General features: G+C 42.6%; 1 protein-coding gene and 1 pseudogene across 2 annotated transcripts; one reads left to right on the top strand and one right to left on the bottom strand.

Annotated features, from left to right (window-relative positions):
• Nucleotides 1–71,180: 71,180 nt before the first annotated feature.
• LOC308509206 (programmed cell death protein 4-like) lies at nt 71,181–72,629 on the bottom strand (annotated as a pseudogene). The gene has a single exon. The product of its transcript is annotated as a programmed cell death protein 4-like (transcript).
• A 20,328-nt stretch (nt 72,630–92,957) lies between these two features.
• Nucleotides 92,958–129,319, top strand: QRFPR (pyroglutamylated RFamide peptide receptor). Its single transcript, XM_081076649.1, has 6 exons — nt 92,958–93,355; nt 118,151–118,309; nt 120,878–120,939; nt 124,642–124,877; nt 126,571–126,668; nt 127,414–129,319. Exons 1-6 carry the CDS (start codon nt 93,016–93,018, stop codon nt 127,752–127,754), a joined length of 1,236 nt encoding a protein of 411 aa, XP_080932775.1. The 5' UTR covers nt 92,958–93,015; the 3' UTR covers nt 127,755–129,319.
• Nucleotides 129,320–144,179: the final 14,860 nt, after the last annotated feature.

Here is a 144,179-nt window from a genome sequence, read left to right as displayed (position 1 = left end):
TTCTCTGGCTTTCCTTGGTCACAGCCACCCACCACGCCCACGCAGGCGGGTGCCGCTCTTCCCGCCTCGCCGCCAGCCATGGGTGCCCCCACCTGCCGCGTGCGCACATCATGCAGCTCTGTGTCTTCATCCTCTCAGGCCTCGTTTTGAGCCACTGGTTACTCAGCGCAATTTGTTTTTTTTCCCTGGAAGCTCCTGCGATGAGTGTGCTTCAGATGTGGCCGGTAGGAGGGGAGGGCACAGAGAGAGAAAGAGCGACAGAGACAGCTTCCAGGTCCAACTTCAGGGCGACATACAGGAAACAAGCTGCCCCCTGCTAAGGCAAACTCTCTTCCAGCGCAAGCTGGTGCCTCATTATGTTGATAGTCTTTGTCTTCCTTCTTTGATTTACCAAGGTCTGCTAAGATTGCTCAATTATTAGCATAATGCATTATAATATTAGAAAAATCCTGTCAGCAGGGTAGCTTTGAGATACGCTGTTAAAATGAGTCTCTTAGTTTCCTCTGCCTTACATCTGTTCACCATTCTAGCAAGACAGGCTTTTGTAGGAGAGAAGACAGCTACAGCCATTGTGTGCTGTGGGACGCGCGGCCAGAGGCCCGTGTGCTCACAGTGTGTCTCGGTTCCTGTACTGCCTGTTATTTTTCCGTTAAGTCTTTTGCCTGGATGTCGTGTTAAGGGAGACATGCGTTTAGGCGACCAAGGACTGACTCACAGGATCACTCCACTGTCAGAGGGAGAGTCTTCTCGGTGCGAGACACGGGAGCGTGAGAGGATGGAGGGAAAGTTCAAGGGCCCCCGGAGCAGTGCCCAGAAAGCCGTGCCCAGGTGGCATGCCACGGTTCGCTCTGTGGCATCTCGGGCGCCACTTCAGGCTGGGTACAAGGCAAGGGGGGGCCAGTCCTGCTTATCGTTGGACTGACACGGTCCAGGAGGTTGACAGTTCTTTGCAAACAATGCTCTTCCTTACTAAAACTGTTATTTTTAACTTTTTATTTGGAAATAATTTCAAACTTAGAAATCGAGAAAAAAAGGAGCGAAGGCCTCGGGGGAACAGGAAGTTGCGGAGTCATTAAGACGACTTCCGGTCTCCTGACTTCCGGTTGGCCGACTTCCGGTTTCCTTTACTGCAGATGATGAGAGGGTGCAGAGCCAGGGTCGCCTTGAGTCCTGAGAACTGGCCTGCTTTCCCTCCTGCCTTTCTCTGTGTTTCCCGGATTTGTCTTTGCTTCCTGTGATCTCTCCCCCTTTCCTTTTCCTGCCCTCCCTTATCATCTCTTGCCTTTCCTTCCTTCATTCCCTTTCTTGTTCCTATGCTTCCCTTGCCTGGTCACATCATAGTGAAAATTTGCTTAAGCATATGAACCTTAGTTTCCCAAACTAGAAAACAAGAATAAAACATTCCCTTAACATTGTTTAAGGAGGGTTAATGTATGTGAAGTGAGATAATGTGTAGAGTTTCTAGTTTAGTGCCTGGAATAGAATAAGGGCTTAATTATTGTTTCTCTTTCCTTTCTGATTCTCATTGTTCTTATTCATAAAAGGCTGATTAATAATAACTATCTCTTTCTGTCATGGTTATATACCTAGTAGAAACACACAGATATTACACATAAAAAGTGTAGCAAAACACGAGCAATTAGCACTTAGAAATAAAGAGGAAGTAAACAGTGATTTACAATAGCAACAAAAATATATGGGATATCTAGGAAAAAAATCTAACATAAAATGTGCATGGCTTCCATAGAAAAAACGGTAAACTTTTATTGACAGGAAAGAGAACCCAAGAACTCAAAACAATGGAGAGGTATACACATTTGTAGTTAAGAAGACTCAACATTTATAATTTGAAGATTGGATATTGCCTTTAATAATCTTTTTTAAAAGACTACTTTGAAAAGCAATATAGTAAGTTTTACCATAAAAGATATTTAAGTACAGTTCAAGCAAAACAAAACAACCCCCCATCCCCACTATTCCAAAGTTATATGAATGAGTAATTTGGGGCTGTACAAAGTCTCTGGAGATACTTAAAGAGATACAAAGAAAATGCTATACATTAAATTACCTGGAAGCAAATAAACATGAAACTGGAAATATATATGGAAACCGTGTTTCAAGATGACTTGAAATGTTCCAGTGGTGATAAAGACAGAGATGTTAAGATCAAATTAATCTTTAAAGTCAATACAATTCTAAGCCTAATCTCAACGGGAATTCTAAAATTTATGTAGCTAGCAAAGGTCCAGGAATAGCAAAACATCTCTGAAGAACCAGGGCAGGGCTATTTGCCCTACCAGGCAACATGTCTTATATAAGAGTGTGGCCATTAAGAGAGTGTGGGATAGGTACAAGGACAAACAGAGCAGTGAGTGAGGGAAGGGGAAAGATGGCAGGGGTAATAGAGGCAAGAGCAGACCTGTACATATATGGATATTTGCTATTTGTAGAACACTGGGAAAATTATCCATAATTTTTGGAAAATTGGTTATCTTAAGGAAATTGTTGGTTTTCTGAATCTCAGTATATAGAGTAATGACTTCCAGGTGGAGCACAATTAATATATGCAAGGCAAAACAGTAACTGTTATAAGGAAATATAAAGAGACTGTCTTTATGACTTTAGGGTAAAGAGGAATTGCTTAACAAAGCATTCAAAAGTGCAGACCAAAAAGGAAACAATAGATAAATTTAGTTACATGAAAATCAGGAATATCTATATATTAAAATATGCCATAAACAGAATATGTGCAACACATAAAACCATGAAAGGGTATTCAGACTATATATTTGCTAAAAAAACAAACAAACAAAAAACCTTGCCAGACACATGTACAGACATTTCATAGAGGAGGAAACACAAATGATAATTATATGAAAAGATGTTTTGTTAATAACCAAGGATGTGCAAAATGATGAAATTGATATACTATTTCATCCTTATCAAATTACCTAAAGAGTCTAACAGTTCCAAGCATGGGTGAGTAGTGGAAGCAACAGAAACACTTATACTCTGCTGATAGCACTGTAAATGGATGCTTTAGAAAATATTGTCATTGTCTAATAAAGTGGAACATGTGTGTGGTCTATGACACAAATACTTAGCTTTTAGGTGTATACTCTATATGAGCGACATAATATGGAGACATAAACAAGAGTGTTCATAGTAGCATTGTATACAATAGTGAAAAACTGGAAACAACCCATATGCCCATCAGCAGAATGGATAAATAAATTGTGGTATCTCACACGTGGAATACTATAAGGTAGTGAAAATGAGTGAATCACAGCCACACTGCAACATGGATGAATCTCAAAGATGATGTTGATGGAAGCAAGCGACAAAAATTATACAGTAATTGATTAATAGCTGAACATGTCATGTATACAGAAAAGCAAGGCAATGGTTAACACACATAACTTATCTCCAGCCGGGAAGGTGGGGATATGATCTGGAGGGGCACATGGAAGGTTTTCTGGGATACTTGTAATGGCTTCCTTATTTTGGGTAGTGTGTCCATGAGTGCTATTTAATTATTCTTTATTCTGTGTATATAGTTGCTATGCTTATATATTTATATACAAGCACATGTATATAATTCACAGACACAAAGACAGTGCTTAGTACAGAGAATTACTTCATAAGCATTAGTTTTCTTTCTCTCTCTCTCTCCCTTCTGTTACAGAACTGTGGCCTGATGAAAGCCTTTCAAATTAGGCCGGTGATGGTAAAATATCAAGGCTAGGACACTGCCAGTCACACAGGAGCCTGTTCAGAGGAGGCAGCGTCTCAAAGCCATTAGTCGGGCAAACATAACAGGTAGAACTAGTCCCGCTGAGTCCAGGACTACTCATGAGAGACAGAGCTTGGCAAAGCCCGTGTGCTAATGGCTGCAGCCTGTGTGCTAATAGCTACAACCAGCTGCTGCTTCCTTTTCTGGTCTCGGAGCCAGGAACAGGAGCAGGTGCCTCTGTGAAAGGACTGCCCAGTATGTGCGTGCAGATTGTGTTATCTCAGTGGATTGCAATTGCAAAGCAGTGAGCAAACTTAAAATTCGGACTTCAATCCATGCTCCAGATTTTATGGCGCTACTGATATCGTCATTTAATGGTATTTTGATGGGTGAACCTACTTTTTTGACTTCCTGAAACCCTTTTCTTTGCCTCAGAGATGATCTCTCTATTTGTCACCAATGTTTGAATTTATCAAGCAAGTCACTGTAACGCAGCTTTGAAAACAGAGGTGTTCCATTACTTAATCAAACAAATCTTGCCCTTTAACACTTTTTTTCCCCCCAAAATGGGTGACTCAATCCAATTTGCTTTTCACCTTTATATGCTAAGTGTTGGTGCCTTCTCCTTTCATCTTGGGGACCTCTGCTTTTGTGTGTCATTAAAGAGGCTGTTGTTTTGAGCAGGTGACCAGTATCACATGTCTAGATAGTTCTTAGTGATTTTTCAACTTTCCAATATAGTACATACGATAATAGATAACATTCTGTCATTCTCTTACTTGACATCTCAAAAGTGAACAGAGCCCAGGGGAATGAATTATGGGCTTGGCTCCTGTGACACTGGGCCCAGACTCTTGCAGCTGAAACAATCTGTAACAGTTATCCATTGATCTGAGCTGGTATGGCTGCCCTGCTTTGGAAACAGTGAAGGTCGCCCCTCCTTCCCTTGTTGCTCCCACTGTGTGCAGGGTGTGGGCCAGGGCAGTTTCTCATCTCCATTTCCACCAGAGGGATGAGGAAAAGAAAAGCGGGAAAGAGATCATACCTCTCTTTTAAGGGCAACCACAGAAGTTGCACTCATTACCTATACTCGTATACCATGGGCCAAAACTTAATCACATCGTCACATCTAGTGGCCAGGGTGGCTGGGATATGTGGCCATGTGTCCAGCTAAATAACAGAATTTTATGACTATTGGAGGAGGACGAAACGGCCACTGCGGGGAATTTGATCTGTCTGCCAAAAGCAAGTATGGCAGTGCTTGTGTTCAAGTCACCCTCATTTTACTTAATAACGGCCCCAATGTGCAAGAGGAGTGATGCTGGCGATCAGGTATGCCAAAGAGAAGCCACAAGGTGCTTCCTTTGAGGGAAAAGGTGTGATGTATATAAAGAAACAGTTTATATAGGGCTTGGGATTATCTGTGGTTTCAGGCATCCACTGGGGGGTCTTGGAATGTATCCTCCACAAATAAGGGGTGACTACTGTACTTTATTGTAGATAAGCGTTCGCTTTTGATGTATGTTCTATGGATTTTGGCAAACATATGATGACATGTATCCACCATTATAAAACCGTACTATAAGAGTTACACTGCCCTAAAAATTTGTTCTCTGACTGTTCATCTCTCCCTCCCTTAACCTCTGGCAACCACTGATCTTTCTACTGTTTCCATAGTTTTGCTTTTCCCGTAATGTCGTATAGTTGGAATCATACAATGTATAGCTTTTTCATTATTGGCTTTTTTCAGTTAGTATAATGCATTTGAGTTTTCTCTGTCTTTTCATGGCTTGGTAGCTCATTTCCTGTTAGCACTAAATGATAATCCATTGTCTGGATGGATAACCACAGTTTATCCATTCACCTACTGAAGGACATATGTTCGCTGTGGACTTTCTATAAGCAGTCTTTATTGTGTTATGTTTCTTCTATACCTCAGTGGCTGAGAGTTTTTATCATGAAAGAGTGTCAGATTATGTTAAATGCTATTTCTGCATCTATTGAGATGATCATGTGATTTCCATCCTTTTTTCTATTAATGTGATGTATTCACTGTTGATTTGCATATGTTGAGCCATCCTTAGTCATGGTGTATAATTCTTTTAAGGAGCTGTTGTTGTATTTGGTTTGCTAGTCTTTCATTGAGGCTTTTTACATCTATGTTCATTGGGGGGATATTGTCCTGTAGTTTTCTTCCTTGGAAATGCTAGCCTCATAGAGTAAGTTGGCAAGTGTTCCCTTTTCTATTTTTTGGAAGACTTTAAGGAGAATTGTATTATTTATTCTTCAACTATCTGTTAGAATTCACTTGGAAAGCCATCTGGTCCTGGGCTTTTCTTTGTTGGGAGATTTTGATGACTCCTTCGATCTCCTTATTTGTTATTGGTCTGATCAAGCTTTCTATTTTTTTCTTGATTGGGTCTTGGTAGGTTGTGTGTTTTGGTAAGCATTACTTGTGTCTGGTTTAAGAAATACGTTTTCAGTAAGGTGAAAAAAATAGTCATCTGTGTTTTCTTCTAACACCTTTACATTTTGCTTTTTAAAATAATTTCATTTGATTATTGTATTTAATGTGTAAGGAATCCAATTTTATCTTTTTGCATGTGGATAATCAGTTCTTCAAGCACCATTTATTGAATGTCCATCTGCCCTCTTCCAGTGATTTGCAATGTCGACATAGCTTGAGTTTCTTTCCACTTATGTGTGGGTTTGTTTCTAGACTTTCTCTTCTAGTTGGGTGTCTTTATCCCCAATACAAGCCTACGCTGTCTTAATTACTATAACTTTAAAATAGGTTTTGGTATTTGAGGAAATAAATTATTACTGTCCTTAACTTATTCTTTGAGAGTCTCTTGTCTAATCCAGACATCCTGTATCTCCAGTATAAACTTAGTAATCAATTTGCTGCATTCCGTGAAAAACCCTTGTGCAATTTTGATTGGAATTTTATTTAGTTTACATCAATTTAGGGAGAATTAAAATTTTTACAATACTGAGTTACCTATCAATTAACATCATATCTCTTTCCAACCATTTAGGCCTTCTTTAATATTTTCAAAAAAGGTTTATAATTTTCTTATAAATTTCTTGTATGTGTGTTAAAATATATTCTTCCATTACTATTCTAAACAGTATTTCTTTGTGGATTAGAAGGCTATCTCTTTGTTGTTAGAATATAGAAATGCAGTTGATTTTTGAAATCAATCTCATTGCTAAGCTCTTTTATTTGTTCTAATAACTTATGTGTATATTTTTAAATCCCACATGGTTGAATTAATCACATCGCTCAATCTGTGACACTTCATTCTTCTCTTGCTTTATTATTTTAAATCCCCACATCCTATTACTTTAAATGTCCATATCCTATTCTCATTCTTCAGTTCTCCTCAGTTGACAACCATTTAATGTCTACATAAATTTTCTATGCAGACAACCATCTTTACAAATAATAACAGTTTAGTTTACTCTTTTCCAATTCTAATATCTTTTATTTCTTTTTATTGTCATTTATTGCCGGCTAGTATCTCTAAAGCAATATTGAATATAAAAGACATTGGAGTGCCTCTCACATTTCTTTTTGAATTTTAGACAATAAATTCTAATGTGTCATCACTGAGTGTGAGGTTTATCATCTGTTTTTGTTAGATATACTTACCAAGTTGAAGCAATTCTCTGGCTAGATGCTAAGAGTTTTAACAGGAATAAAATGTTGAATTCATTGAATGCTTTTTTGTGTCTATAGAGATTTATATGATTTATAGATTTATATATAGATAGATAGATAGATTTATAGAGATTTATATGATTTGTCTCCTTAGTTTTGCTAATGTGGTTAAAAAATACTAAAGTTAAGCTTCCTTCACAATCCTAGGACAATCCTCACTTGATCATATTTTATAGGCTATTGATTGGGTTTGGCTTTCTAATGTTTTGTTTAGATTTCTACACCTATATTCATGATTTGATGAGTTTTTATTTCCTCCATTTCCTCTATTATTCCTGCCTTGCTTTTGGTGTAAAGTTTTAGACCAACCTGACAGAAGTCAAGAGTTGGTACCAAATTAGAATTATGTGTTCATTGACTGTCTATAAAATCCTTTGGGCTGATTATTTTCATTGTGGAAAGTCCCAATTCCTTTAATGGCTCTATGTCTATTCATATATTTCATTTCTTATTGAGTCAATTTTGGTAAATTATATTTTTCTAAGAATTGTTCATTTCATTTAAGTTTTCAGATTTCTTGATGACATTTCACAAGTTTTATTAAGAATCAAAATACTGAGTTGAACCGCTGTTAATGATGCTAAACAGACTGTAAATTTCTCTAAGATCACAATTTAAAGTGTAACATCTTGCTAAAATTAAATAAAGTACAATATTTAAAAAAATTAAAGTTTTTTTTCTGTTCCATTTGGAGGCTTGCAAAGTTATTTCTCAGGAAACAAAATACTGAGTCATAGCTTTTACCAGGACACATGGCTTTTTTTCTCATTTCTTTTTTAAGCCATAATATATGGAGACTCATAATATATTACAAAATTATAATTTAGTTTTTAAAATTACTTGTTCACTTTCTAGCATAGGGCAGATACTGTGTTATATATACCAAGAACTGTATTCAATTATGATAATGTGTTATATTTCCTTTCTCCTACATTATCTCATTTGCTTCTTTAACAGATTTGTTTTGTTTTTCTGCTTAAAATTCACAAAGATTAGTTGTGAAACGTAAAGTCATTTTGAGAAAGGATTCTGGAGAATCCCCTGAGAATAGTTTGCTTAAAAATACATGAGTTCAAATAATGAATGTCAACTATAATTTTATATATATATATTTATTTATTTCCAAGAATTGGAGTACAGCATTAGCAATAGAGACAGTGGAAATGTAACGGCTGTGTGTGATGTCAGAGGGGTAGTGGATGGGGGAGGGGGGATGTCACTGTGTGAGGGATATAAATGATAAATGTCTAACTATTACATTGTTTTGTACACCTGATACTAATAAAAAACACATGAGTTCATTCTATTTATTTATTTTATTTATTTTCAATTGCATTCAATATTATTGTATATTAGTTTTACTTGTACAGTATAGTGGTTATACATTTAATGATATAGATGATATAATTTGTATAAATTATATAATTCATATAATTTATAATTATATAATTTACAAGTTATATAAATTCATAAATTATATAAATTTATATAATTTATGAAGTGATCCCCCCAATTAGTCTAGTACCCACCTGGCCCTATACTTCATTATTATCATGTTATTGACATATTCTCTATGCTGTCCTTGACATCCCCGTGACTATTTTGCACATGAGTTTATTGCTAATAGAACCAAACCTGTAAGTGACTGCCTGACTTTTAAAGTCTAATCCATTAGATCCTGGAATGGCTTGTGCCCAGACCTCGCGATGCTTGGCTGTGTCAGTGGTCCGGGGTTATTCAAGGAGGAAGGTGGGTATGAAACACTTGTGTGCCCTGCTCAGATTTATTTGTGTGATCTTGAGAAAAGAAATATGTTCCTCTGTTTCCTCTTCCACAAACCATAGAGGGTAAACTGATTTTTAAAGGCTTTTTCCATCTGTTCTTATGAAAGCACTGCCATCTTTAAGTCTGTGTTTCTAAGCACATGTTTGGAAACTCCCTCCCTTAGCTCTGTGCCCACAGTGGTGTTGTTATTCAGCTCTACTTATTCATTTATTCTCCACTTATTTTTTAAAATCTCATTATATGTTAGGCATGAGGGAAAGAACTGGGGTTATAGAAGTAGATAGATTTTAATCCTTGCCTCAGGTATGGTTTACTATGGAAGTCTGAAAAATAAATTGGGGCAATTATGGGTCTGTGAAGTGAGTGTTACAGGCCAACATGCACAGGACATTGTAGGATGTCAGCTGGGTAGACGTCTAGTCAGAGGATACGTGCTAGGAAACTTGGGGAACAAGGGATAATATGGAAGCTAATTTGAAGAACTAGTATGAATTAGGTAGGGAAATCAGACAGAGAAAGACATTCCAAGCAAAGGGAATAGAATACACAAAGATTGGGAGACCCGGAACTACATAACGACTTTACTGTATGAGAGAGGAGTATACATGAAGTAAAGAGATGAGGCTAGAGGCCTGTGTAGGGCTCGGATCGTGAAAGGCCTATGAACCATGTTGAGGAGTTTCCATGTTGAATGTGTTTAGAATTCCAAAAGGATTTTATGTAAGAATGTAAAAATATTAGGGTTTCATTTTAAAGATAATTCTGGAGTCAGTGGAAGCATGAGAAAATTGTTATGAGATATACTATGGATTAAGCTTGATCAATCCTTCTTTCAACTCCCTTCTATCGTATCTTTTTGTAATGCAGGGGCTGGAAAACCAAAACCAATGTTTTCCAGACTCCCCTGCAGGTAGAGAATTGTGTATGAATTGGGGCCCGTCCCCTGTCAGATGCATTCACACAAAACTGATAAGAGACTGAGTTTCACGAGACAGAGGTAGACCATGGAGATCCCTTTTGCTGGGGTAGAAAAGTGGCAGAGGTGACATAATTTTTGAGCTGGAACCATCGTTAATATATGAGTGAAGTGTTGGATCGTTACTGATTCAAACATGAATCCACAGAGTGGAGGAGAGTAGAGGTTGGAAACTCCTTGGGAGGCTCAGTCCTGTGTTGTGGTTATGAAGCCATCAAAAAGTCTGTTTCCTCAGCTCTCCCAACAATTCTGTGAGCGATTCATATCACTTAGTAAATCCTTTCCGCTTTAACTAGGTAAAGAAGTTCTGCTGTCTGGGACCATGAACCTTGACCAAACTGGTGGGCAGGTAAACGAAGGGAGTGGCAGTGGAATTTGATAGGTGGAGAAAGATACAAGCATATTATGGGATGATTATTTACATAGAATTATTTTTTTGTAGTTCTAATGCTTGTCATGTCCTTTTTATGCTAAATCACATTGTCAGAGAAAAACGATCACTACTGCCATCTTTGCCCCGGCTTGGAAATATGGATATTGTACGGGAGACTGACCTTTCTCTATATTTCATTCCTTCCACTCAAATTGTAATTAGTTTCAGATACCACATAAACCTTCCAAATATTTGTAGTTCAAGAAGCCAACAAACCCCATAGCAAGATAACCAGTGGCTGTTAGCTCTTTGGCAGTGTACATAACTCACAAAGATGGTTAGCAGTAAGTAAGTTTTAGTTCCATGTAATTTGCACAAATAAACAAAAATATGATGCCGAGTGTTGTAAAATATCTTCTGCAAAGCTGATGCAGTGCCACAGTTACTGAGTAAGATTTATTGAACAGTAATTACCAGTACAATACATCACAGAGAACACATAATTTTGTTTGTATGATTCAGTTCAAGACTGAACAATGGTGCTACTTTCTCTGCCTTGAAGATAATGTGAAGAGCGTTCAGTGAGATGTGCTTTTTACAAAAACTTCTCGCAGTCTATGATTTGAAAGAGTATTTCATATCACAATAGATTTCTTTATTTTACAAGGAAATAAAAGCAATTTATTATATAAGCAGATTTCCTGCTGTCTCTTATTTAGGATTCTCCATTTCCCAAAAGGACCTGCTTTAACTAGTTTAAACAGAATATACATTTATTAACAGGGGTTATGTGGCTATGGAAATCTCTGGAAGGTTTGGAGGCTGAACAGGAAGGAATATTGCTGAAATTGGGCCTGGTGTGGATAGGCTGTGGTGGCAGTGACATCACCAAAACTGGCTTCTGATGCACTTCTCAGCCCTCCCCAGACACATAACTGTCTGTCATATCCTCTTTCCCTTGGACGAATGTGTTCCATCCAGCTCCTCCCTCTTCCTATTAGCCTGAGCAGTTGATGGGCAGAACCCCTCAGGCACTAACCAAGTGAGTTTACCTGGGGAAGGCGGGGTTTTTATGGTGGGAAATTCCAGTACATTGCAAGGACTTGCACAGGCTGTGCAGCCCCAGCGTCTGACCGAGTGTGCTCTGCTGTGTCCTCTGACAAAGCAAGCAGTCAGTCACAGAGGACAGACCTTCTGACTCTCCTGCATTGTTGTGCCCACTCTTCTTCAATCTGAAGCATTTTTCAAAGCAGCTCAGGGTGAGAAACTAAGGCAGTAGTGGTGACAGCTCTTGGGTATTGCAATATGAATTGATTTTACCTTCACAATTATGAATTTGTGTGTGAAGTACAGACGTGCCTAATACACAACAGTCAAGATATGGAATACTTGATAAAACAGTGGAATGTGGAAGCAAGATCTTAAAAAATTATTTCCAGTTACTAATAAGTGTGTAAACTTTACTTTTTTATAAAATCCCAGGGCAGTCTAAAAAACAGAGATTGACTTTTGCTCTTTAAATGGATTTTGTAAAGCGAGTGAGGGACCCCCCAGGGGGCAGCGTCATCTAAGTAGACTTATTGTGTGTGGACTCTGTCTGGGAATGATGGATATCAGGTACCCCAGGGAGGTGGTGGCTGGTGTGGGGAGATGGAAGTGACTGGAATTTGCTTCCTTCAGTGACACAGGTTTAAGGAAAGGTAATTGAGTTTTCTTCAGGTTCCACCTGGGGAGAAAAGGTAAAAAGTGGGAGGGGAATTATGGTTCCCAGTTGCACACAACAGAGACCAAATCGGGATAGTTTTGAGAGAAAAGACATTTACTGGAAATATGTTGGGTGGTTTACAGAAGAATCAGTCTTGGAAAATAGTTACAAGCCATGGAAGTCTGTGTATCTGAGAACATGGCCAAATTCACATCTCAGAAAAGTCTGGAAGAAAGGTACTGGTTCTGCCACTGGGCAGCCCTTGCCACCACCCACATACACACACCTCTGTGGTCACTCTTATGACATCACCCCGGCAGAGTTCCAAGTCTTGTATGGATGCTTCTAATGGCAGAGTTGGAGTTGGGACTATAGGCTCGGCCGGAAGCTGCCAAGGACTTCTTTGGTTTTCATGTGGAAGGTGAGACTTAGTCTCCTGCCAAGATCTGCAAAGGCAGATTTCTTTCCCTGGTTGGGAAAGATACCAGATACCCATACTACAAGTCATAGTACCAGCTTTGGCAAATATCCACCACGTGGGGTCAGGCGCCCTCTGTTGTGGGGAAAAGATCATGTACTCAGGCCGCCCACCGTCATCCTGGGCTCAGCTCGGCCTGGGCTGGAGAAAGGACATGTGTCTTAGGAGCTGTCTTGCAGGGAGAAACATCCCGTCCAGAACAATGTGTGTGGCCAAAGGGCCTGGGCACGTCAGTTGGAATCACGGCTTCTGAGAGGTGACTGGGAGCTGTGAGGTGGCAGCTAGGGGACCAGCAGCCCAGGGATGTCTGCAGTGGCTAGGGGCCGCTGAGCAGGTGCTCTTCGGAGATGAGCAGTAGAGCAGCTCCGTGCGTCCTCAGCTGGTAAAGGCGATGCAGTTGCTGGACAGGAAGGGACAAAAAGGACGCAAGGATTTCAGAATGATGGTGGCTACGGGTTCTATTGCCAGTATTCCATTACTCAAGCTCCATTGATTATCCTTCCCAGGGCCAGTGGCCAAGCATGTTACTGATATCGCTTTATTTATTCATTTTTGTTAAAGAATAATGGCCCTGTGAGTTTTGTTTCAATGATATATCCCATTATAAAACACTTAAACAATATAGAAAATTCCATTCTCTGGGAAAAATTAACATTTGGTGAATATTTTGTGAATCTTACCTAGATGTTTCTTTATGTACACACACACACACACACACATTGCTAAAACTATAGCTATATAAGTAGAAATAGTTTTAGAAAAATGGAATCATACTAAACATGTGATTTAAAAATAAAAAATATTAAATTTAACTTTATTTAAATGAAACCAAAGCAATAATATTTGAAAGAATTACTGAACTTCAGATATATTCTTCTTTACTCAAAATTTTTGGGGGTACTTTTTTTGACATATCACATAGTACAGTAAAATGATAAATTTTTACAAATCTTTTTATTGACAAGAGACATAGTAAAGCTTCATGCATTTTTATAAATGAATACACACATATACCGACAACCCAGATAAAAATTTAGAACATTCCCAGCTCAGTATTCTGTGCCCAAAGGTGACCAGTATTCTGATTTCTATTATCAAGGATTACTTTTGCTTGTTTTTGAACTTCACATAACTGAAATGGTACAGCACATGCTCTTTCTTGTCTGGCTCCTTCTGTGCACCGTTAATGTCTCTGCATTTATCCAAATTGAATGTAGCAATAACTCAGTGTTTTCATGACTGTACATGTTCCACTGTATAACATACAATTAATTTATTATTCTGCTGATGGACATTGAGGTTGTTTCCAGCCCTGGCCCAGTGTGAATAAAGCTTCTTATATGACTGTTGCTTTATGTTTGTGGCATATACCTACGAGTGGAATTGCTGGATCATACATAGATTCAGCTTTAGCAGATTGTGCCAAACAGTTTTACCAGGTGGCTGTGCCACCTTGCATTCCCCTGAGCTGTCGTTCCAGTTGCTCCACATCTTTGCCAGGACTTGATAATTAAAAAAATTCACCTAGTGCATTGTGGCATTAGCAAATTGTAGTGTCATCCGGCATTTCTTATGGCCAAAGATGAGCATCTTTTCATATGCTTATTGGTTATCTGAATGGCCTGTTTTTTGTGTTTTGTTTTTTTATGAAGTGCCTTTTCAAGTCTTTTGTCTATTATTATAAAATTGGACTGTTAATCCTTTTTAATTGCTTTTTAGGAGATTTATATATTCTGAATATGTCTTTTGACAGTTGAATTCAAACGTCTTTTTTGTATAACTTTTAAACGTGTCATCTTCATAGAATTTTACAGGAACTTGGGGTTTGACAATCTCATTTTAGTTAAAGAAATAGAGCTCGCAAGTTTGAATGATTTGCCTAAGGTGTCCTAGTGGCCTAGAGATAAGAGGATTATCTTGTCTCATGCTATTTCTCCACTCTGACACTCTGCCAATCCTAAAAGTTAGAAGTAATTTAATCAACATATGAACTTTTTGCAACCGTCTTAAGTCTACAGATACTGGATTTGTTTACTTTTCGTTTATTAGTCCTATTCTTGAGGATCTCATCAAATTCACTTTTAATCCTTTTAAAATGAAAGCAGAGAGATCTCATGTTTTCTCAAGGCAGAAAAATATAATCCACGAAATAGTTCTGGAATTTCATTTACTCGCTAAGCTGCGTGAAATGAAGGTTTTCTTAAACAGGGAAGTTTGCTCTGAGCAGTGACTTTGTGGTTTGGGGCTGCCTCTGGTAGGTCCTCGTAACAGAACCTTTCCAGGCCAAAAAAAAAAGAACTGAGGCTCACCTCAGTTACTATTCGGAACACACAAGTGTGTGCAACTGGATCTTTAGTGGGACCACCAGGAAATGAAGATCTGAAAACCTGGAAAGTGAAGACAAACTCAAATGGAGACGACCAAATGCAGAGAGGGTCAGTTGTGAACCGCCTGTTCCTTCCTGGATGTGCAGCCAGGCTCCGAAGCATTGAAACAGCCTTGAACCACTAATGTCTGAGAGCAGACCAACCACCTTGTGCAGGTCCGGTCTCAGGCCTCAGGCCTCAGGCCTCGGCACGCCCCGGTTGTTCTGGCCCCTGCGGCATCTCAGGGCTGTTGTTTGCGTGAATGGACAGCAGGTGCCCATGTCGCCTTCGTGCTTGGTGGTGTTATTGGTGTTTTGTGGGTCAGCACCTTTGCAAAACCACCTCCTCAGGGGGTTGGACTTCATTTTGGAGGCTCCTTGTTGCATGGTAAAGGGCACAGATACCCTGCTCTGCAGCCAGAGAACGTAGGGCTGTATTGACCCTGAGTGTCAGCATTCTACCTGGCATTGGTGGCACTGCTTCCTTCTCAGTGTCCAGCGGAGACTGAGTTATTTAACACCTATGTCCGGAGCTGACGTGGGACCCCTCCCAGAGTGGATTAAAAGGAGAAATGATCTGCATGGAGTTAGTAATTGTTCCTGGGTAGGGGATCTAATCTCATAATTTCAAGTCTGGATATTACCTACCTGTCTTTCAAAGATCACTTAAAAAAAAAAAAGCCACAGTAAAATTTTTCATCAAAAATATTCAACTACAGTGCAAATTAACAAAACAAAAATTGCTATCCAAAAGGTTATGAAAATGACTAATTCTGTTTTGTACAAAATTTCTGGAAATAGCATCCTACCGGGTTTCAAAGAAAATGGGGTCATTTGAAGGAAATAAAGCTGCTGTGCTCCAGAAATGATGGCTGGTGGTTCTGGTGGTGACGAAGGCATGATGACAAGATTGCATGTGTAGCCTCTCTCGAGATTGATATCAAAAGCTTGAATAAAAAAAAAAAAAGCTTGAATAAATAGTTTCAGGCAATGTAAGGGGAAAAATGAATCAATGTTTTAAAATTGCCATATTAATTTTCATCTTATGTGATTTTTACATAATATGACATTTTAAATGTGTATGTAACAAAGTGAACAAATTCTGTGTTTATCGAGTGGTTTTAACTGTTTCATCTACATCTTGAAAAGATTATATCATTAAAGGGGCCAAAACCTTTCATTTGGAAATTCCTCTCATTGGGGAATGTAGATTATTTTATATTTGGTATCATTTTCTGCTGGGGCATACTTGCTTCTTTCGTGCCTTTTGTGCTTTTCGGAGCCCAGAGAAGAGTCCTCCACCCCTAACACGGTTTCGAATTCACCTCAGGTGCAGGCAATAAGATGGTGTGTCTTCTTGAATTGAAAAATAATAAAACGTACAAAAACATGGTCTTGTTTCTGTTACTACTACAAGCTGATAATTCTAAACAACATCCGTGGTGAATACTCTTTTTCACCAGCTCACCTCTGTCACTGAGCCCCCCTCTCTCTGTCCCTATCCCCTCCGCCCATGTCACTGGTCCCTTTTTAACTTATAAAGGATCAGCATAAGACATTTCTGGGAACAAAAAGGAGAAGATGGAGACAATAACCATGTTTTTCATACAATCAAATTTTGCCAAACTGAAACGGAGAGTAGGGAAGTGTTCAGTTGCAGAAAAAATGTCAGAAGACCTGAGCGGTAGATTTCTGTCACTTGTCAGGCCTTGGCATAGTCATTTCATCTGTGTACCTTACTGATTTATATTGAGAGAGAGAGAGAGAGAGAGAGAGAGAGAGAGAGAGAGATGACAATTTCTGAAATGCCTTCCTGTTCCCTGCATCCGGACTCTGCACTACACTTAATGTAGGAAGACAGGTCCTGCCTGCTCTGTTCCTGACCAACTTGACCTTAGCAAAGTCACCTCCTGGCTTTACTTTTGTAAGTCAGAGTCCCAGCTGCCAGGCTTACCTTAGAAGGCACTCTCAGTTCTGTGTCTCATGACACACGTTTTGTCCTCAACACTCCAGGAAAATCTAATTTTAAAAACAGTTTCTGTAGCTCTGCTCCTTTAGCTTAGCTCCCGCCACTTGTGTTCTTTTGGAGAAGAGAAAATTAAATGGTTTTGCCTAGAGAATTTTAGAGTGTTTTTTGATGTAAAGATATTTGCTGATACCATTGAAGTTGATACATTTAGATGGATGGTTATATAAGTTTTTTAAAAACAGCCCCTTCTACATTTTATCATTTTACTGTTCCCTCAAAAGTAAGCCTCCTTTCATCACCATAACAACCCACAATCCATGATAAATATCAGATCATTATCAGGAAAGATAGGGCAAGCCTGCTAGTCTGTATATACATTTTGTATTTATTTTTTATTTAGATCATCTTTTTATATCACTTGGCATGTGCTGCATAGAGAACCTCCTCATGAACCCTGAAAATTTCCCGTTATGGCCAGAAGTCTGGCCATAAGATATGGCACAAAGGCTATCTCTTGGGTCTGTTTCCATATTGACATCATCTGATGAACAAATACCCAAATTACAGAAGTCCTACAAGGGTGAAAGTGACGGCAGAGTCTTTTAAGCCAAAAGGGAGGCAGTACAGAGCATAGACTCCTAACTAGAGAGCTTGGGTTTGCATCTCAGCTCTGCTGTTACCTGTGTCCCAGGCCAGTTACTGAACCTCACTGGGCCTATTTCTTCAACTATACAGTGAGGATAATAATAGAGGGGTAGAAACCAAAAGTACATGAAGACGTGCGTTTCATAGATATACTCCAAATAGTTCTATTCTGGATTCCGAACAGCGAGACAATGCATACCTGCTAGTCTACTTGTTGAAATGGAAATGCCTTTCCTGGAGCTAATGAACAAAATCAAAACAAGGTTAGATGGCTGGATGTGGCTGCCGGTGCGGCCACAAAGCGCTGGCTCCAGAGGACAAATGACTTCTTTGGAACAGACTGGAAAGTGGACTGTGGTGGGATCTTCCCTGGGACAAACAGGCTTCACTGGCTGTGTGGGAGGGACCACTTCCAGCAGGGATAGTTGGAAATTCATTCTGCAGGAAGGGGATTCCCTCTGCTCCTTTTCTTTCGGTGTCACCTCAAGCCGTTCAAAACTTGGAAATCTTACTTCCATCTCAAAATCATGCCAAGCCCTACGAGAGGCGCGTAAACGTGCAGGGGTGTGTTCTCACGCCCTGGTCTCCTCCTGCTCACCTCCTCCTCCAGGTGGCTGACAGGATTGGTCGTTAGGCTACACTTCCTGATTGGCAGGGTGATTGTGCACAGTACTTCCACATTCAGGACCCGCCGGGTTTTCTCTTCTCTCTCTGGAATTGAGTGGGTCAGTAAGCCAGGGTTCATTGTTCAGAAGCCACCATCTTCCCCTGGATGCGGAGAGAGCAGTAAACCTTACTCAGGCCTCTGGGACTAAGCTGTGTCCTTCCACTCAGGTTTTACCAGCGAGCTTGGTCTTAGTCTATTGGGGGCAGAGGGACAGTGGCATTTTGTCTCCCATTTGGCTCCTGTTTCTGGGAAATGTGTGGAGTAGGGCTAGTTGTTATTTGGTCTGATGAGAACAGTGGGAAGTGAGAATGGCCTTGTTCTGAGGTCGGGAGCTGTCAGAACAGCGCCTTCCAGAGACCCACATTAGGTCAGAGGGAAGCGGAACCCAGGGATGGAGAGATGGATCTTTCAGGTTATTGTTTGGACGTCCGCTCCTGTTGTGCTTGCATGCAGACCGCCTCCTGGGCTTTCCAGTACCCAAGCGGCCATGTTCCTGTTTGTTTCTTGCAGTAACTTAGGTGGGTTTTCTATCACTTGCCTAGACAGAGGCCTGAATACACGGCGAGCGGTGATTGGCCAGGCTGACTGTGGGCTGCACTGCCACTAAGATCAGGGCATCTCGCGCCTCTGAGCACAGCCTTTCTTCTTTGCACACACAGACGTCAACTTGAAAACAAGATGGCGCTTTCTAAAAAGGAGGGCTATGGGGCATGGGGTGGGTACCTGAAGAACAGATGACGTCTTTTCCCTTGAGCCTTAAGGCTCCGTGTGGACGTTTGGAGGGAGGTTTCAGTGCCATCCTGGAGAAGCAGGAGCTGGGAGCGCGAGGTCACTGTGTCCCAGCCTGCCAGCCGGTTCTCTGCTTTGTCAGAGCAAATAGTGCTCTCTGAGGCCACGCTGATGGGCACTAGCTGCTGACCACCTGCTGACCACAGCCAAGGCTCCCATCTTGCTTCCCCGCTGGCTTTTACATCAGGACTTCAGGCGCCTCTGAAGTGGCTTATGACACATCAGCGCTTGCATCCAACCCGTGCTCTCATTTAAATTCAGGTAAAACAAAAGGCCAAACCCAGATGTTTACTGAGAGCTTTTTACACGCCACATACTTACCATGCGTCCTTTCACACCTCATCATCTCCGTTTTAAACAGGAAGAAACAGGCCTCCTCACGTGAACTCACTTGTTCAAGGTCACTTGAACAAGGCAGACTGGTATTCAGACTTGACTCTCTCCACAATTACTGTTCTCAGCTGTCACAGCTTCCATTATGAGCCGAGGCACAGGAAAAACCAAGGGAGCCCTGCGTATCCCTGTTCTCCCCGTCTTCCAGTTAGCTAACCTTTGCTTCGATGTCCAGATAAAATAGCTGAGCCTGTATTGCTCACTTCTGCAATAAATCTAGTGTTTCTGACAACTGTGTGGAATCTTGTCATTAGCTTGGCTGTCACTTGTTACCTCAGACAGCTTTCTCGTCACAGTCACAGTACTGCCGGGGACAACGCGAGGCCCCTCTCTATTCCCAGAAGCATAAATGACCCTGAGTTTCAAAATTTAGAATTCTGTAAGGGTATGAGAAAGGAGGTATAGCCTGGGACAGGGAGTGTTAGGCTCAGTGTCAGATGTACCTGCGCCCTGTGGACGATCCTGTCTGTGGGACCCACACTGCCTGCCGCCCTCCCTGAGCCGTGATCACCTGGGCTCTCTTCTTCCCACGCACCCTCACCCCTCACCATCATGTCTGCTCTACAACCCATCTCCAGGCTTCTCAGGAAAACCAGAAATCCCCTAAATTAATTGAAGTGGTGCTGCATTCTCCCCATGGGGCAGCCTTTTACTGCCCCACGGTTAGTGTTTTAGCCTGGAGGTTCTACTTTCCGATTGCCTCACCAAAATCCAAACTGAGTCAAGGACGAGGAAGAAACACCGCAGATGGCTTACCTCCCAGCCAGAGCTCACCAACCAGTCCTTGTCCCATTCAAAACAGGGTCTGTCCTGAAGGGAATCTTCCGTGCACCCCTTAGAGCATAGGACATGTAATGAGAAAAATGCAGAATCATTGTATTGTTCTTGCTTCTGGCCAGCAGGTATTCAGAAGTCCTGGGGCCGCACCTCTGATGGTCCTGCCCTCAGGGAGCCTGTGGTCTTGCTGGATATCTTATATTTGAATCTTGTGATGTTTTCCTGCTATCACATCTGCTGTTTTGTTTTTGAACTTGATTCTTCACTATTACAGGCATGGCTCTGTCCTTCACTTGAAGGTAGGCTGTTTCCCCAATTTCCAGAAGCCATAGAGGCTGCCTCGGGGGAGAGAGTCTCTCTGGAAAGATTCCATCTTGATTCTGAGCCCCCAGTTCATGGGGCTTCATAACACTGGTGTGACCCTTGCACTCCTAGTGCAATGGTTCTTAACCCGAAGGGCACGTCAGAAACTCCTGTTTACTTTTATAAGACCTCCATGCTCTGGTCATGTTCTCCAGAAGCTCTGACTCAGCAGGTCTGGAGATAGAACCTGGCATTGGCATGTATCTGAAGAGACACAGTGGGTATCGAGTTGGCCCTTGGATGCCAGAAGCACGTGTTTGGGTCCAAGAGAGATATTGCCACATCTTAGAATTAGCATGGATTTCAGAGTTTGTCTACACCAATGTTTTTCATTTAAAGAGAAAAGTGAAGTGCAGAAGAATTAATGGGTTAACCTGATGTGGTTATAGTTAATAAAGGACAATACCCGGATTCAAACCTAGGCTTTCTGACCGCAAATTCATGGACTTCTATGTGGTGATAGAACTGGTGGAAGAAATTAGATTTCAATCGGTTATTGATGTGGTGTGTAAAATATAAAGTGAAATGGGAGGATATGGCCATCTTCACAAACAATTCTAAAAGCCCTTGGCAATGTAACTTCTTAAAACTAAGTCTGGTACTCAGAACGGCAATGCCTGAAGCTCAGACACTTCTCAGCATGAACCATCAGAAATGTGCATTCTGACATTTGGACTAGAAAGGGCAAGATGTGTTCTAAATCACTTCTTTGATTTGCTAGGAAGCAGAGTCTTACGTATATATCCCCTCTTTAATAATCACATAATAAAAAAGCTTATGTTTGTCTGTGAAATCATATAGCTTTCTTTGTTTCCATCTGAGAATTTCTTTAAGGCGTGAAATAGAAGGATGAAACAGGAAATTCAATATTGAGACATTTGAAGATGCAGCCAGATGGGTAGCTTAACCATCTCAGATAAGGCAAGGGGCTGTCAACAAGCAAGTGAAACTCCAGAGATTCTTTTTAAAATTATTGTGCATGTTCCTATGTAAATCCAAGTTGTCTGTCCCTCAGCACATAAGAACCGCTCAACTATACAGGGGCAATTTGCATCTGAAAAATGAGAGGACAGACGCCAGATGCTATCTTCTGGTTCTCCCTTCTCATTTTTCAGACGAGGAGATTTGAAGTGCAGGGAGGTGTTCCTTTCTCAAAGTCACAGTGGCTGTCGAGTGGCAGAGCCATGAGCTCTGACTCTGAGGTTTTTTTGTCTCCCAGCTGTATCTCCTAGCCATTTCTCTGGACCCCATGTGAACTGTTTGTTCTCAAGCAGTGGCTGAGTGACTTCCATTCTTCCACTCCTTGATTTTTGCTCTTCGGAGCTTCAAACACATGAAACAACCCCCTGCCTCAGATTCTGGCCGCTGTGAAAGATAGGGTACTTATCTGTGAATACTATACTTACTTTATGAATAATTATTCCTGACTCTCACGTTCCAGGCACCGAGCTATGTCCATACCATGCTGAATAAGGCATAAGTCCTGCCCTCCCATAGTTTATAATCCACATGTTAAACACTCTGAGTACAAGTCATGGTATGTTCTAGAAAGTAAAAATATAAGTTATTTTGAGAGAGAGGACAGGGAAACCTGAATTAGTTGGGGATGAAGGAAAAGGCTTTGGGGACTAGCACTGAAAGGGAGAACAAATGGGGGGGGTGTGGCAGTGGGAGGGAGCCACGTGTGTGAGAAGCTCCCGAGTGGGAGAGGAGCTTGGAAGGTTGACAGACAGTGGAGTGGCCATGTCCTCGGCTTCACGTGGGCCTACTAAAAACTGCGTGATGTGGGGTGGAGGAGGTGGGTGGAATTCAGAGGGTGGGTGTTTTGTTTTTCATGATGACCCATTTGCCACTTGACTTTTTGGATTAGATTTATTGTTTATTTAAACCCTACTTTGTTCTCAGAAAGATATCAGGTACTTCTTTGTTAGCACACCAGTCTTCAGTGCATTTTTAATCTGTCTGTGGTGACGGTTACGTGGAGGGGAGATACGGCGGCTTTACTGACTTTTTGTGCTTTGGGGTCTGTGCACTGGATGAGCCTGACTTCTTAATTTTCTTCCAGATGATTTATTTTACTTCGTTCTGCCTTCAGCTCAAAATTCTACTCAATAGTTACGAATTTTTGGATTTATATGAAAAGTCACAGAATGGAAAATGAAGTCAGAAAGTCATAGAAATTCAGATGAAAGAACCAAGCAATTTTTTGATTTGTGGGCATCTTGCCTCAAGATTCTCTAAGAAACATTTTTGATTCTGTCTGATGTTAAGTAACTAGAACAGGGCAAATCGATGATGTATTTTTGTGCTTACTGTTATAACTTTAACTTCTGTCTCTTGGGTTGTGCTTTGCCTTTCTTGGAATGTTATGCGTTTAATGAGGACAACAGAGAAACCCTGTCCTGGGAGTCAGGGGACAGGTGCAGCCTGGGATTCCCTTTGTCGTGTCTGAGAATCTCCAGGGATGAACCTACCGGTTGGGGGAGTTTAGTTAGACACGGGGGCTTGTTTCTTAAATTGTGTAGGAGTCAGACAGAATGAAAATGGCTGGAGATAAACAACTAAGCGGATAGGTCTCACTTTAGTCATTAATTTCAAGTAGATCTTAGAGGGTTCAGATATCTTACTGCATTTCTATCACCAATGCACCCTCCTCTCCCCACGACAAATATTCTACACCATTTGTTCTTTCCTCAAGGCATCACTATTTCCTGTTCCCTCTTCATTCTCTTCTAAAGACCTGGCTTTTTGTTCTACTGAGAAAATTGTAACAATTGGGAGAGAACTGGTCTTTCCTCCAACAACTCTGTCCATGTCTCCCGTGCAGTGAAAATGGACGATGTGTTTGTGCTTCTGTTGAAAACTAACCCTTCGTGTACACACTGCTTCCCACCCCCTTTTGCTACACAAGGACATTGCTCCTGTAAATACCTCCTTTTCTATCATCCCCTTACTCTCCTCTTCAGGACCACTACACTTACACTTCAGGACCAGTGTAATTTTTCCCACTTTAAAAAAATCCTCCCTCGACCGTAAATGTCTCCTGTAACTCCCACTCCGGTTCTTTGCAATTTGCCAAAGCAGGAAGGCAGTCCTCACTTTGCGGGGTTCCAGCAGGCATGGATCTCGGTTACCACAGTTTAGTTCAATAGTCTCAGCCTCTCCATAACACTGGTCAAGTTTCGGTCACCCAGTAAGTGAACTGAGTAATCGCATCAAGGACCACCTTGGCTGCCAGTTCTTCAGCTCACAAATCACTGTGTAAAGGACAGAATGCATCACGATCTGTGACCAATCATGTCACTTCTTTGAAAGTCTGTTGGAGACTGGCCACTGTGTGCCTGATATCCAGTTCACAGACAGCAAATGTGGTTACGTGGCCTTCTGGGAATAAACCCATGTGGCGTTTTATAAAAATGGACAATCTAAAATGGAAATTGGCCAATGAAGATGAAATTGCTCAAAGACAGAAAACGCGGTAATGCTGGAAGTGTAACTCAAATCGGATGTATGTGGAATTCTGCAGGCAGGTGAACTCAACAACGTAAATGAGGAAAGTGGCTGTGAATGAACATATCCCCGAGGAAGAGATGCTGGCAAACACACCACATGAATGGAACTCTGGGAGATGCTTTGATGAAAGCACAAAGGATGAAATACTGGAAGGTGATCCAAATTTAGACAGGAGTAGGGTGATTTGCATAGAAAATACGCTCCAAATAGGAGGTGATACCATGAGGAGAAGACAAGCTCTGTTCAGTCTACTCTTGGTAAGTTTTTAAAAAATAAAACAATAAAACACTTGAGCCCTCAATGTTTCTAATGTTTTAAAATACAGTGTACTAAAGAAATACTAGTTACTACTTTTTCATTTCTCTACATGTTTATGACCATCAGTACGAGAGTTTTCAATGTTTTGACAAAGGTATAAAGGTCGTCGAACAACCATCAGTTTCCCATGACTATTCAGATTGCTCTGGTGTCAGCTTGCACGCTCGTTTTTATGGTCCTGCCTGTGGTGGCTTTGGCCGTAGCTGCTGGAGCCCTTGTCTATCACAGAGTCCTGCCCTGGCCCTTCACCGTGCTCATCCCCCACCCATACTTGGGGTACTCAGGACCCCAAAGTTCCCCGCCCCAAAGGCTTTGATCCTGCTTCTGCGAGCCTCCTCCCTGCTCAGCCCTCTTGACACAAACAACGTGTGTGTTCCTAAGGCCTGAGGGATGGTCAGAAGGCAGCTGAGCAAGATGGCTAGGCAAGTCTTCGGTGAGCTGCCTGCCATGTCCACGTGCATGTGTGTGGTGTGGCGAGGGCAGTATGGGACGGGTGGCAGAAGGGCGAGGGTACAGAGGCCTGGGACCTCCATCGGAACTGTCCTGCTCAGCTTGCCAAGCTGTGGTCAGGCCCGCCCGTGGGAGAGAGCCTTAGGGGCAAACCCCGTCTCTGCCTCTACTTTTACTTCTCCTGTTTTGCAAAGACTCGTTCCCTTCAGGCTCTCTCCCCACCAGTGAAACTGTTCTGATGGGGTCCGTGACCTCCATGCTGTCAGATGGGCTGTTCTCAGTTCTCCACTCCTGGTCTCGGAGGAGAAATGGACACTGGTGATTGTTTCCTCCCCTTTGACATTCTTTCTCCGCTGGAATGCAGTGACTCCAGCCTCTCTTGGTTATCTTCTTCCCTTTGTTGATCCTCTGCTGGTTCTTTTGGATTTTCTGTGTGCTTAACATTGGTGTGTCCCAAGGCTCATCCTTGGACTCATTTTCTCTCCTTATTTCCTCGGTTGTCTCGTCTAATCGCATAGCTAATGTGTCTGCTGCATAGTATTATCTATCTATCTGCTGACTGCTTCAGAATTTATAGTTCTTTGTCTTGGGAACAACCGACTCATCAACCTAGTTGTCTATTCCATATTTCCAGGTGAATATTTAGGATAAAAATGTTAACAGTGCTCTATTAGCAATCTTGGCTCTATATTCAAAATGTGTCTAAAATATGACTTTATAAAAAATACCTTCACTGCTACTGCCTTAGTCCAACCCAACACTCCTCAGTCGCTTCTAGTAACAACCTCTTAACTGTTCCACCCTTGTCCTCCTGCAGCCTACTTTCAACATGGTAGACAAAGTAACACTTTCAAAATCTGAACGAGATTGTGTCACTCTCCTCAAAACCTTCAGTGGCCTCCTCACCTCAGAATAAAGCCCAGGGCCTCCCCAGGGCTTCGGTAGGAGGCTCACCTATCAGGCTCTGAGGACCTTTGTGACATCATCTCCTACCACACTCCCCTCTTTGGGAACTGACCAACCGTCATGCCTGTTCTGTGAATAAGCCGAGTATCTGAGATCTCGAGGTCTGTGTTCACAACAGCTCCCAAATGCCAGCACCAATGGCATGTAGACACAATGGAAGCTGTTTCTCACGCAGTTCCCAGTCGGATATGGTGGTGATGGTGGGGAGCTGGGAGCACTGCCTTTGTTCCACCATCATTTGGGACACAGGCTCCTTCCATACTATTGCTTTCTCCCTGCCTTCAGCCCGAGGTCTTCTCTTTTCAGCTGGTGGCTAGAGGAAGGAAAGGAGCACAAAAGATTGTCAGAGAGATTTATGGTGGACATTCTGTGGGTTAGAACTTGACACCATGGTCCCGCCTAACTGCAGGGGAGGCTGGAAATGGAAGTCAAATTTGTGCTGAGAGGAAATGTTGATTTCAATCACTGCTGTATCCAGAGTGCTTAGAACAGCGTGTGTTTGGCACATAGCAGGCCCCAGACAAATAGTTATTGGATGGATAAGGGAAGGAGTGAGTGAATTTGGGAAAATGGAGGACTGAACCTTTAATAATTAGAGACTGAATGAGCCCTGATGCTCGGAGTCAATTGCATTGGAGGCCAGTATTGGGAACGCATTGTTGCTGTCAGCTCTCTTCTATAATATGAGGATGTTGTTTTTACTTTACATTACATGGTAGATGAAATTGATGTTCTCAATTTAAAGGACCTTCTGTTTTCACAAAATAAAGATCTCATGCTATGAAGCATTTTTTCACTCTTACATCCCTACAGCCTGTGTCCTCAGTCTGATGGTGAGAATTTGACTATGGAGAACCTTGTATTTCTTCTCCACCCTAATCTTTGTACCTATACCACTTCTCCTTATATTTTTTTTGGCATCAGATGAAAAGAAAACAGATGTAATTTTTATTCATGCACAACCTGAGGGAGGTGAGGTAAAAAGTATCATAATGAATTGCAGTGTTTACACACCTACGATCACTTACTAATCCACACACCACCTCGCCCACACCGAGCTCAGAACTCCCGCAGGCCACTCAGAGAAGTTTGTTCTGGTAATAAAACAACGCAGTGCAAGTAAACCTGGAATACAGCCAAGGATGTGTCAAGTCTCCTTAATAAATTCCAAGATTTTTCACAAAGTTTTCTGCCTACTTATTGCTGAATAATCAATCCATTTAAGTAGGTGGCTTCCTGACAGTGCCACAGAGTTTTATGTTGATAGGGCTACTCCTATTGGGCCTCATATATTCTTTCTTCAGTTTGATTGAAAAATGTAGGTTCTCAGCGTCTTGTAGATCTTTGTTCCTTTTACGTTTTTCCACATTGTCTTCCTACTATCCCTGCCTTGGTTTACAACTTTATCCTCTCTCAGATTTCTGCAAAGCCTTGTGACTTACAGGTCTCCATGCCTCCAGTCGGTTCCCCTTCCCGTTCGTGCTTCCTCCAGCTACCAGAGTTATTTTTCTAAAGTGCAAATAAAGATTGAATGGAGTACAAGAATTAAAATGTTGATGACACGAGACTATCCAGTCTGTTCTTTGTCCCTGGTAACAGAATCCCAGGTTTTAGTTGGGCGATTGTTATGTCCAGAGCGGTCACCTGTCTCATCTTCCTCTGTAGCTAGGAGTGGCTGGTGGTGAAGTTTAGGCCCAAACATTGTGATTGGAAAAGTTCTATGGAGCTTTGGGGAAGGCTGGTGAAGGGGAGCTGACTCCGCTGAGACGTGCTCCTGTTCTCTCCTTTCTCCTCCTCTGGCTCATCTGGAATGCATGCCATGTCTTGGTGTGAGTGTAAGGGTGGAGTTAAGTGGTGTGAGTGTAAAGGTGGAAGTTAAGTGGTGTGAGTGTAAGGATGGCAGGACAGAAAAATGGGCGCCAGGTGGCCTGATGCCACTAAAATCAGCACCCAGGCTCAGAACTTCTTTTGCATGATAAAGGAGTAACACTTTCTTTTTTGTTATTGTGGGTTTTTTCCTACTATATGCAGATAAACCTCATATTAAGCAATTAATCCTGAGATGAATAACATGAGCTTTAGTTTGAGTCTGAGGAGATGGTTGGAATGCCTGCCAGAGTTGTCCTATAAATAGTTGGAAGGAGGGGCTGGGAGGCAAGTAAGAAAAGATAGAGTTTCAGAATTATCTATTTAACAAACATCTCTTAAGCTTCTCCTATGTGTCAGGTTTATAACTGTGTTAAGTTATAAAAAATAATAATAAGATGACTTATTCTCTATTAACAGATAGCTTCTAATTTGGTAGGAGAAACATAGCTGAAGATAGTTGGATTCCATTGTGACAGGCGATCAAATAAGGGACAAAAGAAGAGAAGATTAATTTCATTTTGGAAGTGAGGGAAGACTTTCGGCCATTGACCTCGTGCTGCATCTCCCCGCGGACATTCTGCATTCTGCATCTTACTTCACTTCTCAGCGGCATTCAGCAGGCGATGGGCTGTGACAGCATCTCCCCGGCTGTGTGCCCTCGTGCCACCTCGCCACCCCCTGCGAGGTGGTGCGCTTTATGTCCCTTCCTGAATCTGGGTTGGGATGGGACTTGCTTGTAGGCCATGGAATGCCTGGCTTTCCCGGCTCGGTCACTAGAGGCAAAGTGGCCTCTCCCTTGGGGCATCACCGTCTTCAGCTTCCATTAAGAAGACGGACTGATTGAGGCTGTCAGGCTGGGAGGAAGCTGAGCCCATGGAGGGGCCACACGTAGTTGGTTTTGTCATGAGGTCTCGTGTGTGAGTGCTTCCAGCCCAGGGAGCAGACATGTGAACGAATGAGCTTCTGGTGATCCCAGCCCTCATGTCTTCCCAGCTGAGGCCCGGGCAGCACGCACACACAGGCCCACCTGCTGGGCCTTTCCAAATTCCTGACCCATGGAAGCCACGAGCATAAGAAGCTGCTGTTTAGGGCTCCTGGGTTTGGGTGGTGTGTGATACGGAAACGGCAGCTGGAACAGGAGATTGTTTCTGACATTTCTTCCACCTTCTCAGTGCCTCCTCTTCAGTCTTTGCTGAGTCCTCCTCCTTTGGTCCACCCCTCACAAGCTCAGTCTGGGCGCCCCTCCCCAGCAGCCCTATCCCGTGGGAGGCCTTTTCCATTCTCGCTGCTGTAAATCCTGTCTCTGTGCCGAGAATCCCCAAATCTGTATTTTCAGACCAGACCGCCAGGCTTATTCATTTATTTATTTTTCTAGTTGCAATCGTTGACTTGATATCTTGGTATCATGTCAGATAGCTTATGGACATAGCAAATATGATGTGTCTAAAACTGACATTGGAATTTTTGCCTTAAAATTACCCTAATTTGCCCCATCTCAGTGAATGGTACTTTTACCTATTCACTTGTTCAATCTAGAAACAAAGTCATTCTGGAGTCCCCCTTCTTTTTCATTCCACACATTTAACTCAATCCCAAATTCTATCAATTGTCCCCCCAAATTATTCTCCAATTTGGCCACTCTTCTCCAACGAAACTGTCACCATCTTGCTTCAAGCCACCATGTTCACTGGTTCGAGCTTCGAGCTCCACTGCTCATACACCAGCTCTGTGGGCAAACCTCGCACCTCCCTGTCCCCACGCCCCTCCCCTACTTCCTCATGTGTGGGTGTCATGGTGTATGCCAGGATAAGGCAGTTACCACTGGATTGCACATGCCTCTCCCTCCTCACCCAGCATGCTGACAAGGGTGTTCTCTGCTGGAGGATGTAACCCTAGTTACGTTAGTAGCATTTAATTATTTTAGGGAGGAAACTGTCTTTTTTTGGGGCAAAATACCTGGATATGCTGTTTGGGGTTAGACATGACATCTCAAAACACAGATGTTGCATGTGCCAGACAGTTAAAGAAGACGGATAAACTGCTCTGCCTGGAGCAAGAGGAGGAACTGACTTTCCTGCTGAGGAAAAAAGTAAAGGAGAGCAGAGGCCATAAGTGAGGAGAAACTAGCCAGGAGATGATGGTCATCTGGGTCTGTTTGGTGTGAAACATGGGTGATTTCTTGAGAAGGACTCCTAGATAAGAGAGTACACAAAGGGAGCAAAAGCTCAGTTAGCAGATGCCTGCAGGACCACCCTCCATTTCTGCATGTGTCCTCTCTCAATCTTGGTTTCAAGAACCCTGCAAGCTCAGACCCTCGGCCAGCTAGGATTGGGGGTGGTCCCTGCCAAAACCAGCCGGGAGGTGCTTTCCATGGAAAAACAACTGTGAAGTTCCAGCAACAGGCCAGGAATTCAATATTAGTCTGAGAAGACTTTTATCATATTCACTGTTTTTATGTCAAAGGGACTCTCAAGCCAGAGTAGTAGCCACATTCCCTCAAAAGTCCCAAATCCGGGGGGCCAAGTGTTAGGTGGCTGGGAAGGGAACCTGTAGCCATTTTGAATGTTGCTCTGAAATGGTTTCTTCTTAAAAATGTGGTATTAGGAGTACTTAATTTTGTCAGCCATGCACAGATTGGAAGGAAATGAGAGTACTGGTGAGGGTTGAGGGCTGTAATTTTTCATTAGGCCATTGAATTGAGCTTTCCATTACAGGGTAACTTGAATTTTAAGCATAAAAAATTCACGAGAATTCTGCCTGTACTTCCTGAAACGAAATCTCTTCCTGAAAGGACATTTTTTATTTTTATTATTGCCACAGAAATTAAAGTATCAAAAGCTTTCATTCACCACACTCTTTGAAGTGGTGAAAAATGTAGGCGTTGACTGTTGAGGAGGTGTAGGGAGAGACCTCAGCTCTAAGCAGATACGCCAGACTTCGCATGCAACTTGTTAAAGTGGTCTTTTGTATGAAACTTGTTAAAGTGGTCTGTGGGATGGCATCTGGTCCCTTTTATGAAACACACCACACTCAAACTAAAATGCCTCTGTCATCACGTCGGCCCCCCTCACAGAGGAGGTAACTTTGCTTTCCCCACAGAGCTAGTTTGGGAACCCACGTCTCCTCTCCTCGAATTGATACATGATTTCAGCTGGTTCACTGGAGTGATGAGAATGTTGTTTGTTCTGTAGTGTTTCATTACGTACCACATTCAAGGAGGCGGCTGTCAGTACTCTGAAGGCGTGACTACGCGTGCTTTCACTGCTGTAAATCAGCGGCTCCCCAGTTCATAGGAACCATGGAGCTGTAAGCTGGCTTCTGGACAACTTTGCGTTCCAGCCTCTGGTGACACATTTACATTGTATTGGGTACAGGATGACTGTGTCTTCACAGGGCAGATGGCTATTAGAACATGTTGCCCTGGGTCATCCCTGGGAGTCCAGCTTAGGGCTGGAGTGAGGAAAGTGTGTGTCTTTTCAGTCCTCCTTAGAGATGGCCCAGGGTAAATAGCCGCAGTGCTGGTGACACCAAGCCGCGTGGCAAGCTTGCACTGGCCCAGGTCCACAGCTGGATGCATTTCAGCAGCTGGTTAGAGAGACCAGTGGGAAAATTAATGACAACGATCTGAGGCAGTATGTTCCAGTAAAAGTGAAGCTGCTTAGGAAGCAGCCAGAATGTGTCTGGCTGCCTTTCCTTTCCCTCTTATCCAGCAGCTCTCTCTTTGTCATGGTGATGACCAGCCTCTGGGAGATGTCTTGCCCTGGGCACCCAGCCGCCTGCCTGAGCCCCTCATGCTGCAGACACAGCTGGTGTGCTGGCCAGGAGCAGCTCCAGAGTTCATCGGGGTCCACGTTGCTTAGGCTACAGAAGTGTGCTACTGCCCATCTGATTCCTGGGACGCCCATCTGTAACTTGAAGGGTGATCATGGAAATCGTGGATTTGTTCATGACAGAAAAAGTAGTGTGATTAACTGGTGTTTCCCAGAATGGCTTTTTAGCAGTGGGTCCCTAACTGATTACTACTCAGAAGTATGAGTGCTTAAAAACAAAGAGTCAGATTCAGTGCTTCTTGACTGTGGTCTGGGGGTGTTTGACAACCCGTTTGGGGACCACTGCTCTCAGGGATGGGCATAGCCTCTTGGAAATAAATGATACCAGGAGGGCAGAGCAGGTCTGGACGTGAGGACCATAGATCTCTCCCAGAGATGGTTTACACAGTCTTTGTTTTATGGTATCTTGAAAAACATTGAGATATTTACGCAGTCCTCGAATAGACGTAACCCTCCTTCTATTTCACAGTTTTTGTAGCGGATTTTATGTATCTCTGACAATTCCAGATGGTTCTAACATTTCATATTTCCCTTTAGGGCCTCAATAAATTCTTGGAACATCGTGGGTGTGTGTGGGAGGCGGGTCCATCTTCCTCCAGAGACTCTTTTAGCACTCAGCTTGGTGGGGATGGATGAGGGAATGGAAAAGACTGAAGTACACAGCTGAGATCAAAGCAAGATAAATGCGTGGCAAGAGACTGAAGAGACATTCAGGCAGGAGGGCAGGTGGAGGAAGAGCAAACACAGGCTGTGTTTTGGAAGGGAGAAGAGGACAGGCAGGAGACAAACAGGCTCCCTCCTGGTATCCATTTCATAGCCACTCAATTACCATAAAGAAACTTGTGAGCACTAGAATAGGATGTCATGTTCCAGTGTTGGAGGGAAAGTTGCCGCTGCTCTGGGCACAGTCTCCTGCCATCCACGGAAATGCCACCTCTTGCTTCCTGCCTTGAGCTGTCATCCTAGTTGACGGGATTCCTACAGTGGGGGTGGGGGACTTCCCAACCCCTAGCATGGCATGGCTCATCTCCTTATTTCATGCTCCATGGCTATACTTCCTTTTTTAAAAAAGTCTTTTTTAATTAAAGTATAGTTGGTGTACAATAGTGTATTTGTTTCAGGTATACGACATAGTAATTGGACATTTATACACGTACCTCGTAATGCGATCACCACACTAAGTCTGGTACCCATCTGGCACCATCCACAGTTGTTACAATATTTTTCTTTTTATGTGTCCCAGGCTTCTTTATGATCCAAGAGGAATGAACAATACCTTTCAGCAAGGCAAGACAACTTCAGAACCTTAATTTTTTCATCCTCAAATAAAATTTGAACCTACTGAAGTTTGTTATCCTTTCTCTACGAAAAATAAATGAGGTGAGGAAGTTTTTTAAATAGTTATGACAAAAAATTCTAGACATTAAAAAGCTTTCATAAAACAATATTTTGATGACTTAAATCTTAAGTGAATTGCAAGCTTTTAGTTTGAAAAAAATTTCAATTTCATAAAGTTAAATAGAAAAGCAATTTTGAAATGTGGGAGAGAAGATAATAGAGGTTAGAAGAGATGGAAAATGTTTTAGGTATGCTTTGCATTTGTATGTCTTGTATTTTCCCACATAGTGTCAAAATATTTTCCGGGACATCCTATTTGCTTCATTCTTTTCTCCTTCAATTTAAAATAAAATAGCTCGTGCTTGGTGTGTGTAATGTACGTACATACAGATATACATATGTATGTGTATTTTCAACCTGGAACTCATCAACAACTTTAACATTTGTCATTTCCTTTCTGCATCTGGCCACTGTACAACTATTACAGAGTTAACTCACTGGCACCTTTATGTTCAAGAATCAGAAGAACATCTCCAATGTGCCAATGACATAGAGACACATACAACAGAAAACAAAGGGAAAGGGAAGTAGTCGGCATTTTCTGGCTTGTATGTCAGACCACTCCTCAGAGGAGTTTCTGGAGGGCAGCGGTGTGCTGACTCATTTCTGCACCCCAGGCCCTCAGCACAGTGTTTGGAATGATTAGGCCCCCAGAAAAGATGTGTTTGCTGAGTGAATCAAAGCCCTTGGCAGCTTCGCCCTGGCTGGGGACCAGCGTTATTTGGTGTTGATCTGCTCTTCCTCCATCAGAGACTGGGTCGTCCAGCTCCACTAGTGTTGGCTTCAGAATGAGGGAAGGGGAATGTTTCCTCCTTTTTTTTTTCCTTTGCAAAGAATTTTTATTTTGGGCAGAGCAGGAGAAATGAGCATATTCATGTCAAGAGCAAGAAGTACAACCCCAGGCAAGGTACTATAGTAACGAATGAATGAAGGGTCGGGACCCAGGAAAGGGAAGAGTGGCAGAGGGGACTTTACATGTTCAAAATTAATTGCTATTCATCACAATCCTCATAGTGGCAGACAAATGAGCTTAATAAATATGAATGAATTTTTTTTAAACCCCAAACTTCACACCATATAATCTTTTCTACTCCATCTTATGATAATACAGTTCCTTCTTCTGTATTTTAAAAATCTTACATCTTTGCAGATTCACAAAGACGCCATTTGATGTCTCTGTTTTAAAGGCTTACGATGTTCATTTGAAACACTTTAAAATAAACTTGGATCATACCTGCAAGTTCTTATGTTGAAGCAGAATAGGGGAGCGATTAAGATCAAGAATTCTGGAAACACATCTGGGTCCTAGCTCAGTGTTACACTAGTTGGGTGACCTTGAGTAAATTCCTGTACCTCACTGATCTTCAGTTTTCTCACTTATTAAATGAAGATGATAATCATAGACCTTCATAAATATGTAGATTAAGAATTTATGCATATAGCAACATTTATCACATTTATGGCACATAGTAAGTGACCAGTAAATTGCCATTACTATTATTATGGAAACAAATTGAACTATGAAAAAGTTGAAAAGTTTGGTACTACATTTAAATTTTTAAATATTGAACAAAAATAAATAAATAAGTGAATAAAATCAAGAGATTAGCCCATAGTTTTTAAACTGACGGATAGAAAACTGCAAAAGCAGGATAAGGAATGGTCTCTGATAATAATTCTAGTGATTGTGAGTATGACCGATTGAGGACCTATGTTTGAAATGGCCAAGAAAACAAAATGAAGACATAGGAAATAATTTGGGGAAAAAAAATGTCCACTCTGGCTTAATGGGAGCTAGAATTAGGAAGGTTCCGTGGGCCAGGGTTGCTTGGGGGTTCCAGGACGAAGTGGCCTTGAAGAACTGAGGCTTATTTTGTGCAGAAAAAGGGAAAGGAGAGTCCTGGCGGCTGGTGGTGGTCAGTGGCCAGTAGGGAAGGCTTAGAAAAGCAAAGCCCAGGTAACTGGAATGTGAGGGGTCAGCGACTGGAAAAGTGTGGTGGGTTCCCCTTATTATTATTTTTGAAAGAAACATTTGTTGACGGAATCTTCCTGAGAGCTGCTTTATTTCGTCCTCACAGGACCCTGGAAGGAGGGTATTATTAGTATATTTTACAGACTGCAGAGGTTTGCAGGCAGGGAGTCGGGGCCGTTTGCGGGAAGTGGGGACATATATGGTGGGCAGGAGGGCTCTGGGGTGAAAGTGGTGTTTAAGGGGGAGGAATGGAGCTTGTGAGTTGGATGTAGTCCCACTTGTGGGGTTTTGCTTTTGTGGCTTCTGCTTCTGGTGTCAGATCCAAAACAGTCTTTCCAAGACCCATGTCAGGCACTGTCCCCTTTGTTTTCTCCAGGAGTTTTACACCATCGGGTCTTCTGCTTCCATCATTAATCCATTCCCAGATATTTGTGAAGGTAGGGGTCCCATGTCATTTTTCTGCATGTGGTTATCCAGCCCACTGGCACCATTTGCTGAAGAGACTGTCCTTTCCCTACCGAGTGTCCGTGGCTCCCTTGTCAAGTATTAGGTGACTATATGTGTGGGGGTTATTGCTGGGCTTTCAGTTTTGTTCCATTGATCGATGTGTCTATTTTTATGCGAGTAACATACTGTTTTAATTACAAGACGTTTGTAGTATTATTGGAAATCAGGAAGTGTGATGCCTCTGGCTTTGCTCTTTCTCAGGTTTGCGTGGGCTGTTTGGGGTCTTTCATGGTTCCATACAAACTGGAGGAATGCTTTCTTCTAGTTCTGTGAAAAATGCCGTTGGAGTGGAGGGACTCCATTAAGCCCATTCTAGCCTCTAGTGAGGCTAGAATGGGCTTAAGATTTTTCCAATTAAGTTATAGAGGATAAAGAAGAGCAACAAAAGGGAGAGAAAGAGACCAGATAAAACCAACAGGTCACCAAGACAATAGGAAGGAAAGTTGCAGTGAGTTAGGACTGTAGTAAGAAGTATAGCTGTTGAAGATGAGGTAGCTTTCATCATCATTGATAGTGAAATGGTCTGTGTACGAAACTCAAGACTTAACTGAAAAACTCATACGAATAATAGAGGCATCAATAAACTAGTTGCATATAAAATGAATATGTAAAAATCAATTGTTTTCATTTAAATTTGCTAAAACTAATTAGAAAGCAAATGGAGAAAATTGATCCTACTCTAAAAGCAACAGGGAATAGAAATACTTAGAATTAATTTCAGTGGGAATTGTGGGAAAAAACAAAAAAACAAAAACAGCAACACTTGAATGAAAGACATAAAACAAGATTTGAATGAAAGAAAAGATTATTGTGAACATGGCAATTTCTCCTGAGTTAATTGGTAAGGTATCTTACGCAAAATTAGTAGCTATTTTAAGCAAAATCCCAGTAGAAATTTTGTGGGGAAACTTGATCCAAATTGCTATTTCTAATGGGAGAATGATCTTTAAAAGTCTTATAAGGAAATCGTTCTCCAGCCTTCATTTAGTATAAATATTGCAGAAAAGCTGAAAGAGAATACTTAAGAAATTCGAGAAAGAGAAGAGGAATAAGGGGAGACTATTAATAATGAGATAGCCTATCATCTATGGAATAGGTTCTTTGAGAACTTACTGGGAAATTACTCTCCATCTTCTGCCCTCTCCTCCAGACAAAACAATCTGCCTGGTAAGAATTGTCATACAGATAGCGCAAATACATTGTTTTGTTGATACAAGCTGAAGAGAACCAGAAGTAAACGCTTCCTTCTGTACTCACACCACGCGTGGCCTGTTGTCCCAGTAGAGCAGTAAGGCCTCCATAAACCTACTTTATTGCTCTCTTTTTATGTAAATGTCCTATCTGGAAACTCAATGATTCTTTTAGCACAGGGAGCTTTTAAATATTTGGGTTGAGCTTTTCTCTTTATTTTTCTTCATATAACGGAGAGGTAACTCTTGATTTGACCTTTATTAAGTATTTCAGTTTGGGAAACTTGATAAACAGAGACTTTTTAGTGTAGTGTCATTTCTAATGAGAGAGGGATTTTCAGTTTCCCGAAGCAGTCTCGCTCATTTACTGGGAGTCCATTGGCCCACATGGAGAGTAATGCTGAGAAAGGAACAGAACTGGGTAAGTTAGATCAGGACTGGCACCTTTATAAGTGATCCTTCCCCAAAGCGCCTGAGAAGTGAACTTCAGAGCTCTACCTTCACTCCTTATGAATCACCCTTTCTTTATTGCTGTTTTTCTCTGAAATAATGGAAATCTCAAAGATGTGCACAGTGTAATATAAACAATCCAGTGTAAATAAGTGGAGATTCCTGGGCTAAAGTCCCAGGGAAAGTCATTTGTAAAGAACTCAGGCAACACTCGTTAGCAGCGCCACCTGTCACGAGGGGAGTTTCAGACCCTGAGTCTCAGGGTTTCCCCCTCAGGAGCCTCCAGGTTAGGCACAGGCTGATGTTGCAGAGGACATTTTCTTCCATAAAACTCACTTAAAAAAAGGATAAGGGAAGAGAAAACCCTATTCATCGATGCTGAGTTTATGGAGAGCTGTGTTTCAGCATGAAGAGAGAATTGGCAAAACCAATGCTGTTCCATTCCAGAAAAATTTTACACCTTTCCAGAACTAAAACCGGAGGTGTTAATTGCTTCTATCTGAAGATTTCTCTTTCCCTAACTTGCGCCCTGGGCCTTTGGTTCTGTGCTTGCAGTTTCTCCAGGGCAGAATGACATGATGACTAGGGGAGGAAGCAAGGAAAGTGCATGGAAATGATAATGGTGACTTTTTCTGGGGTCGTCTGTGAGCTAATGCTATGATGTAAAGGGCATTTTAGAGTTATCCATGTTTCTTGCTGAACTCATGATCAAATACATACCACGAGGGCATTTATTGTGAACCCGAGTTTACAGCCATTAGGTTAGGAAAGCAGCAAAGGTACCATGGGCACCCTGGCCTCCACGCCGGGTGTTGGCCGCTGCGGTGAAGAGAGGGGATTGGTGGGGTCTGGGCTTAAGGACGGCCAGATATCCATTTCATTAGTGAGAATCCCAAAGTCGTAACCTCCCGGACCACAATACTGCGAATTCACTTTTCTTAATGCACATACTCAGTCCTCCGTTTTCAAGTAGTATATAAAAATATGCATAAGAGTTTGGGGAAAAACAACTTTAAAAATATTGGAGGCACATTTACCATCTTTATTTCTATGGGAGCTTGTGGGCTGGAGACCCCAGACAACTAATATACATAAATAAAATGTCACCTCTTGTAGGTGACAGTGTCTGGGGCCTGTGGTGAATCAGAGAGGGCAAATGTCCTTTGAGGGGTGCCACCACTCAGAGACTGGCAGCTGTGGTCACATGGGCATGAGGGCCCTTTGTTTGTGATGTTTTGCTAAAGAATCCCGACTTTGGGTTTTATGTATGATTTTAAAGGTAAATACAAATGGAAACTTAAAAAAAAACAACCCAAAACCAAAACCAAACATTTGGTGGGCCAAATATTCGGAGGACTAAAGGAATCCTACTGCAGGCTGGACCCAAACACTGTCAGTTTCCATCATCAGTACAGACAGACCACACTCGTCCCCCTTAAGCTGAGGCCTTCAAATTGGAGCATTTCCCAGAGAAAAGTGTTTAATGATGACGTCGTCACCCGTATGCGATGGAACAGTGCGTGAGATCATTTTCTTCGATGCGTCTACTGTGATGGTGACGCCCCCTCCCAGACTCCTTCCTGGCCTCCCTCTCTTTTATTCTGCGTGTTTGGTGCCTATCAGTTGCCGGGAACCGTGAGCTGGAAGGAGAAGATACAAAGAAGGTACAAGCCTTGAGTGCAAAGCTTGGCATCTAGCGGGAGAGGCGGGGTGGGCGCAGCCTAAGGAGCGCTGAGGCCTGCGGCTGCTGTAACTACCGTGTTTCCCCGAAAATAAGACCGGGTCTTACATGAATTTTTGCTCCAGAAGACGCATTAGGGCTTATGTTCAGGGGTGTCATCCTGAAGAATCATGCTAGGGCTTATTTTCTGGTGAGGTCTTCTTTTCGGGAAAACACGGTAAGTATTTAATTTACTACGCTTTCCCAGCAACGAGGATGGGTTGGCAATAATCATCCATGTTTTCTTTTCCGTCATCCTGCTTTATTGTCTAAAGCTCACACTTGCTGGACGTGAGGTGAGTTCCCTGGCACTTCTGTGTGGGCCTGGAAGCTAGGACCACGACTGTGTTCCTTTCTTTCCTGAGAGAGAGAACTAGTTATCGACAGGCTAGATGCATGTGGCTATGTGCAAAGTGGGGGTCCTGGGGCGGGAGAGCCCCGCGGAGCTGTAAGCTGTATGTCCGGGTATTTTGGCTCAGGCAGCAACCACGTTTTTTTCTGAGGTACTTGTGAGAACATGACATCCTAGGTGGCCTCGCACCTGCACGTTCCGTGTCACCCTCCGGAGCCTCTGCCTAAGCCCATGCACACACATTCCCAGGCCGTCAGGTTAGGCTGCTGCGGGCCTGCCTGCCCCTCCCAGGAGGGCATGGGTACCAGCCTGCTCCCGCAGGTCTGCTCTCCTGACTGATACCCAGATTCCATAAGGCCCTGTAGGAAACAGCAGCAGTGTGTAGCTCAGTGTGTGGAGTATATCTCACTATGTTAAGATCCCAGAAACATGACCACATGACCCCCCAAAATCGCTCATAGGACTTGTGTTTTGAAAGAAACACAAGAGGGAAACCTAGTGCGGCAGACCACCTGAAGTCAAGAGAATAAATCTACTCCCCCTTTAACCGGACAGCCTGCCAACATCGTCCCCGGGCGTCCCCTTCCCTTCTCTGAGGATCCATCTCACTCTGCGCCCTTCTGTGTACCCGCCAAATCCTGGCTGTCTCCCTCTAAAGCGGTGCTTGGCAACCTTGTGTACAAGTCAAACCCCCTGGAGAGCTTCGTGAACTCCTGGAGCCCAGGCTGCACCCCACACACACTAAGTCGTCTCTCCAGCGCTGGGAAGGGACATCAAAGCTCCCAGATGATTCCAACGTATAGTCGAGGCCGAGAAGTAGTGCTAGAAACACCTCATGGCTTGCCAATACCCTCAAACTTTATAACCGGCAGTGGCACAGCAGACACGCTGACCAGGGCATAAAATAGAAATGCTATTATTTAACTTATTTTATTGGAACCCCTGCTTCTTTTTATTTGAACCTCATAGTGCACCCTCTTAGTGCAACCTAAGCTTGCATAAGCTTTAAAATTTTTTAGCACATCTGTGTGATACATAAGTGGGGACTGTAACATGTTTTGAAACATAATAAAATGAACGAACACCAGTGAGCCGGCAGCCAATCTAATAACCAGATTACTACCTGTTTCAGGGAAGCTGAATGTTTCTTCCCAATTCCAGTCCTTCTTCTGTCAGGAATTTGATGGTTATCCTTCCTTTGGTTTTTCGAGTATAGTATGCTGCATATTATGTATCCTTACCCAATAGAGTTTGTTTGCTTTTTAATTTTATGAAAATTGTATCCTTGTAGACTAGTTGTGACTTGCTGCTCTCAGTGTTATGTTACTAAGAATGTTCTGTATTTGCACATAGGGATGATTTATTCCGGTACTACTGTATGAGTGCATTTCTCCTATCTGTGTGCGTAATTGCACGTAGACTTAGACATAATTTTTCTGGTTGTCTGCAAATTTTTTGCTGTTACAAACAGTAATGAATGCTATGAATATTTCTGGATCTATATCCTGGTGTAGTTCTCCCTCCCCGCCAAAGTCTTGGGATTGCTTTGTTTTTTCATTGCAGCCTCCTCTTAGGGTACCTTCTTGTTTGACAGAAGTTGGAAAGCAAACAGTTGTATTTCCTAGATTTCCTTGCAGGCAGAGTTGTGGGCTGGGTGTGTCAATCAGATGTCTTCACAGGGGCTGCGATTCAGAACCCAGGTCAGTGGAGAGACCTAGGAGCAGAAGCTGCACAGTTCTGGCAGCTGCAGCTTTGCACTTGGCTTACCTGAGGAGCCCTTGTGGTCCAGAGGTGGCCGCTGGAGTGGAAGCCCCGTTGTGCCTACACAGTGGTTTCCTGCTGTGTCACTTCATGTTTGTTATGACTTTCCTTTCCTGATTGCTGAGCCCATTGTCTGTTTCTTCTGTTCCCTCAATGATTATATAAGCCATCTATTAGCCTGTAATCTGTTCCTTTGTGCGTAAGCAATTTCAGTGGGAACTCAACTTTTACTGTTGCAACCTTGACAATACAACAATCAGTACCAAGCGTGGTGCAGGCCACAAACTCTCAAGGAGATGTAAATAGAGAACTGGTTTTCCGTCCTGGCTGTGTTGGAAGGCAGTGAAGATATGACTAGAACTAGAGGAGAGGCCACCAGAAACGATGGTATGCAATGGAAAACATGAACACCTGGGGTGAAGTGTGTATTTAAAAAAATCTGGCTTTGTCACTCAGTGGTTTCTGAGATAAACCGCTATGACAAGAAGGAGAAATCCAAGGATTGCAGGTGGGCTGTGCACTTCTAACTGTGCTAGATAGAGAACGTTTCTAAAAATCGGCAAGGCTGAGGTTTGAGAGCCAGGGAGGTGATTGCAGGCTGCTAACTGGCTTACGTAATCACTGAGTGGCTCCTGGCTTCTGGGGAAACACATTCTCATTCCCGGAGTAAGTTCCTCCTACCTCATGAGATGATTCTTCCGTGTCTTTGTTGGTGTTGGGTTCTTCCTTTTCTACTCAACATTCAGAAGTTAGAGTGTCCCAAGTCTATACTCTGCTTCAGTGATCTCATCTACTCCTGTGGTTTCCAGTGCGATTGACATGTTGATGGCTTTCAAAATTATACCCACTGTTGACTTCACGTCCAATGCATGGCTACACACATTTCCAAACTGGACATGGCCAAAACAGAGCTTGGGATCTTCCACCTCTAAACCGTCCTCCCTCAGTATCCCCCAGCTCAGTAAGGGACACTGTCCTTTAGCCGGTCGTGGAAGCTGAGCTTTCAGGACCTACCCATAATTCCTCTGTCCCTCCACTCCAGCTGGCACTGTTTCAGCTGCTTACCAAATGAAACCAAGTGCAGTGGCTTAAACATCAGCGATTTACTACTGCCCGCCATGCTGTGGGAAAGCTGGGAGGGTCTCCTGCTAGTTTCTTCAGGGCTTGCTCTTGTGGCTAATGCAGCTGACAAGCTGGCTAAACTGGAAGGATGAGAAGGCTTTATTCACATGTCTGGAGGTTGGAATGTGCTGGCTCTTTTCCACATGACTTCACATCCAGTAATAAGCTAAATAGACTTTCCCAGATTGTGGTCTCATTGCAACATTTCAAGAGCAAAACTGGAAGTTGCAGTCGCTCTTAAGGCCTCGCCAGGAGATTTGCACATTGTCATTCCCTCCCCATCGTCACTCCCTCCCCATCGTACTGGTTCAAGCAAGTCATAAGCTATCCCAGATTCAGGGGTGGAGTGATTCCATCCCTGGATAGGAAGAAAAGACATTCACCTTGCAAGGGGCTTGTGTACTGGGATGGAAGAAATCTGGCAACTAATACCATGTAATCCATCTACATATCCTGTGAGTTCTAATTCTATAAAACGTGTATATCCCAAATACAGCTGGCTCTCTGTCTCACACACATAGCAGCCAGAGTGTTTTCTCTGTCTCTCTCTCTCTCTCTCTCTCTCTCTCTCTCTTACACACACACACACACACACACACACACACACACACACACAGCAAAGTTATCTTTTTAAAATGCAGATCAGACCATGTAGGTCCTCCAGTGAAAAAACTTGCAATAGCTTTTCACTAGTATTAGACCCAGATCTGAAGTCTGTGTAACAGCCCAGGAGCCCCCTGCCATTCAGCCCCCACTTATCACCCTGACTCTATCTCCTGTCACTCTCCTTGACCATAGTGCCCCTGTATTCAGTGAACAAGGCACACTGGCTTTTTTTCCTGTTTTTGGAATCATCCAACCTGTTGAGATCTTTTTCATGTTTGGGTCCTAGCCTTGCGCCTCCTACAGACATGTGTTTGTTGACTCTTCTCATTCAGCTCTCACCCAGCTCAAACAGCTTTGTGGAGAGGCCTTTCTTTGACTTTCTTAAATGCATCTAATAATTATTTTCTCTAGCCGACACTTTTTAAAAAAATGTTATTTGATTGTTATAAGAGGGCGGATCTCGTGTTAAGTGTTCTGAACCAAGTTTTAAGTGTACAATGCATCACTGGTGAGGATAAGTACGAAGTGTACAATAGGTATTCATCTGGCTTAACTGAAATCTTATGCCTCTTGATTAGTAACTTTTATTTCCCTCTCCCTCCAGCCCCTGGAAGCCACCACTGTACTCTTAGATTCCATAAACTTGACTATTTTAGACCTTACGTAAGTTGAATCATACAATATTTGTCTTTATTCATGCGTGACTGGCTTACTTCACTTAGTATAATTATGTCTTCAGATTCATCCATATTGTCACTTTTGACAGCTTTTCCTTCTTTTCTGAGGTTGAATTGTATTTCATTGTTGTGTACGGTTTACTACATTTTCTTTATTCATCTGTCGCTGAACATTTAAATTGTTTCCACATCTTGGATATTGTGAATAATTTTTCAGTGAGCATAGGGTGCTTTTATCTCTTTGACATTCTGATTTCAATTCTTCTGGCTAAATATCCAGAAGTGAATCACGTTGTTGTTCTATTTTTAATTTTTTCAAGGAGCGTCCATACTGTTTTACATAGTGGCTACACCATTGTGCATTCCTACTAGAGGTGTGAAGTGTTCCAATTTCTCCACATCCTTGCCAACACTTGTCTTTGGTTTTGTTTTGTTTTTTGATAATAACCATCCTGACAGGTATGACATGATATCTCACTGTGGTTTTGATTTGCATTTCCCTGATGATTAGTGATGTTGAGTGTCTTTTTATATATCCATCGGCCATTCGTATGTCTTCCTTAAAGAAATGTCTATTCAAATCCTTAGCACATTTTTAAATTTGGTTATTGATACTACTTTTTATTTTTAAGTTGTACGAATTCCTTATATATTTTGGAGATTAATCCATTGTCCAGTATATGATTGGCAAATATTTTCTCTCATTCCCTTGGTAACATTTTCCATCTGGACATTTCCTTTGCTCTATAGAAGCTTTTTAGTTTGATTTAGTGCAACTTATTTATTTTTGTTGCCTGTGCTTTTGGTGCCATATCCAAGAAATCATTCCTAAGACCAACATCAATTTCCCCTGTTTTCTTCTAGGAATTTTACACGTCTTATATTTAAGTCACTAATTCATTTTTACTTGAGTTTTTTGGCATGATATAAGGGTCCAGTTTCATTCTTTTGTATGTGGATATCCAGTTCTCCCAACGCTATTAGTCGACGAGACTGTCCTTTCTCCATTGTGCACTGTTAGCACCGTTGTCCCAGATTGGTTCACTGTATATGTGTGCATTTATTTCTGGGCTCTCCATTATGTTCCACTGGTCTATATGTCTGTATTTTGCGAGCACCATACTGTTTTAGTTATGTTGCTTTGTAATATATTTGAAATCAGGAAATGTGATGCCTTTAGCTTTGTTCTTTCTCAGGATTGATTTGGCTAGTAGAGGTCTTTTGTGGTTCCATATGTATTTTAGAATTGTTTTTCTCTACTTCTACCTTTGGGATTTTAATGGAGATTGCATTGAATCTGTGGATTGCTTGGGGGTAGTATGGGCATTTAAAAAATGTAAGTCTTTTAATCCATGAATACCTGATGTCTTTCTATTTGTTTGTGTCCATCACATTTTAAACCTATTTTAACTCCCTTTCCCACTTTGACATTATCACAATTTGCGTCGCCATATTGTGATCTTTAACATATTTTAGTTATTTTTAATACTTTGTCTTCTAACTTTTATACTAGAATTAAAAGTAATTTGCACACTAGCATTACAGCAATACAGTAATATAGCATTTGTCTGTATATTTTGCCTTTACCAACGAGTTTTACACTTTCTTATGTTATCATATTTCTGTTCAGTGTCTTTTCAACTTGAAGAACTCTCTTGTAAAGTAAGTCTAGTGGTGATATATACCCTCAGCTTTTGTTTGTCTGGGAAAGTGTTAATCTCTCCATTTTTGAAGGACAGCTTCACTGGAGATAACATTTTTGGTTGGCAGCTTTTTCGTTTAGTGCTTTTGTAAATGTATCATCGCACTCTCTTCTGGCCCCCAATGATAGTCTTGTGTGCGGGTCCCTTGTATGCAACAAGTCTATGATATGTCTTGGTGTGGATTTCTTTGGTGTCTTATTTGATGTCTTTTAGGATTCTTGGATCTGGATATCAATTTCCTTCCTTAGATTGAGGAAGTTTTCAGCCATTATCTCTGAATAAGCTTTCTGGTCATTTCTCTCCTCCTTCTGGAAATCCCATAGTGGTATATATTGGCATGCATGATGTGTTCTATAAGTCTCTTATACTTCACATTTTTGTTGTTGTTATCCCTCTGATTGAATATTTCCAATTACCTATCTTTGAGATTGCAGATTCTTTGTTCTGCTTGATCTTGCCTGATGTTGAACCCCTCTAGTTAATTTTTCATTTTGGTTACTGTGTTCTTCAGCTCCAAGATTTCTGTTTGGTGCTTTTTAATGTTTTCTACCTCTTTGTGGAAATTCTCACTTTGTTCATGAATTGTTTGCTTGAGCTTGGTGAACATTTTTATGTCAGTAATTTTGAATTCTCTGTCAGAGAAACAATATAACTCCATTTCATTATAGTTACTTTCTGAAGATTTATCTTGTTCCTTTGGAGCATCATTTGTCTGATTCTTCATTTTCTTTGACTTTCTGTTTTGGTATCTGCAAGACAGAAGCCAGCCCTCTGGGGACCCCCCTCAGTAAAGTTGGAGTACTGGATGTAGGAACCAACCTCATCTCTCCTCTGTGAGAAACTGGGACCTACGGGACCTCTTCCAGATCATATGGCAGTGCAGTGGGGCAGCACCTCTGGTTGGAGGGTTTCCTGAATCTCCCTACTGCCTTCAGCCTGGTTTCATGTTTGCCCAGGGCGCAGGGACCTTTTGATTAGTTTTTAGATTTCTCACAAAGGAAATGTGCCCACAAATTGTTGCTGAATTGGTATGTTTGTTGGGGAATGGAGAGTCCAGGACTCCCTACGCAACCATCTTGCTGGCACTATTCCTTTGCCAGACACTTTTTATTATATGACCATGTTTTATGCCCCTCATAACTCTTTTCACTATCTGAAATTAATCTGCTCATGCATAAATATACTTGGTTCTTTCTGTTCCTCTTCACTAAAAAAAATTCAAGCATATTCAAAGCCACTTAACCTCTCTGAACCTTGTGATTTGTCTTGTAGGAGATAAACTTTGAAGTCTTCCCTTTCCTATTTCAAAGGAATGATGTCAGGGTAGAATGAAATCATTTTTTGTAAACCTCTTAGACAAAATTCACTATAAACCAGACACTATGTTAAGTTCTTTCCATCTGCTTCGGGCTAAAAAATGTCTTAGGCCTGATAGATTGTCTTAAGGAGCAGGGGTTACAGTTACTGAGTTATTCTGTGTGAAATAAATTCAGTTAATAGGCATAAATAGCATATAATCAATATCTTATGTCAAGTGCCTAATAGTCCTCCCAAACTTCTCTAGGTCATTGCCAAATGTTTCAGGTAACGTAGCCTCTTTACCATATAGTTGGGAAAACTGCAGTGAAAAACAAGACATTCTGGTTAGAAATTACCTAACATTTATTTTTTAAAAGACTAATCTTCATTTAAAAAAAGATACACAGCTTTGTTCATTATCCAACTAGGAGTATATTACCTATAATTATACTAGCTGGTCTGTGTGCCACTGTGCTAAATATTTTATACATTATCGTATTTTTATGCTCAATAACTCTGAAGTAGGTGCTGGTATTATTATGATTTTGAATGTATTTTTCAATTATAGTTGAAATACAATGTATTAATTTCAGGTGTACAACGTAGTCATTAGACATTTATATACCTTACAAAGTGATCAGCCTGGTAAGTCTAGTACCATCTGGCACTATACAGTTATTACAATATTATTGACTATGTTCCCTATGCTCAGTTTATATCCCCTTTACTATTTTTATAACTGGAAATTTGTAAGTAGGTGCTATTATTATTCCTATTTTATATAAGAGACAACTGAGTTTTAGACTGGAAAATTAACTTGCGCAGGGTTACACAGTGCAAATCAGAGTTGGGATTCAAACCCAGGTTGGTCGGACTCCCTAATGCCTGCAGGGTTTAGACAGAATATATCATACACAGAGGCTGCACATATTCAAAATGGGAATAATAGGTACTGTGGCCAAATCAGAGGGCTAAAGTCCATCAGAAAGGCATGCGACTTTAAGTCAAACAATAACAAACCCCAGAATGGAACACAAGACAATAGAACATAGGCCACCAGTTGGAAACCTTGCAGACTAGCCTCTGTGAGGTCGTCGTCTGCCTTTGCTCACCAGTGTATCCAGCAGGCACATCTCAGGTGCTCAGTGAATATTTGCAGGACGAATGGCCTTAGAGCCTGCCCTCTTAGCCACTGCACTCCATTGCTTCTTCATCTTCGAGATAAGTTAAATATTCTGTTGCTTTAGTTTACGAGAATTATTTTCGCTACTGATTTTGGAGATGAATTGCCTATCATGATATCTTTCTGTGAATTCTATCTATTTGTAAGAAAACAGAAATAATCCTGAAAACTAGTTTTAGAGTCCAGTAAAGGCAGTACTCAACTATACTGTAATTTAACAGCAGTTATAGAAACAAGATAGCTTTCAGGCAGAGATGGAAGCCTGTGTTTGTTGTCAGGGAACATTCTGACGTTTTCATTCATTTTTAAAGCAGCAAAATCACTAAAATAATCTATTGATTTATAGAAAGAAACCAAATATTGGTTATTGAGGGTAAACAATTTAAATGAAATAAATTATGCCACTTGCCCGAAAGATCCAATTTAATAATTTTTAACAAAAAAAAGGGTTGTTGGTCTTTACTATAGCAGAATTGAATATTCTTCACAACTTACTGTCATGTGCTTCATTTTTAGAAGGTATATAATTCAAAAGTAGTATTTTTAGATTTTCCAATAAATTTTGCTGCTGTGGCAGTAAGTTATATATTAAGCACCTATACAATATGACTGTCATTCTATGCAGGTTAATATGTAAAATTTAAAATATACAGTTAAAGATCTATTGCCATTTTTGTTTTATCCCTATATGCATTATTAGATTCAGCAACAAGAGAAATTTTGTCAGTTGTGTAATTTCACAATTAAATTTCAGATTCAAATAAGTAACATTGTTTGAGTTGACTTGAATGATTTCAGATACTTCCACCAGAATACTTTAAAACTGAATCAGTATATTCATCAGTCTTGAATGACTCGCCATTAACCCTGCCATGTATCCTAAGTGACATTATAATTGGATGATAATGTCATCATTTTCTACTTAGTCTAAAGAACTTACTCTGGCACTGAATACTAAGACTATCAGCCAGAAAAAAAATGAGCTGGAAACAGAGGTTCATTTGAACATTTGAAAACCTGATTAAGTTATCTCTAATGTTGTATAGTTATGTATTACAGTCTTGTTTTTAGAGCACTTAGACTTTATATCTCAAATTTAAAAACATATGCCTTTTAATTCAAAATACTTAAAATCACAATTTAAAGTTTTAGTGTCTGATTGTGGTTTAAGTTCATGATCAACCCAATCCCCTTGCCCCACTCTGCAAATCACCATGCGAAAGACACCAATAAAGAACAAGAGAAGCTTCAGATTAAAATGGCTGATTGAACACATACATTTGATTTTAATTTCACTCTTAAACTCAGTTAAAGCTACCAAAAGTAATTTTTAAAGAGTCATAAACTGGTAAGAAAGGGGGTAACAGGAAAGGAGAAAATTATAAGAAATTTTGGGATTTTAAAAAGCAGTTGTACAAATGAGTGATGCAGCAGACCCAAGAAACCCCAAATCACCTTAGCTGTGGGGTACCCGAGAAGCAGCGCAGGGTGCACTGCAGAATTCTCAAAAAGCACTAGAGATGGGTGTGAAATAGAGGCCTGAGTGAAGGCTGTTTAACAGGCGTGGTAGTATGGAGGTATTTTCATCCACTTTTCTGGACTTTCAGTGGAGCCTTCCACTCTGGCTGTCCAGGTGTTTCAGTTCTGGAAGGATTGTTCTTGGATTATTTGGTAATGATTTCACCCATTCTTTTCCTTTCTCTTTCTGGAAACTCTGGTTTCCTGCATCCACTACACACTGCCCTTGCCCCACCCTGGTAGAAGGCTGAAAGTTTATTCTTGGGAGAAAGTAAAAAAGAGGGTCTCTAAATTGAGGGAATGGGTATCATTCCGAAAAAAGAATGAATAATTCATTGACCTTTTGCATAATCAATGCGAAATATAGAGATATTGCTCGATCCCAAACAGTTGGAAGCCAGATTCTTACCTGGGAAGGAGATAGAAGGATCTTGGCTTGGCATTTGACCAGCCCAAGAAGAAAAGGTTTAGCATTAACATCAAAGTTTTTCTCCCAAAGCCCTCCCTCCCCAATTACTTAATGACGTTACAATAACAATGCACATTACGAATCCAGGGGAGGGATTATGAATCCCTCCCACCACTTGGTTCAGAGATTTCAAGTGGCGCTTTCGCCTTGCACTACTCACCATAAGCAGATTGCCAATGAATACCAGGTACCTGGGGAAGGCTTTTTCACATGGAACATAACAACTGAAGCAGACAAACCAAAGAAGCACCCTGGAAGAAACAATTCAGCAAGGAGGAAAAAACGCTGACATCAGATCAGAGACAACACTGCATGCAGGAAACAAGATAAGAGTGGAACAAAAAGAACTCAGAGAACAAAAAGTGCTTGTGGAAATTAAGAACACCTGAGAAACAGAATAGTAAAAGGTTGGAAGATTAGGTTGAGGGTATCTTTAAGAAATGAGTAGAAAAGGACCAATAGGTAGGAAATTGCTCATATAATTGAAAACTTGGAACCAATCTAGAAATTCTACCATATGAATAACAGAGGTTCTAAAAGAGAGCATAGAAAAACAGTGGGTGAAATCATTAACAGAATAATAGAGAAGAATCCTTTCAGAACTGAAGCATAGGAACTGCCAGAGTGGCAGGTTCCATGGAAAATCCAGAAAAGTGGATGAAAATATCTCCTTGCCAAGCCTCATGGTTGGGAAATATGAGAGCACTGGGGGTAAAAAGAAGATGCTACAAGTGTTCATGTTGGAAAACAGGCACATACAAAATATGTGGAATCATAATGGTTTGGTATCTCAATAAACACTGCGAACAAGCAGGCAAAATTCTGAACAGATCATCTGCAACACTGAATTGTATAACCAACCAAACTACTGTCTCCATATGAGGATAAAATAAAGACATTTTTATGTATGCAAGTCCTCCCAAAAAGTACCTTTTCTACCTTTTCCTAAGAAACTTTTCCCAAGTGAAGCAGAGGCTGTGCTCTACCTAAATAAGAGAGTAAACCGAAAACGATATACGGGGAAGAAGCACCTGCAAGAGGCTCCTGAGGTCCCGTGTGTGCAGCTGTGTCCCAGACAGTCCACACTGCAGCGGGGCGTGCCCACAGACGGACGTGTTCATTCCTTTAGTCACCGACTGTATGCCGAGCCCCTTCTTCCACCAGGCACTTGGCCTACATCAGTGAACAAAGCAAAGATCTGTGTACCCATTGGGGAGCTTATGTTCTGTCATGGAGGAGTGGAGAACAAACAAACAGTAAGCAAGGAAATCACGTGTGGCCTGTTTAAAATTTAAGTCAGATCCTGGGGCTTCTCTGCCCAGAAGCCTCCAAAGGCTGCCCATTTCTCACAAACTGAAAGCCAGTTTTTACTGCGGTCACAAAGACACCCCCCCGCCCCCCCCAGGCTTCTCTGACATGGTTGCAGTACTCACAGCTCACACGCTAGTCACTTGGCCTTTTTGCAGTTCCTTGAACATTCCAGGATTCCAGATAAGCTCGCATCTCTCTAGCACTTTCTTCAGCTAGAACAATCATCTTCTCTGCCTGTTCCTGGCCTGCCCAACACGATGGGAAGCCTTTTTGGTCAATATGCCCTACCCCTGTGCTCAGAGCCATGGTCGCATTGTCATTCAAAGGGCAGTACTTTGGGGGAGAACAGGTTCAGACAACGGAAGAGGAAACCCACCATAGTTACCTAGCTAATTATTAGGTTGGTGCAAAAGTAATTGCAGTTTAAAAGGTTAAAAATAATTGTAAAAACCGCAATTACTTTTGCACCAACCTAATAGCATAGTTCTCATTTACACCTGTGAACAGACTACCAAAGAGTATCAAATGGTGGATGGAAATAAGCAATTCAAAAGGGAAACCAAGATCCACGATCAAATACCTGATCCCAGCACCAAAAGAGAAAAATTAAGTATCAAAATAAAAACCGGGGGTGCCAAAAAAGGTATACAAGTGGACACTTTGGTCAATGTTGCTCAAGTGCTATCTTGCTGTAATCAGAAGTGGCTGGACACTGATGGTAACCACTTTGAGCACCTCTTGTCATTGCAGAAGTCACATGTGACTTGTATTCATCTTTTGTTATCGGTGTGTGTTGAGTATTACAATTTTAATAGTTTTTTTTCCTTTCTTAAAACCTGTATACATTTGTTTGGCACCTTCTGTAGTTTGAATTAGTATTTTCAGAGATAATTACTGACTAATTAACAAAAATTAAGTAACACATACGCACAATGAAAATTCAAATCATACAGCAGTTCCCCTCCAATGCCCACATCGCAATTCTCCTTACCAGAGACAATTACCATTACCTGTGTCTTAGTTATCCTTCCAGAATTAAGTCTGAGATAAGTGAGAGATAATGTAACAGCCTGTTATCACTAAAGATCAGAGAATAAGAATGTATTTTTAGAAGTTAAAAAATAAGACAATACAAATTAAAATATAAGATATACTCGTAGATATCAATAGATAGAGGCAGAGTAGGGTTTAGAACAAAATTGAGGAAGTCACCTTTAATATAGAGTAAAACATGAAAAAATGGAAAATATAAGAAAATTGCTGAGAGAGAGAGATGGTCAACACAGGAGTTCCAATATTTTAAACCAATTAGAGAAATTCAGTTCGAGGAGCAAATAAGAGAAGTAGAGGGAAATTCACTTAAATAAAAATTACTTGAAGTATGCCTACTGAAAAGGTCTACAAATGCTGAGCAGATGAATGAACACATTACTATTCCTAGACACACCTGAATAAATTTGAAAACAATGAAAAAGAAATAAGATTTTGAATGTTTCTGGAGTGGAGGGAACAACAGAGATTTTTTTTTTTTTGCATAAAATTTCATATCAGCAATCTAGAGAACTAACATAATGAACTAATGACTTCAAAGTACTGGGGGGAAATAATTTTGAATCTGTAATTCTATCCTGAACTCCAGATTTTCCCCCAAGGGCACTGGCTAATGAACAGTGTGGGAGACCAGTGCACAGAGAAAACTTCAGTTGCTGGGGTGAGGCATCTCAGCAGCCCCACAGTGCTGGGGAGGGGTCCGGCAGAGTAGCGCCCATGAAAACCTCAGACTTCGATTTGGTCCGCAGAAGGCAGCCTCCTAGGGGTTAGAGCAGGTGTTCCTTTCCTAGCCCCCTCCCCTCCCCCCACCCCCGCCCTCCACATTACCACAACCTGAGTGGTTTGAGACAACAGAAAGGTATTCACTCCCAGTTCTGGAGGCTAGAAGTCAACCCAAGGGGTCGGCAGGCTGTCTGTCCGTGAGGAAGACCTGCCCTCCGAGCTTCTGGGGGCAGCTGGAAATTCTTGTTGGTCCTTAGTTTATAGACCTGTCACTCCAATCTCTGCCTTGTTGTCACGTGGCTGTTTCCCTGTGCGTCTGTGTCTTCTTAGGGACTTCTTATAAGGACCCAAGTCACTGAATTTAGAGCTCACCCTACTCCAGTACGACCTCATCTTAACTCGTTATGTCTGCAAAGACCCCATTTCTAAATAAGGGCCCCCTCTGAGCTTCCAGGCATGAATTTGGGTGGGTGGGTGGGTGCTGTGTAACCAAGTGCAGTGCAACTGACATACACCAGCCCTACAAGGCAAAACCCCAGCTCTCAACTGGATGATGGGCCGCTACCTAAAGTCTTTGCTTGACAGTAGAAAATTTAACCCAATTAATGCAGTTTTTAATATACTATGTCTGGCATCCATTCAGAAATTATAATGTGTGGTTAAAACAAGAGTCCCAAATTGATAACCTAGAAAACAAACATAAATGATACAGATATTGTACTTATCATAGAGACTTCAAAATAACCATGATTCAGATGTTCAAGAAAATGGGGATCGAAGTGGGAGGTGGGAGATGGAGAATTTCAACAGTCCGGTAAGTATAAAAAATAGTAAATAGACATACTAGAACTAAAACTTCAATTTGATAACTCAATACATAGATTTACTAACAGACTACACAGAGCAGAAGAGGGGTTGAGCGAACTTGAACAGAGGCTAAAAAAAGGACTCCAGATTGAGGCAAAGGTAAGAAAGAATAGAAACTTTAGAAAAGAGCACAAAGACATGAAAGGAGTATGATGGCTGATGTGTACGAACAGAGCAGCTCAGTGACGGGACAGAGGAAATGGGACACAGCAATACCTGAGAGAAAGTAGCCTAGAATTTTCCAGATAAATGAGATACCAAACCACAGATGCAAGAAGGTCGACCACTCCTGAGCAGGGTAAATTCCAGTAGGTAGGTTCCTAACAGTCTCACTTTTTTAAAACAAAAGACAAAGGAAACAAAGGAAGTCAAAGGAAACAAAAAAAATTGAAGCATTACCTTCAGAGAGGAATCAATCAGATACCAGCTGAATTTTAAAAGAGATAACAAAGCTAGAACAATGAACTGATATTTATTTTTGACATGCTGAAAACAACTGCGAACTTAGAATTCTATTTCTGGGAAAATACCTTTCAAAACTGAAGTGTGGATAAAGAATAAACAAACAAACAGCTGTTGCTAGCAGACTTGCCCTACGAGGATGTTCCTCAGGCAGAAGGAAAATTATACCAGGTGGGACCATAGAAATTCAGGAAGGAACAAAGAGCATCAGAAAGGGTCAGTACTTCTGTAAATACAAATATCAATGGATGGCTTAAAACAACAGCAGGAATGCCTGTAGAGTTTAACATTATGTAGAAGTAAAATGCATAGCCACAACTCAAAAAGCAGGGGGACAGTTGCAAGGTTCTTACGCTGCTTAGGAAATAATAACAGTCCTCACTAATTTCAGGTTGAACAGAATGAGGGTGCATACTGTAATCGTTGAGGTAATGACAAAAAGAATATTTAAAAGACGGCATAGCCAATGAACTGACAGAATTTTAAGTGAGCTAATTCTTCGTCTTGCATTATAGGAAATCAATTGATGCTGTTTAAAGTTGACATATCAATAAATGGAAGGTATCAGTAACATTTTTAGAGTGACCGAGAACCTGCCAGAAAAACTAAAAACAGAATTAGTTTAAAGTAGTCACCTCTGGAAATTCAGACGAGTATGTAGAGGGAAGCATGACGATCTTGCTCTGTGGTCTCATCTACTGCTTGTATTTGTACTGCATACATGCAATGTTTTGATAACACATTTTTACACAAAATTTTTATGTTGAAAAAATGACATTTAACCCACTTTTCAAAGTTAGACAATCTTTCCTCTCCATCATTCTGGTGAATTCTGATTCTTCTTTAAGAAGCGTAGGTTTTCTTCTGGGAGTTGAATGGTTTCAGGTGTCATGGTCAAGTCTTTGATGTGTCATTATTGTGAGTTGTCACGGGTGAGAAAGGGATTGTTTCTGGTCATTTCTACTCTGCCCTACTGAGGACTAAAGAGAGGTAGATGCTGGAAGGTTTGGGGTGCTCTGTCAAAGAACCTCATACACCGGGAGTGCGAAAAGAATGCACACATTTTAAGAGATGTTATCTATGTATTACTTTCCAGTATGACGTTCGTTCAAAAGATGGCGTTCATCAAATGAATGCCAGCGTCATTCGTTGTATTACAATTTTAATACTGTCTTTTCCTTTCTTAAAATGTGTGTACATTTTTTTGGCACCCTCTATATACTTTGATCCCTTAGATTTCTCACCAAAGCAATTAAACGAAAGCACAGAATGTCTTGAATAGCACGCCTACACAGCATGGATTTTTCTAGAGGTGAGTGTCGGTAGCACTGATGGGTGAGGACAAGTGGCACGCTCAGAATGGGAGTGAGTAAAGACATTATTGATTGATCACCTCCCTGTTTCATTTTCCTGCGGCAGTGCTAAACTTTGAGGCCTACTTGGAATTAATGGGCTGTAAACTCCAGTCACTGTGTATTTTGCTTTTTAAGTACAAAAGGCAGCAAAAAAAAAAGAGAAGAAAATAAAAAATTAATAGACGTAAGTGAAATGGTGCTGATGTGGTACACTCACCCCTCCCCAACCCCCCCCCCCCCACACACACACACGATGCCTCAAAATCATAACGACAGTAATAGACATCCTACCCCCAAACTGAGATTTCAGGCAGAGAGAACTCACGAGGCCCAGGTTTTCTGAGGAGCGATGAGTCAGGACTCGGCCTCTGAATGCCTTCAGTAATGGTGCCTTCTCCATGAGGCCTTCGAGACTGACCTTATCAGGTCTCACAGGCCTGTTCTCACAGCCATTACCACCTACCCAGGCTTTTGGGGCACCTGACACCCCTGGTCCTTGTCCTGTCTTCTCCCTAACATGTGTCTCCTCCACTGCCCTCCATCAAGTTCAGTGGAACTGAAACCATTTGTGCTACACAAACCTGCTTCTTTTCTCTACTATTTCTCTGAATGCTCATTTCCTCTTTGCGAGTAAATTCTTGTTTTCATCCGAGGACCCAAGTTCCCCTGTAGTCCTTGTAAATGGAGTTGTTCTTTTATAACTTTACTGAGATATAATCGATATGTAACAAATTGCACATTAAAGTGTCCAGTTTTATAAGTTGCTGTATGTTTATGTCCATGAACCTGACTGTAAGATAAGCCCCCTCACACCCTACCATAATCCTACCCTCCCACTGCAGAAATTTGTTTTTTATACTCAAGTCTCTAATACTCTGAGGTGGGGTGTTCTGCTCAGAGCTTCCAAGCTGGAGATCCCTCCTCTTCTTTCAAAACCCCAACCTCCTTTAAAGCTTTATACTCTGAGACTATTCTTTCAGCTTTCCTTCTTTTCTGTTATGTGGCAACCTTCTTTCAAAGCACTCTTGTATTCATCAAAGGCTTTATAAAACTTGGCTGATTATCATTTTTTTCTACCCCGACACCCAGCATCATTCAGGGGGACATCAACCAACATTTTCTGGATGACTCGTCCAGCCCTGGCCACCTTGCTTCCAGTGGTCTCCTCCAACCCACAGATTTCATGGTCTCCCCTCAGGCTTCATCATCATCCTTAAAGACACCTCCTCCAAAGTGGTGATTTCAGAATCTTCGTCTCCTTAAAGCTCATCCTAGGCCCCCACTCCAATACTTCGTTAACCTCATCAAGGCCGCTAAGTCATTGCCCTACCAATTGCTTACTCATTTTATTAGTTAAAAACATTATGTCATCACTCCCTTCCTCAGCCAGCTTAAAATTCTGTGGTCCATCATGTAATTACTCCATACAAACATGTTTAATTCTTTTCTATCTCTGTCATACTTATGTAGGAAAAATTCAACCCCATTGAAACCTGAGTATTTGCCTTCTCTGTGCCTGAGCACCTAAAACTTCTTGGAGGAAATCATGTCAGTTTTTTGATTCCTCTCATTTTCAGAAATACTCACAAGTCTCCTTGCTTATATGGTCAACTTATCTATGACAAAGGAGGTTAAAATATACAGTGAAGTAACAACAATGTTTTCAACAAGTGCTGTTGGGGAAACTGGACAGATACATGCCAAAAAGAAAAAGAAAAAAGAAAAAAAGAAACTGGATCACTCTCTTACACTACATACAAAATAAACATAAAAGGAGTTAAAAATTTCAATGTAAGGGCTGAAACCATAAAACTCCTAGAAGAAAACACAGGTAGTAAACTATTTAACATCAGTCTGAGTAATCTTTTTTGGATATGTCCCCTCGAGCAAGGGAAACAAAAGCAAAAATAGACAAATGAGACTTTACCAAACTAAAAAGCTTCTGCACAGTGAAGAAAGCCATCAACAAAATGAAAAGACAACCCACTGAATGGGAGAATATGTTGACAAATTATATATCTGATAAGGGGTTGATATCCAAAATATATAAGGAACTCATACAACTCAATAACAAAAAACTAAATAATCCGATTGAAAAATGGGCAGAGGATATGGAAAGATATTTCTCTAAAGAAGACACACAGATGGCCATCTGATTATGAAAAGATGCTGACTGTCACTGATCGTCAGGAAAATGCAAATCAAAATCATGAGATATCATCTCATACCTGTCATAATGGCTATTAGCAAAAACGTCAGCAAATAACAAGTGTTGGTGAGGCTGTGGAGAAAAGGGAGCCCTCCTGCACCGTTAGTGGGATTGCAGATTAGTACAGCTACTATGGAAAACAGTATGGAGATGCCTTAAGAAGCTAAAAATAGATATACCATACAACCCAGCAATTCCACTTCTGGGTATTTATCCAAAGAAAATGAAAACACTAATTTTAAAAGGTATCTGCATCCCTATGTTCACTGTATCATTATTTACAATAGCCTAGGTATCCATTGATAGATGAATGGATAAAGATGTGCCCCCCCCCACACACACACGGAGTATCATGCAGCAATAAAAAGAATGAAATCTTGCCATTTGTGACAACATGGATGGGCCTACAGGGTATTGTGCTAAGTGAAATGTCAGGCAGAGAAAGACAAATACCATGTGGTCTCACTTATACATGGAATTTAAACAAAACAAAATGAAAGAACAAACAAAATAAAAACTGACTCATGAAAACAGAGACTAAAGGAATGGTTACGAAGTGGGGGAAGGGAGGGGGATGGGTGAAAAGGGGAATGGGCATATAGTCAATAATATTGTGATAAGTTTGCATGGTGACAGATGATTCCTGGAATTAGTGGGGTGATCACACTGTAAGATATAGAAATGTCCAATCACTATATTGTACACCTGAAACTATTGTAACTAATATAATACTGTATATACCAACAATACTTAAAAAACCCCACAAATCTCAGAGGGCATTTAACACAATTTGTTAGTCTTACCAAACTTCCCCAGTTCACCTGCCTTCCTGTTTTCTGAGATACATCCTTCGTACGTTGTCCTCTATTCTCACACCTATAAATAACCTCCGTTCTCCCCATCACTCTTACTTGACTCTCCCTGCTGTTTCTTTGAGGAAAACAGAATCACTCACCAGGAGCTCCCAGGTTGGCTCATCTCAAAATCTGTATGCCTCCCCAAGTCTCATTTTCTGTTTTTCCCTCTTTTGAAAATGAAAATAACTTCCCCTTCTTTCAGTCAGTCCTTCCACCCCTGCTCTGGATTCCATTCCCTTTTACCTTCTCCTGGACTGCTCTCCTGCAGTTATCTTCCTTATTCCTTCACTATAAGTTTCCCCTTCCCTATAAAATATTTCCATTCAGCTATAAAGTTGCTCTAGGATCCATGAAAAATTTGTCTCTTGACCCCAAATACCGTCAACACGACTGCTCGTTCATCTTCTCCCTTTATAACAAAACTCCTTTGAAAGACTGTTCTCCCTCTCACAGCCAGAGAACCTCCCATTTCCTGTCAGAACAGAGCTGCACCATGAATGAAACAGGGCAAGTTTACTGAGAATTAGTCGGCTGCCATGAGAGTAACCGTAAGACCTAAGGAAAGTCCATGGGTATTTTGGACCAAAGGAGGACAAACTTGTAAGGGCAACTGTGGCCTCCAAAGTTGAGGTTCAGACCTGTAGTTCCAGCCCATGGGTGGCAGAGGTCACAGGCTGAGCTCCGATGTGTAGAAGGAGTGGGGGTGCTGGTGCAGGCAGGAGGCGGGGACCTCACAGTAGCCATGTCCACAGGGCCACAGGAAGTTTCTCATGAGGCCAGGCTGCGCTGCAGGTCCAGGGGACCATGGATTCTAGGCAGGTGGAATGGCCGAGCAGCCCTGGAATGTCGTCAGACCTACAATATTGCCCAGAGGTGCGGTGGGGCAAGTCCTGACGCCTGCAGTGTCCCCAAGTGCCCTTCACTGAGAAAGCCTAACATGCGCACTGAGAAGAAGGGTTTAAAGACATCCATTGCATTACAGCAGAGGGTGAATTTGGAGCTGAGAGGCAAAAAGTTGATCAGAAATGAGAGGTATACCAGTTGTCAAGACTTAGTGTGCTTTTAAAATCTGAGAACCAGCATCTTTGTCAAGTCTGGAAAGTTCTCATTCCTTAATATTCTATTGTTTCTCTCCCCATTACCTTCCTTCTCTCTTTCTGAAAATTCACTCTTCTGCCTGTTCCATATTTTCCATTTTTTCCCTAGGCTGCTCCATGCAGCGTAGGGTAGGGTTAAGAGTAAGGACTCTGGGCCTGGATTACCTGCGTTCACATTCCAGTTCCACCACTGCAGCAAGGGCACAGGATGAGACATTTGCAAGGCCTCACAGGATGCCCCAGGGAGCACTCACCGGGCAGGGCAGGGCAGGGCTCGGGTGAGCAGAGGGAGAGCCTGGACGTCTCCAGGCTGCCGCAGGGACCCTTTTGTTCCAACCGTATTTGAATCCGACTCTCTAGGAGCTTTGACTTCTGTGCCCCCTTCGCGTCCTCCCTCACAACACCAAAGTTCAGAGAGGACCTGGGTTCATTACATCACAGTCACAGAAACCATGTCCGTGAAGGTGGCTGAAATATCAAAACAATAATACTGCTGACAAGCATGCAGAGGAGTTGGCCCCGCCATAGTCTGTTGGTAGGATTACAAACTATGCTGCTACGTTGGAGGACAGGTCAGCAGTTCGTCACCACGTTACAGGTAGAGTTACTATGTAACCCAGCTGTTCTACTGCCAGGAATACATAAACCCAAGAGAACAGAAAGCATATAGCCACACACAAGCTGGTACCCAAATGGTGGTGGTGGCATATTCATAGCAGCCATGCTACATAGACTAAATGTCCCCCCAAACTTCAGACGTTGAAGCTGATCCCCAGTGTGGTGACAGTTGGAGGTGGGGTCTTTGGGAGGTGATTAGGCCCTGATTGGATTGCTGCCTTTCTAAAAGAGACTCTGGAGAGCTCCCTTCCCCTTTTATGAACAGGAAGTGAGCCCCCACCACGCACCTATTTTGCCGGCACTTTGATCTTGGCCTCCCAACATCCAGAACTGCAAGAAATCAATATCTGTTGTTCTTACATCACCCAGCCTACGGTATTTTGCTTACAGCTGCCAGAATAGACTAAGACAAGCCCTATGACATGGAAACAACCCAAGTCATCAGTGGAAAAATAAAATGTGGCCTATCCATACAGTGGAGTATTACTCAGAAATAAAGGAACTGATATATGCGACATGATGAATCTTGAAAACATCGCACTAGTCAGTCACAAAAGCTGCTTGTTGTATGATTCCATTTATAGGGAATGTCCAGAAGAGGCAAGTCCAGGGCCAGAGCATGGGTCACTGGTTGCCAGGGTTGGGGGAGGGACGTCCAGGACCTGACTGTTCATGGGCAGGGGCTTGTTCTCCGTGATGGGAATGTTCTGAAATCAGATAGTGATGCTGCTTGTACAATTGGAAGTACCACAAGGCACTGAATTCTATACTCTAAAGGGGTAAATGTGATGGGATGTGAATTACATCTCAGTAAAGCTATTCCTTATAAAACATGGCTGCCAGATGTGAAATATGGCAGCCAATGTGGCCTGGCAGACTTGGCCTGAACAACATTCCTTCCCCAACCAAACACCTAGGCCTCAGACTCCATGAGTGTAGCGTTCTAGAACACCACGTAAGTTCTACTGACTCTTGCAAAAGCTAATCTATATTACTGCCTATAAAAATATTTCAACTCCAGTGAAACAGGGAAAATAGATGAAAGGAAAAATCAGGATAATTCCACTATCGAAACGGCTCCATGTAATCTTCAAAAAGTTTAAAATGAAGTTTGTAGTTCAGTATTAAAAAAAAAAGTCACAACAGTCATAGGTACTTTATAGCTTCCCAAAGTAAACTTAATAGTGGCCCTAGGTTATATTTATAAAGACAATGCAGCAACCCTTTAAAAATAGACCTCCATGTTGAAGCGTCCATCCATTTGGAAAGCATATTAATATTTGCCAAAATGACATGGGAAATATGGCCGCCTACACACGGGCTCAGGAAAAGTGATTTAGAAAAAGCCACACAGTGTGGAAAGTGTTCTCATTACAGCAGGATGACGCCACTTCTACAGACATGTTCTACAGGTTTACAGAATGAATTTAATAAACGCTGGTGTTACTGAACTGTGTCAGGTGCAGAGGCGAGTAACCAACACACCATGACCCCAGAGAAGAAACCAGGAGGCGGGCTTTCTCAGGAGTTCCTGTTCTTTATTCCCTAATTACTGCTGTTTCTACTGTTGGTGCCAATGTAGAAGAGCTAACACTCTCATTGAAGTGAACAAGCAGTGAGCAGCCGAGCCACACAGGGGAGACAGGGCAGGGACTCCCAACAAGGGAGACGCCTTTGGAAAAGGAGTCGGGCGTGATCCTGTCTGGTGGATATAAACGCCCTGGTCCTGTCACCCCTACAAACCCCCGAACGTGCTGGTTTCTGAGGCTGCTCCCTGAATGGGCTGAGCTTTGCAGTATTTATTGCCACTTCCCAGGATGCTCTCAGGCCCCCTTGACTCCTGAGCTTTCCTGAAATGAGCAACTGAAGGGCGGGCCCCCAGCCACTGAGCTGACCCTCTTGGAAACATCAACTGAGAACCCAGCCTCTATTCTGAGGAGCTTCTAGGGTGGCTTCATTTACTGCAGTGGCTCGGAAGTTGGAATGCACACTGTGTAGACTCTTGAAAAACTAGGCTTTGGGACACACATTGGGAGGCAGGAGCCATCTTCTTGCTGCTTTGTATTGGGCTGTTCTCTGCTGGCAAGCTCAGTGAGTCCCGGGACGACGTGGGCCTTTTCGGCAGCCGTCTTGGTGTATTAGAGTGCCCATACCACAGCTTTGTGGTTGTGAAGGGACGGCTGCTTGTTGGTGCCTTCTCACTTGAAGGCTGCATGGGGATGCATTTTTGAACTCCGTTGTTTCACTGGCAGCCTCCTAATTGCTCACCTTCCTGTTGAGCAGAGGCAGCAGCTCCACAGGTGGCCATTTCTGTGCCCTTTGGGAAGCCTTTCTTGGAATGGAATTCTTTGGAGGAAGCTTACTCCTCCAAAGAGTAAATCTCTTTCTGCTTAAAATACTTAGGGAGATTTCTAGTTGCTGCACTAAACACCAACCAATATACTGACCAAGAGACATCATTAATTTTATAGATGAAGCGCTTAGTAATTGTCTGACATTGCCTCGCTTGTAACTTTTGTTTTTAAAGGTTTTATTGGGGGAAGGGGAACAGGACTTTATTGGGGAACAGTGGGTACTTCCAGGACTTTTTTCCAAGTCAAGTTGTTGACCTTTCAATCTTAGTTGTGGAGGGTGCCATTCAGCTTCAAGTTGTTGTTCTTTTAGTCTTAGTTGTGGAAGGCGCAGCTCAGCTCCAGGTCCAGTTGCCATTTTCTCGTTGCAGGGGGCACAGCCCACCATCCCTTGCTGGAGTCGAAATCTGCAATCTTGTGGTTGAGAGGACGCACTCCAACCAACTGAGCCATCTAGGAGGCAGCTCAGCTCTAGGTGTCCTGTTCAATCTTAGTTGCAGGGGGCGGAGCCCACCATCCCTTGCAGGACTCGAGGAATTGAACTGGCAACCTTGTGGTTGAGAGCCCACTGGCCCATGTGGGAATCGAACCGGCAGCCTTCAGAGTTAGGAGCATGGAGCTCTAACCGCCTGAGCCACCGGGCCGGCTCTTTTTTTCTTTATTAGATCCACAAAGCCACGATTTTTTGAAACAGTGGAGTAAAACGGCCATAGGCTTCCTGAATTTCCAGTGTGGCTGTTTTCCATCACTGCCCCTCTGAACAGCTTTCAGTCACACAGGTGGCTCTTCTCTGGACCCCTGACTGCTCCCAGCCTCCCGCTGCCTAACCCCTGCTGTGCTCCTACCTAGCCTGGAAGGTGTTAAAATCAGTGCTGGAGGTATTGGATGTGCCCTGCAGGGTTCTCTGCTCTTAAGTGGAGAAAAAGGCAGGTCTTGCCATTTGTCTTCCCTGGAGAGCCCTAGGAGTTGGCAGTGTCCCCTTCCCATCTCACCCCTGTCACCTGCCTCTTAGGTTAGTAATAGAAAGATGGACAAAACACAAAAAATAAACTGGAAAGAGGTAAAGATCCCAGATAGTAGTGAGCTGCTAGTAGATGGAAGTTGGATTCTTCTTCTTTTCATTTTTTTTTTGAGGCAAAAATACTGAAAACACTCTAAGTTTAAATTATTACCTCAAACACTTCTGATTTTTATGGAACATTCAAAACATCTCGCAGATCAGACAGAGAGAGGAGTAGGAATATATAATTATTGCTGTTTTTAGATAAAAAAATAACCCAAACTGAGGAATGATATGTTGCTTTAAAGATGTTTTTGCTTTGACTTTTAAAAATTTTTCGTATCTTTAAAGCCATGCAAAGCAATGAATGAAAAACCATGAGTTTTTCACCAAAGTATGGATTAATGTGCCAGCTATTCCTTTGGTCTTGAATCTCAAAAGAAGTGAACTGTTCCTACAAGAATTCAGAGAGAGAGAGGGTTTTGACAGACTTCATTTTAGTGTTGTATCGTTGGATTCTCAAGCATACTTAGCTGTGAATCACATTTTGTCAAACCTGAGTCCCCTTGTGAGAGAAACCAGAGATGATGTAATCATGGCAGTAAATTTCTTCCTACTGAGCCCAAACAAGCCCTTTATTTAATTTCTGATTGCTCTTTTAATAGTCCTCACAGCTTTAAGTATGTTGGAAATACAATGGAACCCTGATTAACAGCTCTTTTAGGAATAAAATTCATTTATCAAAAAAGTTTAAAAAATAGTTGCACTCAATACATCATTTAAGCAAAGCTGCAGCATCCACAGGCCTGAATGGCCAAGTTCCCTTGGGTTCTGGTAGCCGCGCCCAGCTGAGGGCTCACACATTTGAACTAGACTGAGTTGTAATTTTCAGATTTTATCTTCTATTTGCACATTTTCTTATCTCAAATTTAAAAAAAAGTCATTGCCTGTTTTATGATTTCCTCCACTTTTCTATCGTAAAATACCATTCATTCGAATACTGGCCTTTATTTTCCTCTTATGTCTGTACAATGCGTGTTGGACATCTACCAGCCAGGAGGGAGGTATTGGATGGGAACGGCGAGATCTACTGTGTCGGATTTGTACTGTTAGAGACACAGTCCCAGGGGGGATAGGTAGCAAAGGTGCCTGGGATTTGAAATTTGGAGACTTCTTTCTCCACCACAGGTCTTTGTTCCCTCCTTCTAGATCTTTCCCACATCACCTGTGAGCAGGAAGGCTGTGCGGTGAGGTGGGAAGGACTTTGGGGGATTGAGCTGGTTATGAGACTCGGTTTTCTCAGCTGAAGAGAAAACCGTGCTTTCTGGCTTGAGAGACGGGGAATGTGTGCAAAGCCTCTGACATGTTACAGACACTCAATAAACATCAGCTGTTAGAATTGCACATAACACAGACACTCCTTTACTTGATGTAACCCATTTCTCCACTCCAAGATTGCCAGCTCACTCTTTGTTTCCAACACTTGATATTGATTCAGTTAGTATTTAGTGCAACTTTTCTGAACCCCTAGAATGTAGTACAAGCTAGTAGCATTTTACTTGTAGTAATTAAATTCCTCATCAATAAATATACCTTTGGGATTATCTTTCCCATGAATAGAGGCATGAATGTCTTCACTATTCTTAAACATCGATTGATTATATGAATTCAGTAAACAATAGAGTTTGCTGTCCTGAGCCAGAAAAAGATGATAAAGTATCTTTTGGGAAGAGAGATGAGAAGAGGTTCTTCTTCTCTTGTCCTATACTGTAGAGCTGGAAAAGATGTTCTACAAACACACATTTTCCCTAGGTGTAGAAATGCAGGTCCGAGGAGCTGAGCTGCCTTCGCTTACAGACCTAGCTGGTAGCAGGCACTGCTCTAGCCAGACGACCTGACCTTCACTTTGGTCCCAGTAGTAGGGCCGACCACAGGCGTTACCCCACCTACTGCACAAGGTTCTTTCCCCTGGTTAGCTGCTGGAAGAAAGTTACCAAGTGTGACCTAGAGATCAAGGTGAAGGTCATCTGTAGTCCATCTCTGACCCCAATCTTGGTGGGGTCAAATTCCACGTGATCACCCTTCACCTCTTAGAGAATCGGAGATTAATTTCTCTATTTGGGAAACCTAAGAACTCACTGGTGTCCGTTTGCTCCTATAGAGCTGTTTGTTTTTACCTTCTCTCGTCCCTGGTTGCCTTGATTATTCTTTTAGCCAAATGTCATGGCACGTGTGGGTACTTGTGAGTGCAAGAATGTTCTTTTCCTGTTGTGGCCATGAATGGTGATATTTGCTTTAGTATTTTGACATTTATTAGTGGGCTGCCAGATCGAAACTGAGCTCACTATTGCACCTACAAATCTTCCAGAGAAAACACAACTGTTTCTTAGGGTAAATGTAGCTGGATATGTAGTTTCCCTTTTTCTGTTCACAAAAGGCTAAGTGTAAGTCTCACATCTAGCATAAGACATAAAAATCTCTGGAGTCCACAGAAATATCAAGAGCAATGACAGAAACAGATTACTATAAGGTGAAAGATCCAGGTTCCAGTAGTCTTATCTTTTTTTCTGTGACCTTATTTCTGTGTAACATCTGGGTTTCATCAGAAAACAAAGTGACTGCACTTGGTAAGTTATTCTCAAACTTGTTCAGACAGCCACGTTTCTGGAAATTGGTGTAATTTTGTGGAATAGGAATCTATTTAACAACAGGTAACACATTTACAATTAGGTTATAGAATAATAAATCACAACCACTGAAAGCAGTTTTATGCATACAATTAATCATAGCATAAACACTTAATAGTAGATGAAGAAATGATAACTTGACCAAAGATTTATGAAAAAATGATTGAAAAAAAAAGCTTAAAGTTCCAAATATTTTATCCTCTAAGTATTTTCTTTACCTTGAAGGAATTGCAGTGCCCAACGCTCGATGTAAACCCCATGGTCTGCCCAATGTGTTGAGGACGGGGGTTCTGAAAAGGCACCTTGTGGCTGTCTCTCGAAGCCCTGAAATGTCTGAAATGCCTCCTGATCAGATTTTACTTGTTCTGATTCTAATCAGATATCTGCAGTTTGCAGATACCAAGTAGCATTTTATAGCTTTCTGTAAACACTAATTGAAAGCTTTGAATGGAATAACCGTTCAGAGTGGAAATTCAGGTTCAAATTATGCTCTGGACCAAAGCTTCTGGAACACAGTGCTGTCTTCTCTGCTGCTCAGATGTCTCCATGGAAACACTGCTTCCCGCACAGGCGAGTAAAGGTGCACCCCAGGGTCTGGGTATTCTGAAGCCCTTTACAGATGCACAGTATCTTCAGAATTTGGATCCCATTTTTGGGAATTCTGCAAAAACTTATAAAAATTGTTTAATGTTTATCACCATGAAAAGTGTCCTCCAGACGGAACTGAATTCAGCTGGCTGTACTCCTCCTGAGACTGTGCCTCTGGGTGGGCGGGGAGGTGCACATCTCAGATGTACCAGCCTCCTCGGGGCTCAGGAACCCCTTTTCTCTGTCTAGCATGGACCTGCCATCAAAATACTGCTGCAAGGACAGAGAATTTCAGTTCATCTCCAATAAGAAAACCAGTAGCTCTGCTACTGACTGATTGTTGGGAGCAGGAAAAATGAAAAATAAAATTTTGATAAATGTCAGGTTTTGTGTCCAGATTAAACACTTAGTTGCCTGCAACCAAGCGTTGACTCAGTTCCTAAGTGACTGATTATATGCATAACCCCCGGCCACCATTTTCAGTAGGAATAGAAAGATAAAGTTATTTTTCCAAATCAGGAGAAGCCTGTTTCATGATGCCTGAGCCCTGGGTGAAAGGAAACTGGTAAAAAACACAAAAAGGGAGGGTGGGGGGAAATGCATGTTAATGTGTGTTCTCTTTTCCGAGGTAGGACATATAAGGCAACCCGAGCCACTACTGAAATATTTTAAACCTCCCTAAGACATTTCTGAGTATTCAGATAGTTGAAGTGACAGCTATACCTATATTTTGAATTAGTTAATTACCTTGTTTTCATTTTGCTTTCACTGTTCAGATCACCATCAACTGTCTAAGATATATTGTCTTATTTACAACAAAAGGAGAAGGGAAAATGAGGGAGGAAATCCCCTATTTATCTGTCTTTCAAGTTAAGATTTAACTAACAGACATATAAGGAAAAGTATGTCCTAGATTAATATACCTCTATCATCACCCAACAATCTCTCGCCTCTTTGGCCTTTTAAGGGAACTATTCTTACATTCATTTATACAGGTCTGTAAGATGAAGCCCCATCCATCAGGGAGTGAACATACCTGGGTGGGAAAGAGCACATACAATGCCAGGTGGTGGTTGTGCTATGTACACAAACAGGGTAGGCTAAGGTGATGGAGAGTGCCAGGTGAGGCTGTAGAAAGAGAAGTCCAAGAGCGTCTCTTTAAGACATGCAACCCTCAACATTGGTCTTGGCAATGAGTTCATGGATTTGACACCAAAACTAAAGGAAATGAATGCCAATGTAAACAAGTGGGGCCACACCAAACCAGAAAGCTCTGTACAGCAAAGGAAGCTGCTGAAAAAATGAAAAGGCAACCAATGGAAGATGAGAAATACTTGCAAATCACACTTGATAGAGAGTTAATGTTCAAAATATATGAACTCCCACAACTCTAGCAAAAAAAAAAATCTGATTTAAAAATGGGCAGATCTGAATATTTTTCTAAAGACACACACGGTCAACAGGTACATGAAAAAATGCTCAACATCCCTAATCAAGAGGAAAATGCAAATCAAAACCACAGTGAGATACCACCTCACAGCAGTCAGAATGGCTATTATCAAAAAGACAAGAAATAACTTGTGTTGGCAAGATGTGGAGAAAAGCGAACCCTCGCGCACTGCTGTTGGGAATGTAAATTGGTGCAGCCACTATGGAAAACAGTGTGGAGGTTCCTTGAAACATTAAAAATAGAACCACCATATAATCCAGCAATTCTACTGGCTATTTATATTAAGAAAATAAAATCACTGTCTAGAAAAGATATCGTCACCCCCGAGTTCTCTGTAATATCATTCACAGTAGCCAAGACATGGTGACAACCTAAGTGTCCACTGACAGATGAATGGATAAATATGCAAGGGAATATTATTCATCATAAAAGAGGGGGAAACCTGCCATCGTGACAACAAGGATGGGCTTTGAAGCTGAGATGTCAGACAGACAAAGACAAGTAGTATATGATCTCACTTTTATGTGGAATCTAAAACAAAAACACAAAACCCCACCAAACTCATAGATGGCTGCCAGAGGTGGTGGTGGAGGAAAGATAGAGTGGGGGCAAAATGGGGGAAGGTGATCCAAAGGCACAAACTTCCAGTTGCAATTCCTGGGGATGTAATGTAAACCAATGAAGACATGCTACTTGAGAGCAACCAGGAAGGGAGGGGAGAGCCTGGTGGAGATCTGGAGGGAGGGAGGATGTTTCTAGGTCCGGAGACACACTTGGTGGGGTAGGAAGAGCGAGAAAATGCTGTGACTGCAGCAGAGCGAGCCCGAGACTTGGGGAAGGAGGTGAATGTGAGGGGTGGGCAGGCCTCAAATTTGTTGTAAGTGCGATGGGAAAAGATGGGAGAAATCCGAGGTGGGAGCAGATGTGGTCCTACCTGCATCTTAAGAGACCACCTTGGTCGCTGTGTGACAATGGACCGTGGAGAAGCAGAAGCAGGGGACCATTATGCAGCTGTGTGGAGTCAGTACAGGATCTGATGGTAGTGTGAGCTGGACTGGAAGCGGTGAGCATGGTGATTCGGGATATATTTGAAAGTAGAGGCCACAGAGGAGTTGTGGGGATTGAATGGTGGCCCCTAAAAAAGCTATGTCTCCATGCTAGCCCCTGGAACCTGTGAATATGACCTTATTTGGGAAGGGGTCTTTGCAGACGTGTTTAGTTAGTATCTCTAGGTGAGATCATTCTGGATTCTCCGGGCATGCCCGAAATCCAATGACAAGTGGGACAGAAGCCACAGACACAGGCGTGAAGAGGGGAGGCCCTGTGAGGGGGGGAGCAGAGCCCCAAGCCCAGGGACACCTGCAGTCAGCAGATGCTGGAGGAGACCTGGAAGGACGTCCCCCAGGCCTTCAGAGGGCGTGTGGCCGGCCAGCACCCTGATGTCAGACTTCTGGCCGCCATACCCGGGAGGCAAATTCTGCGGTGTTCAGCCTGCAAGTGAGTGGTCATTTGGTCCAGCAGCCTTGGAAACAGGCTGGTGAGCTGGATGCAGTGAGTGAGATGCATCTAGAGCAGCGCTGGAGATGGATGCCTGATAATGGCCTGTGTAGAATCATCGAAGGCCACGACTCTAAAAGCAGTCAGCAGGGAATTACTGCAGACACGAGGGGGGGGCAGCGAGAGGAGGGCAGCGTGCCCGTTCCTGGGGCACTTCCACGTGCAGCAGCCAGGAAAGCAGTGACCCTCCCAGGAGTGTGGTGGGGGGAGCACCCAGGGAAGGAGTGACGTCATTGAAGCTAGAGTGCCAGGGACAGAGTGGCCAGCTTTGTAAATGCGGCCGACAGGCTGAGAGGCATGAGGACCGAGACTTGACCACTGGGTTTGCTGAGGTGGAGGTGGGCCACGACCTTGCCAAGGATGGCTTCAGTGACGAGGCAGAAAAGCATTTTAAGAGACTTCCCAAGGTCACCCAACTAGAGGAGTTGCAGAGCTCAGAGAGAGAAAAACGTTTAAACATTGATTGCTCCCTTCTGCTTTGTTATACGGCTTGAAAAGGCATTCACAAGTAGAATTGGGATAAATGCTACTTAACGCCGTTTATTTATACAATAGTAATCATCATCATAGGTGCCCTTTATTGAATATTTATGTGCTAAGCCGTGTTTTTAATGATATAAAAATATGTGTATGTAATTTTCTTTTTCTTTTTTTCTTTTTCTTTAAAGAATCAACACTGCTTCACACGTTTTATTTTGTTATACATTCTTCTAGAACCAGGTTCATTTTTCCAGTTTTATAGAAGAACAGATGTTCCACCACCATTTACTTAACTGTCTAGTCTTTAAGACCAATCAGTATGTTCCCTGGAAAGATGAATAAGTCTCATGACTGACTCATTTTCTTAAAATTCTTTAAGACAAAGAAATAGCTTTTTTTTTTTTTTAACTCCCAAAGCACAGTATTTCAACAGCAGCAGCAAACATGGGGTTTTAGCAGCTTAACTTTAGCCCCTAAATAAAGCTTTGTATCAACCAGTGATTTTTCTACAAAAACACTGTCCTTGAAAGGAAAGAGTGGCAGTCAAACATCAATGCAAAACTTGGAATGATTAGGTCATAAACACGGCACTTACAAAATGTAGCTTATGAGAATATTCCACTTAAGAAGTGGTTACTTTTCTGTTTTCTATCCCTCCTTTATACCCTCAAAAAAAAAAAAAAAAAAAAAAAAAAAAAGAAAGAAAGAAAGAAAGAAAACAAAAACGCTTCCTTTAAAAATTCCCCTTAAATGTAAGTCTATCAAATTTTGGAAATACCTTGTACCCAAAAGCAAGTGCTTTAAAAAAAACACACAAACAAAATAAAACATCTGTGCTAACAACTCTTACATTTCAGATAAATGTATTTTTTATAACATCTAAGACTGCAAGAGTTCTTAAATTCAGTAGCTCTCTGGTTTAAGAGGACCTCCGTCTCCTTCACTTACAAAACGTTTTCTGCCCCTTGAAGGACAAAGATCTCTGAGGTGTTTGGACATTGTTCCAGCCTGAAAACATTCTTCTACAAACCGTTCAAGCACAGAGTATGAATGTGGGACATCCAGATTAATGTCCAAAATTTTACTATAAAAATTCTCTCAATAACCTCTTTTCATTTGGTTTAGAGTAATGGTAGAAGATTTCCAAAGGGATTTTAATAAATCCAAAATTATCTTAAATGTATTTTCTCCGGTTGACTCCAAAACCATTACAATGGCTTCATATACTAGCTCATGGTGAAAATGAGGTACTTCCAATTCTTAAGGCAATGTTCAGCTTCAGATATGTCTCCAGAGAGTAAATACTCTCAGCAGCATGTCATTCTCTTTAAGAAGGTGATTAACAGATTGCTGCCCCCCTCTGGAGCCCCACACACTTGCTGTCTTTCCCCTTCCCACCTTTAGACACACGCAGGAGCACAGTACCTCGCGCAGAGCGGCTCTAGCCTGTATACAATCTACAGTTCCTTTGTGACTATCAATACAGGTCTTACATAAAATTGTCTCCAACAGCTCTAGCAATAAACTGGCCCACCAACTCTGGTGCTCCAGGAGTATCCAATGCTAATTCACGTAGATCTTTCAACAATTTCTCAAATGATTTCTCTACGTCATTTGTGCTCATTACTGTCTCACAAAAGTCAGAAAGCAGCTTAGATATCATTTCTCTGCGACTAGCCTTTCCCTCCAATGCTAAGGACACTGTCAACACTGGTACTCTACTTTTCATTTCACCAAGGTTTGAATCTCTTAGCATTTCTACAACTTCGTTAGTATCTCCATGCTCAAAATATTCCTGTATGATTGGAGTTACAGTCTTCTCCAATGCCGTTTCGTCCAAAGGCGGTTCTATTGGTGGCTCTCGTTTTAATTTTTCTCACGGCAAAACTACAGTTTCATAAGCACAGTTCTCCTGGTCATCATTGTACTTAGGATCTTTCACACCCACCTCGCCCACATCACACACCTGCGCAGGTGTGCCCCAGACGCCTTTGCCTCCCACACCACCTTTCTTCGGTAGTCCCCCTCCTTTCCCACGTCTGGACTGCCCATCTAGCAACCTTCGCTTTGGACTGGTTGGTACAGTTATTCCACTTCTAAGTGCTTCGCTTCCATTATCACTGACTGAATCGTCCCTGCCAGAGTCCCGGGATGAGTTTTTCTGGAGTCACCGTTTTGCCTTGGCATCGGTTCAAACTTCATTAATGGAGGGTGCTGAGATCCAGTTTCCATTTATCTCATTCTTTATACCCTCAGTCACAGCATTTGCTCCATCGCCAGAAAAGAGAGAGTTGCTTAGGTTATCAGGCTCTGTGGGGTGTACATTCAGTATCTGCCACTTTCTACATCCATCGTTTCTTCATTTCACTTGCACTGATGAAATTACCAAATGGAAGTCTTCCTTGGGTGTGTGTTTCCCTTGGACCGTTGCTGCCGCCGCCGTTCATCCATGTCCCTGGACAACGGCCTGACCCCAGTCCTCAGCCTCTGTGCCACCTCTGAGAGTCTCTGGCCTATAATTTTAGTTTTCCCTCAGCTTTGAGAAGTAGGCTTCATTTGCATTTTACAGTTAAGGAAAAAAATGTCTTTGGGGATTCATGCTTTACCATAGTCAGGACGTCAACCATCAAATGACTCCATACAGGTATCGAGGATGTGAGACACTTCACATTACTCTGGGTTAGGAAATTGTTACAGTATCTCTTGTTGGTGAGACAGAGAGATGCTTTCCTTCTTTTCCGTTTATACCTGGCATTTCTGTAACTGCAGAACAAAGACACTGCAGGTCGAGGCACATCTGAAATTTGTACTGCTCTCCTGGTAGGTGACACATTGACAAGATGCCAAAACCCACCAGGAGAAAAGACTGTTATGGAGTCCTTCTATGCCAGGCCTTGTGACAGACATTTACATGCATGAAATAATATTAGGTTGGTGCAAAAGTAATTGCAGATTTTGCAATTATTTTTAATCTTTTCAACCGCAGTTACTTTTGCAACAACTGAATAGGTATAAGCAATGCTCAGAGAGGCTCAGGGTACTTAAGTGATTATGCAACCAAGAACCCATCTTTAATAGCCAAGACTAAGGTTTGACTCGACACGGCTCTAGTTTTAAAATCTATCCCCTTAACCACGACTACTTAAATATGCTACCCATGGGAATATTGCTTGTTACCATGGAAAGAGGGCACACATTGGTGGGGAACCTATATCTGGTCTTATCCTACCTTCCTAGCTTTGTGTGTAGGGTCCCTGAATGTTCCCTGGGTTTTAGAGAAATGCCTCACATTTTCCTGCCTGTTAAGGTTCTGCTCACCGTCATTCCTTTTGTTTTAAAATTTGATGTATCTTTGAGAAACCAGTACTAACTCCTGTATGTAGCAGTCCTTGACCTCTGAGCGGCCCTCCCTTGGTGGTCCTAGCTCTCGTGCAGACATCATCCCTAACTGCCTATTAGTGGGGTCATAACCCATGTGTTTTTCTCTCTTGTTCTGGTTTGTAGTGTTCCTTAGAGGCAAAGGCTGTCTTTTTCATCTGTATATTGCCACCAACCATGTCTTCCATTTAAACGATAATTTGTAGACTTTCAGTTTGCAAAAGAATTCTGACTGTTTCATAAGTTGTGATTAAATGTACTCATGCTTCAACAGACACAGTTTTTATGGAGTTAACCATGCAGTCCGCTCTTCCAAGAAGAGATTACACCAGCGACCTGCAGGTTTGAATGTGCGTAGCAGTGCCCTGTGGATCTTGTTAAAAATGCAGATTCTGATGCTGGGACTTGAGGTTTTGTATTTTCAATAAACTCTCAGGAGATGTCAAGGCTGCTGATTTACAGACCACAGTTTGAATAATGAAGGATTTCATCCTAATGAAGCACAATAAACCACTGCTGACAATTCAGGATGCTGCATCTACCTGACTAAGTAATAAATACCCAACGTCCAGACAGGCTAACCAAATTCTGTTTTGCTTCCATGGCTACCTATACCTAGATAAGGAAAAAAAAAAGAAAAAACAAACAAAAAAACAAACCAGATCATTATTTATTTATTTTTTAAATGAAAGTTTATTGAGGTGACATTTGTTAGTAAAGTTGCATAAATTTCAGGTGTACAATTCTGTATTACATCATCTATAAATCCCATTGTGTGTTCACCACCCAGAGTCAGTTCTCCTTCCATCACCATATATTTGATCCCCTTTATCTTCATCTCCCACCGCCTATCCCCTTTACCCTCTGGTAACCACTAAACTATTGTCTGTGTTTATGAGTTTTTGTTTCTCATTTGCTTGTCTTGTTCTTTTGTTTTTGGTTTATATACCACATATCAGTGAAATCATATGGTTGTTTACTTTTTCTGTCTGACTTATTTCACTTAGCATTATAATCTCAAGATCCATCCATGTTGTCACAAATGGTCCTATTTCATCTTTTCTTATGGCAGAATAGTATTCCATTGTATATGTATACTATAACTTCTTTATCCATTCATCTATCAAAGGACACTTTGGTTGTTTCCATGTCTTGACCACCGTAAATAAAGCTGCAATGAGCATTGGAGCACATGTGTCTTTATGGATAAATGTTTTCAGATTTTTTGCGTAGATACCCAGGAGAGGGATTGCTGGGTCATATGGTAATTATTTTCGTAATTCTTTGAGGAACCTCCACACTGCCTTCCATAGCGGCTGCACCAGTCTGCTTTCCCACCAACAGTGTATGAGGGTTCCTTTTTCTCCACAGCCTCTCCAACACTTGTTACTATTTGTCTTGTTGATGATAGCCATTCTAACTGGGGTGAGGTGATATCTCATTGTTTTTATTTGCATTTCCCTGATGATTAATGATGTTGAGCATTTTTTCATATGTCTATTTGCCATTTGTATGTCCTCTTTGGAGAAATGTCTCTTCAGATCCTCTGCCATTTTTCAATTGGATTGTTGGTTTTTTTGTTGTTGAGTTATATGAATTCCTCGTATATTTTGGATATTAACCCCTTATCGGAGGCACTGTTGTAAAAATCTTCTCCCATTCAGTTGGTTGCCTCTTTATTTTGTTGATGGTTTCTTTTGCTGTGCAGAAGTTTTTAAGTTTCATATAGTCCCATTCATTTATTTTAGCTTTTACTTCCATTGCCTTTGGAGTCAAATTCATAAAATGCTCTTTGAACCCAAGGTCCATAAGTTTAGTACCTATGTTTTCTTCTATGCAGTTTATTGTGTCAGGTCTTATGCTTAAGTCTTTGATCCATTTTGAATTAATGTTGGGACATGGTGACAGATAGCAGTCCAGTTTCATTCTTTTGCACGTGACTTTCCAATTCTGCCAGCAGCATTTATTGAAGAGATTGTCTTTTCTCCATTGTATGTTTTTTGCTTCTTTGTCAAAAATTATCTGTCCAGATTTATGTGGGTTTATTTCTGGGTTCTCAATTTATTCCATTGGTCTATGTGTCTGTTTTTCTGCCAATACCATGCTGTTTCGATTATTGTAGCCCTGTAGTACAAGCTAAAGTCAGGGAGCGTGATACCTCCAGCATTGTTCTTTTTTCCTAAGACTGCTTTGGCTATTCGGGGTATTTTGTGGTTCCAAACAAATCTGATGATTTTTTGTTCTATTTCTTTAAAAAATGCCATTGGGATTTTGATGGGGATTGCATTAAATCTGTTTATTGCTTTGGGTAATGTGGCCATTTTAACTATGTTGATTCTTCCAATCCATGAGCATGGAATATCTTTCCATTTCTTTGTGTCTTCAATTTCTTTCAAAAATGTCTGACAGTTTTCAGCATATAGGTCCTTCACATGCTTGGTTAAGTTTATTCCTAGGTATTTTATTCTTTTTGTTGCAATTGCAAAATAATAATTATTTTTTATTTCTTTTTCTGAGATTTCATTGTTAGTATATTGGAATGCAATGGACTTTTGTGCGTTGATTTTGTAGCCTGCAACTTTATTCATTTACTGTTTCTAATAGCTTTTTGGTGGAGTCTTTAGGGTTTTCTATATATAACATCATGTCATCTGCAAAAAGTGACAATTTAACTTCTTCATTCCCAATTTGGATGCCTTTTATTTCTTTCTCTTGCCTGATTGTTCTGGCGAGGACTTCCAACACTATGCTGAAAAGCAGAGGTGATAGGGGACAGCCCTGTCGTGTTCCTGAATGTAGAGCAAAGCGCTTCAGTTTTTCACCAAAACAGGTCATTATTAATCCACTGAGTAGATAGATGTTCAGTCACTACCTGGAGGACTTTAATAGGGGGGAAAAAATCCTTTCTCCCCTGACTTAGGACCTCTTAATTTCTGTGTCCACTGTATTTTCATCTTTGGAATAAGAACAATAATTCACCTTAGAAAATTTTTTAAGTCTTGGATTAAGGTAACTAATACAGTTTTATGAGTTAAAAGGATTTGAAAATTTTAAATTTATATAGTGTTTAATGATAGATAGTAGGTATTATATGTTTCTCAATTTTAACATTAGAAAGGCATAATTGAAGTTTTTTCAAAGTTTACTTGAATCCTAAAATGCTTGTAAGACTGTACTTTTTTACAGGTAGGCTATCCCGGCAAATGACAGCCTTCTCAGGAATCTCACAGATTTCTGTTCCCTGGCATGATGGTCCTAGTGACTGACAAAGACTGGCAAGGCATTTTGTGCTGTTCAGTGCAATGAAATAAAATGTCGATACGTACAATGAACAAAAACCTAGACAACATTCAGTCATAATGTATCTCTTCTATTTTTCTCTAATTAAAAAAACTATCCCTAGGGGCATGTAAACCAACTATATTCTGGGAATGCTGCACATAATTTTGCGTAGTTCTTAAATGTAATAGCTTTTAAATATATTTTTAATATATAAAAATGTTTAAGATAGCACTTCCATATCAAACGTGCAATGTTTTAAAAGATATATAGAATTGCAATGCTTATATCTCAGATTTGTAACTGAGGGTAAGATAAAATAGGATTCATGGCAGATGCCTAAATGTGAATCTTCCTCCTCGTGCTCTCTCATTTTGAAGACAGCCCATAGCCTCATACTGAGGTCACTTGCAGCATAATTAAGAAAAACATTTTGTAAACTTGATGTTTGAAGGGGAAATAATCGTCCAAGAGCAGCAGAGCTGGCTGTGAGGTGAGAGCACTGTGAAGTCGAGTGGAGAATGCAGAGGAACGGGTCATGGTGGCAGTGGGATAAAGATAGCATCCATTAGGGGTCTCCTCCAACAGGATAAGGTCCACCTCAAGGTGGGAGATCCTGGAAACACATCTAAGCCCCTGGGATGTGAGAAAGGACTGCTTAGGAGTCAAAAGGAGGGAGCTTGGGAAGTGCGTGGAACAAGAGCAGCAGCCCTGAGAAGCACTTGCAGTGCATTTCCAGGGGTGGCCATAACTATTCTCCCATGCCACGTGCCATTTTTTTTTGCAATGTGACTTTGACATTCCTCCTATGAAAGGATGGTGTCCTGCGTCTCGGTTCCCACAGTGACTTAATTTGAGAAACAGAATGTGGAGGAAGTGAGACTATGTAACTTCTGAGGCTGGGCCTGGAGAGACCCTGAAGCTCACATCTGTGCCCTGGTGGAGCTGTGTGCCCTTGTACCGAAGTCCAGCTACCCTACTGGAAGCTGCATGAGGACAAGAAGGGCCTGAAGTTGGAAGGTCATTAGAGGAGAGAATTTCTGGAAGATAAAGTGGCACAAGGGGAAATAGTCCCCAGTATTCCAGTGATCCTAGCTGCTGCCTCTGGTTCCATGCCAAAGAAAAAGACATGTCTTACTCAGCAGGCCACGTATGGGCTGTGTGCGTGGTTTGTTAGTAGTGTTTAGTGCCAATGAGACTGGCTGGTTCTGATGGGTCGCTCCGCTTTAGTGTGGAAACAAGACTATGGGAATTTTATGCTAAAGAAACTTAAAGTTTAATGTATGGAGATTCCTCAAAAAATTAAAAATAAAGCTCTAATACAACCCAGAAATATCACTTCTGCATATTTATCCTAAGAAAACAAAAATGCTAATTTGAAAAGACATCTGTACCCCTATGTTCATGCAGCATTATTTACAATAGCCAAGACATGGAAACAACCTGAGTGTCCATCGACAGACATTTGGATAACAAAGATGTGGTTCATGTACAGGGGTACCTTGGTTTTTGAATGTCTCCATTGACGAACATTTCGGTTTACGAACGCCATAAATTTTATGGATCTATGGTATCAGTAGATTGTAAAAGTCATGCTAAATTTGCAGTTTTAGGGGTCGATTTTAAAGGTCTGGAACGGATTAATCCATTTTGCGTTACTTTTTATGGGGAAACCATACCTCGGTTTTCGAATGTTTCAGAACTTGAACGGTCTTCCAGGATGGATTACATTAGAAAACCGAGGTACCACTGTATATACACAATGGAACATAACTCAGCAATAAAAAGGAATTAAATCTTGCATTTGTGACAACATGGATGGACCTAGAAGGTATGAGGCTAAGTGAAATAAATCACACAAAGACAAATACTGTGTGATTTCACTTATGTGTGGAATCTAAAACAAAAAAATAAACAAGCAAAACAGGAACAGATCCCATAGATACAGAGAGCTAGCTCATGGTTGCCAAAGGGGAGGGGGAGATGGGTTAAAAATAAAAGAAAAAGAAAAACAAACAAACTTCCATCAGCAGCAAAAAATTAAATACATGAATAATTAAACATGCTCAGTACCAGTCTCTGAGTGTTCATCATAGCCCAAAGAACACTCTCCCAATTCTCTTAAATTAGGAGGAAAAAATAAATCCAGGTGGACTATAAAAGGAAGTAGGAACTGTTTGTGCCTAAGACATTGCCACAGGCGCTCTCTGAAATCCAATCAGGAAGGAAGGAAGCGTCTGTGTGCAGATGGACGTGTGCAGAATCAAGGTGCAGACACGGGTGGAACAAGTCTCGGGACTAAAGTCTCCAAACTCTGCCTCCGACCCCAAGGTGACAACCTGGCCAGGTTCTGAAGTTTTACACTGTATTCAATTAAACTCTGAAGTCTTCATTCTTTCAGGAGCCCTGAAAGCAAATAGAAGTGGGTTCACCGAGGCTGCTTCGAAATGCAACGAAGGCCGGAAGTGTTTGAAAACTCTGTTTCTCTGCAATCTTTATTCTCCTCATGCTCCTGACAGTTACTCAGAACAACCTTCCCAAATTAGAAATCTATGTCTTCAGATGCAATTTCAACCACAAACAGGTTTGGACAGCAGTGGAGCCTGAAAGAGCTCTCCCCTGGGAGGCAGGGAACATGCGGAGAGCAGCTCCTGTGGAAGTTACAGGGCGTGATCTGTGCTTTCCCACTCCGAGAACCCAACAGTGATGAGCAGAACCAGCCCAGGTAATTCTAAAGCCCAGGACAACAAGCAGCCAATTGGCGTCACTACAAAAGACCAGTCTTAGGTGGGAACCTGGAAATGGGAGAAGAAGGGCAAGTGGAGAGAGGAAATGGAGAAGCCCAGGGCCCCGAGGTTGTCAGCCACAGAGGGGCCATGGCCCTCCTTAGTGGTTGGAGGTCTCTCCAGGGCCGAGGATTGGACACCAGACACCGAGAACACCTACAAAACTGGGATTAGGTTGGTGCAAAACTAATTGTGGTTTAAAAGGTTAAAAAGAATTACAAAAATCGCAATAACTTTTGCACCAACCTAACAAAATAACCAGAATAGCGGGAATAAACTTTCCTTGAACTGAAATTAGGGTCACTTCATTTCCCCGTGTCTTCCTGGCTGCTCCCTTTCATTAAAAAGGAGTTCAGAAGCCTGGCAATTTGATGAATGAGCGTGGCGTGCGCATGTGTGCTCACACAGAAAGGTGTTTTAAGGGTCTAAACCCAGTCCTGCCTTGACTGTTCAATATGAACATCAAAAAACTTGAAGTTTTCTACTGATGATTTGTGTTCATCTTGGGGATCACTGGCCTGACCCCAGAACCATCACAGACAGATGCATTGGTGAGAGCAAAAGCACGGGGAGACTCTCTGGCATGGCTGGCGGGGCTGGCCACACCCACCCAACCCCATTTCCTCGTGGAAGGTTGTTTTAGGTGGGGAGAGGCAGATAACAGCCTGCGTCTTTTGACACTATTTGCTTGGTAGAATTAATATTTTATATTTAATTTAATTGGCTTCCTAATGTTTATAATAAAAAATTCAAACTTTGAATAGACGTATACAATTCAAAGTAAAGGCTTCGCTTTGCTCCTCATTCCCACTTGTGAGCAGTAAGTGCTAACTTTTATATATAAAGCAATAAGATATAGAATGTTTTAAAAGTAGTACATTAAAATTTCGATAAAATTATACCGCAGCCACAACGGGGAAAAGAACTGTTTTAAAAATCCAATATTAACTTTGTATATTGTGAGTACAAAGTTAACTTTAAAAATAAGTATAGCCATACAGAAGGAAACCAGCATTTATACTTTGGGGACTCAAAGGATGAGGGATGAAATTTGGAGAGAAGGCTTTCCTGATTAACACCATTGCTAGTAAATCACTCTCTGGATCTCAGTTTCCACAATTTTAAATAGCAGAAGCTAACGTTTGTGGAGTGTTCATCCTGGGTCAGGCCCTGAACAGAGACTTCACCTGAAATAACTCAATATCCTATGAGGTAGATACTGTTCATTTCTGTTTTGTGATCTGGAGAGAGTGAGGGACAGAGCGATGAAACAACCTGCTCAAATTTCACAGCCAATAAACGACAGCCAAGATTTGAGCCCAGGTGATGGGACTTTGTACCCGAATGGCTACGCAGTAAAGGTAGAGAGCACCTGATTGTCCCCTTACACAGCAGCTGTGAAGACAAAAAGAACAGTGTATATGAAAGCAATTCAAAGACTGAAAGCAAGCAACTCAAGTACCACGGAAGGTACTGGGGGAGTCATGCGGAAGCTAGAAATTTCAGTGAATGCTGAAGATGAGCAATGCTTAATCACTGTGTTCCAAAATACCCTGGGAGAATAAAGACGTATTTTAAAACGTAAGCCGATGTACATATATTTGAATTAAACATGCATATATCATACTGCCTGGAAGCTAATAACTCCATACAATGTTGCACATGGAATACTTAGCTGCTTTGTAAAGTGAAATATAAAATTGGGATAAAAAGCATGTTCTCGTGCAAATATTTTCCACTGTATTTTGGTCCACACACACACACAAACTGATGTCCTCTAAAGAACGGGAGCTTGTAATTTAGGACGCTGATGGTTTGTTTGGGAGTCAGGAGCGAGGCTGGGAGCATAACATAAAAATGAATGTGTTGCGTCTTCCTCTTGGATTCACGACTACCCCAGGCAAGGAAACTGACAGTGGCCGTGACCTACAGGGAAGTTCTGTATGCAGAGAATGAAAGTTAATGAGGTGGGTTAGGCAATCAGGCCAACACAGCCTCCAATACACCGGAGTCCACAAACATTCTGTCCACTTTGGGGTAACTCAGTGGACTGTGTGACATGGCCCCCTGAAAGCCACCAAGGCGTCATTCACAGCTCAGACTTGAAAAGCCACGGGTGGTTTACAAAATAAAGTAAATTTTTTAGCTGTTCTATTAGTATAATTTCCATTTTCCAAGTGACTTTTAACACAAATCTACCCTGCAAATGTAGCTGGAAGGAGAAGAGCAATGGGGGTTCCAATCTGCAGAAGGTGCAGTCTGCAGTGCTGGGCCTCCAGGCCAAAGGCTCTTCTGGAAAGGTCCCTAGAAATTCTGAGATCTGTGTGGACTCAGCTTCCTGTGACACTCATATACATTAAAAAGGATGAAAACTTAACCCGTGTGGGAGAGTGCCACCTGCTTATGACACCAGAATCCATGGTGCTGCCATGCATTCCTTTGCCACCTCTCCAGGCAGGTGTGGCCAGAGGAGCTGTGCGAGCCATCTTCCAAGCATGATGACCCTCAGCCATTTCTAAGGGACGGTGTCAGCAGTGTCTTCCCACTCGCCCACCTGAGACAAGGCTTGCAGCCAGTGAACTGAGCGCTTTGGGGGCACAATGTCACCAGGAAGTTCTGTGGACCCTCCACCCCAAGCTGCAGACCCAGTTGAATCGGGGCTTCCGCTTCTGTGTGACATGGAAATACGGGCCCCTAGGACTGAGGCCCCAAGTTAGCTTTTATGGTGGACCCAGAATTGACAAAGCTGCCTCTGCCCCGAGCATGGCCAACCCCAGAAAACTGTCAGAAGCACTGGCTTCTGTAATTTCATGCCTCTTCTCCAGACTGTAAAAAAGCTGACCACAAAAACCACAGCCAAACATGTGCTGACACCAGAGAGTGCTGAGGACGAAAGGATGGCTCTCATGTGCTCTTTGGGGTTCTGGAAATCCAAGAGAGGTTATTTACAGCCTATTTCCTGATGTGAAGATAACAGGCAGAACGTGCCTTAAACTGCCAGTGTCACCCCGACACTCTAGGACTGGCTGCTGTAGCACCACTGTGGTTCTGGTAGAAAGGCTCTTCTGAAGGCAGCACTGCTGCTCTTTGCTCCCCTCCTGAATTACAGGATTGGGACTAGTTCCGAGGCAGGGTGCTCCTGCTTCAGAGGTCTACACAAAGTCAGAAGGGCGATGCCGAGTGGAGGCCGGATGAGATTTCCTTATGGAAGAAGCATTGCTAGGGCTGTGTGAAGGCATGCTTCCAGGGGGTCTACTGGGACAAGGGGGGTCTTTCTGAGAGAAGGTACTTTGAAGGTCTCTGTCTTACAGAGGAAGACAGTTTCCCCAGCGGGCACATGGCGGAGCAGGCCTGACACCTTGGCAGTCTGCATGGGTCGTGCCTGCTACTCTGCTGGCCCTCACGTGGGCGGGCGCCTGGCTGCACACACCTTCTGTGCTGGGGATGAGCCGTTCAGTCACACACGCGAGGCACAAGTCACTCGGCAGGTGTGGCCGGCCTCGACCTCCTCGCTAAGGAACCGCCCATCCTCTGACCGCACGTCAGTGCCACCGCACGCGCTTCAGAGTCCCCGGCACGATTCATGGGATCTTCTATGCCTCTGCTCATTGTTCCACCTTTGGCCTTTAAGCAGCGTGCATTGCATTTCTTCAGAAAATGTTGCTTCCTTCCAAAACACTGCAGAAAACGCTGGCTGGCTGCCTGCTGTGTCACCAACCTCAGGAACTCTGTGGCCCCCAACCCTTTCACGTTTGCCGTCTCCCTGCAACCATTGGCTTCTGCTGTGCTAATGAGTGACACAAACGCTTTAATTTCCCTTCAGCCAAAAGAAAGATTTGCTACTCAGACCCTGAAATAATAACTGATTTCCCATTCCACGACAGTCTGGCATTTCCTGGAAAATGCAGCGTCAGTAACTATTTTTGAGGCACCTCCGCAGTGGCCCTGGGGTGGGGTGTGTGTGTGTGTGTGTGTGTGTTAAACCAGAAGCACGTGGGCAATGCTAGTCCAGCAGCACCTGCAGTGACGTGTGACCACCATCGAGCGACCCGCGCCAATAACCAGGGCTTCGGAGTGCAGGCTCTGCGTGAGCTCACACACTGCTCTGCCCACGGAGCACGGCCCCCTGGGGCGCCCCTGCCGAAGCCACTGCTCAGCTGATCCCGCCTTCCATCACTCTGGAATCGTTTATTGGTCTGCATAACGATTTGCGTGGTTTGCGTGGTCAGCCTTCGATAGGAGGACCCGTAAAACAAGCCTTGTAGACTCCACCCTATCTATCACCTCCCAACTCTGGGCCCCAGACCTTCTTCTTCCCAGCTGGTTCTACATCTGCAGTTTGATTAGCTGTCATTAGCGGATAGTTTGGTTCATTTATTATAAAATGAGTTAAACAAAATTATTACTTAAAGCAAGGGAGTGATGATTCACATTAGTGGTTCTCAAACTTGATTACGTATTAGTCACCTAGGAGCTTTCGCCCCACTGGATGCCCAGGCTACATCTAGATTAGTTGCGATGGTGTCTCAGGGCTGGTGCAGAGGGGCCCAGGAATCGTACACCGTAAGGTTTCCTGGGAGACTCCAATGTGCAGCAGGGTTTGAGGACTACTGATTTACAGGGAGGTGTATAAAAACGATGCTATTCAATTAGACTTGTCATAATAGGGAACACTGCCAGAAGCATTGTATGAATATTAACTCAGTTCATCCTCACTATGACCTTATTGTTTCCACCATGTTACAATTGATGGAAATAAGGGACAGAAATCCAGTGACTAGTCCAAAGTCACCCACGTTGTAAGTGGCAGAGACATGACTTTTGGCTGTCAGCTTGGTTCGTGACCCTTACAGTGTCCTCCCTTCTGTTAGGTTTTTCTGCTCTTAGGAGAGCGTTGTCACAGCTGTGGCAGCAACACACCCTCCCAGGCACACCTCTCAGTGCTGGACACACAGACACACTGTCGAGGACGCAAAAGTTCCCAATAAACGCCAGCTCTTACCAGGAAGTGCTTGGTCTACTCTCAGAACAAACCTCTTTTTCCAAAGTTTACATGACTTTAATCAAACCACATACTATGTATCCAGGTCTTTAGCTTAAAACCATTTGTTAACATTGACAATGTATTTTGCCATGAAGTCTTCTTAATACAATTGTCCCGCCTTTCATTTTCTTAAGCAAACACGTGATTCTTCCCCAAAATACAGACAAGCCAACCTACAGCCCTTCTTGGTCTCCCCTGCTGCCTCGCTTTCACAGAGCCTGTCGTTGTTCCCTGCAGCCCTCTCCTACGGGGCAGGCTCTCTCACCCCATGTTAGCCATCTCCCCAACTTTCCTGAGTCACCCCTTTCAGCTTTCGTGACCCCAGTTCTGCACAGAAACAAAGTGCTCGTGGACCCGCCATACTCAGGAGGAGAACCTGACCTTTCTTCCTGCGATGGGGCAGGAGGCAGCCAGGGCTCTCCCAGCCTCAGGCCCCAAGCGGGGACCTCTGATGGCTCCTTCTCCTTGGGGTGTATTTCTCCTGTGCCTGGTGGTGACCAGCGGGCGGGGTGCACTGACAGGGGCTGTGGCTGCTGCCGCCTGAGCCTGGCTGGACATCCACATAACCGCTGACCTTTAGTCCGCCCGCAGGTAGGCTGCTGACTTGCTTCTGGGGTCACACCCCTCTTTATATCGTGCTGTTAGGAACTATGGCTGTGTTTTTCTCTTCTCCACATTGGTCTTCACATCCCAGCCTCTGATGTGGCCCCGACATGAGATAATGGCCCTAGTTTATTCCCTTTCGCCCGTCTGGGGTCCCTAGTCCAAGCCCCTAATTCCAGGCCCCAGCCTGCACTGCCACCTGCCGGCAGACCTCGCCGACCCCCACAGCCTGCTCTTGTGGCCCCAGGCCTCTCAGAATCCATCTACCAACCTCCCTGATGTTTTCCCTTTATTGCCAATGGCCAAGACTTGTCCCAGGGACCTTCTCTGCCCCTGGGGTTCTGGTGTGTTTCTGCTTTGCTCTTTTCTGCCTGACTTCTCCCAAGTGCCATTGGAGCCTGAGGTTTGGCAGCCACTGGAGCTGAGGTTTGTGAGAAATTGTATGCATGTACCTGGCATTTTGTTTTTACCAAGCTATGTGACAGGCAGTGTTCCCCACCTATCTCCGGATGGCTGGCATAGATTGCTCCTTTACTGACAGGGCCAGGTCCTCACACAGGGCACACCTGTGAGCAGGTACACAGTAGTTTCTTAGGGCACCACTCCGCACTGCTTCTGCCATCACTGTGCAGTCTCCACCCCAGGCTCTTCCCTTCACCCCTGCACGTCCCTCCTCCTCCTCCTCATCTGTCAAATTCAGTGCTTCAGACTGTGGCTGCATGTGACAGTCACCTGAATCACTTTGTCAATAAGTCAGAATCTAACTCAGGAAAATTTAGGTTTCTGTTCTTTTATATGAAAGCCAAAAGGCTCTGCCACCAGAATTACTCTGATTTATCATATTATTCCTATACATCACATAGCATGTGGCACATCCTGGGAGCAATGTGTTTGAGGAATGAACAAATGGGTATTCTGATATTCTTTTTCCTAAGGCTGGAGGCTATGATTTCTGCCTACCAAAGCCAACTGGCTAGAAAATGTAAACAGACATCTTCCAAGCATGTTCACATCCAATATTAAACATTTTAGATTTTGACATTCCTGAGCAATCTACTTTTTAAAATATTTTGCTATTTTATATATATTTATTGTAGGAAAAAATAGAAAATATTTCTCACTAAACAAAGCAACTAAAACACGTGTACTTACACCACCCAGAAATACCCACTGTTACCCATCATCTCTTCATTTACTATGCACATGCACTCTTGCATATGTTAAATTGAATCATGCTTGACTCAGGGAGCCATGTATTGTGTGAAATCATAGTTTTATTAGAACACTTGTGGACAAGTCAGCTACACATTAGGGAGGTCAAACGAAAAGCTCCCTGGAGGGACCCTCAGACCTTCCTAACATGCAGCGACAGTGTCACTCTGGTGCTCCATCAGTGGTTGAATCCTTAATTAACATTTGTGTTTGAAAGAATGAACCCTAGAAAACCATGAAATAGAGAAAGTTGCTCTCCAGTGACTATATATAGGGACAAAACAAAAAGTTTAACAAAAACGAGAACGTTTTCTGAGGGTTTTGAGTCTTCAACTCCTAATTCTGTGCTTGCTGTTTTATTTTGACAGAAGAAAATCATAATAACTAATATTTATCAACCACTTTCGTTGGGCGCCGTGCTAAACAATTTGCATGAATTATTATTATTGTGTACTGCTCACAATAGAACCGTCAGGTAGGTATTACACTCCCAGGTTCTAGTCACAGAAACGGATGCTTAGAAAGGAGGAGAAAGTCTGCTGGCTCTGCACTGAGTGGCAGAGCCGGGGCTCATGGGTAAACAGGTTATATCCTGACCGCAGTGTCCTGCTGGTGCTCTAGCAACACTTCGTAAAAATGTCGTGCTTGAACAAAACTTGTTTTTACTAAGTTTTGTGCTGTGCTGAAAATCTCCCTTTCTTTATTGAGTCCCTCTAGAATTTTACTGGAGCTGGCCCCCATTTTCCATCTTGGGGAAATTGAGAATTTACCCATGTCTAGTCTACACTGTTTGTCTCGGTCTTCTGATTTCCCAAAGCTTTTCAGGAGCGGTTCTTCAGCTACGTTGCTTAAGCTAGTTCTCCTGTTTTGCGGTGCCATCTGTTGCTCACCTGGTCTGACCTGGAGTGTCCACTGGACAGCAGGCAGTGCAACGGAGCCCGTGAACTAGCTGGTAGATATGCTGTGTCCAGAACACACAGCAACAGCAGAAATTTTGAGTCAACAGCAGAAAAGACCATTTATCTCAGTGCAGAGCCATTTCCTATACAGCTCCTGTCCAAAGCCCGCCAGAGACGGTTGGGATTCAGGGCTGGTCGTTTTGGAGACGTGAGTGGTTTTAGCTTCCCTAAGCCTCTCCTCTTGAGTCAAATCACGAGAAAGCAGCACACCTGCATTTTACATTTTATTATTGTGGCTCATCGTACAGATCATTTTATAGAACTGTGACATGAATTTTGCCATCAGCTTGCATCAAGTTTGCCATTACAAAGGGCTGTGTGCAGAAGGTCCACTGCGATTGAAGACACCATGTGTTGTATGTTCCAGTGTTTCTCATAAACACGAATGTGGTAAATTCCTCCCAGAGCTCAGAGCCTGCAAAAGGCTCTCTTCTGACCTACCAGTATACTTGGTTGCTTTTCTTAAGTAGTGCTCCTTTATCTTTTTCTTTTGGCCCTGGCACTTTCCTTGTCAGGAAGCTGGTGGCTGATAACCTTCTCTGCTCCTGCAGCTTCCCGTAACCTACGTTTGCTGGTACAAACACCTGCTCAACTGTCTTCATTACCAACCTCCTGCCTCCATCACTCCCCACCCTCCTTCTTTTTGGTTGGTGCCAATAGGTTTACAGCTCTTTGCTTGGTAGTAAAGACAGTGTGTGGGCTAAGAGTCTGACTGCCTGGAATTTTGAGAAACAAACCAACAGTTCTTAGCTGTGTGACCTTGAGTGAGTTTCAGCGTATTCTCTATGCCTCCCTTTTCCATTTACAAAAAGAGGATAATAAAAGCACCTGTCTCAGGTGGTCATTGTGAAAATTAAATAAAATAATGCCAGTAAAGCACGATTCAAAGATGTTATTATTACTGCAATTTCTTTTCTTTTTTAAAAAAATTGTGGTAAGATATACATAACATAAAATTTACTACGTTAACCATTTCTAAGCATACAGTTCAGTAGTAAGTACATTCGCATTGTCATGTAATCTCCAGAACTCTTTTCATCTTGCAAAACGGAAACTCTACACCTATTAAACAGTAACTCCCCTTACGCTGTTTCCTGCAGCTCTGGCACCGCCGTCTACCTTTATCTCTGTGCATTTATCTACCCTAGGTGCCTCAGATAAGTGGAACCATCCTGTGTGTGTCCTTTTGTGATTGGCTTATGTCACTGAGCAAAGTGTCCTCAAGGTTCATCCATGTTGTAGCCCGTGTCAGCATTTCCTTCCTTTTTAAGGCTGAGTAATACTCAGTGGTGTGGATAGACCCCATTTTGTTCATTTACGATGGACGCGCGTGGTGTCTGCCTGTTGGCTGTGGTGAAGAGACTGCTGTGCCCATGGATGTGGATGGATGCTGTGTGTCCTTATGGTATTCTGTGCCTGCTTCTGCCTGTCTTTTCTCATTGTGAGACTCGCCTGCTGTGTGAGAAATTTAAATTGTAGATCTTTTCAACCCTCCTTAGCCAGTCTCTATTTTAGAAACTCAGGCCAAGAAATCCTGTGGACCTTTCTAAACATCAGTGTCTTGTTTCTTGAAGTTAAGCGTCTCTGTCCCACTGGAGATAGCATGTCCTACCTCAGCTCATACTCAAACTTCTCAAACTTCCTGCCACTCCCACTGCGCCATCAACTCTTTCCACACTGGTCAGAATTAGAAACACAATATCAGTTCTACCAGACACTCCTTCCTGCTGCGTGACAAAAGTCCCAGCAAGGGAAGAAAACATTTACCACTTATTATGCGTTTAGATCACTGACACCTCCAGCCAACGTCTAGTTAACCCCCTTATAATCTTTTCTAAGGAAGACTTGATTATTACACACTGTGACTGGCAAGATAAACTCTAGAACATTCCCATAAGAGTACCGTTTGCCTCTTCTTTGATGTTTATCCAAATGCTTTGTCCCATGTTCTTCCCCTCCAGGGTAGAAAGCTCTCCAGTGCTTCTCTTTCACTCACTCAGCTTCTTTCTTTTGGAAAAGGGACCCTCTTTCCCTGCTGTCCTCTCGTCATGAGTGTTGACAAGTATCAGAAGCCAATCCTGCCTTGTATTTCCCAGCATTCCTAGCATAGTCGTTGCTACCTCAGTGCCACTGCGAGGCTGTGCCCTCCCTGTGAAATAAGTGCCCTTTCTTTCTTCTCTACCCTTCCTTCAAGGCCCGAGTCACTCTGCTTTCTCTCTGCAGCATTTACGGATCTGTCTTTGCTTGCATTTTGAGAATGTGTCCTTTCTTTGTATGGATGTGGCACTTACCACCTTGCTTTGGACTGTGGATTTGTGTCCATTCTGCCTCTCTAGTAAGATCAGGGGTTGGCAAACTTTTTTTGCAGAGTCAGATAGTAAATATTTTCTGCTTTGAGGGCCATACAGTCTCTGTTGCAAACATGCAACTCTGCTATTGCAGCGTCAAAGCAGCCATAACACCGTGTAAACAAATGAGGATGACGCTGTTCCAATCCAACTTATTTTCCTAGACAGTGAAATTTGAATTTCACACAATTTCCATATGTCACACAACATATTCTCCTTAGGATTATTTTTTAACCATTTGAAAATGTAGAAACCATTCTTTGCTCCTGGTCTGTACAAAAACAAGTAGTGGACTTTTTGTGGCCAGGCTGTGGTTTGCTGATCCCTGGATAAGAATGCGCTGACAAGAGGGTGGGCTGGGTTCTGTGCCCACGTGCAGGCCACGGTGTTCTGCCATCAGGGGGTGCCTCTTCCAGGCAGGGCTGCGGCATACACCTGCCTGCTTCTCTGATGACGCGATTGTCTATTTAGAAAATCCCAAGAAATCTACAACAAAAAGAACAAAATGCCAAACTCCTCCCAAAACTGATAAGTGAATTCTGCAACATTGTAGGTTTCAAGATCAACATACAAAAGAAATCACATTTTTACATACTAGCAGTGAACATGTGGACCTGAAAATTAGAGATACAATACCATGTACACATACTGCAAAAAAAGTAATACTTAGGTAATGCGATCTAACAAAATGTACGGGACTTGTGTGCTGAAAACTACAAAATGCTGATGAAAGAAATCAAAGATCTCAACATATGGTGAATATAATATTCACAGATTTGAAGACTCAACATAGTAAAAATGTCCATTCCTATCAAAATCCCAGCAAGGCTTTCTGTAGACACAGACACATTTATTGTAAGGTTTATCCATATAGGCACGGGCCCTAGAATATCTAAAATAATTTTGAAAAAGGAGAATAAAGTGGGAGAAATCTCTACCTGATTTCAAGACTTATGGTTACAGTGCTGTTTGGTATTGGAGGACACACACAGATCAATGGAACAGGATAGAGAGATCAAAATGTTAAACATAAAACCATAAGATTTTTAGAAAAAGACATAGGAGAAAATTTGGGGAACATAGGATTTGGTGAACAGTTAGACTGGACATCAAAAGTGTAATCAGGGAGGCCGGATGTTCTCAGTTGATTAGAGAGGAGCTCTCAACAAGGTAGCCTGTTCAATTCCCCCATGGGGTGATGGGCTGCGCCCCCTGCAACTCAAGATTGAAAACGGCCACTGGACTTGAAGCTGAGCTGTGCCCTCCACAGCTAGATTGAAGGACACGACTTGGAGTGGATGGGCCCTGGAGAAACACACTGTTCCACAATATTCCCCAATAATTTTTTTAAAAAAGTATAATCAATAAAAGAAAAAACTGATAAACAGTACTTCCTTGAAATTAGAAACTTTGATCTGTGAGAGACACTTTAAGAGGACAAATAACAAGGTAACAGAAGAAAATATTTGCAAACCACTTAAAGAACTGGTATCTGGCATATAAAAGACCCCTTAAAACTCAACAGCAAATAAACCAAATTATTCAATTAGAAAATGGGCAAAATACGAGGAAAGATCCTGAATGGCCGGTAAGCACATGAGAAGGGGTTCAACGTCATTAGCTGTTAGGGAAATGCGAGTTAAGACTAAGTGAGATATCACTACACACTAGAAAAGCTAAAAACCAAAACAGAATAGAACAGTGACATTAGCAAATGCTGGCAAAGACCCGGAGAAACTGTCTCACACATTGCTGGTGGAAATGTAAAATGGTACAACCACGCTGGAAAGTAGTTTGACAATTTCTTAACCTAAGTACGTCAACCATAGACTCAATGACCAAACATCTTGGCATTTTCCAGAGAAATGAAAATATACGGCCACACAAAAACCTGGGCATGATTCTTCTGAGCAGCTTTATTTGTCATAGCCCCAAACTGGAAATAACCAACGCGTCCTATCTGTGAATGGTTGAAGAAACTGTGGCTCATCCCCAGCAAAAAAATAAATAAATAAATAAAAATAAGGAGCCACTGCTGTACCTAAGCTCTGAAGGGTGTCATGCTGAGTGAAAAAAAGCCAATACCCAATGGTTATTTACTGTATGATTCCACGTATGTAACTGTCAACTGTAGGAAGATGGCAGATGCATTAGCTATGGGCAGGGCTTCCAGGCTGTGGGGAAGGTTCTGGGAGTGACTAGTAAGGGGTCGCAGGTGGGAGATGGTGACGGTTTTCTGCCTTGATTTTGGTGGTGGTGATGGGAATCAGCGCTTGGGATCAAATGACACAGACGCCCCCGACACACACACACTCACACACACATACACACACACACTCACACACACTCACACACACACAGTCACACACACACAGACACACACACACTCACACACACACATACACACACACTCACACACACACTCACACACACACAGACACACACACACACTCACACACACACACACTCACACTCACACACACACTCACACACACACACTCACACACACTCACACACACACAGACACACACACACTCACACACACACAGACACACACACTCTCACACACACACACACACTCACACACACTCACACACACACTCACACACACTCACACTCACACACACACACACACACTCTCCCTGTACCAGGTCACGGTCCTGGTTGTGTATTGTCCCGCAGTTAAGGTGGGATGGGGAGGAACCAGGAGAAGGGGTGGCGGGACCTCTCTATACTATCTTTGCAATTTCCCGTGTGTTACAGTTATTTTTAAATTACAGACAAGAAAGTGCCTCACACTGTCTCGTAAGAGGAGAAACCGAGAGGTGGCGGCGAAGCCCAGCGCTGGCGTTTACCTCCGCGCGACCCGGGGCCAGAGCGGCCAGGCGGGCGGAGCGGGAGCCGGTGGCTGGGCCCGGCGGGTGGGCGGCGGCGTCTGCGCGTGCGGCCCCCCCTCGCGCGTGGGGCAGAGCCCGGGAGCCGCGGAGCAGCGCGAGCAGCCCTTTCTGGGCGTCGCGGGCGGACGCCTGGGTCCGGGACGGGCTCCGAGCCCCCGCTTCCCGTCCCCGCACCCGCCGCGCGCGGCCCGCGCCCCGTGGGAGCCCGGGGTGTCCCCGCCGCGCGCGCAGCATGCAGTCCCCGAGCATCACCCCGGAGCAGCTGTCGCGGCTGCTGCGGGACCACAACCTGACGCGGGAGCACTTCATCGCGCGCTACGGGCTGCGGCCGCTCGTCTACACGCCCGAGCTGCCCGCGCGCGCCAAGCTGGCCTTCGCGCTGGCCGGCGGGCTCATCTCCGCGCTGGCGCTCTTCGGCAACGCGCTGGTGCTGTACGTGGTGACCCGCAGCAAGGCCATGCGCACCGTCACCAACATCTTCATCTGCTCCCTGGCGCTCAGCGACCTGCTCATCGCCTTCTTCTGCGTCCCGGTCACCATGCTGCAGAACATCTCGGACAACTGGCTGGGGGGTGAGTCCGCCCGCTCCACCTGCCCGGCTCCCGGGGACCCGCCCGCCCCGCGCGCACCCTGTCCTCCCACTGGTGACTTTCCTTCTCCGGCCCCGGGAGCCGCGCGCGTGCGACTTCCTCTCCTGCGCTCCCTGGGAGCTGAGGTCTTGGCCGCTTCGGTCCAGCGGGTTCTTCTCTGAGACACGCGGGGTGGGAACCGCCTAGGAAAGGTCCGGGGTCCAGAGGGACGGAGTCGCCCGCTCTTCAGTCATGTCAGCGCCCTTGTCCATAATTACCAGGACTCTTTCTATTTTTATATAAAAGTGAGACAATTATTTCAAACAATAAAAGCCCCAACATCCCGTCACTGCCTCAAGGGCCAGGTCCACTCCCCACGTGCCCGTGTGGCTTCCGGGCAGTTAGTTATGTGTAGACCAAGCTCATGTATGGACTTAAAACTTTTGAAAAAACAAATAGAAGACATTTGCAGAAGAAAAATATCTTGGACCCGTCCTTCTTTTTTAAAAATTGGATTAACAGACTCACTAGGGGGAAGGAACGCAGAAAAGGCATGCCCTCCTGACTGGTAAAGAGGAGCAATTTCTCCTCCTTCCTTAGAAGGGAGCAGGAACCGCAGGGAGGACACCTGCAGTCACTGAGCTGGGAGCAGGGTGTGGCGGTTGGGGGAGAACAGACACTGCTCTTCCCCAAGTGATCCAGTCCTTTTTCACACACACACACACACACACACACACACACACACTCCAGAGTTTGTCCCATCAGCCATCAGCTGAGTGTGATGTGTTCTCACCACTGCCTGCCGTGTACCTTGGGGAGGACACATGGGTGTACCCACACTTTTAGGGGTCGGTGTATTCTTGTGGCCACATCAAAATTCTTAGAAAGTGGTGAGAAATATAGAGAAAATCTGAGAGAAAGGGATCATTACACCTCCAAGCCCTGCCATTTCCACCTCCTTGCTAATTCCTTTCAGTCTCCTGGAAAGTGCTTCTTTCATCCCACCAGTACCGATCTGAGATCTTCAGTTTATCTCCCTGTCATTACTTTTCCCCCACTAATTTGCACTGAGTTTAGTGTTAGTCAGGTTTAGGGCCAGGATGCTAAAACCTTTGATTCACAGCCCATCTATTATGTGAATATTTCCCCCAATGCACAAAGCATTAGAGTACATAGCATTGACTTGAAAGTCACACATAATGCTGAGAGGTGTACATTGATTTATGGATTATAGACTTTCTTATGCATGTGGACAAAATCATTCTACTTGGGCATTTTCATGTTTCCCAGTGCAACCAAGTCCATAAAATTAATGGGACAACTTTTGACCATCTTATGTAACTTATTTTTTGAGGAAGAGGCACAGGAGTTATTTCTAAATGTTTGTAAGGACACATTTAGGAAGCATACTTATATTGCTGGATGATTATAGCTCTATATTTAAAGGAAAACATCATTAAGCAAAGTGGGATCTTATGCTGGGAATCAAAAGACCCAGATTCCTACTTTGGCTCTAATACATGTTAATTCCATATGTCTGGACCTCAGGTTTTCGATAAAATATTAGGGATTCTAGAAGCTTGGAAGCAGAATGACACATATCTTTAACCCCTGGCTGTGCTGGAGAATAATGAGTGGGTGAGACTGCATGTGGGTCACCCTGCCTGCAGACTTAGGTGAGCACTGCAAAGGTTTTTCTCAAACTTTGTTTCCTTGCTTCCCAGTTCATGGAGGACAGACATTTCATTTTAACTTCTAAATGCTGAAAAAGGGTAATGCATTGCTTATGTGTTTTACAGGGTTAGTGTGAGAATAGAGTGTGTTAGTAAAAGTGCTTTGAAAAAAATGGATCACTCCATGAAAATGTAAGCTATAATTCTGTTAAGGAGTGTTTAATTAGAACTGACCTGTGTTTATCTGGAACCAGATTTATATAATAAATATTCTTGTAAGTTGGGTAGGCAACACCAAAATTGAAGTTTGGGAGCGAGGAGAGAGCTTACGGAGGTACTGGAAGATAGTGATGCGAGGAGAATTAGACTGTACTTTATAGGATCTGAAAATAATTGCAAAACTGCATCGATAAATTAACCAAAAGAAAGTTCAAGGTGATGTAGTGTGTGTTGAAAATGAATTTGCAGTTCCATTATTTCATGAAACTACTGCAGGTTCCTTTGTGGAAAAGCATTCTACCTCGGGCATCCAAAAATGAATAAAGCTCATCGATGCCTTTTTGGACCTCAGAGAGTAGGAAATGCCCCCAAAATGAGCAACAGTAGGGCTTGATGGGAGAGGAAGCACTCGCTGTGGGAGTGAGAATGAGGTGAAAGGTTTCACCAGGGTGGGGTGTTCGAGCTGGATGGTGAAGAATAATTCAGACTGTTGCCAGCAGAGAAAGGATGATGGAGTGTGTTCTAGGACAGGGGTCAACCCAAAGTTTGGAGGAGAGAAAGGAGGTGAAGTATTTCAAGAACACCGTATAAGGCATATCAAGAATATACAGTCTATATGTGGGGAATGGTGGGAAATGAGACAAAGGTAGGTTAGTGCAACGGGAGAAGGAAAAGTACATTGAAAGTTGTATAAAACCTAAAATATGAATTCCCCTCAAATTCCTTCAGGGAGCAGGGAACATAAACAGAGCAGGTGGGAGACCCCTGGGAAGCCGCAGGGGCAAGACTGGTGCAGGCAGGGGTGTGTGCCCAGTACTGCCACTTCTTCTTTTGCTGCTGTTATCACTCTTACTGTCTTTTCCAGGGATGCTAGGGATACATATTTTCATGAGGTTGGCACTTAATTCAAATTTAAAAAGTAACATGTAGCTGGGTGAAAGCAAACCTCTCTGAGTTTGGCCACAAATAATTCATGGACCTCGTTGGTGACTTCCCAACAAAGTGTCTCTCTCAAAGGCTTCTGACCCTTTGGATGATGGCAGGTCTGGAAATGACCAGCTGACTTGTTTTTTTCCCTTTTCGGGGGCCACTCACCTGCCTTGCTAAGGAGCAAGAGCGCTGTGAGTCAGAGCCTGCATGTTGACATGCTCCCCGCACCCAGTGATTCTCACTCAAGTCTGACATGCACGACTAGCAGTAATGGTTCTCAGACCTGGCTGCACAGACTGTCCTGAGAGGCTTCTAAAACCCGCTTGTGCCAGCCCCGGACTGTGACTAGTCTGCACTACTTCTGTCTGACTCTGCAGCCAGCTCGAACCCACTGTGCACATCTCTACATAGTTCCTCGTTCGGGGACATCGTGCTGCTGGCCTGAAACAGGTCATGTGGGAGTTTACACTGTGGAAATCGGCAGCTACAAATTAGGACTTTAAAAACAAACCTGAGACCTTTGGTTTCCAGCATACTGCTCAGCAAAGAAATTGGCCTTCCTTTTGTACCGTGATGGCACCAGGGGAGACCAGGTGTATCCATAAACATTTAGCTTTTTCCATGCATTACACTTGTCAGAAGGAGATACAGGGTCCCCAGCAGCTAAGTCGCCAGCCCTGAGGCAAACGGCTGTGCAATCGCTTTTACACCCCTGCGTTGCCGTCCTAATCTCATCTACCTGTGGTCCACCGGGTGGCTCACTTCCACAGTACTCCCCAGAACTTGTTCCAACATGGAGTTAGCAGAAGAGGGGCTCTTTGCCCCACAAATAAGGAATAGCATTTGCTTATGACTTCTATCACTCATGTGAGGATGGCCTTGTGTTCCCATAGCAGTTACGAGTCCTGAAGCTCTGTGCCCTTCTGATCATCTCTGATCTATTTGGTCAGACTCCAGCAATGAACTTGCCCCTCGTGCTCTTGGTCAATGGAATTTCCCTCTTCTTTTCTGCAGCATGTTCTCCCTCCTTTTATCTGTTTCTTCACAATATATAAAAGTTCCTCGAAATTCACTCACTGAACATGCTTTGCTTCTTCCAGGTCAACTCAGTAACCATAGATTTGGTTTCTGAACAAACATTTTGCTCCCTTCTAGAAGATTCCATAAACATCTCTTCCTTCTTTCTTTGTTTTCTTTATGTCTCCATCTCTTTCTTTATGTTCTGCCTTTGATGGTTCTCACACTTCTGGTTACTTTTAAGAGTGTGTCCACTGAAGCCTAGCCTGCAATCTCTTCTCTTTCCTCATTCATTTCTGCACAAAGGCTGCAGTCAGGACTCTCATCTCTCTGCTGATGATTCTGAAATCACTATCTAATCATTATTGTAAGCCACAGTCTCTCCCTGATCTGAAGATGAGGCATTTCTTTGCACGTGGATATCTTATTGGCATCCGGCATTCTCCCCTCTGCCCAGCGTCTACACTGTTGTTAGTAGTCCTACAAGTCGCCCTTGCATTCGGCATTTCTGAGGTATCTGCTGTGTGTGGGGTATCATAGGTGTGGAGAAATCTGTGTCCTTGTGGAATAGACAGCTGTCAGTCAGAGCAAGAAGGGGTGGAGAAGCATTCAAAGAAAAGACGGGTGATGCAGGGGTTCCAGAATGCACAGTGGGGACACAGTGTGGAGAGTGGAGAGTGGGGGCCTTGAATAAGAGTGTGGGATATGCAGAGCCTGGATTAGGTCCAGGGGTGAGGGAGGGTCTGGGAGAATGGGACCCATGGTGACCGAGGTAATGTGAACGTCAGGCATGGGAGGATGCATTCTGAAGACCTCCCAGAAGGCAGTGGAAAGTCAGTTCAAATTCCAGCCTCCTTTTCTGGCTCTCAGCATCAACAAGGTGGGATGGGGAGTGTGGGCAGGGGTAGATGACAGCCTGGTGGGGACCCTAGGACTCTGTGCCCACCTCCATCCAGCTGTGGGTGTGGCCGCAGCCAAGGGACATGATGGTCTCCCCAGGTCCCTTGCAATCCCACTGAGGGTGGTGAAAATAATTTTCTAATGGTGGCTGGCAAATTGACTAAAGCAATCCCAAGAAAGGAGTTCCCAAAATGCCCTAAGTGTTGGCAGCATCGTTGGGAGACGGGCACATCCACACGTGTACTGCACTCAGCCAAAGACCACTCGCTTGGGTAAGAAAATGTAAAATTACTTTTCTCGGCAGCTGATATGAAAATTCCTCTTAGGGTCATGATGCTCAATCTTGGCAGCACACAGGAATCACACGGGGAGTTTTCAGAACCGTGCCTGCTTCCTACCCCTACAGATCCTGATTTACTTGATCTGAGTGTGATACCCGGCTATCAGCGTTTCAGAAGCAAAGAACTTGCAGCCAAGGTTGAGAACCACTGATGCGGTGTGAATGCTGACAGCACTGAGGCTTGGGCTCTAATGAGGGTTAAAAGAAATAATGATGCAAAGTGCTCAAATAGCAGAGGGCCTGCCACATACACCAGTGAAATGCAGTTATTATGTTTTTTAAAAACAGGCATTGAAGTCAGAATGCTTGGAAGACACAAAAGGAGGTTGAATAAATGGAGTCCAACATGGACGGCTGAAACAATTCTTTCATTGTACGCGGCCAATTACACTGTTACTAAAGCCCTTTCTCTTTTTGGAGTCTTTCGAGATGGATTTGGAAAGAAGTCAAAAATGATGAAAAGGTGGGGATAGAAGAAATACAAGGAAAGAGAAGAAGAACTATTCTCTCGCCTGGGGAACAGAAGCCTCGTTCTAAATTAGCACACCTCACAACAAGGTTTTACCCAGAGCCCAGTGCCTGGTGAGGGTGGGAGACAGGCAGCCAAGGTCCTGGCTTCATCACAACAGGTCCCTTCTCTCTTTTTAATAGATAGAGTTTGCATACGGTTTCTTTTCTTTTTTTTACTGTAGTAGATTTTTTATTATTATTTTAATTTATTAGTTTCAGGTGTACAAGACAAGGTAATACTTAGATGTTCATCATTTATATCCCTCACACTGTGAACCCCCCTCCCCCCATCCACTATCCCTCCAACCTCACACCGAGCCATCACATTATATATATAAAATTATAATTGGCATTCATTAATGTTTAGCTTCTGGTGTACAATGCATACGTTTTCATATGAAAATAAATAAGGATTTTACTGGGAGGAGGAACCGGAAGGGGAGAGGGAGGAAAAGAAAAAGCAATCATGATACATAGCATGAAAGATTTAAGTGAGTTTATAGAGATTTCGAGCTGGTACATTGTGAAATGGGTTAGTAAAGGAAGTTGGTGAACATATCTGAATTCTTTGGGTCAGCTAAGAGCAGAGGGAGTAGACTGGAACTTCTGTTTTATTATTTGATTAGTGGTTAGAAATTTTCACTTATACTTGATATAATGATTTTCTATGACATGTCAGAAAGTTTAGGGTTTCTGGGAAATTTTAAATATAGTGAAGTTAATAAATAAAAAATCAACAGTATTGGGAGCTTTAAAAAATCTTTTACCAAGTTTTAAAAAAACTTACCAGGAAAGTTATTGGCAAAGAAGACTTTTAAAACAGAGAAGTATATTTAAAAAAAAAAAAAGAAAATAAAGAAAAGAAATCAAAGGGAGGCCCAACAGCAACAGTAGTTTGAAAGTAAAACAGAAAGCTGTACCCTGAGCTAGCCCCTGGGTGAGTTCCCTAGAATCAGTTATGTACACACTTTAAGAAGAAAAGATGCCATAGGTCAATTTTCTCCAGAGGTGGGAAGTGGCAGTAGCTGCAGAAGCATTTATATAGATTCTCTCTACGTAGGACAAGAGCATTTTACAGTTAAAATAAGGGCAGGCAGTGATTTAGCAATGGGAATGTTTGAAAAATGTCACTGTGTGCCTAGGCAGCACAAAAAGAATGCCCTTTTAAATTTGCTTCCTCCACAACATAGCTTAGTTCTTTAACCAGTGGTCGGTTTACTAGGATTCTTGTTTGCAAGTAGAGAAGGCCAACGTAAACTAACTCAGGGACAGGGGGGACTATTCTGCCTTGTGGAACTGCAAGTCTCAGGGCTAGGGCTAGCTTCAGGCACGGCTGGATCTAGGTTCTCCAACGATGAGTTCAAGGCTTTGCCACCCTCCCGCTCTGTGCTCAGCTCTCTTCTTTCTAGCCTGTGGTTTCATTCCTGGGCTGTCTTGTCAGGTGGTGTGAGATGCTCCCCGGACCTAGAGGCTCACATTTTCTTTAAAACCCCCTACTTCAACTCGAGTGACTATCCCCAGATGAATGGATAAGCAAAATGTAATATAGACACATAACAGAATGTCACTCACCCATAACAAAGAAGGAAGATATTAAGCATCATGCTAAGTGAAATAAGCCAGACAGAAAAAGACAAAGTTTATGATTCCAGCATGGACTATCTAGAGCAGGCAAATTCATAGGGACAGAAAGTAGATTAGACATTACCGGGGGCTGACGGAAAAAAGAGAGCATCCTTCCTGGTAGCTACAGAAAATCCCAGAGGATTCCGGGCAGCTTGTCATTGTTCTCTTACCCATAGAACCAATCACTGTGGCCTTAGCTCTGAAATCTGCTCAGACCTCAGTCATGTGCCCCAGGCTGGTGGGAAGGTGGAGGTCGGGAGGTCTGGGTCACCCCCTCCTGAATGACTTGGGGGAAATTCAGGGGGACGGCTCCACCATGCTGGTCTCTCCGTAGGTCATGTAGGCAAGGCCTCACCACCCTTTGACCACCTTGGCAGAATGCCTGGAGCTCCTGCCTGAGCAGGAGGGGAAAGCGGGGTGAGTAGCCAGCATCAGGCAGTTTCTTCCCCAGTCTCCTGGGAGACCGGCTGCTTCTCCTCCATCGTCCTAGTTTGGCTTCAGCCGAGCCCAGGACTTCCCACTGGGCTTCCACTTAAGGTCCAGCCACAGGCTTTTGTGTAAACCTTGCCCTGCTGCAGTTTAAGGTGGGCGCCTCCTCTCAGAAAGAGCTGTGGCCCACGCCGTGGTCACCTGTCCCTTCAGGTTCAGTGTCTTCCTCTGGGGCCAGGGACACGGGGAGCTGACACCGTGCCGGTCTTGCTTTGCTGTCTGTGTAATGAACTTCATTGTCTCTGCACCGACTGAATCTGGAAGTGTGACAGGCCAGCCTAGCAACTGCAGCAGGAACACCTGTGGCCCGTTAGCTCCGCGCTGCTGCTCGGTCATGCTCCGCACTGGACAGGAAGGGCTGCTGGAGGAAGGCACGCAGGGCAGACAGACATGTTCGTTTGAGGTGCCCACTTCGGTCTGCTGGACCGAGCTCAACCCAGGGGATTTGAAGCTCTTGAACACACGCTGTCTTTGCATTCTTTGGTGTCCTCCCACGGGGCCCAAGCCTTAAACTAGGTTACTCAGCATCACGCGGGACCAGAGTTTTGAATAGCCTCTCCTGTCCACCTCTCCTCGCCTGGGCTGGGTGTGGCCATCTCCTCCTCCCATGCTCCAGTCACACCCGCAGTCCTCCAGGGACCGGCCTGCGGGCTGCTGTCCTTGGTGCTGGACGTGTGATGCCTCCTTTGCTACGGAGCCAGTGAGGGCAGTGAACGCAGTCTGCGAGCTCCACCTCGGCAGTTCCCGCTCAGTCTGTGTCTCTAAAAAACGATTCAGCAGAGCTGAACTTCTTGTTTCCTTTCCTGTCTCAAAACTAAGGCTTTCTAATAATGACTTGGAAGTGCTCACACGTTTATTGTTTTTAATCTATCTATGCAAAACGACATTGGTTCTTTTTGTGGCTGGGATTCTGAGAAATACATCACCCATTGTACCAGAAAGATTGCAGATTATTCAGGACTAACGGAAATCTCCTTCAAAGATAACACGTCCTCATTTGCTGGGAGAAACAAGAGAGTTTGGTGCAGTGAAAACGAACGTGTACTTGAGAGTCAGACAGCCTTGGTTCTGATTCTGCTCTAACGCTTATTAACCACATTGTAAGTCTCGTTTCCTTGCACTCTGTCTGCCCCTATTTGGAGCAGAGCAGTTATGCTGCTGTCCCACTGTGGTGGGTGGACAGCAGAAAATACAACAAAGATGCAGTTTTACATCATGCTGTGTTTTAACAAAAGTATTAATACATATCCAGTTCTTAGGGTCTCTCCTTGGATTTCAATATGGAGCAGACTGTGTACATATTTCCCTAAAAACCCTTCCACCTGTAAAATTTGAAAGACCCTTTCAATACATGTATGAAAAAACATTATTTGAAAAAACCCCACCTTTTCCTTGTGAAATTGAGATGCATTTAATACCTACCCACAATTGGTACAGGTTGGTAAACACAGTGTTTGACACTGGGACAATTATTTTAATTTCTCTATGCTGTCATTTCTTCATCTGTAAGTTTGGGAAAATCTATGTCTACCTTATACGGCTGCTGGTAGAGTGACTGACCCGCGTAAAGGACGTGACACTTAGTGGGTACTCAACGAAAGGAAACTTGTTCACAACTGTGATGTATCACTATTTAAAAAGATAGATACATTTGTGGGTAGAATAGATTTATAGTCAATAAGGATTATAGAGTTTTAACAAAAGACTAATTAGAATATTAGTTATGTCTCAAATACTTATGATACACATTTGTATAAAACAATTGTAAATAGTCATATCCAGTTATAGGTTATTTTTGGTTGGTGAAATCTTGACTAAGTACCCTGAAACTATTTCCTCCTTCTATAATCAAATGAAGAAAATTCAAACTATTCATTTGTGCTCAGAAATAGAAGAGTGCTTGCTTTCATTTGCCTCAGAAGCATAACACATCCCTGGAGGAGAATGAAGTGGTAAAACATTCGTTGGGGCTCATAGAGGTTCTGTAATTTCTTGCAAGTCTTCTGTGTCTTTCTAGGCCACCCAGACTGGAGGCACAATGTCATCAGCATTAATTCACAGCCGTCCCACTGACTGTGCCCCTTCTAGTAATGCGGGACCTCATGGCCCCTCTTTGTGCCAAATTCCCCATCCAACCCCAGCAGAGCCTCCCTTCATCACATGCTCTGAAGCATTTTTGGGTATTCTTGCAGTCTAGCTCATGGACTGGCTCAGTTTGGCCAGTGGGCTTGGGGCCACTGTGAGACAGTGATGTCATTTCCGTGACTGCTGTCCTTTGAGCCTTCCATGTTGCTGGCACAGATTTGCTGGGATCTGGGCAATTCTGGGTGCTCTGCACCAAAGAGAAGGAGGAATAACAATCATGAAATGAATATCAAACTTTAATATAGAGTTTCTATGTGCCAAACATATCATTCCCCCGATTTTACAGAGGAGAAAAGGGAGGCACGGAGAGATGGTGTCTGTATCAGTTACCTATTCTGCTACTACTCAGTACTTTGTGGATCAGAGACCACTGTTTCATTTGCTCACATTTCAGTGAGTCAACAATTCTGGCTTGGCTCAACTGGGCAGTTCTTTTGCTGGTCTCACCTGGGGTCACTCATGAGACTACATTCATCTCGTGGCCTGATAGAAGCTCGTTATTTTAGATTATCTGAACAGAGACAGGTGACCTCTGTCCTAACTGGTTTCCCTTCCCAAGACCCAAGATCAGAAGTTGCATAAATGTCACTTCTATGATAAAGCTTCTATGATCACTGGGCCTCAGACGGGGTAAATAGACCCCTCCAATAGACAAGAGAAGTGACAAAGTTACATTGATAAAGGGGAGGACTTGATGGGATAAATTTGCTGCCTCCCTCTTTTTTTAACCATCTATCTCGTTAAATATTTAATTGCCCAAGCTCATACAGATGGGAAGGGATGGTGACAGGATTTGCGCCCACGCAGTCTGCTCAGTGTTTTTGTTTTTTTCTTTTTCTTTTTTAACCACTGTGGCTATACGGGAAAGGGGACAGTTCGTTTTTCTGCCATGCATTAGGCTCTGTCACCTGCTTCTGCTCCATTTGTGCAGTGTCTCCTAGCCAGTTTGACCCCTGGCCCTCAGATACCAGTCTGAGAACTAGAGGACAGATTTCTGAAATGAAAAAGCCCTGGTCTTTTTCTTGGAAACCTTCATGAAAACAGACTCCTGCAAATGGCTCTGCCCAGCAGCCCAGTGACACTTGGGACCCGAGCACACACGTGTTCTCAGAAGCGTGTGCTGACTCAGCTGGAGGAGTAGCTGTCCAGCTAGTCTACACATGAAGCAACATGCCTGGCTTTTAAAATATTCCTCTATTGCAATACCCACAAACAATAAAGGGTTAATTCGTATGGGGAAGCATTTTATTGCATCAAAATCTAATCTAAGTATCCATATGAACCCGATCCAACCAGTGATTACCTTAATGGGTTCTGAGGAAGAAGCAGTGGTAATGAGTTTGAAAAGAACAGTTTTACCTTTCTAAAGAGCAGAGTGGTGGCGCCTTGGAAATTAGCTCTGGGCGAGTGCTTAGGACAAATTAAGCGAGGACTTAATGAAGTAAGACCACACTCTGGGCAAGATGTAGGTCCTGTTAAAATTTTCTATTACCTATAAATAGACTCTCTAGGTCTAAAATATAGATCTTCACTGTGTTAGCAAAATGCAAAAGCAGCTCGTTAAACCAGCGAGCACATTATTCAAATCAGATTTTTACTGTTCGGGAACTAATGCGTCTGAGTTTTATGACGCTGAAGACACAATTTATTTGCCTGTTTTTGGCCTCTTCCACTAGAATGTAGGCTCCCAAGGTCAAACGTCATCTCGCTTGTCTCTCCAGCACACAGATTGTTGCCCAGAAACGGAACGGTCTCAGCCGCACACAGGAGGTTCTCAATAAGTAGTTTTGAATGAATTAATGGGTAGCGTCTTACTTGTCACTGCAGCGGTGTTTGAGGCTTTTACAGAATCAGTTGTATTTATTTTTGTGATATGCAGGAGAATGAGATTGTATTTGTCTTTTGTACATATTGTATTTTTGCTGTTTTGGTTGCAAGGAAGGAAAATTCAGTTTACCTTAAATAATTGGAGTTATGGCAAGTCTCTTTTTTAGCCATAAAGGAGAGGGTGGGTCATTTTTAAATTGAAGGACAGTTTAACAGGAAGGTCTCATGGAATCGAAGTGGGACCCAAAGGAGCAGTTGTGTGAAGCTCAGCAGGAAGAATGAACATCCAGGGCTCGGCCACGACTGTGATTTTGTCCCTGTCCAGCAGTGGACGCTGGCCAGCTGGTGAAGTCTGACTGCTTTTCATGACCGACCATAGGCTTTCATCTTTGGGTTTATTAATTCTTTTTACTATCTCATTTCTTCTGTCTTCTGCTTTACTCTTGGAAGGCAAAATAAATCCTAGCGTTCCAGATGGCCCAGGCCAGGTACAGTGTGCAAACAAAACAAACAGCCAGTGACCAACGCTAATGGTTTCTCACGAAAACCCCTTTCTTCCATTCCACTTGGGACTTTTCTGTTACAGGCAGTAGTGTCCCACAAAACTTTTCTCACCTTGCAAGGCTCATGAGTCTATTTGGGCCACCCAGATTGTAGACATAATGTTGCCACACTGGGATTAATACAAAGCTGCCCCACTGACTGGCATCTCCGACTTCTTTGTGCCAAATGGCCCGTCCCACCCCAGGGAACCTCTTTTGACCATGATGGTGTCCTGTCAATTATCTTGTGGACATTCCTGCTGTCTGGTTTCTCCTCTCAACCCTCTTCGGCCTTTTCTCTTTTCCTCTTCTTCGTCTTCTTCCTTCTTCACCATTCTCTCTATTCCTATTCTCCATCTCTCTCTCTCAGTCTCATTCATCTCAGTCTCAATCTTATTCATGCAAATATCCCATCTTGATATCTTCCCGCACTTATGTACACAATCGGGTTAATAAAATGGCTCAAAGAGGGAAATACCCAGCAAGCATTTTCCTTAGTGAAGGGGTAAGGGTGGAGGAAAGAAAGAAGCTAGAGAACTCTTCTGTTTCATCCCTGTTATATTGTGTTTAAGTTTTCTACTTTCCCATAACCCTGGTGGCCCCCCTCTCTTGTGACTTTTGTGTATATTGTTTGGCTTCATCTCGCACTGTGTCCTTAGTCTGTTTCCTAGGTCTTAGCCCAAAGAGCAGGCATCTGACCGGCAGAGACTTTGGGCCTCTCGCCCGGCAGACTCTACAAGAAAGAGCTGCGTTAGGCTGGGGGCCCTGGGCCCAGGGAGCGGGATGTATTTTGGGCTCCTTCCCTAGGAAAGTGTTGGGGGCTGTGAAACGCGGACGCCTTGCATGACTCCCAGAGGCTCAGGGACTAATTTGCGTCTTTTAAATGTCCCTGTGAAATTCCCAAGGTGTTTCGCAGAGCAGTTCCCAGAGAGGGAGTTGCAGTTATTTCAGCAGCAGCGACGAGGCTCCCTCCGTGGCCCTGTGCGCGGACACGGACACGCAGGGCAGGCGCGCGTCTCGGGGCTCTGGCCGCCGTCCCTGGTGGGCTGCGGCCTGGAAGGACGGCGAGGGCCTCTCGCCATCGTGCAGCGCTCAGTGGCCAGCGGCGGCCGGAGGGGCGCCCCCGCCCAGGGCCCAGCCCGGCCCTCCCACAGCTGGACGTGGGCGCAGCCGTGGCGAGCACCTTCCCAGACCGAGGACCCGCCCAGTTCACGGTGAAGTCCTGGGGGGTGGCGTCCTGTCTCCAGGAAGGAAACGACGACCGCTGGGCCGTCCGCACGGACGACGCCACCTGTGCTGTGCGGTTCTCCCGTGGCCCGTCCACGGCGCCTGCGTGACGGCTGCTCCTCCGTGTTGGCCCGCGGCCCCCAGAAGTGCCGGAGCTGTGCCTGGCCGGGCTCCTGCCACCACGTTCCCGAAGAAACCTTTTGTGGCGATGTCCAGGGTGTCCAGTGTCCTTTGGAAACTTCCCACTAGCTCTCACTCAGCCTTCAGCTCTATCTTAGTTTAGGTTGGGCCTCTCTCCTCCCTTTTCCTCAGGAAACGTACAACCTTCAGGACACATAAAAATATATGTGGGAATAAGTGAATCTGTTTGCAGTCAGATGTATGTCTGTACTGGGGTTTCCCAAGGAATCAGCTGAGGCTTAGGATTCCAGACTTTGATTTATTAAAGTATACTCACCTGTTTCCTAAAAAAAAAGTAACAATGATGAGACTTTCATGTTAGGTAAGTGTGAACCTTGGTTAGTCATCTAAATTGGATTTGCTTTTTATCCTCGGCAGACTTCATTTTACATTGTCTTTCTAGTAGTAAACATGTCAAAGAAAGACTTTTTTCTGTAGTTAAAACAACTCTATACATGTACCCCCCCCCCCGTTTTTATTTCTGGAAAAGGGTGTATAGCAAATAAACAAAACCCTCTTTAAAAACAGGAGAACGCTGGAAGAAAAACACCCACATTTTTCTATTATTGTCAGAAAATCTTGACTTACAGATGTTACTGACAGATGGGAAAGCTGCCTATGAGAATGGGATCTGATTCTTTTCCACTAAAACTCTTAAAGGAATCTCAAACAGAAAAAAAATTACGTGGGTGGCATATGACCCAGAATTGTGTACTGAGCTCTGCGTGTCCTTTACAACATGCTCCAGTTCTAGAGAGTGGCTGGCAATGCAGAGAATTGCAGACAATTGAAGTTATTAGGCTTCTTTAAAGTTCCTGATACAAAGAGGTAAATAAAAATTTCCTGCTTCAGGGGTAAGTAGAAGATACTTTATTTTGGAACAAACAGTACTGGTTCCTTTGAGGAGTTCAGCGTGGGGGAAGCAGAGGCTGCTTGGATGAAAACCTTCTTCTGCCAGCACTTCAGGTCATTAGGTCAGCGGGTCAGAGGACTCACTTGGGGTCTGATTACCATGGTAACAAAAATATTGAAGTCAGGAAGTAATGTTCCCTTGGAACAAAATAGAAAGTCTTCACTATACTGTGCATTTTCCTTGCTACTTGGAGTCTGGTCCATGGACCAGCAATGTCAGCTGACCTGGAGCCTTGCTAGAAAGAGCCCCAGGCCCACCCCAGACAGAATTCCCGATGTGGTCCATATGCACAAGACAGTTTGAGACCCACTCTGAGAGATTCTGATTTATGGAGTATGAGTGCAGCCTTAGGATTTAAAAAGGGTCCAGCAGGTTTTAACATACAGCAGTGTTTGAGCACCACTGGGCTAGAGACTGGATTTGAGAGCGAGCCTTCACTTGCTATGTGTGGATGTTTAGTCTTCCATATATATTTAAAACCAAATTTGTCAACTGCCTGGACTTTTGATTGGTATTGTATTCAATTTAAAAATATCGTTTTGGAGATAACTGACATCTTTGTGATGTTAAATTACTGTGCAATATTAAGTCATATTAGTTGTGTGTGATAAGACAGAATAGTAGCCACTTAAGGATGTTCATTGACATCCTGATCTCCACAACCTGTGATTGGAGGTAGGGAGGTGATCCTGGCTTATCTGGGTGGGCCCAGTGAATCACAAGGGTACTTATAGGAGGGGTCAGCAGTCAGAGGCAGACAACTGTGTCAGGTGTCGGAGTGAGGCAGGACCGAGCCAAGGAATGCAGGAAGTTCCCTAGAAACCAGAAAAGGGAAAGAAACAGAGTCTCTTGAGCCTTCGGAAGGACCACAGCCCTGCTGACTGGTTTTAACTGACTTCCAGAGTTGGAAGGTGTAAATCTGTGTTGCTTTAAGCCACTACGTTTGTGGCAATTTGTTATACGGCAACAGGAAACGAATGCACGTAGGATGAGCCTCCATGTATTTAGTCTTTTTCAATGCTAACGGAAACCTGACATGTTCAAGCGCTGGGTGGGCGTGTTCTCTAGGGAAGGTCAGGACCCCATCTCAGCTCTAGGTCTTGGATTTCATTCATTCAGGCCAATATTTTAAATTCTACTCTCCTTGTAATGATGAGTGTCAAAACAGGCATGCAGCCCATTTTGGCCACGGGCTCTGAGGTTTTTCTCACTTCCGCAAGGAAGTGAGCAAAGTATATACAGGCATACCTTATTTATTGGGCTCTGCAAATATTGCATTCTTTACACATTGAAGGTTTGTGGTAACCCTGTGTCGAGTGTGTCTTATTGGCACCATTTTTCCAACAGGCTGAGGTGGTGAGCATTTTTTAGCAATAAAGTACTTTTTAAGTAAGGTGTGTACATTGATTTTTAGATATAATGCTTTTCACACTTAATAGATTACAGTATAGTAGGGTAAACATAACTTTTATATGCACTGGGAAAACAAAAAAAAAAATTTGTGTGACTCTATCGTGACACTGGTTCTATTGCTGTGGTTTGGAACCGAACTCCCAGTATCTCTGACATATGCCTGTACTTTCCTCTTTTGGTCTTTGAACATGGTTAGAGATGCAATGATTGCACTATTATTTGCACAGAGGGACATCCTAAGAACAAAGGCAAACCCAGGAGATGACCCCTTCCCCCCAATCCTGGTGAAATCATTCAGCGGTGGAATCTACCACCCCTTATCATCCAACCCTAGAATTAATTCCTTTGATGTGAAATAATACATCTCCCTTATCGTTTCAGCCACTTGAGTTGGATTTTACTTTACTTGCAGTCTAAACCATTCTAATTAATATGTAGAACAAATAAATACAAAGAAAACAAAATTATTTTTTCCAACATTCAAAGATAATTACAATGATCATCTTAGCATGTTACATTTTAGTTTTTTCCTACTTATTTTTTTTTAGCAAAATAGAAACCTTGTAGTGTTTGGGTATGTGAGTGTGTGTATGTATCATTTGTTTGGTGCTTGGTTTTGGTTTGTTTTCTGTTTCATTTAAAACATTAGTATGAAGGACACACTCTGAGAACTACAGAATTAGTATGAGCTTTGGCTCCACAGAGAAAATCCTAAGTCCTGCACTTTGTAGGACCCGCACTGGAGGCCCATTCATTCACAGAAAGATGATTATAATAATTTACATTATATTCACGTATCATTTATCCGTTCTGCTATTTTTTGACATTAGTTTACACTAATTCGACTTTACTATATGTTTGATTAGTAACTGAGTACGTAAATTATGTAAATATTTCTAAAATTGTATTAAGCGTTTCTGGGGAAGGACATGTGAAAATGTGTTATGTTAGCTGATAATCTTCATATTCAAGAATTTGTTTTTCAGTGCAAAACCTGACCCTCAACGTTTCTTCCCTAGTATAAAAAAATCACTCCAGTATGACTTGACATTGAGTCATTTTAACATTTTGAACATAATGAAACAACATTATTTGCTGCTTTCTTCTTTCTTACCCTAATGTTTAACCTGGGCTCATTTTATTCTATTTTTTGAAAGTCTAATTATTGCCATTAGAGTAAAAATCCAATTCAATTACTTTTCTAAAATAGTTTTTGTAGCTATTGGAATAATGAAATGTAGAAGAAAATACCAGGGAAAAAAACAATGTAATATCACTCGGGTGAACTTGTTTTCTTGCACAAATGTATACCCAGAAGGTTCTTCTTATAATAGTAACTGAAGGACACACTCTGAGAACTACAGAATTAGTATGAGCTTTGGCTCCACAGAGAAAATCCTAAGTTCTGCACTTTGTAGGACCCGCACTGGAGGCCCACTCATTCAAAGGTGCTCCTGGGGACACTCCAGCCCCTGTACACAGAAGCCAGGTGTCTGCCATGTTGCTCCATTCTCACATCTGTGAAGACAACCAAGGATTGTCAGACAGTTGAAGAAAGTTTGCAGAACGAAAGGGAAAAAGACAAACTAATAAATGAAACCTGTAAGACATGGATTATTTATAAATTAATTTAGAAATAAACTTTAAGAAGTATTTCCATATTTACAGAATATCCTGAAGAATGTCTTCTGATATTTTCCCAGTGGAATTCCGATTGGTTCTTACGTCTCAAACTTCTGCAATAAGTCTATCACCCAACAAACCAATTTTTTAGTTGATGTTTACATAAGAAAAATGTATGTCTCCAAACTTAATAAAACATTCTAAACGAAATGATATGCAGGAAGAGTCCCAAACCATATTCTAAATGCAGTAGATGCAACATCCAAATCACAAGTAGGTGTTTTGAAAAGCTGGCCTGTGTGTGCTCATCGGTGCTGCCGCGGAGAGAAGCGTCACATCTGTCCACTCATTCTTTGCTTTGTCCACTGCTGCTCTTTCAAAGAAGACTGACTCTGAGAACAGATCAGTGAAAAAGATGGTGAAGATTTAAAATGTCATGCTGAGAAATTAAGAAGTATTGAGGTTGTTCAGAATAACAGTCTGAGAAAAGCTGATCACAGTGATAACCTGGAAAGCATTCCATGAACCCACTAGGTCACTAGGCGAAATCACTTGTGGGCTGCACAGTGAATATTAATCTTGAACCCAGTGGAGATATTGTTGCTGATATTTCTCATAGTACCGTGCAAATAATTTTATAAACATAAATAGTAAGTGTTCTACAGTTTTTCATCTTTAAGTGTCAGCCACCTCCACTGAAGATACCCTCAGGAGTCTCTACCCCATAGTGAAAGTGATAATCTCAGCTAGTTTCTCAGTTTTACAGTTTGCCTGAAATCGCCCTTTTGTAACCCAACTCACGCATGATACCACTTGCTACAACCAGTGACGGTGATTGCATTTCAGCCCTCCTTGCCTTTCAACTTTCTACAAGGTTCCAGTCTGCTTCTTTCTTAATGATAGCAGCCCATCCCAGGTAATTGCGTTGTTTTTGTTGCAGATTTTACCTGCGTTTTCTAACATATTTATTAATTTCTGTGTGCCAGTTGCTATGTCATGTTGAAAAAAAATTCATGATCCACCATGAAAACACAGCATACAGAGCAGTGTGCATACAAACAATTTGTAACAATCAATCTAATTGCTTTGCAATAGGGAGAAAATTTTTAAAGCCTTTTACATACTAAGTGGTGGTCTTACTGTATATTAGTTACACTTAAGGAATTCTGATGGGAGTTTAATTTGGCATTTTAAATAATGGGAAATAGGCTTCCAGCACACATTTTCACACAGAATATCTCGTTTTCATGAATGAGTTACTGATGTCAAATGGGAGATGTCTGGATTTAAGAAGACACTGACTTCATAAGTCAAGAGAAAGCTTCACAGAAAAGAAACATTTTCACAATAAGGAAAATGTCTTAAAAGTGAAAATATGATTGCTGAATTTATAAATTACAAGACATGGAAAGCAAAGACAAGAGAATCTCCATAATGTGGAGCAAGTAGACAAAAAAAATTTATAAAGTAGAAAAATATATAAACAAAGATAGAAACACAGAACGATCAATCCAGGAATTCCAACAGCTGGCTAATAGGAGATCCACAAAAAATTCTTCTTCCCTAAGTCCAGCAGGAATTCTGGAGAAAAATGGCTCATCTTCCTTGCTGTCCGTTTTCTACTGCAATCTCTCTACTGAGTCTTCCTCTTGGCACTTGGCTGCTCTAGAACCTTCCTCCGATCCTCCACTCTGCAGGATCTCAGCCATTTCCACCTCCTCCTCTCTGTTGTTCCAGCCAGGTTCCTCCTGGGCTCAGTTCTTTCCTGCTACACAAATGCAGCATTAGCAGAAAGTTCACAAATCGTAGGATAATTATTAGAGTGACTGTGCTAAATAGGCCTAATCATCAGGAGGGCTGAGATTCTAGGAGGGAAGGGCCTCATATCCCTTGTTAAGTGTTTAGCAGCTACTGTTCTCCTCCTCAGTCTCTACAGTTAAAATTGGCAGGTGTTCCAGTGTGGCTTGTGTAAGTCCACTTTGGGGTATAACTTCTTTAAAATTCGATGTCTTACATGCTAGAACCCCAACAAATGAAGCTAGATATGGGTGGAGCAGCTCGGCGCCCCGTCTCCTTCCTGCTCTGGCTGGCCTGCCTTCTCTCTCCAGGGCAGCTCCTAGAGCAACCTGGCAGAAATACGGGGCTCTGGGGGACACTGGTGGAAAGCCTGCAGCCGGTGGGGGTCCTACCTGGGGGGCCTTCCTGCTGGGGAGGCCCATGGCTCTGAGCCTGTGTTCTCAGCCACAGCTGGTCTAACAATTCTGAGTTTGACTAATTGTTCCCCACTCTCCTACTATAGAATGTGATTGAGGGGAATGAGGTAGGATTCAGGAGTTGGTAAATTTGGTCGTTGGCAGCTGCTGAAGAAACATGTTGGACAAAGCTAGAAACTTCCAGACTATTTTGGGACAGGGTGTATCAGCTGTTTGAATATGACTTGGTTTTTTTGGTAAAGGAAGTTAAGGTAATTTAATTATGTGCCAGATTGTTTGATAATATGTTAAATCATTGTTTCAAGTAGTGGATGTACAAAGTAGCCTTTCCTGTATAAAACTGCAAATGTCCTTTCACATTTTTTTTGGTTTGTTTTACCAACCTTGGAACAAATTCTTCACGGAGTGGTTATCATCATTAGATACTTTTGTGCAATTATAGCTCATTATACCATTTTCTAAATTAATAAAAGAATGCTTTCAGTCTTTTGTACGTATGAATACTCTGTTCTTTTTACTCTGTCCTTTTCACTTGGATTCTTTTGAAAGTCACTGTTACACTAGGGTGAAAGCAAATACTGGCAAATTGTTTTCAATTTCCAAGCATCGTTTTTAGGAATAATGAGGTCTTGTTTCTATTTGGATCACTGAGACCTGCGCTGTGTGTGGTAAGTGGTGAGGACGGGTGGGTAGCGATGACAGTGGACACCATTTGTGTCCAGAGCAAGAAGTTCATATTCTGGAAAATAAAACTGTATAAACAAGTCAAGGTTGGACAGAGAAGCCATCATATTAAAGCCAAAGCATTTGTTTTGAGTCCAGTGGGCAAAGGAGAACTATCGTAGTTTTCTATGCAGGAGTCAGAAGTAGTGGCAATGGGAGCAGTGATGGAGACAGACTGTAGAGCAGGATTAGGATTGAGTCATTTTAGAGTTCACAGGACACACAGAAGGGACATTGATCAGTGTACCCTGCATTTTAGGAAATCCACCTTCCAAAGAAAAGTTAACGAAAGAGAAGTATGTCAAGTACGTCTCCTTGGTTATGAGCAACATTGATGATTGAGCAGCCTAAGAGAAGGGAATGTACTGGAAGGATGTTGGTGGCGCGCAGGATCAGTGTGAAGCTGGAAGAACAGGCAGGCAGGCACCAAGGGTGCTCAGAGGTCAGCAGCAGTAACTGCTGTGGTCTGTCAACACTCACAAGCTAGTGAGCTGGGGCCGCACCACCTCCAGACTCCCTTCCATGTTCACTGCACCTTTCCAACACCGGAAGGCCTGGTCCTGGCCTTGCCTTGTCTTCCCTAGCAGGGCTCTAACCTCACCTGCCCACAGGGGGGACAGTTTTCGCGCCAGAGGAAATTGTGTTGCTAGTAGGAAATGCAGGTGGATGATGGACAATCAAAATGAGAAGTGGCCATTTCCAGGCAGACTCTGAGAAACACAATTCTGACATAAAAACCAGATAAGCACACAGAAGAAAAGGGAAGGACATCCCAAGAAAACAATGCCTTATACAGGGAATTCTAGGTTTAGCTCAGTTTTGAATTGTCACTCATGGGAAGAAATGTCACAAAGGGCACATTCTTGCAAAAGAGCTTGGATCTGTGCAGTTCACACTGGATTGGCTAAAGTGTGGAAGGAGAGTTATCAGAGAGATTATCAGAACAAGGAGTTGAAGAAGGAGGGTTGGAGAGAGAAATTTAATAAAGGGCAGAGAAAAAACCCAAACTCTTCAATGCCTGTTTTGCTTCAGTTTTCCAGACCTTGAAAAGTGACCTCCATAATTAAAAGCACAAAGCAAAGATAATTAGAATGAAAACAAAGATCCACGATAAGTGAGTGGATCTCTCTAGCAAAAGAACATCTACCAATTTTTAAAAGAACTCAGATCCTCAGCCCAGATAAATTACATGCCATAATATTGACAAAACTTGGCGAATGTGACCAAGGAAACACTTAGGGATTTCTTAGAAAGTTGGTTGGAGAAATGTCAGAAGTGATGAGCTGGGCAAATGCTGCCTGGATTCATACAAAGCCTGAGGTGACCGATTATAGAACTACGGCTTGGTGCAACATTCCCAAGTGGATTATTCTCAAGTGGATTATTGAACAGATGGTTCATGAGCATGTAGACAAGAAAACGGTCACATGGCATGGGTCTATCAAGAGAAGTGAGGCTGAGGTAGTGGAAAGAGCCGGTAGTGGAAAGAGTCAGATGAGCTGGGCTCAAGGCCTCATTCCGTCAGTACACAGCTGTGTGCACGTGAGCAAATCACTTAACCCCAACGAGCGGCAGGATCTTTATCAGGGAACGCAGGCCATAGAACTAGATGTCCTTTCATAGGCAATTTAACCACTAACAACCGGTTAGCTTCAAATGTACCAAATTCCCCTCAGTTCTTTTAGTCAGTCTGTCTGATGATAAAAGAGCTGCCATGTATGAAGAACGCATGCCGTATTGGGTGCTATGTCCTTGTGTGATGTGCTCACGTGACGGGCACTGTTAATCCCCCTTCACAAATGATGAAATTGAGGTTCTAAGGGGCTAACCCGTAGATCAGATGAGTCAGGATCAGGGTGTGCCCTGATATCAGGGAATCAGGTAACCAATCTCTGGGAATCAGGTAACCAGTCTCCCATACTATTATCATACACAGGGTCAATATATAAGGATGGGTAACGCTGCACTGAGCAAACATAATCATTCTTGTGTGTTTGGATAGTTATGCCTAAAATGTGTTGATAATGGATCCATGTCCATTTCATGGAAAGTTTCTTCTCGTGTTCCTTTAACCTTGGCCTGTGCAACTTTTTTTGAAAAATATATAAACAATTTGGTTGAAAGAACAGAAGAAATTCTGATCAAATTTTCAAAGAAAAGGAGAACTACCCAGATGAATAATTTATTCATGTATTTATTTATTCAAGTATCACATCCTGAGGTAAGCTGATTCATTCACAGTATGATCAATATTCAAACAGTGAAATACCGGGGGTGCCAAAAAAATGTATACAAGTGGACACTTTGGTCAATGTTGCTAAAGCAGTAGTTTGCCGTAATCAGAAGTATCTGGATGGTGATGGTAACCACTTTGATCACCTCTTGTAATTGTAGAAGTCAAATGTGACTTGTATTCATCTTTTATTATTGGTATATATTGAATATATATTTAAGTATTTCTTAAAATGTGTATACTTTTTTTGGGCACCCTCTGTATATTAGTATTGAAAGCAAAACCCTACACTTAGTATCTGAACTATCTCGCTGGACTAGAAAGGGCCTTGACTCTGAACGGGATTGGGTTTGGGGGAACTAGAACAGAGGATGGCAGTGGGTGTGACTAGCTCTTGAGTTGCCATTTGGAGCTTCCAAGAAGGATCGGAAAGGGACTAGATTAGAGTGATATCTAGGTATGTTTTTTTCCCTTAGTCACAGAATTTTTCCATTAAATGGACCTAGTTCATTTCAAGTTGATTTCAAGTTCAATGGTATCAACCATTTGAAACATCTACCACGAAATACTGATGTAAGTTAACAGTCACAGAAAAGGGTGTTTAGACCCCAGCAGACGACACAGTCCTCTAATGCCTGTGTCCGCCAGACCACATCCTGAGAAGGATGGGTTCGCACTGCACCATGTCCAGTGAGAGGCCACTGGGGCAACTGGAAAAGACTTAGCAGTGAGGGACATAAAAGCTGCTTTCACATACATGAAGACCTGCTGTTTGGAAAAGGTGGTTGGTCAGTTCTGAAACTGAAAGGAAAGCTAGAGGAAGTGGGTGGAAGTATTGAAAAGCACTGTTTCCATTGACAGCCTCTCAGAGTTGCATGGAGGCACGTTTAGAGGTTAAGAGCCTCCTAGTCACTCATTCCCTTCAATTAAATGACTATTGAGAGCCTTCTGTGTGCCACTGCAAATGCGTGGGGTACCTCAGGGAAGACAACAAAAATCCTTGCTCTTGGAATATTTATATTCTTGTAGGTGTGGGGACACTTTGTAAGTTGGCCTTGTTGAGAAGTGACATCTGCAAGAGACTTCAGTGAAGGAGGGGAGGAGGTTACTTGGGGAAGAACATTCCAAGCAGAAGGAAAAGCCACGCAAAGGCCCAAGGTGGGGGAGCATGCCGGAAGGGAGCCTCGTCCGCAGAGATTGGTGGAGCAATTGTGAGAGAAGGTGAAGGGAGGATTTCCGTTTTGGTGACAGCTTGGACTATATGACCTCTGAGGCCTCTGCTAACTTTTTATATTCCCTGAGCTAATGATTCTCTGATAGTTCAGATCAAGTAATTCGGTAGCAGTGAGGAGGTTGGATTCTAGAGCAGACATGTCATAACAGAGCTCACAAATGTTCATACAGATGGTAAAGGCGCCAGTCAGAGAGTATAAACGTTGTAAAATACTGGCAGTGATGTTCAGATAAAAAAATATGACGTCGCCCACACAAGGCATGTCTGCAGACCACATCTTGCGCAGGGGCCACCAGCTTGACACCTCTGCATTAAAGAACCTAAAATCGGTTCAGAGTGGAACGGTGAAATCCAGACGTCAAGTCTTGGACAGAAAGTCCAAGGAGAATAAAAGATAAAAGAAGAAATGTGGGTGCCTTGGATGAGAATGACTCCTTTGTTATCATTTGACAGGGAATCAAGAAGAAAGGAAGAATTAAAAGTTTACCCTGTTAATTTAGATCCCAGGAGACCTGTTCACACTGGCTTTGCTTTTTCTCGATCAAGGGTCGCATTGATTTTGTTTTCTGCCTATTATCAATGGTCAGATGCTTACTTGTCCTCTCATTGCCCTATTATACATAATTGTATGTACTTCAGGAACTCAGAATTCACTCGGAGAGAAAATATCAGCCAGTGCAACTTTTCTCAATTATGTTGTGTCTCAATGTAATTAAAGACATAAAACTTTTGAACTCAGAATTAACTGCAATAATTACAAAAAGACATAAAGAAATTATTATTCTTTTGGATGCTTACGTTGTCCTGTTTCCTCACTGCAGGCCCCTTCATTTGCAAGATGGTGCCATTTGTCCAGTCTACTGCCATTGTGACCGAAATCCTCACTATGACCTGCATTGCTGTGGAAAGGCACCAGGGACTCGTGCATCCTTTCAAAATGAAGTGGCAGTATACCACGCGGAGGGCTTTCACGGTGCTGGGTAAGCGTGTGCCCGCGGGAGGGTGAATGCCGTTCTTCAGGGCAGAGCAGAGAGAATTCGTGCCAAGCGAAGCACATTTATACACTGGGGGAGTAGCCTCTGGTCTAGTGGGTGCTGGGGTGTGATTTAAAGGGTTCAGTCCTCCTCCCATTCCCCCACCCCCCAGCCCATCTCTCCTTTAGGCCTACTCTAGCACTGAAGATCTCTCGTTTCAGACTTACTTCTTCAGTTTAAGTCTTAGCTTTCAAGCATGAATTTCAGCTGATCTAAGGTAGCCCATCGGTGGCATTGCCACACTGACATTTATTAGGTAAGAGGCCTTTAATCCAAGATGCCCTTGTTAGGGGACCCACAGGAAAGGTGTTCTTAGAAAAATGGAGAATGGAGGTGGCCCTTGAGGGTGAGTCCACGATGGCAGGAGGCCGCAGGGCCCGCAAGCACACTGGTGCCGAGACGGCTGACAGAGGCACGTCCCATCCTCTTCACAATTCAGGCATTCCTGAATCCTCCGCTGCTGGAATCGGTCCTGAGGAGCAAGTACCTCGTGATGAGTGGTAAACTTGAAGCAGTGTCCTAGGGCCCGGCACAGCAAAACGGAACAGTGTCTCTATTTGATATTTATAATTGAGCCATTTAAAAATTTTAACGTGCCTCACTGTGGTTTGAATGTATTGCAGCCAAATAATCAGAGGTATAAGAAGCAACTAATGCAATAATCAGAGAACAATTTGTACTAACATCTCACATGAGAGCAATGAGGAAACATTTCTTTCTGCTGTAAGCATTTAGCCAGCATGGGATTGTGGAATGACAGAACAAACTCCCAAAAGCTTTACAATGCCAAACTCATTTAAAATAGTTTGAAATGCATAGATAAACTAATTGGGAGGACATGGTCAGCTTTGGTTAGTTTCAAATTTATGTCGCATCCTTCCTGTAAAGAATTTAAAGACCTTTTGACTGTTAATAATTGACCTTCCACCATCAGGTGAAAGCTGAAAACAGCAAGTGATGGTGGAAGGAGGGTGAGGAAAGGAATACTTGAAGGAAGGGAATTTTTTTTTTTAAAAAAAAAGAAAGAGAAGCAGAGGGAGTCTCCAGGTCTGAAAGCAAAGTTGAGAATAGACAATCAAGGCAGTACGTACTCCAAAACATCGTAGGAGACAGGCAGATTTTTAAATCAAGTAGACATCTTCATGGGGCTCTGTGAATGGTCGTCCAATGTCTCCCTGAAGCTGTCATACTGTGAACCTCCTTCCAGCGGAGACTGCCTGCCCCTGGTCCCCAGCCAGCAAGACCCACTTGCCTTTCTTGCCCAGAGGTGGTCACAGGTCCCAACAGTACTGTTCACCCAATGGTAGCACTTTTATCTGTGAACAGGCAGTGGACCCACAGGACTGGCAATGAGCTAAGCCAAGTCGGCTCAGCTCCTCCAGAACTTCTACTAAAACTGGACGAATGATTGAACAAAAGAGAACACAGTAAGATGATGATTGGACGAGAGTAGATATCCATGGCAATGAAGAGACAGACATTTGTGAGCCTCAGAATTATCTTGGATCACTGAATCATAAAGACTTTCTAGGCAGTGCCAGTTCATGTGTTTCTTTATAATAAACCCCAATTATGACGTAAGTGAATCTCAGTTCCTTGAGACTGAAGGCAATATACTGTTCTCTTAATGGTTCCACTTGGTACAGAAAGAACAAGCCGAGTTTGAGCTGGGATTTTTTTCCTCAAAATCAGTGTCAGGGCTCTTGGTCCCGGCCCGTCCTAGGCTGTTAGAGTTCCCTTTTGTTCCTTGCTAAGGAGACATCATCAGAGCAATTCACTCAACAAACTCTGGTTTCTGAAGTTGTATTTGTTTTGTAAGTGAAAAATGAATGCCTATATTATGATGGTTGAAACAAATGTACTTTCAATTTTAAGAAGAAATTTCAGAGGGTGATCTATATCGTGTTCAAATTACTCATCCATTTTTGCTGATCAAGCACCTACTGAGGGCCAGGAATTTTCCTGGGGAAATTCAGGTGGTCAGTTTTATCTGGAAAGCTTTCAAAGCTCTCCTAGAGACGGTGACTTCTGTGTCAAATCCTGGAAAAGGAGGCCACAAGTGGACTCTGGGGATAGGGTGCCAATGCAGGGTGTCAGCCTGGAGGCATGGGGCTGCACAAAGTATTCTGGGATGTGGCCACTGAAACCAACTCTGTAAGGTCCTCAGCAGAGGACTCTGTGTGAAGAACTTAGACTGAAATATAAGATGGGAGAGAGAGCAAATGAGCTTGTAGAGAGCCTCGGGGACCATGGTAGGAAGTTGGGTTTTATCTTCTAGGCAATGGAACATTATTAAAGAGTTTTAAATGTTTAGAACATGTGTTGGGAAGACATTTCAGCAGCAATTTTGAGAGCAGTGAGAGGGTGGAGACGAGAACACATGCGGAGACCACTACACTGCCCCCTGGTGGAGGGGGCTGGGTGCACTGCATATAAGCAGCCTTCTGGTTAGAGAATTAAGTGGGACGCATTTGCTGAGCTCAGTCATATTCTGATGATGTTACCACTTTACAGGTGTGGTCTGGCTGGTGGCTGTCATCGTAGGATCCCCCATGTGGCACGTGCAACGACTTGAGGTACATTTGGGGCTGGGATTGATAATTCCAATATTGAAATGTCTTCACATCCCCTCGATTCTTTTTTTCCCCTTCCTGCAAGAGGAAGACAGCAAATTTGTATGATTTCTGTTATTTCATTGGAGGTTTTTCAAGTGGAATCAAATGGTTTGTTTTCAGAGTTTTTCCCTTCTGTTTTATCTAGTGCGTTCTTGACCTTCTATTGGTAAGACTTTAATGGTTAAAATACAGTTTACCGGGGTCCCTTTGTACATTTTCCTGCCCGCTGAACATGGCTTTCCTTGCGTTCACCAGTGTCTTGATACGTTGTAAAAGTCCAGTGGTTGCTCCAAGTGTTTCTTTCAAGTCGCGTGAAAAAAATCTGTAATTGAGTGTTTATTTCTCAGTTGATGCTCTTCCCTAAGTCCTTTCTTACCTGGCTCCCATTCAGCGACATATCACAAATGGAATTAGAAACATGTGAGGGCATCATCTTATCCCCTCTCTCGTCCCCCATGCTTTGTCAGGTGGCCCAGTGTTGCCTGGGTAGTCACTGTGAGGGGGGACTGTGCTGCTTTTCAGTGGCCCAGTGCATCCAGCGGAATGACCTGTCACGCGTCCTTCACAGGGGCTCCGGCTCAGACAATGCAGGCTGCACACATACACACTCCCTGAGATCATTTTCTAAACTGTGTATCCTCTCGTACCTTTTCAAATTGACATAGGCAAATGTGGGACTCTGCTGGGCATTGTCCATTGGCTAGGATGCCAGACGAACCCTCAGGCAAGGGGACATTTAAAAAGTGGCCTAGTTCCTGATGTCACTGGTGTGTTGAATGAGCTGAACTCCATAGGTGAGCACAGATGGCACTTTTATTCCTTCCCTTGCTACCTATAAAAATGCCGTCTGAGGACTTCCCAGCCCTCTGATGAGATGCCACGGGGAAAGCCTTGAGTGTGACAATATAACATAACTCTTCCAGTCATTCAGATAATTAAACTTCTCTGGTACTTCCAGTCCCAAGAACACTGTTAGTTCCATTATGGAAATGTCCAGTCCCGTGTCGGTCACCTAAGTCCACATTGTCAGTCAGTTTCAAATGTCTCCCATCTCCCAACTCGAGCCGGTTTTAGGTCTGGAATCCAGCCATCTGGAGGGAGGTGTGATCCCTTCTCCTCTGCTTCCTCACTCTGTTTCTCTTTCTCTCTCCCCATCCAGCTGGCTGCCTCTGGCTCCGTGGGAGCTGGTGGGGAGAATGGGAGAGGATGAGGCAGGTGTCCTCTGGTCTCGATGTCCTCTGTGTGTGACTTTGGCTGGTGATCGATTCTTTACTTCATGGGTTTTTCAAAGATACCAGCACCACGGTTCCGCCTGCTGCCCCTTCTCCAGCCATCTGCTCCTAAAGACCCTTCCACTGCCATACACACCTCTTGGTGACCAGCTCCTTCCTCCAAGGCTACCCTTTCTTCCAGCAGGAAGCCCACGCATATGGGGGGCCCTTTTAGAAATGACCCAACCCTGTTTCCATGTGCAGTCCAATTTGGGCCCATAGAACATAAGATTTGTCTATTTTTTAAAAATAAAATTATTTTACCATGTGCTCTAAATATATTTTCAGTACATAACTCATTTAGTTTGTAGAAAATACATAGAAGCTAATTGGCTAGGCTAGTCCTCACTGTCAGAGCAGCCAAATCAGATTTGTTTTCTGTCAGGAAAAACTATGAGATCATTTTTCAAATCAAATCCATGTATTTAGAGGCATCCCAAGGCTCCCTCCTCGTTCTGAAATTCTATTAGCGACGGTGCGTTTGAGTGTGACCCACGATTCTGTGCTCTGCTCTCACTGGGCTCTCGCTCAGAAGTGATCTATTTGACAATTTTCATGGGGTGGAAGCAACGAGGTGGTTAAATTAAAATTGTCATCACTTCTGCCCCTTCACTGTATGAAAAATGTGAATTCACAGCATCTCAACACCTGTCAAAATACCTTTTTTCTAAAGCCAAGCTACCTTGAATAGAAATAGATTTAATGTCGGGAAAAGCACAAAGCCCTGTCTGGATTTATGGGACCTGGGTCAGGTGGTTCCACTGGTGTTGGTAATTTGAACCATGTCTTTCTTAGGTCTCCCACAGCAAGGTTTGGGTTGGGTGAGACTCGGACTTGTGTGAGTTGGGAGAAGGGTGATTATGAGAGAAGAGCTGGGATTGTGGACCCAGCATGATGCTTTAACTCAGCCGTTCTCTTAGGCAGGAGAACTGAAAGGAAGTGTATGTTTGGAAATAGGAGTTCTGAAGCTGGGTTTCATAAAACCATCTGAGCGTGATCTCAGAGAGTCCTTGTTGTTTTTCCCCAGAACAACGGCAGCTCTTTGGAGATGGCCAGACCAGCCTTGTGGTTTAGGATGTGTCACTGTGTGTCCCTCTCCCCCATGGTTGTTGGCCCTGGTACGCTCTGTCTGCATGGAGTCAGAATGAATTTCATTTTAATATCCTGTTCCCAGGGAGTCTGTATTCACTGAGTGTTTTCATTTCTGGTTGTATCTGTAAATAACACCTAGATCAGAACTTGAAGTTTCTTACCTTTGGTGAGTATACCAAAAAGCTCCCCCACCCCTTCAATTGGCATTGAAGATTGGTGATAAAATCTGCTGGGATTGGAGAAATATGTCTAAGACCTAAACTAAATGTTTTTCGTCTGAAAAGCTATAGTGTGACTAAAATGACAATAGTTTTTATAGATTCTCTAACTTTTATTCCTATAATCTAGAAAAATGACATTTGAATATACTTTAAATGTTTAGTTTGTCCCTTATTAGCTCTTGCTATTTTTGTTAATATTGTTGTTAATATTATAGTTGAACTCATGAGTCTGTTAGAAATAGTATTAATAAATATAAAATATATACAGAGGGTGACAAAAAATGTATACACATTTTAAGAAAGGAAAAAATTATTGAAAGTATGCTGACGGTAACCACTTTGAGCCCCTCTTGTAATTGCAGAAGTCAAACGTGACTTGGATTCATCTTTTGTTATTGGTATATATAGAGTATTACAACTTTAATACAGTTTTTTCCTTTCTTAAAATGTGTATACATTTTTTTGGCACCCTCTGTATATACCTCTAAGACTTATAATTGAGCCTGAATATTTGTGGATTAGCAGTTGTTTGAATCCCAATTTCTCATTCATCTCAGAATCTAAAAGCTAGCGGTTGCCTTTCTGAAATTTCTGCTAGTGACCTGATCACTGCAATCTGAAATAGCAAAATACAGACTGGTTCTTAGCCATTGGGAGAAGTCTGATGCCTTGTCAAACCTGTTGCAACGATTGAGGAAGCAAGATAATGTAACATTAAACTAGTTGGCACGAAGTACAAAATTCTGTTTTTGTAAGACTTTGGTCACTGAAATGCTCTTTCACCCAACTAAAAACTTACGACTGGAGTGTAAAAAGTTGAGAAACAAGTGAGCAGGCTTTGGACCTCAATTCCATTTAAAACAGAAAAGAAAGTGTAAAACACTTAAGAATTTAGCAGTGAAGTGGAAAAACCACTCTTCACAACAAAAGCACAATCAAAATTGGGTATCATTTGAGAGATGTACCAATGGTAAATATGTAAGGATCTGAAAAACACTGCATTACCACAGCACTCGGCTGCTCTCTGTGCTGTGATGCTAAATACCGGCTCTCTTAACGGAATAATTCTTATTTTCAAGATCAAGTATGACTTCTTATATGAAAAAGAACACGTCTGCTGCTTGGAAGAGTGGGCCAGCCCTGTGCACCAGAAAATCTACACCACCTTTATCCTTGTAATTCTCTTCCTCTTGCCTCTGGTGGTGATGCTTAGCCTCTACAGTAAAATTGGTTACGAACTCTGGATCAGTAAGAGAGTGGGGGACAGCTCCGTGCTTCGGACCATTCATGGAAAAGAAATGTCAAAAATAGCCAGGTTGGTTTAATGAGATATTCATCTCTGTTCAACATATTTTTAATTCTCTGGAAGGGACAGTTACCAGGGATCTCAGAACTGCTGCGTGAGTCAAAATGGCATTTATCATTCACATATAGGGTGTGGGCTGCTTTCAACTTTTGAGATTATATGTATGACAGGAAGAAAGAGAGATCACCAGCTCCCAAATCAAAGAGGGAAGCCACCGTTACAGATAGAAACTTACTTGGAATTTAGAAATTGCTTTCTTTTCATCTGTACTGGGGGTGCCAAAAAAATGTCTACAAATGGACACTTTGGTCAATGTTGCTCAAGCAGCAGTTCACCATCATCAGAAGTGTCTGGACGCTGATGGCACACTTTGAGCTCCTCTTGTAATTGCAGAAGTCAAGCGTGACTTGTATTCATCTTTTGTTATCGGTATATATTGGGTATTACAATTTAATACAGCTTTCCCTTCTTAAAATATGTATGCATTTTTGTGGCACCCTCTGTATGTCATTTCAATATGGTAGGAAGAGCTGTGGACTCTCTCCTGCCTCCCCTTTACCAGCCACATGATGTGGGGAAGTCTTACTCCGACAGCCTGTGCATTCCTCATGTACCAGGGAGCATAGCAACACCCGTCCTTACTTTCTCCCACTTAAGGATGACACTACATACGTGAGCTGATATGCTGGAAAATCCTTTGGAAACTAGAGCACGCTGTTCACTTTGAATCATTAATTATTGATATAGTTTATTTTCAACTAAGGGCTTTGCTTTCTGATCACACTCATTAATAGAAAGTTTAAAACACGATTTACTGCTATGGTACTTGGAGTTCATATGGTTCATTTCATAATCTATTTGGAGTGACCCTTAAAAACAAAACTGCAACCTGGTAAGAAGTTGAGTGGTTTGATGAGATTTGATCATTTCTTCAAGTGAGCAGCGACCCCTAGTGCCCAGTTTGTATAAAGACATCCCCGTTCTCTGCACAGCACCTGGGAACTTACTGCTGGTTTGGCTCTCCTACTTCCTCAGAAGAAAGGGCTACCAGGTTGAAATAAGGAATAATGAATATGACCGTTTATATATGTATAGCACCATGCAAATGTGTAGCTCCCTTACAGATGTTAATGTCCTCTACGGGACTAATGGAGAAAACTAGTTTGAAATCCTGGTTAATCATGTTATTTAGAGATACGATAAAGGATTCCATTTTAATTGTATCCTTTAAACTTAGGGCTTCCCATAGCTCATAAATATTGACAGTTTTCTATCACAGGCATGAGTGCTCTTCAATATAAAATGAGCAGGACTGTCTAGCCCTGATGAGCTTAAATCCCTCACTAGCTATCTGACTTTGCAAGTTACTTCACCTTCTCTGTGCCTCAGTTTCTGCATTTGCCAAACGGCTTGTTGGGAAGATCAATGACATGAGTGAGGCCCAGTACCCAGCAGAGTGCTGGACCCACAATGAGTACACGTCACAAGGGTGTTTATAATGTGAGGAATATGGAGGTGTGGGAATAGCGAGGAAAAAGATGATAGACAGCCCATGTTTAACCGATCACAAACTTCATCAAGATTTGAAAAATCTTGATTGAGAGGTCTAGGCTCCAATTTTACTTAATAGCTTTGCCATCAGTTTGACACACTTGCCAAGGAGAAGTTAATTAACACAATGAATGTGTCCTTGTGAGTCCAGGAAGAAGAAGCGAGCTGTCATTATGATGGTGACAGTGGTGGCTCTGTTCGCGGTGTGCTGGGCTCCTTTCCACATCGTTCACATGATGATTGAATACAGTGAGTGCCTGTCATTCTTATTTGACAGAAGTTCTAGTTTATTTCCTGCCAGAATGGACAATGAACCCTTGAAATTTGTCGTGATTCACTTGGGTAATCAAATATCAACTAGTAGGTTTCTTTCATGTTTTCGACACCACTAGGTCATTCCGTGGTAGGTAATTATGTACGATTCTGACTAAATCTTTAATAATTACAGAAGATCAAGACAAGCTTCTGAGTCTTCTTGCGTGCTCTGCCTCTGTTCTTCTTAAGTTATTTCAGTATTGGGACAGTATTGGGACATCCTATGAGCATTTCCTACTGAACCCTGGATTGAACCCCATGAATTTAATAATGCTTAGCATTTCATCCAGCCCCTCGGTGAATTCTCTCTAATAATCTGAGGCATCACGTGGTTCTCAGGTAACTGTTTCTATAACACAAGTGAACATTTGCAGAGTTACTGCTGCTCCCCATTTCCATGAAGCCTGAAATCAAGTTGAAAGGCAGTGAGTCCCCCGATATGTGAGGGACACCGGGCTATACCTGTAAGCCTCGGATCTCTAAGAAGGAAGACTCGTCACAAGGTTACTTTTCTTCTTTTCTTCAGACATCAATGGCTCTCCCCAAAATCATCTAGAGAATTTTTCTCACCTTTAATCACTTGTACAAGTGTGTTTGGTAAAGATTGATGGTAAACAGAAATTTAATTTTATGCTCATCAAAACAAATATGCATTCTCAAGGATTTCTTTTTATTTCAGGCAATTTTGAAAAGGAACAGGATGATGTCACAATCAAGATGATTTTTGCCATCGTGCAAATAATTGGGTTTTCCAATTCCATCTGTAATCCCATTGTTTATGCATTTATGAACGAAAACTTCAAAAAAAACTTCTTATCTGCAGTTTGTTACTGCATGGTCAGAGAAACCTTCTCTCCCGCACGGAGACGCCGAAATTCGGGAATGACAATGACACAGAAGAAAGCAGTGCTTTGCTGGAGAGAGAACCCTGTGGAGGAGACCAGAGGAGAAGCGTTCAGTGAGGGCAACATCGAAGTCAGGTTGTGTGAACAGCCGGAGGACAAAAAGCGTCTCAAATGACAGCTTCCTCCTTCGAACGTCTAAGACATGCTTTAGGCTGTGGGCGCTAATTATAACATTTCTGCATAATTAATACCATTCATATCCTAAGCTGAAGAGAAAATTATTTTGAGGAAAGGTCAAAGACTTTTTATTTGTAGAATGAGGAAAAGAAGACATCTTAAATCATTTTCCATAAAAATATGACATTATACATGAAATTACAGTTTTGAAAAATTAGTGAACCATCCTTGTACCTTACAAAAGTGGAGTTTTAAAAAACCTTGTACAGAAATAAATGTTTTTGGCTATTTTTCCCCCTAGCCAGTCAATTGCACTGTGGCTTTTTGTGTATTAAGTTGGATGGAAAATAAGTTAAAAACTATATCATCTGTCTTGAGTAAGTTTAATAGTTGAATGCTGTAATATCGTTTTTGGTGCCCTGCTGAAGCTTGGTGATAAATTCTCTTGCAAATGAGGTCTGTCCAATGATTATAAAGTGGAAGAACATGCAGAAGCAGCAAAATGACAGAAGGGTGGGATTTGGAGGCAGATGCCTACCTAGGCTTGAGCCCCAGTTCCCACATAGGCCCGCTGTGACCGCCGCTGTGACCACTGGCCACCACGACCTTCTATAAGCCTCCATTCCTTCCTGTGTGAAGTGGGGCGGCATCTCTACCCATGAGTCACTGCCAGAACATGTGAGCCAGGAGCAGGAAGGCACTTTTACTCCAACGGCCCCTCGAGTTCCGAAGCATTATTGTAGCTCCTTACGTCTCAGATCTCTCCATCTGTTCCCTTTTCCTTTCAGAGATTTGTCCTCAGCCCTGCCCAACTTTCAGCTTGTGCCTATTTTGTAACTGGTTTCTCTACTTAAAAGAAGAAAGATTCTGGCATCCTCATTTATAGGTTGAGTGGCATAAACAGACCAATCTGTCTCAAATATTTACATTTTTAAACTCTGCATTTTCACTAGTGGGATGAAAGCCTTTTGGGGACATAAAAGGGCTGGTAGGTGCAGTTAGATGAGAGCATCCATTCGGAGCCCGTGAACTTTCACTGACCCCCATGAGAGATGGGTCAGGAAGAGCAGTAGAACTCCCCACTCCTATTCACCTAAATCTCCCTCCAACGCAGCTCCTCACTTCTCAGTCTTGCCCTCTTACCCCCTGGTGTCCTGGAGCCAGTGGGCACCATTCCAGTGCTCTGTTGCTTCCCCTTCAACATCTGAGGTTCCCAAAGTCCAGACACAGCCTTGTGGCCAAAGTGTTTCCTCTATCTCCAGTTTTCGGGCCAGAAAGAAAAGGGAGCTCAAGACAGCTCAGGTTATTTCATTTGTAAAGCTTTAAGGTTTGGGACCAGAGAACTCAGAACATAGGGGTCTTTCAAGATACAGACATTTATTTCATTGTACATGTTTGTTAATGTGAGCAGGAAGAAAAAAGAGATGAAGCAGTGTGTGGTATTAGGAAAAAAATGTCTATACGACAGGAAAATTAACAAAGTTGAGAGAGGAAAGCTGATGATTTGGTTTGTGTTGAAATGGACTCATTATGGCTTATTTATATACCCTGTCCTGTTATGCCTAGTTAACCTGTAGCAAAATAATGATTATCATTAACTCATTAAACCATTAAAAATGAGTCAGATTCACTGATTTTGGTTATTCTTATTTAATCAGCAAATATCCATGTGATGCTTCCTAAATTTGATGTATATGCTCCAAATGTGACTTAATGAGAAACAGATGAATCACTGTTACTAACCATTTAATTATCAAGATTAGAGTTTTTAAAAATTCTTAATCATTGCGGAGCTTGATCCAAAACATTGAGATATTAGATACTAATTGAAATATTTATGGTAAAATTTCCAGGCAGCTTGTGAAAGCTTTTCCTTTTCTTTTTCTTTTTTCTTTTCTTTCCTTTCCTTTTTTTCTTTTTCTTTTTCTTTTTTTTTTTTTTTGATTCCCATTGTACTAACATTGTTTCAGAAATTTAAAAAAAGTGTTAGCACATTTCTTGTCCTGTAAACATAATCCTTTTGCACTGTTATAAAAGTTTGGAAGAGAAGTTCTGGTCCAATCCATTAGGGAGAAACTCCTGCTATTAGCCAAAGAGCTCTGAGTCCTGAGATGGTAGAACACAGAGATGAGTCCGTCGAGAGTTCGCCTTGCATTTGTGAAAAGAACACTGGTTTGGGCCTTTCTTTCTCTTTTCCCTGACTTCACAGTCCCCTCCCCAATTCCCTTAAATCCTTTGGTCTTCCACCTAGAGATTTGCTTCCCCTTTCTTTCTGTCTCATTTTATTCCATCTGATTTTCCCCTATCTGGTGCTTAGAGTGAGATATGAAAAAGTCTCTTTGGATCCATCCAGGAGGTATGGTTGAGGAGGGGTACAGAAAACTAGTCTTATATTTATCAGCATTTTGGGACAACGTCTATGAAATCCGTGAAAAGATATGTATCACTGCTCAGACCTCTAAGCACTTTATTTCATTATGGATCATTTTGCCAAAAAGTTGTATCTTTTCTTCCACTCTATCAAAGAACACCCATTTATTATGGATCAGGACACTGGTGTTTTGCATGCCAGTTTGGTTTGAGACTATTTTCTAAATCAAAAACAATTTTAAAAGGAAGGACCAAGTTGCATGGTCTATACATCTTATTTGAAGACTTACTATAGGTTACAATAATCAAGAGAGTGTGGCATTGGCCCAAGGATAGAGATATACAAAAATGCAAAACAATAGCAATACCAGAAGTAGATGCACACATATATGGTCAACTTATTTTGACCATAATTCAGAGGAGAAAGCATAATTCAGCGGAGAAAGGAAAATCTTTCCAACAAATGGTTCTGGAACAATTGGATATCAAATACCAAAAATAGGCCCTTGATCCTTATCCGACATATAAACAATTCACTCATAACGCACCATAGACTTAAACATAAGAGCTAAATCTGTAAAACTTCTAGAATAAGACATGGAAGAAAACTTTTGTATGCTGGATTAGGTGAGGCGAAGATTTCATAGACAGGGCACTAAATGCAGGAAGCTTAAAAGAAAGAACTGATAAACTCCATCAAAAACAAACAAAACGCCAAAAACCAAGCAAAAAAGACCTATGCATGAAAGTTCATAGCAGCTTAATTCAAAATAACCAAAAAAACTGATAAGAACCCAAATGTTTATCAACTAGTGAATGAACAAGCAAATCGTGTTAAAGCTATTCAACTGAAAAGAACTCAGCAATAAAAGGAATTAACTATTGCAACACCAAAGGTTTGTTTCAAAAGTATTGTGCTATGTGAAAGAAGCCAGGCACTCTGTGATTGCACTTACATGCAATTCCAGAAAAGGCAAAACTACAAGGATAGACATCAGGCATGTGGTTGCTAAGGGCTGACTACGTTTAGGCAATTGAATGAAGAGGGCATGAGAGACTATTTTAGATGATAGAAACGTTCTGTACCTTGATTCTGGTTGTGGTTACTTCACTTTATACATTTGTTAAAATTCATTGAATTGTATACTTTAAAAGGATGAATTTATTGTGAGCAAATTATACTTCAATTTTAAAAAATGCATAACAGAATTTTCCTTTTGTAATGCAAAAATTCCAAACCCTTATTTTGGTTCCTTGACCTTTAGAATAAGGTCGATAGTAGGAAGCGCCTAGTGGAAGCCTTTGAACCTGCCCCTCCACCACCATGACCACCGGCAGCCAAGACAGTTACTCACCCTGGTACTGTCTCCCAGTAGCACAAGATGAGTGCTACTTCCAAAGCTTTAAACGACGCAACATGTGTACCCATCACATCCCCACTGAATGCACCAACCAGACCCCAGCGCAACCTGGCTGCATCATAATGAATGACAAGGGACAACCACAAACTTAAGTTGTAGCTCCAAATGCTACTGCTGGGCTGATGTGACATCCACTAGAGCAGACTACCATAGACTCTGGTACATTCTGTGCAGCTACGGGTCAGGCAAATGCATTGATTTCAATGCCTATTGAAGAGGAGAATCAGGGCAATTTACATTCATGTGGGATAGACAACAGCATACCATATTCCACTGTTTTAACCAAGATTATGTTAATTTGCCTGTTACTCCACAAAAGAGTCCAAAGGGATATGAATTGTCTGGACATGCCACAGGAAATCATTTGGGTTCGTTGTATTTATCATGTTATATTACTTAGATCTGGTAAGCAAAAAAATGGCCAGGACTCTGCTTTCACCATCACATGTGCCCCAAAGGTGGGCGGTAACAGAGACAAAACTTAGGAAGATTTAGAGGTTGCCACATTGGTGACATTTTTAGGAGTCTAGTGTCCTTGGAATTGCCAGGACATAGCTTTCAAAGTAAATTGCGGGTTTCTGTACCTTGACCCTCCTAGCCATCCTTGGTAAGCATTTTTGTGTTTGGGAGGCATTCTGTTCACTTCTAGGGACCCCTGTTATGACCCATTTACTGGAGAAATGGTAGGCTGCTAGTTCTGAGTGGGTCCCAGAGCACAAAGGGCTCTGCGGCAGGTGTAGGCTGCCACACAAGCAGGCCTGTCCCTTGGACCGTATGACTTAGAAGATCAATGGTCCAGGCTGCAGTATGGGCAACTCTGTCACCTGAATCATGTGATGCATAAATGCCATAGTACCAGAAGGGTCTGTGTTAGATAGGGGTGCCCCATGTCACCCTCCAAACTGCAGTTGAAGAGTTGCAGTGTGCAGGCCTGGTTTCTGGAGCAAGTCCGTGCCAACTGCAACAAAGAACTACTTATCACCAAAATGTAGCTCCTGCCAAGCTGCTGGCCACCTGGAGAGACCAAGTGTCATCCCTCCCAGTGACTGTTGTGGCCAAACGGCCTGTCATGAATGGGGCACTGTCACATCCACCAAGCCCCAGGGTGGGCAGTCCAAGACATAACTCATAATAAAAGCGAATTAGTACATCCACGTCAAGAGCACGTCCAAACAAATACGTTCCATCCACAAGTTCTTTATTTTCAAAGGATGTTTACTGCCATGTGTGGCAGGTGAAGTAATGCTCATAAAATGTGAAAACTACGCATTCACAAATTTCCTCCTGATACTCAAACTGAGCCTTTCCACTCCCGCAGAGACCATAAAAATTAAATTCCTTTCTTTATCACTCCATAGAGTTATTTTTATGTTCTCAGCTCACCAGAGTAGCCTTTGCACGAGTTTTGGCTTTATTGCCCTAAAATTCAACCTGGAGCCGTTTAATTCCATTATCTGTAAGACCAGCAGGCTGTGTAAATACATGTTGAGAAGTGATTGGTATGAGTAGCTAGTACAAAAGCAGTTTAGCTACTTTTCCAATGTAGTATTTGTAGATTTTATGAGACATATAGGACCCCTTGAAATGTTGAAATAAAAACAGATCAAGCCATTAAAACGTGTAGATTGGCAGTGCATTGTTCTCATTCAATAAATATTATTGGAGCGCCTACTACGTGTCAGACCTAGACATCCTCTTTCCATTTCAAGATCAAGAAAACGCTTTCTACTCTGAACCAGATGAGGCGGAAAAAGGTTGGTGGACAAATGAGAGACTAGGGAAAGAAAGTCATAAAAATCAGGTAAATCCATAAACTAAAAACATAGTTTTACTGGTGTCGATCTCAGGCCCTTTTTCCTCTTGTTCACCCACATTTTTGTTTTCCAGAACTGAGATGATGGTGTTGCTATAAAAGAAAAAAATTCAGAAAGAAAGACAAAATGACATTAAAAAATGCTTCTATTTGAATCACTAGAATTGTAAGAGGAGAGGAATAAATGAACTATTGTTCTGATGCCACTCATTTCTGGTCACCAAGCCAGATTCCTTAGCTACTGCGATGTTTACAAAATTGTGTTAACTCAGGAAAACCTAGGTATAAATAAACTTTTTAAAAATTAATTTTTAATGAACTGGCAAAGGCAATTTCAAAAGGGGATTTCAAAGAAAAGGGCATCTGAGAAACTTATAATTATATGTCCTCTGTGTAGGGAGTAAGTGTATGAAGTCTAACAGTTGTTCTCTAAACTCCACCAGCCTGAGTGGGTGCAAAAATAATTAAGGAATTGAGGGATGGCTAAGGATGGCATTTGACAACGAAGGTCACCAAATCACCTCCCACCCACAGACACACCAAATCTACAGCTACGTATTGAACAACTCCTTCTGAAAAGGGCCTGAGAACTAGCTGAACAGCTCCTCCCCAACAAAGGAGAAAAGGGGCACAACGAGAAGGGTAGGAGACACAGATGTGGTTTTGCCACTCCTGGCATGACAACCCACAATCAGGAGCGATCTAACAAATACAAAGCTGCTCCCCGAGAGGGAGGGGTTTGTGCCCCCACATTAGGCATCCCAATCCTCGGGACCTACACCGTGGGATGCGCTCATGAAACATCTGGCTTTGAAAACCAACAGGGCTTGCATCGGGGAGAACCATAGGGATGCAGGGAACAGAGATCTACTCTACAAGGGCTTGTGCACAGACCCACTCGCACCGGGACCCAGCACAAAAGCACCATTTTGAAAAGTGCTAGACCATAAGAGAAGGAGATTCATTTGCTAATCTTAAAACATCTGTCAGAGGGGCAGGAGCTTGCTGGAACTCTCCCAGGGACAAAGGTGATGATGGGTGCCATTTTTACATCCTCCCTCTAACCTGCTAGTGCTGGTAGGTGAACCCTACCTCCCATCAATCCTGTGACGTCACCAAAATGAAAATGGAAATACGACGTACCACAATCTGTGGGAGGCAGCAAAGGCCGTTCTAAGAGGGAAGTTTATAGTAATACAAACTACCTCAAGGAATAAGAAAAATCTCAACTAAACAATCTAACTTTACACCTAAAGGAACTAGAAGAAGAACAAAGTCCCAAATTAGTAGAAGAAAGGAAGTAATAAAGATTAGAGCACAAATAAATAAAATTGAAACTAAAAAGACAATAGAAAGCATCAATGAAGCTAAGAGCTGATATTTTGAAAAGGTCAACAAAATTGACAAACCTTTAGCTAGACTCAGTAAGAAAAAAAGAGAGGGCTCAAGTAAATAATATCATACATGAAAGAGGAGAAATTACAACTGATAACTAAAGAAATACAAAGGATTATGAGAGACTACTATGCCAACAAATTGGACAACCTGGAAGATGTGGATAAATTTCTAGACACATACAATCTTTCAAGAGTGCATCATGAAGAAATAGTAAATCTGAACAGACTGATTATTAGTAAGGAGATTGATTCAGTAACCAAAGAACTCATAACAAACAAAAGTCCAGGATCAGATGGCTTCAGTGGTGAATTCCAGTAAACATTCAAAGAAGATTTAATACCTATCCTCAAATCTTCCAAACAATTGAAAAGGAGGGAACACTTCCAAACTCATTTTATGAGGCCAGCATTACCTTGATACAAAAACCAGAGAAGCACACCACCAAAAAAAAAAAAAAAAAAAAAAAAAAAAAAAAAAAAATTACAGGCCAATATCCCTGATGAACATAGATGCAAAAATCCTCAACAAAATAATAGCAAACTGACTTTAACAGTTTATTAAAAGGACCATATACAATGATTGAGAGGGATTTATTCCAGGAATGCAAGGCTGATTCAGCATCCACAAATCAATTAACAAAATGAAGGATAAAAAAATCATATGATTGTCTCAATAGATAAAGGGAAAGCATTTGACAAAATCCAACATCCATTTATGATAAAAACTCTCAATACAGTGGGTAAACAGCTCAACACAATAAAGGCCAAATATGACAAACCCACAGCTAACATTGTACTTGATGGTGAAAAACTGCAAGCTTTTCCCTTAAGATCAGAAACAAGACAAGAATGCCCACTCTCACCACTTTTATTCAATATAGTATTGGAAATCCTAGCCAGGAAAAAGAAATAGAAGGCATCCAGATTAGCAGAGAAGAAGTGAAACTGTCACTATTTGCAGACGACTTGATTTTATATATAGAAAGCCCTAAAGACTCCACCCAAAAACTGTTAGGACAAATAAATGAATTCAGCAAAATTGCAGGGTATAAAATCAATGTAAAAAACATGTTGTATTTTATATGCTAACAACAAACAAGCAGAAAGAGAATTTAAGAAAAAAAATCTCATTTACAATTGTATCAAAAAGAATAATACTTAGGAATAAATTTAACCAAGGAGGTGAAAGACCAATACACTGAAAACTGTGAGTCATTGATAAAAGAATTTGAAGAAGACATAAATAAATGGAAAAGTATTCTATGGTCCTGGATTTGAATATTATAGTGTTAAAATGCCCATATTACCCAAAGCAATCTACATATTCCATGCAATTTCTATCAAATTCCAATGGCATTTTTCACAGAATTAAAATACACAATCCTAAAATTTGTATGGAACCACAAAAGATCCCAAATAGCCGAAGCAATCTTAAGAAAGAAGAACAAAAGTGGAGACATCATGTTCCCTGACTTCAGACTGTATTACCGTATGAGGTTACAGTAATCAAAATAGCAACCTATACCATCCTGGGTTGCTCCTTTCCCCTGGGAAATCCTGGCCATCTTACTATGTTGTCAGCTGAATTCCTTTTTCCAGTGAGCATGGTGCCATGTACATTTTTACCCTATCCAGCCAATATATATTTGTTGAATGACTTCTAGATGCCAAATTTGCATTTGCAAGACTGTTAGCTCTAGTTATTGTTGAATCCAGTTCATAGAATGGGGACATCTTTCAACAAAGCTAACTGATCCTATTGAGAACAAGTACACGCTCATAACTTTACCAATAGCCACTTCTAAAGCTTCAAGAACATGATACAGCTAGAGTTTATAAAACATGCAAACACTAAAATATTAATGCCTGTAAAATAATAATTTGTATTTTAAAATACAGCCTTAGTAAGTAGAAACTCTAAGACACTGCAATAAGAATTGTCTCATGATTTCTGCCCTTGGTATTTACCGTTTCTCATGAAAGCAGAATAGCCACATAGAAAGACAATTAACATTAAATAGCAAAAGATGTCTCAAAAGAGAGATGTAATAGTACCATGGAAATTTAGAGAAGGTCCTGGAATAGTCAAGGGGACAGTAAGGAAACAATAGGCTGAAATTTGAAGGATTTAGACCATTTGTGGAGCTGGAATGAATAGTCTGGGGGGGAAGAATGAATGTGTTGGTAAGGAAAGTAGTGCAGATAAAGATTCCTGGAGGGGGTTAGGGAGAATTTCATAGCAATCCAAACAAGATGGTTTTAAAGCAAAGGCATCTACGATGAGTAGGGAATAGTGTTTGGGGGGTTAAATTGTGTAGACATGGTCCAGAACACTCAACTTTGGGGAATGCATTAATAAAGGATGATTGGAAAGGTTTCTGAATGGTCAGATGGGCCAGATTAAAGCAAGTTTTCACAAGTGAGTGGTCAACCTAGGCAGCATGGTCTTATAACAGTCTCTTACAATACCAAAGAGTGAGTGGGGTTGTCTGGGAAATTCAGATCAGCTAGGAGGTGAACACAAAAGCACACTCAAATAAGTGGTGTTTCCCTGAAAGTGCAACAGCTGTTCTAATTTTAATCATGAAAAAAAAAAATGATGAGAAAACAGAAGGAACTACACCATGAGGAAGAGGAGAGCTGATTTGGGCAGGAATGTGTAGATATGGAGGGCTACCGCTCCATCACTAGGCACAGAGAACAGGGCTGCGTACGGGAGGTTAGACGTGTGCGCTGCACCACAGAAAACATTGGTGGGGCAGACTTGCGAACAGATGATTGTGGGTTGTCTGATCTCATCATCCGGTTGATAATTTGAGGTGCCTGAGCCTCTGGACACCAGCTTTGGGTCATCTCCTGGGTGGAGGAGGGGAGGATGGTACTGTCCTTTGAGGCTCTGGCCTTGCTGTAATGAGAGTCCTCCTCTGGTAGTGGAATCTCATTAAGAATGCTAGCTCCTAACGCTGCCCAGGAACTGACAACAGCCTCGTGTTTCCATGATTATAGATCTCATCCTTACCCTTTGTTAAGCCATATTTAGGCCAGGGGCAGAAACCTTATCTTAAAAGCCATCTTGTCTTGATCCTGTCATGCTTTATCTCCTATGGGCCAGTGATCAGCGGCCTGGGCGGTGGGGCATGACCTGGGGCTGAGGTAGAGGGCTTGGTCATGCCCTGAAACCCTTTGTCAAAGAAAACCCCCTGAAGCATTGAAGGGGTAACAGCCCCCTCCTATAAAACTCCATACTCCTTTTCTGGGGAGGTTATGATCTTTTCCCTCTGCTCTAGCCTGACCTTGCACAGCTCAGACACCCCAAACAAATGCTAATAGATGAATTTTGATCTCCTGCAGCTCCTTCTTCCGGTGTGCTTAACACCCTAAGCTGGTCTTTCTTAAATGCATCTCAAGAGAGACTGATTAACAACATATGGCTGAATCACTTCCAAGATGTTACTACTTACTAGGGGGAGAAAAGCAAGTAAAAGCACATATTTTTATGTTTCCTGCGTCTGATGTGAAGGACGAAATATTGTCTGCATGTATTCCTGAAGAGCTTGGCCTGAACTGGTCTGTCTCCTCCCAACTCTGAAGGCACTTGCCTCTGCAGTGAGTTCCACTCTGCCTTCTGTTGCCTTAGATCTTGTTAGTTTTTGCGTCCTCATTTAACATGTATATACATACAGATTTCTGTTAAAGTGGGGAGTGGGTGGGCTGCTCACCTGGTTTTGCCCATCTGGACACAATCTGAATGACCACACATATATGATTGCATGTGGCAATACTTTTCAACAAGTCAAATTTTCAGTCAGACCACTGGTCACCCAGTAGGCTTGTTCTGATGCCTTTCTGTGTCGGTTTGGGGCTTTATTTGTTCGAAACAGAGTTCTATACGTTAATACCCTGCCCTAACCCTGTCACCATCCGAGGGCTGTGGTGTATGCTCTAGTTCTCTGCTATTTGAGTACACTATCTCCACAAGCTTTTCTGTAGATATCAATGTTTTTCTGCTCTGGTGACAGCAATAACGGAAGGTGTTAGAGCCCTGTAGTGGGCATCTATTGTTGGTTGTTTTGCTGTACTGAAAACATTTCTGCTTCTTATGATAAAAACTTCCTTTGGGAACTCACCCCTCCCCCAATTTAGACTAGGATGTTGGACCGGAATTGTCTGTATTCTCAACTCCAGAAATGTTCTGTGATTAGTGTAAGCCACAGTGATTGGTCTGGGGGTGGGCACATGGCCCAGTCTGGCCAATGAGAGTCAGGCCCAGGACTTTTTGCCAATTTAGGACTAGAAAAGCTCTGACTTTCTTGATGGACTCAGGACACCTGCTGAGGCAGCCATCTTGTGACTCATGTCAAGTGGTGACTTAAGAATCAGGCCTCCAGTGAAGAAGTCCGGCACAAAGTGGAAAAAGAGAAAGCAGGCCATGGGCCAGGCTTCACTGAGGGAACTTCACTGAGCATTCTAAGTCCTGCCTTAGAATGCTCAAATATGTGTGTTGAATAATTCAATTTGGCTTAAACCACTGGCCATTTTTTTTGCACTTGCAACTGAAAAAATATAAGCCATTGAACAAATAAAGATGCTTTAGATGTCTTTGTACAAGGTTTTACATGAACATAAGTTTTCAAAAACCATTGAATGAATATGCTACGGACTTCTTGGAGTTCAAAATGAAAATGGATCCCTGATTTATTACTGCCCTAATAGTTGCTGTGTGTTTACTCATTCATTTATTCAATCCATTTATTGAGGGCATAATCTGTATCAGAAATTTTGTTAAATTCTTAGAATAAAATAGTGAGCAAAAAAAAAAAAAAAAAAAAAAAAGATATAGTCCCTGATTAGTAGAGCTTAATGTCTACTGGGGAGGTTAGATATTATTAAAAATCAAGATGGGAAGAATTAAAGAGATTGAAAAGAACGGACAGGATTTGTTGGGCATTGGCTATGGAGAGTGGGTGTGGCAGGACCGACCCCAGGCCCCCAGGCAAGAGGAGGACAGAAGGAGGCATCGTTCACCGAGGTGGAAGGCCCTGGAGAAGAGCACACGACATCTCCTCTTAGACAAGTTGAGTTGTTTTATCTTTGAAACTTCCAGGAGATCTCAAAAAGCCAGTTGAATAAATTGGTAAAAGTGTTGAAGATTTTCTGAATGGCTTAGGAACTTGCTATTTAATTATTTCATGTTCAGTATTGTGTGAGTTGCATATTTTATCTTACCAACTAATCTGTAGGCTCTTTCAAGGGAAAGGTACACACATACCTAAATATATATGGTACACAAAACAGTGCTTTGTACTTCTAGAGGTAAAATGTTTATTTGTTGACGAGTTGACATATATCCTTCTTTTATCCCCAAGGGTCACATGAGTTGATTCTCATTCTGTATTTATAAATGATTTGTCCTGTGGACCAGGGGAAATGCAGCAGTTCTAACGGGCATGCAATGCTGAGTAGCAGAACACGATTCAAGTACATAAACCATGATGCTGAATCACTGCTTTTGAGAACTGCATGTCAAATTCTCTTATCTAACATTTATGTCCTTAGATGATGAAATTTCTGACAATTCTGATCGGAGGTCTCAGATCTTCTGTGTAGGAAACTCTTGTGTTGTCCAGAGTAGGAGGCTGGAGTACAGAAGGAGCAACAGCCCTGAGGCCGAGTATAAAGACTGTTGTCTGAGGGTATGTGGGGAGAACTGGAGGACAGTGAATTCGCTGCTTGTCAGCGAGGCTTCACCCAGGATGGTACTCACCTGGGCGCTGGGCTGCAGCTGCCACAGAAAAGCCGCACACCTCGTGACTATGCTCACCAGCAGCATCCAGCTTCCTGCCCACCCTAGTTTTCTTCATTCTCCAGGTACCGCTGCTGGGATACACTCAGGCTTCCTAAGTTTTATTGTAACTTATTTTAGTCACCATAACTTGAGCCACCGAGAAATGTAAGCAAACTTTTCAGAGTAACTGTCTCTTAGATGAAATTATCTGTCTCCAATGATACCTTTTTAAAGGTGTTCTTTGCTCCTTTCAGCTTTTATGTATATTTTAGAGACTTTCTATTATACACTTCTTCACATCCTCGTGTTCACATAGCTGCTACTGTGTTTCCCCAAAAGTAAGTCCCAGCTGGACAATCAACTCTAATGTGTCTTTCAGAGCAAAAATTAATATAAGACCTGGTCTTATTTTACTGTAATATAAGACCAGGTATAATATAATATAGTAATAATATAATATAGTATAATATAATATAGTATAAATCCAGATCTTATATTAATTTTTGCTCCAAAAGACGCATTAGTGCTGATTGTCTGGCTAGGTCTTATTTTCGGGGAAACAGGGTTGCATATTATTTTGAGTTACAGTTTATATCAACTCCCTCTCTATATCATCGTTACACATTTCTGAGATGAAAAGTGCTTATATTTTCTAAGTATTTGAAAGAAGGATGCCTATATTTAAAATGTCTGTGACTATGATGATATAATGCTATAGAAACAAATATTTACTTGAAGCTAAAAGGAAAATAAACAAATTACATGACAAAGGGTGAAAACTATTATTAAAAAAACAAACTATAATCTTCCTTCAAATCAGTGGGGAAAATAGCGGATTTAAAACACCGAATGAAAGGTGATTTTCAACAGTTTTTTTTTTTTTTTTTGACTTGAATCCATTTGTTATGGTGCAAAATGAGAGATTCTTCTTAGACTTGGAAACAGCACTCTGTATAGAGACTCCCAGAACATAACTATATAAGTCTTTCTAGTTCTTTTCATTGTACCTGAAAACCTACTCTGTGTTCATTGCCCATTCTTTGCATAAAAACATCTTGTCTCTAGCTTAATCCATCCACACCAAGCTTATTTGAATGAAATCTCTTGGGAGTTCTCTCTTTTTATGATAAACTTTTTTACTGGAGTACACGATACAAAGAGAAAAGCACACAAATTGTAAGCTTCAAGCTTGAAGAATGAAAGTAATTTTAGCAGTTTTTATACTGATTCCAATGTTGGCTTTGTTATAAGCTGCGCCCATGTTTTCTCATGCAGTGAAATGCCAGCATACCCAACTGTAAACACTTAAATACCTCACATTTCAGAGAGATCAGTTACTGTATTAGAACCTTGGAAAATTAGAAGACATCAAACAGCTTATTGTTTTTGGAGCTGGGGGTTACTGAGCTGGCCAGTGGTTCCCTGCGTTTTGCCCAGGCCCTCCTGGGGAGGTGGAGGTGGGAGCACAGTGAGGCTCATGGAGGCAGAGCGGGGTCAGACTGAATCCCAAAGGCCACACTCCATCCCGGTCCCGGCGCTCAGAGGGCCACGCAGGATCCATTTGTGGTGGGATGCTGTTGAATGTTTTAAAACTTCAATGCCATGTCTGCACCTTAATGTGCCCTAGGGAAAATATAGTGGTTACATCCTTAGGATGTCTCAGGTATTCTTCTTAGACAAGTGCTTCAGTTAAAATATTCAATAGATTCTTGAAAGCAGTACACACGTATTAGGCTGGAGTATGGTAGAAGGAGTGTGGTAGAAGGAGGGCTGCGGAGTCGGGAAACACGGCACTACCCGCTGCGCTCATTAAACGAAACTCCCCCGAAAGAAATGAGAACAGAGGAGTTGGGCGAATCGCAGAAAGAACTCTTGGCTGCAATCCTGCGTGGCCAGTACTGAAGACTGGCTCTCTCCCTCCACCCCACTCGCACAGACGGGCCTTACTGCCCACGGCAGCCCGGGCACGCGTGGCTCCATCCGCCAGGTGCCCGCCCGGCTCAGGCTCCTCCTGACGCAGCGTCAGCCCGAGGTCTAGGAGGTGCACCTGTCACACCTGCCTCTCTGCCTCGTCACTGTCACTTCCTAACCATTTCACAGCGCAGAGGACGCGGAGGAGGCCCTCCTCATGCTGCTCGAGCTGCCTGTGCATGAGCACTCCGTCTCCTGTGGCGGCTGAAGCCCCGACCCACGCCTTACTTCCACTGGTTTCACTTCTGTCATTTTACAGGGGGAGGCTGAAGGCACAACGCACTCTAATCGGTTTATGCAAAAAGAGGTTAGTGAGCAGGTTGGGGGTGACTCTCAGCACCTTTAAGGGCTGAAGGAGCATGCTGTAGGCTGGGTCTGCAGGAATGAGTAAGGAGTCAGTTTTGAGACTAGATGACTAGAAGCTGCGTCGCTAGCTAGAGTCTGGAAGCAGAGGAATCCAGAGGCCATCTGCACGGCTACAGGCAGCAGGACCCCATTGCATTATCACCATCCATGCACTACACGGGCTGTGACTTGTTCCTTCCAAATCTACTCATTTCTCTATTTTATGTTTGTACGCCTTCTCGTCCACGTTTCCAAATAAAATGTTGATAGTGAAAAACTACAGAGCCTCCCTTTAAGTGTGAAGATGACATTACCTTACCACGTGCATACAGGAAAGGCACTGTAAACTGCTCCACTTCACAACAGTTACATTAGTCTACGCCCTCCCCCAAATCTGACCTGCAGCTCCCAAGCATGGTCCTTTTCGCACAGTCTGTAGATGGCGGCATTACCACACAGTGGGAGGGAGGGCATTGGCAGAAGAACTGGCTTTCAGGAGGACTCGGAGCAGCTGGACTTTTAAAGAACATCTGGAACTCTGGCACATGGCTGAGTCAGAGCTAAGTATTTTCAAGTTTGGCCTGTGGTTAGACGTTGGCAAGTTGCCGCTACTGTCTGGAAAGCGAAGGTAAAAACAGACTTGCAGGTCGAAGCCCAGCGTGAAGGCCAGGAGAAGGCGCAGGTTGTGTCTTATGAGTGGTGGCATGCTCCAGTTAGCCCAGCTCAGCTCGTTTCGCTCCTTTCACGCTCACCCAGGCTTGTATTAGAATGTTAGAATGTGCCATCCTGCTCAAGAGACCATCCCAGCCCACCGGGAAAGGTGGGCTGGGCAAGGTGGGCTGGGAAAGGAAGCCATGCCCGTGAGGGAGGTGCTTTTCATTTCCTCACTCTCGCCCAGATGCTCCTTCTGATCTTAGCAGCAAAACATTGTGTCTCTTCCTGACTTTGGCTTTATGGAACTGACCATTCCCTCAAAACTTCCATTTTGGAAGGAACAGGGAAGTGGGGTATGAATGTGAGCACAGAGCCCAGCTACAGGAGAACTGTGACACTCGTCACCTGACTGAGAAAGCCGGACAGGCATTGAGGAGCACTACTGCTACTGCGCATCCCTTTCAACTCTGCCATCCTGCGTAAATGTGGACATGGGTGGAGGACTAATAATTGCTAGAAGAGCCGCGTCACTGAGAAATGGATGTGAGTCTCGCGTCTGTGGAAGTATGCAGCTGCATTAACGATACCTGCGGACTGACAGGCCGATGACACAGAACGCTGAACGGAGACCCACCCAGCCAGGACTCCGGGGCCACCTGTGTGACAG

Source organism: Rhinolophus hipposideros (genome assembly GCF_964194185.1).
Source record: "Rhinolophus hipposideros genome assembly, chromosome: 16".
Lineage (NCBI taxonomy): Eukaryota > Metazoa > Chordata > Mammalia > Chiroptera > Rhinolophidae > Rhinolophus > Rhinolophus hipposideros.
Note: the sequence above shows the minus strand (reverse complement) of the source record. Positions and strands in the feature narration are given on the sequence as shown.

Coding starts and splice junctions, on each gene's coding strand:
- QRFPR (XM_081076649.1), top strand. CDS start 93,016: ATGCAGTCCCCGAGCATCACCCCGGAGCAGCTGTCGCGGCTGCTGCGG. Junction 93,356..118,150: donor CTCGGACAACTGGCTGGGGG/GTGAGTCCGCCC, acceptor TCCTCACTGCAG/GCCCCTTCATTTGCAAGATG. Junction 124,878..126,570: donor GAAATGTCAAAAATAGCCAG/GTTGGTTTAATG, acceptor TTGTGAGTCCAG/GAAGAAGAAGCGAGCTGTCA.